The sequence below is a fragment of the Homo sapiens genome, chromosome 2 (genome assembly GCF_000001405.40).
Source record: "Homo sapiens chromosome 2, GRCh38.p14 Primary Assembly".
Taxonomy (NCBI): Eukaryota; Metazoa; Chordata; class Mammalia; order Primates; family Hominidae; genus Homo; species Homo sapiens.
In genome coordinates this window covers 91,539,049-91,673,605 of record NC_000002.12, presented here as the reverse complement: position 1 = coordinate 91,673,605, position 134,557 = coordinate 91,539,049, and the positions used below count along the sequence as shown (strand labels likewise).

The following is a 134,557-nucleotide window of genomic DNA, read 5'->3' as shown; positions in this document are numbered from 1 at the left end:
CAGATGCCACATTAGGATTTGTGCGGAGTGATCTCATTAATTCCTTTTTTTTTTTTTGAGATGGAATTTCACTCTTGTCACCCAGGCTGGAGTGCAGTGGTGCAATCTTGGCTCACTGCAACCTCTCTCTGCCACCCGGTTTTGGTTTCAAGCGATTCTCCTGCCTCAGCCTCCCGAGTAGCTGGGATTACAGGCACCCACCACCATGCCCGGCTAATTTTTTGTATTATTAGTAGAGACGGGGTTTCACCATGTTGGTCAGGCTGGTCTCGAACTCCTGACTTCAGGTGATCCACCCACCTCGGCCTCAAGTGCTAGGATTGCAGGTGGGAGCCACCATGCCCAGCCTCGTTAATTCTTTATAGCAGCCTTGTGAGGAGGTCTGTTCATTCTCACTGTACAGCTAAAGGTGCTGAGGCTCAGAAAACTCAAGCTTGTCGCTCAGGGTCACACAGCTAAGAAGTGACAAGGTGGAGATTTAAACCTATGCTTGTCTGGCTAGGCACTGTCTTATATAGTAAGAGTGTGGGGATGACAGATTGCAAAACAAAGCAAAATAAAACTCACAAGCTCTGAAGATGTAGTGACTGCCTACTCTGCCCCTGTGCTAGCGACCCAGAGTTAAAGATGGGTTCTCATCATGGTCTCTGCTTCTGTGGATCCCTCAGTGGCTTGAGAGGAAAGCAAACCTGGTGGTGGCAACGAGGGCATCTAATATTTTGGATTCCATTTTGGACTCATGTTTAAAGTGCATATGGGCTATACAGGTGGGTGTATGAGCCGAGGACAAGAGCAGAGGTCTGGGTTTGGGACCAACATCACCAAAGATGATAGCCAACACTGAGTGACTGCTGAATTTGTGCTGGGCACTGTGCCAAAGAGTTCTCAGGCATTAACCCATTCTTTTTTTTTTTTTTTTGGCAGAGACAAAGTCTCACTCTGTCACCCAGGCTGGAGTGCAGTGGTGCGATCTTGGCTCACTGCAACCTCCGTCTCCCAGGTTCAAGCAATTCTCCTGCCTCAGCCTCCCAAGTAGCTGGGCCTACAGGCATGCACCACCACACTCAGCTAGTATTTTTGTATTTTAGTATAGACGGGGTTTCACCATGTTGGCCAGGGTGTCTTGATCTCTTGACCTCATGATACGCCTGCTTCGGCCTCCTAAAGTGCTGGGATTACAGGCATGAGCCACTGTGCCTGGCTGCATTAACCCATTCTATCCTCAGACTGATGCTGTGAGGCTGCTGTCCTTACCCTGCTGTACAGAGCAGTGAGAAAACTTGCTTGTAGGTGAAAGTTAAAACTTCAAGGAGGATTCTTCTTGAAAGCCATCCCAAGGTTTTTCTATTTGGTGATTCATGATCAATCTTATGCCCCAAGTCCCCACATTCCCTCTGTTTTGAGTCACTCTGTCTCGTAAGAGCCCCTGGTGCCTTTATTTTGCTTCATTTGAATTCTGGATTCAGCATGCATCAGAAATGTTCTCCCTGAGAGCTGGAAAGCATTTTTGTGATGGCTGGGCTGCAGGGCCATTAAGAAAATACCTTTGCACACCAACAAAAAAGACTAAAGCCTTAATTGCTGATCCAAAAGGTAACAGGAAAGGATGCACCACTGCATATATGGTGAGGGATGCATTGCCTTGGTCAGGGCACAGGTCCTCTGTCCCTGAGTCCTGTTTCCTTGTGTGGGTAGAGGGCATTTTCACACTCTCTGTCCCCAAAAGACCTCAGGGGGAACCAAAGAGCAGCATGAGCAGGGGGCCATGGTCATGGGCATTGACTGGGTGCTTGCTGCATGCAAAGGCTCTGTGTTAAGCACCTTGGGAACACTAACTCATTTACTGTCCCAACAAATCCAGGATGTAGGTACAAGTAATAGTCCCACTTTACAGGTGACAAAAATGAGGAATAGAGAGGTTTGGTGATTTGCTCAAGATCACACAGTATGTGTGGCACAGCTGAGATTCTGACCCACAGGTGAGACTCTTGAGCTTATTCTTCTCACTGAACCCCCTGCCTCTCATGGTTATGTGGCTCATGCTCCCATAGCCTTAAGTCCTGAGGCTAAGGAAGGGTCCTCAGATAAAAGACGTCAATTTCTGTGTCTTTTTTGAGCAGGCTTCATGAACATCAACACTCATTTGAGGTTACTGAGAGCATTTGCCTGGCCTTAACATTGTCATTCCAAAGCTGTTTGCCAATTCATTCCCATCTTCACAGCCCTGTCTTTCTCCAGCAGGCTTGGTCTGTGGTTCTAATGAACACAGGAGGCTTGGTTCATTCGGATGCAGGAAGTGAGGAGGAATAACATGAAGGGGATTGACCAGATGCCTCAATTCTAATCAGCTGAATGGAGATACTTATGATACCTCCTTATGCAGTGCTGTAAGGATTAGATGGGATTCTTTATATAAAGGACTTAGAACAATACCTGGCATGTTGTTAGTACTCAATTAACTTTATACAATATATTAGTCAGGCTTTGTTGTGATGATGTCACATAAAAAGTAATCCCCAAATCTCAATGCTAACAACAACAAACATTTACTTCTCATTTCCATAGGTCAGCTGTGGTTCTACAGGGCTCTTCTGGGCTGGCTAGATTCAGATGGGCCTGGATCTGGGTGGTGAATTGGGTTCCTATTTGCTTCACTTGGCTCTCAGAAGAGGATCCAGGAGAGTAGCAGCAGCTATCTGAAGCATGTTCATCTCATGCTGGAGGACAGGATCACCAGAGGCCATGCAGGAATATTTAACGCCTCTGCTTGGATGTGGCATTCACTGAGTCACTCACATTCCATTAGCTGAAGCAAGTCACATGGCTAAGCCCAATGTCAGTGGGGTGGGGAAGTACACCACTTCCAATGAAAGGAGGGAAAACAGATGTTTGCTGAACAATAATACAATACTATGATCTATCACAATACTATGATCTACCATTATACTATGATCTACCATTAACATTTCTTGAATGCCTAATAGCTCTCAGGAAGTGTTCCAAGAATCATGGATTCTAGAGATGAATCACATAGCAGCTCTGCTGTCTGCTCTCAAGGGTGCCCTCACTACAGAGTGTGGTCACTGCAATGACAAAGGTGGCCCCAGGACAACTTAACCTCTCCTGAACTATTTTAATTCTCACAATTTCCTTGTAACCCCAGTATCACTATCCCTATTTTATAGACAAATAAACTGGGACTCAGAGAGGTTCAGTAATTTTCTTTTGTCCCCATGGCTAGAAAATGGCTAAGCCTAGTACCAAATCCTTGTGTGATTGTTCCAGGGTTCTGTTCTTTGCATGACAACTCTGGACTGAAGTATGTAGGCAGAGACATTAGAATTGAGACAGAGACTGACCAAAACTCTCATATCTTGGCAGGAGCCCAAGTCTGCATATGTATGAACCTCATCCATATATATGCAAGCTGTGGCTGAGACATCTGTAACCTAGACTTTCATAGCTGGGCTACTAACTTCAATCATCTGAAGGAAGATTCAAGTTATAAACTGCCACCAATTCAGTTAATTATCCATAAACTTGTTTCTATATTGCCCTATGATGCTCAGTTCAAGCCCAAGTCAAATGCTCCCTCCTGAAAACTTCTCTGATTCCCTAGCCACCAGTTTCTGCCTGTGTTGCCTGTCCACAGCACCAAACACTTAAGACACTTTCTCCATGATCCTACAATTTTTTTTTAATTTTTTTGAAACAGGGTCTCACTCTGTCACCCCGGCTAGAGTGCAGTGGTGCACATGATCCTACAACCTTGATGTATATATTTTAGGCAATCACTGCTCACAGAAAGCCCATATTCTCCTATTCCACCTCCACAGTCCCCAGAGTTCCAGCCCAGTGCTTGGCATTCAGCAGGGGCTAGATGAAAGTGTGTGGAATGAGTGAATGAACGACGGATGGATAGAGGCTGCTGGGTCCTTAGGAAAGAGAGCAGATGAGATTTATTTTTTATTTTTGTCCATATCTCCTCTTTGGTCCTTTGGAGGGATTTTAGTCAGGATGGGTCTGGTGCAACCAGGTGATCCAAGGGTTATAGGCACAGAGGGAAGTAACTGGAGCTCCCTTTGGGTACCACAGTAAACACTGGTGGTGGAATGCCATTGTCTTATCTTCTGAGAAGTAGCAGGAGGCTTCCATATTCTTGTGTTTCGTCAACTGGCTCTAATCATTAAGCTAAATACTCAGCTTATGCAATGCATTTAGCCCAGCTGATTTAGAAGTGGCACCTTCCCAATCAGTCTAGAGCATTTGGGTGGTCACTGTATTCCAACATTCACTACAATTAGGGACTGCCAGAAAAGCCTGATTGTCTTCACTGGTTATTTATAACCAAATCATAGTAGCAATCATTATGTAAAAAGAGCTGTTTCTCCACGCCCCCAACTTCTCTGCCTCGCCCACTCCCAATGTCAGTCCTTCCATTTTATTTAATGCTTCTGGCTGCAGTGATTAGATGTAATGAGAGTGATAGGGCTTTGAGTTGGAAAGTGCTAGAGGCAAAGGAGTTTTGTTATTCTCATCCTTAGAGACACAGAATTCAAGAGGTAAAGGGGACTTAGAGATTTCTAGTCCAGCAGTCCCATGCTATAGATGGGAAAACTTGAGGATCAAAGTTAGGTAGCTTCATGAAAAGGGTATAAATGTGGAAATCCAAGACTCCAGTTCTAACTGAGGCTTAATCACAGATAACGTGTGTGATCTTGAGCTACTTGCTTAGTGTCTCTGGGTCTGAGTTTTCCTTTCTAGAAGATGGGGAAACTAATACGTATTCTGGAGTGATTAGAGATAAGGTGTAGAAGTAGCCAGGTGTATGGCAGCTGGTACAATGGATGCCATAGTAAAGGAGTTGGTGCCAGCATCACTGCATCACTGCTCTCTTCCCATCACTCCACATTGCCTTCAACTAGCTGAGTGCTCCTGCTGAAGAACCGACTCCTATGTTCCCTGGCTCTCAACATGACTCAGTTTGACTTTTCATAAGTGCAGGTAAGCAAGATAAAATGGGAGTTCTTTTTCCTCTCTACAGACGGCAAATACCAGCAGGAGACCAGCCAAGTAGAGCTGGGGGAAGTCTTGAGACTCACCCTATGGTCTCCATGACCTTTGTCTTAGTTCCTTTGAGCCGCTAAAACAAAATACCTTAGATTGGGTAATTTATAAACAACAGAAGTTTATTTATTTATTTTTTTTTTGCAGTTTCAGAGGCTGGGAAGTCTAAGATCAAGGCATCTGCAGATTCAGTGTCTTGGTGAGGGCTTGCTCTCTGCTTTAAGATGGTACCTTCTTGCTATGTCCTCATGTGGTGGAAGGGGTCATTTGTTCATCTTCATTTCTTTTATAAGGTCATTAATCCCATTCAGAAGGGCTCTGTCCAAATGCCTTAATCAGCTCCTAAATGCCCCACCTCTTAAAACTATCACCTTGATTAAGTTTCCACATATGAAATTTGGAGAGACACAGACATTCAGACCATGGTAGTCCCCATCCTCTGATGTGGACCAGCAGCACACTCACAGTCTTACATAAATGACTCTGCAAGTGCAGCTTTCTGAGCTTCATTCCAATTGTCCCTCTCCCCACCTCCATAGCAGTTTTGGTGAAGCCCTATGTAATTTCATGATCTACAGGTAGATTTGATAGATGGTGTTATGGTACCAGGAGTGGGGAGCAGCCAAAACACAAACCCTAAAATATGTGGCTCTAGGGCCAGATGGCAGTCAGCAAGAGAACCGTTACTGAGGGTTGGAAAGATGGTAATCTATGTTATGCAGTGGTGAAATATTTGGTAAAGCTGTTGTAGGAATAACTTGAAGGGCGGATGATGTGCTGAAGGAACTTGAAGCTTAAGGTGAAAAGATGGGGAAACTGAACGTTAGTAACATCCCTTGGTCACTACTGTAAGAAAGAGATGAGCTCAGAAAAGAATTGGCTAAATTGTAAGCAGGTATAAAAAGAAGTAGAGAGGGTCCAGGACTTCTGGAGTCCCATTTCTCCCAGGAAGGGGCCTGCCTCAGTATCCCTGCCAAGCTCAGTTACTGGCTGGGAGCTGCTTGTGGGAATCACTTCCCTCTGAGTGTGACTCAGTCATACTCTAAAGTATGACATGACTCTTCCTTGCAGAGATCTGGACATATACAGTGTCCAGTCACACGGACAGATGCAGCTTCTGTGGTCACTCTAGATGATGCTAACTTCCTTATGCTGGCATGCTATCCTCATAATGCAGGCTGCAGTTAACTATTTTAAAAGTTAACATGGTAAGCAGAAGTGATTCCTCTTTGGCTTGAACATGGACTGTTTGGAGGGCACTGGAGAGAACCAAAAGAGTGACAAGTTTTGAGTGCTTGTCATGTAAGAAACAGGAAAGAAAATGCGGCATAATTACCTGTCTCTGGGGAGAGGAGCAGGATTGCTTTTGTTCCTCCAAGTAGGCAGAAACAGAAACACTGGGCAGCTGGTACAGAGAGACGGGTTTTGAGAGGCAGTACTCTCCCAGCAGCACTGTCTAGCCAGCTGTCTGCCCGAGTCTGGGGGTGCTAGTGCCTTCTGCAGGATTACCCTATAGGAGGCATTTCCAGGGTGCTGATGTGGACTCATGCCAGAGGTGACAGTGTCAGCCATCCATGGTGGAAACACAAAAATAAGGACACTTAATGAGCTTGGCCCAAGCTATTACATTTTCATCTCTGAGGTTATATTTCCCACACCTTTACCGTTGAATGTCCTTTTATCACAATAGTAGTCATTGTTTAAGTGATATCTCTATGTTAAACCTTACATTTTTTTCTTTTTAATTTTATTGATTTGTGAAATCCTAAAGTCTTGAAACTCCTAAGCTAGCTGACTTTTCAGATCTGGGATCTCTTTTATCTCTAAATGATTATGATTCCTGACTTTTTTTTGATATAAACACTCAACTGCCATTTAGAGTGCTCATGATAGGGAATAGATGCTGCATTTGTTCATGTTGAAATACTGAGGCTCAAGTACCTGTCAGAAGGAGTTTATTATATTTTCTAGGCTCTCTGAAATTACATCAGAAAAATGTGAATTAGAATATAACCCATAAATAATATCTGGCCACATGCAAAGTAATTGAAGATCAATTGAAATAGCTATTGGATTAAGAAATAGAGACTGAGGTAAATTTACAGGGTCAGGGAGGATCTAAGGAGGAAGCATTGACACTGGAGCCCAGGGACCTGGGATTACAGAACAGATTCTACCAGTGCTAACTTACTGCTCCAGAGAAAATATCAATTCTGCTCATCCGCAGGTACTATTCATCAAGAAAGGGATTACAAGTTCACAAATGTGTTCAAAATGTACCCATACTTCGACATATTAATGAAGTAATCACATTCTACACATAACTACTCCATATGGAATACTGGGGTGGGGGTGTTCCAAATAAAGAGACTGAGGATTTCTCATGAGAACTCAGTGTCTGCTAGAAAATATCTAAGTAAAATATTTTACTTATGTGGAAGGTGTGGATGTTTGTGCATCACAAGTTTCAAGAATCCCTAAAATGTACAATGGAGATGAGGAGAAAATATCAGAATTTCCCAGCACCAGAAATGAGGCAAGAAAAAATTCAGAGGAGCTGTAAATGTGAAAAGCCAATGGCTGGTCACGCAGCAACATTGATAACCTTGTGCCAGGACAACTAGAATAAATACATAAACATACAGATTGAAAGTATTTCCAATATTAGATCTCTCTCATGTGAGAACTAAATTATAAAGATTGAAGCATATAAGAAAATAAGCTACCAGAATTTAGGCTACCAGAATAAATTCGATTACACATAAATTTCTGATATTGAAATTCTCACAAATGTTTAAGTTGGTAGTGGAAGACAAAGGACATATAATCTTGGGAGTCCTAGGGCCCTGCCCGCTGCCAGTTCCTCCATGCTACTACAGCTGATGCTTTCTGGAAAGCAACACCTCCTGGCAGGAGGCCAACCAGCACAAATATAGAGCATTAAACCACTAAAGCTAAGGACCCTCACAGAGTCTATTGCACCCTTCACCACCTCCACTGGAACAGGCGCTGGTATCCATGGCTGAGAGACCCATAGATGGTTCACATCACAGGGCTCTATGCAGACAACCCCTAGTACCAGCCCAAAGCCAGGTAGACCTGCTGGGTGGCTAGACCCAGAGGAGAGACAACAATCAATGCACTTTGGCTCACAGGAAGCCATGCCCATAGGAAAAGTGGGAGAGTACTACATCAAGGGAACACTCCGTGCGACAAAAGAGTCTGAACAACAGTCTTCAGCCCTAGAACTTTCCTCTGACAGAGTCTACCTAAATGAGAAGGAACCAGGAGACCAACCCTGGTAATCTGACAAAACAAGACTCTTCAACAACCCCCAAATAATCACACCAGTTCATCACCAATGGATCCAAACAAAGAAGGAATCACTGATTTATCTGAAAAAGAATTCAGGTTAGTTATTAAGCTAATCAGGGAGGGGCCAGAGAAAGGTGAAGCCCAATGCAAGAAAATCCAAAAAATGATACAATAAGCAAAGGGAGAAACAGTCAAGGAAATAGCTTAAATAAATAATAATAATAATAATAAAAAATCAGGAAACTTTGGACGCATTTTTAGAAATGTGAAATTCTCTGGAAAGTCTCAGCAATAGAATTGAACAAGTAGAAGAAAGAAATTCAGAATTCGAAGACAAGGTCTTTGATTTAACCCAATCCAATAAAGACAAAGAAAAAAGAACAAGAAAATATGAGCAAAGCCTCCAAGGAGTCTGGCATTCTGTTAAACAATGAAACCTAAGATTAATTGGTGTACCTGAGGAAGAAGTGAATTCTAAAAGCCAGGAAAATGTATTTGGGGGAATAATCAAGGAAAACTTCCGTGGCCTTGTGAGAGACCTAGACATCCAAATACAAGGAGCACAAATAACACCTGGGAAATTCACCACAAAAAGATCTTAGCCTAGGCACATTGTCATTAGGTTATCCAAAGTTAAGACAAAGGAAATAATCTTAAGGGCTGTGAGACAGAAGCACTAGGTAACCTATAAAGGAAAACCTATCAAACTAACAGCAGATTTTGCAGCAGAAACCTTACAAGCTAAATGGAATTGGGGCACTTTCTTCAGCCTCCTCAAACAAAACAATTATCAGCCAAGAATTTTGTATCCAGCAAAACTAAACATCATATATGAAGGAAAGATACAGTCATATTCAGACAAACAAATGCTGACAGAATTTGCCATTACCAAACCAGCACTGTAAGAACTGCTAAAAGGAGCTCTAAATCATGAAACAAATTCTGGAAACACATCAAAACAGAACTTCACTAAAGCATAAATCACACAAGAGCTATAAAACAAAAATACAAGTTAAAAAGCAAAAACAAAAAAAAAACAAAGTATAGAGGCAACAAAGAGCATGATGAAAGCAATGGTACCTCACTTTTTAATACTAATGTTGGTTGTAAATGGCTTAAATGCTCCACTGACAAGATACAGAACCACAGAATGGATAAGAACTCACCAACTAACTATCTGCTGCCTTCAGGAGACTCACCTAACACATAATGACTTACATAAACTTAAGGAAAGTGGTAGAAACAGGCATTTCATGCAAATGGACACCAAAAGCGAGCAGCAGTAGCTATTCTCATATGAGACAAAACAAACTTTAAAGCAACAGTAGCTAAAAGAGACAAAGACAGACAGTATATAATGGTAAAGGTCTCATCCAACAGAAAAATATGACAATCCTAAACATACATGAACCTAACACTGGAGCTCCCAAATTTATAAAACCATTACTAGTAGACATAAGAAATGAGATAGACAGCAACACAATAATAGTGGGGGACTTCAATACTCCACTGACAGCACTAGACAGGTCATCAAGACAGAAAGTCAACAAAGAAACACTGGATTTAAACTATACTTTGGAACTAATGGACTTAACAGATATACACAGAACATTTCATCAACAATCACAGAATACACATTCTATTCCACAGCACATGGAATTTTCTCCAAGATAGACCATATGATAGGCCATAAAACGAGTCTCAATAAATTTAAGAAAATTGAAATTGTATCATGCACTCTCTCAGATCACAGTGGAATAAAACTGAAAATCAACTCCAAAAGGAATCTTCAAAACCATGCAAATACATGGAAATTAAATAACCTGCTCCTGAATGAGCATTGGGTGAAAAATGAAATCAAGATGGAAATGTAAAAAATTTCTTCGAACTGGATGACACAACCTACCCAGACCTCTGGGAGACAGCAAAGGCAGTGCGAAGAGGAAAGTTTGTAGCCCTAAACACCTATGTCAAAAAGTCTGAAAGAGCACAAACAGACAATCTAAGTTCACATCTCAGGGAACTAGAGAAGCAGGAACAAGCCAAACCCAATCCCAGCAAACAAAGGAAATAACCAAGATCAGAGCAGAACTAAATGAAATTGACACAACAACAACAACAACAAATACAAAACATAAATAAAACAAAAAGTTGGTTATTTGAAAAGATAAATAAAACTGATAGACCATTAGCAAGATTAACCAAGAAAAGAAGAGAGAAAATCCAAATAACCTCACTAAGAAATGAAACAGCGGATATTACAACTGACACTACTGAAATATTAAAGATTATTCAAGGGTACTATGAACACCTTTTGGCACATAAACTAGAAAACCTAGGAGAGTTGGATAAATTCCTGGAAAAATACAACCCTCCTAGCTTAATCAGGAAGAAGTAGATACCTCAAGCAGACCAATAAAGCAAGCAGCAAGATCGAAATTGTAATTTTAAAATTACCAACAAAAAAAACCGAGGACCAGACAGATTCACAGCAGAATTCTACCAGACATTCAAAGAATGTCTTCTTTCATTCAAAGAAGAAATGACACCAATCCTTTCACACTATTCCACAAGACAGAGAAACAAGAAAGCCTCCCTGATTCATTCTATGAAGCCAGCATCACCCTAATACCAAAACCATGAAAGGACATAACCAAAAAAGAAATCTACAGACCAATATCCTTGATGATCACAGATGCCAAAATCCTTAACAAAATACTATCTAACTGAATCCAACAACATATCAAAAAGATAATCCACCATGATCAAGTGGGTTTCATACCAGTGATACAGGAATGGTTTAACATATGCAAGTCAATAAATGTGATATACCAAATAAACAGAATTAAAAAAAACTCAAATGATTATATCAACAGATGCAGAAAAAGCATTCGACAAAATCTAGCATTGCTTTATGATTAAAGCTCTCAGCAAAATAGGCATACAAGGGACATACCTTAATGTAATAAAACCCGTCTATGACAAACCCACAGCCAACATAATACTGAATGGGGAAAAGGTGAAAGCATTCTCTCTGAGAACTAGAACAAGATGAGGAGCCTACTCTCACCAGTCCTCTTCAACATAGTACTGGAAGTGCTTGCCAGAACAATCAGACAAAAGAAGGAAACAGAGGAAATCCAAATCGGTAAAAAGGAAGTCAAACTATCACTGGTTGCCGACGATAAGATCTTTCACCTTGAAAACCCTATGGACTCCTCTAGAAAGCTTCTAGAACTGATAAAAGAATTCAGCCAAGTTTCCAGATACAAGATTAATGTACACAAATCAGTAGCTCTTCTATACATCAGCAGCTACCAAGCAGAGAATCACATCAAGAACTCAACCCCTTTTACAATAGCTGCAAAAAAAAAAAAAAAAAAAAAAAAAAACTTAGGAATATACCTAGCAAAGGAATCAAAAGACCTCTACGATGAAAATTACAAAACACTGCTGAAAGAAATCATAGTTGGAGCCAAGCATGTTGGCACATGCCTATAATCCCAGCTACTCGGGAAGCTGAGGCAGGAGAATCGCTTGAACCTGGGAGGCAGAAGTTGTAGTGAGCCGAGATCACACCATTGCACTCCCACCTCAGCGACAAGAGCGAAACTCCCTCTGAAGAAAAAAAAAAAAGAAAGAAAGAAAAGAAATCATAGATGACACAAACAGATGGAAACGCATCCCCATGCTCGTGGATGGGTAGAACCAATATTGTGAAAATTACCATTCTGTTAAAGGCAATCTACAAATTCAATGCAATCCCCATCTGAATACCACCATCATTCTTCACAGAATTACAAAAACAATTCTAAAATTAATATGGAACCAAAAGAGAGCCATGTAGCCCAACCAAGGCTAAGCAAAAAGAACAAACCTAGAGGCATCACAGTACTTGATTTCAAACTGTACAATAAGGCCATAGTTACCAAAACAGCATGGTACTGGTTTAAAAATACGCACATAGACTAATGTAACAGAAGAGAGAACCCATAAATTAACCCAAATACTTACAGCCAACTGATCTTCGACAAAGTAAGCAAAAAATAAAGTGGGGAAAGGACACCCTTTTCAACACATGATGTTGGGATAATTGGCGAGCCACATGTAGGGGAATAAAACTGGATTCTCATCTCTCACCTTATACAAAAATCTACTCAAGATGGATTAAAAACTTAAACCTAATTCCTGAACTATAAAAATTCTAGAAGATAACACTGGATAAACTCTTCTAGACATTGGCATAGGCAAGGATTTCATGACCAAGAACCCAAATGCAAATGCAATAAAAACAAAGATAAATAGCTGGGACTTAATTAAACTAAAGAGCTTTTGCATGGCAAAGGGAACAGTCAGTAGAGTAAATAGCCAACAGAGTGGGACCCCTGACCCTGACCCCTAACCTTAACCCTAATCCCTAACCCTAACCCCTAACCACAACTCTCACCCTCCCCCTAACCCAACCCTAACCCCTAATCCCTAACCCCCAACCTCTCTTAACCCCTAACTCTAAATGTTGACTCCTAACCCCTAACTCTGACCCCAACCACTATCTCCAACCCCTAACCCTAAACTTAACCCCTAACACCAACCTTAACCCTAGGTTCGTTACTACGTTTGTATTGACTATGTCAATGTTGATTATTATGATCGCTGTCTTAGGACTGCACGGCAGCGAGGGGATTGTGGATCTTATATTAATGTTTTTGTGTCGAGGCAGTGCATTAGCACTACAGGTGCTTGTTACATGAGCAAGGGGGGTGTCATATTTTGAGTGTCATGTCTGCATTAGGAATGCTGCATTTGTCTTCCGAGGCTGCGGTGTGGATCTCGCACTGTGGCCGCCTCACCTTGGCTGGGGAGAACCTCGGTGGGCAGGATTCAGAGGGGCTTTTGGTTTCCTGTTTTCCACACTGAACCCTTCTAACTGGTCTCTGACCCTGATTATTCAGGGCTGCAAACAGGAAGGATTTTATTCACCGTCGATGCGGCCCCGAGTTGTCCCAAAGCGAGGCAGTGCCCCCAAGGTCCGTGCTGAGGAGAACGCTGCTCTGCCTTCACGTTGTCCCCCTGGTCTGTGCTGAGCAGAACGCAGCTCCGCCCTCGCGGTGCCCCTGGCCCGCCCGGGTCTGTGCCAAGGAGAACACTGCTCCGCCCTCGCGATGCTCTCCGAGTCTGTGCTGAGCACAACGCAGCTCCGCCCTCGCAAAGGCACAGCGCGGGCGCAGGCGCGGGGCGGTGCACAGCGCGGGCGCAGGCGCCGAGAGGCGCACGGGAGACCTCAGGCCCAGACTCCACTCCCCAGCTGTGAAAGGGTAAGAATTGAGGGTGGCTGAGGCTCGGGGTTGTTCAGGGCGGGGTGGGCTCTGGACCCAGCAGGCCCGGCACCCAGGTCAGGGATCCAGGGGAGGCCAGGTGGGGCGAAGGCCAAGAAGGGGCCGGGGCTGGTCAGGAAGGGCTCCTGGTGACCAGAGCACTTTGCGTGAGCCAGCGTGGGAGGAAGGTGGGCTGGATGAGCCAGGGAGGCGCCGGGAGGGGCCTTGGCAGAGGCGACCCCCTCTGTCAGCCCCCAGGCCACTGAACCCTGGGTAGCAAGAACCGGCAGGGGAGGCTGCAGACGGAGGAGTGGAGGCTCCTTGGCTTTGGGGGCTCTGAGTAGAAGCATCTAGGGGGTCCCTCAAGAGGCCCCCAAATGCTGCCCCATGGTGAGAAGACAGGGAGAGGCCCTGCAGGGACCCCCCCGGGTTACAAAGGGCTGCCACTGTGAGAAGGCAACGCTGCTGGCAGGGGCTGGGCTTTCTACCTCACCAAGCCTCTTCCCACCCAAAGGGCCCAGAGAGGGGCAGCTGCCCCCCCAGCGGGCACAGCACCTCCTCCCTCTGTGATGGGGTGGGGCCCACAGTCTCCTTTCTCGCGGCCTGCCTGGGCTGACCCTGGGTCCCAGCTCGGCCATGGGGCTTCGGCATGTAAAGCCCTTGGGGGGCAGAGCCTCCCACCCCCGCCAGCTTCTGGCTCTCTGTGTCGCCCCCAGCACTGGACTGGTGCCTTGGAGGGAGGCTCCGCTCTCCTCCACATCAACCCGCTGAGGAGTTCTGTCTTCCCAGGGTTGTGAGAGAAATCAGCTCTGCAGGCCTATGTCCAAGTCTAGGCGCCGCCTCCTCCAGGGAGCCTTCCAGACCTGATCTGTGTGGCAGAGGCCCAGAAGGACCTGGGTGTGGGGATCCTAGAGGGAGGCGGGGGACCCAGCGTGAGGAGAGAGGGTCCCAGTGCTTCCTCCTGAGTGAGGGTCACCCATCTGACTCCGGCTGCACAGAGCCACTCCCTCTAAGCGCTCCTGCTCTCTGCCTTCCTGCATTAGCTTTTGCCTGTACCCGGCCCAGCAAACCCCTGCTCATCTTTCAGACCCAAGTTCAAGGCCTCCTCCCACTCCGGGTGGCTCATCACCTGGCCTCCCCAGGCAGAGAGGCTAGGCTCCTGCTCACTGGGGCGTCTCCCTTGCCCACTGGCGCGGGACTACAAGGAAAGGGGTTGACCCCCACCCTCCCCCGCCACGCCCAGGAGGGTGCAGACACAACTGGGAAGGTGCTAGAGGCCCCGGGGGGAGGCTGGGCCAGCACCAGGCATTGGGGGGCAGGTTCCCGTCTCTATACCCCAGCCCCAGGAGGACAGCACGTGCCCCTCCCGCTGCCCCACCTGTCACCCACCTGCTGGCCCCGGGCTGTCTCTGCTCCTGGCTCCCCTCCCAGCTGCGTCCCCAGCTGCCTCTCCAGGGAGGAGTGACAGCTGGCCTGTGCCACACCCTCGAGCCCCCCCCCACGGACTACCCCCTCCCTGGGGCAGGACCCCTGCCTGTGGCACAACCAAGGGGCCTGCTGATGGGGGCTCATGTGAGCAGTGCCCCAGCTGTGGGTGTGGGTGCTGCCAGCTGCCACCGCCTTTGCCCTGGTTTCCCAGATAGACCCCGACCCACACTCCGAAGCTGTATCATGAATGCTGTGGTGGGCGGCTGGTGGGGAGCGGGGTTGCCGTCCCACTACCCTCTGGAAGCCTCAGCCATGAAGGGCCCCTGTGGGCACCTTTTCCCGGCACACGGTGCTGTGTCTCTCCACTCTTGGGCTCTGCAGTGACTTGAGGGTTCAAGTCTATGATCCCACGGGAGGCTGGGCTAATGAGGGGACCAGAGACCTCAGTGCTGTGCAGGGAGTCCCGAACCACCCTGGTGGAAGGCCCTGCCCAACTCCCCAGTCCTCCCGCCAGCTCCCTGTGGTGTCCAGGAGACCTGTGGTCAGGCCTGGAGGAGAAGCTCCTCCTCCCCTCGACATCCTCCCTGCAGCCCTTGCTCTTCACCAGAGCCTCCTGACTCCCCAGGACCCCAGAGAGGACCGACCCTCTCCAGCCGACCTCTGGGCTCAGGACAGCTGGGTGGGGCAGCCACAGGAGCTGCCTGTAGGGAGCAGAGTCAGGACGGGGACCGAGCCGGACACCCATTCTGGAAGTGTCTGCACTTCCAGGCAGGGGAAGGACGGCAATGGGTAGCTGGGAGTGCTGGGCCGAAGATGGGCATTGTCAGGCCCTCAGTGGGGACTGGGAGGTAGAGGTGGGGAGGTCTGTGGAGGAAGGAGAAGAAGGGCCAGTGTCCCGAGTCGGGGGTGGTTGGCAGTGGACGAGGCCGACAGGAACAGACCTGAGCTTGGGGAGCTCCACTCAGAACGAGGCATCCTTCAGGGTTCTGTGCATACTGGTGTCCCTGGCTGGGGGCCAGGCCCCGAAGTGGAGCCTGGGACTGTGAGGGTGGGGGTGTGTGCTGGGGTGGGAGGTGGATGGAGCCCCCCCGTAACCGCCTGGCTGCTTGGGCTGAACCTTGGACTTCGGAGCCAGAACAGACATAGGAAATGGCCTAATTGCATTTGCGCAGGAACACCAAATCCCTCGCAGCTGCACGGGGCTGAGCCGGGGCCACAGGCAGGGTCGGCCATCCCAGAGTCCTGACAGCTCCGTGGTGCATGCCAAGGGGCCTGGGCCGCTGGCCGGGGGGCGCCTTTCCCAGGCCAGAGGCCCCCACCCCACCCCAGGAGAGCTGCCCCCCTTTCAGTTCCCAGAACGGAGCCCAGCTGTGGAATAGTGATGCGGTGAGGTCATGGGGAGGGGGCCCGCATGACTCATATCCTGGGGGAGGGGAAAGGGAGGAGACGGAGAAGGGGCCCAGAGGCCTCCACGTTCTCAGCTCTGCTGGGTCAGAGGCCAGGGGCTGGCGGGGCTTCTCCCCAGCACTGGGTTTTAGGGGAGACACCAGGAGATGCTTACTCTGCATCCCCACTCTGTCCCCCAGGCCCCTAGCCAGGGAGAGCTCAGTCAGAGTGATCCTCCAGGGGCCCAGCTCTGCATGGATGATGTTCCCAGAGTACACACCTGGGCCTCGTGCCAGGGCCGGCACCGCCGTTGTCGGGGCCATGGCAAGGCAAACAGTCAATGTTTGCCTCACTAAAGTGAGGCTGCAGCACCCTGAAGGGATCCCTGGAGGGGGACGTGGTCCCCTTGTTCCCAAGCCTGTCTGCACATGCACGTGGATGTCAAGGGTTCCCGTGTGTGAGCACGTGCATATTTGTATGAGCATGGGGTGCAGGCATGTGTGCCTGTGTGGCCGGAGCGTGGGCTCGTGGAGAATGTGTGTGAGTTGGGTGTGCACCTGCATGTGCCCCAGGCCTAGGGAGTCCCGCGCCCGGCCACACTCCATGTGTTGGGCATGAGCTGTGAGCAGAGTGAGGGCCTTTATGGGGCTGTTGGGGCCCGGACTCGTTGCCCTTAGGGGTGGACCTAAGGAAACGTGTGCACACGGGCTTCTGGGGTCTCTGTGCCAATGTGTGCTTCCAAGCCACGCCCCCCCATGGCTTGGTGGAGGGGGTCTGTGGAGCTGGAGTGAGGGCCCTGGACCCATTGGAAGCCCAGGTCCAAGGAGGAGCTTGGGCTCCATCTCATGCCCCAGGCCCAAGGACACACACCCCAGCTGAGACCTTGCTCACATGGAGGGGCTGGGACATGGGAACATGGGGAGCAACATGGCCAGGCTTCTCCTCCGTGGAACCCCTCCACCTCCTCAATACTCTGCCCCAGCTCTGCGCCGCCCTCCATTTGGAGGGGCTGGATCGTGAGTGGGAGCGTGAGTGAGCATGAGGGCCCCTGCACCCCAGGCTCTGCCTCCCCATGTGGAACGAGGCCCAGCAGCCCCCAGCCACGCGGCTACTACTGCATTCAATCAGTGCCCCTCCATCTAACAAATACTCCCTCATATAATCAGTACTCCTCCATCCAATCAATATTCCTTCATCAACACCTTTCTATACAACCAATAGTCCTCCATCTAATCAATGCTCCTCCATCCAACCAATACTCTGCAATTTAACCACTGTCCCTCCATCCATTCAATGTCCCTCCATCCATCCCATGGTCCCCCAGCCCTACCCCATGAGCAGCATGGAGGCAGACCCACATCTGTCTTGTGCGCCATCATCTCCCTGATGCTCTTCAGGAAAGGGAGGTGTCTCACAATTGCATTGAATGGAGGAAGGCACATCTTTCCAGTGATCCCCACTCTAGGGCTGCATTGGGAAATCGCTCCCAGGGAAAACACAAACACAAAGCAGAGGGTTGCCCAGTGTGACCCTTTGATGTGACCACGGTGGCTGTCCACTAAGGTAATCCTGATGCTTTTCCTCCTCTGCAGACTGCTGGCCAGACCCCCAAGCTAGCCCGCCAGGCCTCCATAGAGCTGCCCAGCATGGCTGCGTCCAGTACCAAGAGTTGGTGGGAGACGGGTGAAGTACAGGCTCAGTCTGCGGCCAAGACTCCATCCTGCAAGGTAAGGTCCCCTCCAGGGGCAAGGCTGGGCTGCAGAGCCAGCACCGGGGAGTTTAGTAGCAGGCCAGGTTTCCTTGTTAAGACAAGCGTGGGACTGTCCAGGATGAATGTGGGCAGACAGAACCCTGAGGTATTGCAGTAGGGTTGGGTTCACCCTTGCTGGTGTAGAAGGCTGTGTTGTCCGAGTGGAGGTGGATGGCACCTTTATTCCTTTCCCTGCTTCTTCCACTGGGATCGCACAGAAAAAGTTTTGGTAGGCAGATCCCAGGCCCCCTGGCCAGGTAAGGCAAGGCAGGAGAGAAGGGCCCAGGGCTTCTACTCCCCAAGATCCAGGGGTCTGCCCTTGTGACATACCCTTCTGCTGCCCCCAGGATATTGTGGCTGGAGACATGAGCAAGAAAAGCCTCTGGGAGCAGAAGGGAGGCTCCAAGACCTCATCAACAATTAAGGTAGAGCCTAAATGTGGTTGGTGCAGGCAGGAAATATTAACTCATTTCATTGTCACATGAAACCAGAAGACATAAAACAGTTAAAATAGGCCAGGCACAGTGGCTCACACCTGTAATCCCAGCACTTTGGGAGGCCGAGGCGGGTGGATCACGAGGTCAGGAGGAGACCATCCTGGCCAACGTGGTGAAACTCGGTCTATACTAAAAATACAAAAAAAAAAAAAAATTAGCCGAGCGTAGGGGCACATGCCTGTAATTCCAGCTACTTGGGAGGCTGAGGCAGGAGAATCACTTGAACCAGCAAGTTGGAAGTTGCAGTGAGCTGAGCTCACACCCTGCACTCCAGCCTGGCGACAGAGGGAGACTCAGTCTCAAAAAACAAACACACAAGCAAATAAAAAAAACAAAACAACTTGACACACTTAGAAAATGAAGGTTTGTGCTATTAGTTTTCTTTTATTTTAGAAAAACAAAGCATTGTTTAAATATTTCTTACAAGTACAAATATAATTTAAATTTAATAAATGTTCAAAAATATCTGTAATTGAGTTTCATTCAGCAGACATATGTCTAATAGAGAACTTGCTAAGTAAGATATAAAGGATGATTACATGAAAAAATCACAAAATTGTCAGTAAGAGTCTTAAAAGTCAGTGATAGGACAGTAGTTAAAAGATATCAAATAGTTATTTATTCTTAAACATTAAACAGGATATTAATAGTTTTAATAATCTTGAAGTTTGACAACACTGTAAAAACATTACAGACCACTTTTATTTATGAAAATACGTGCAAATAGCAAACACCAGTTGGGCTTAAGGCTGCTACTTACTTACTCAGTAAGTGACAAAGCTGGAATTCAAACCAGGTTTGAGCTATACCACTACTACCCTTGAAAAGGTTTCATTACACTCAGCTTTCCTTAATTTCTTAAACTCTTTTTTTTTTTTTTTTTTTGATTGAGACAGAATCTTGCTCTATTGCCCAGGCGGGAGTGCAGTGACATGATCGTGGCTCACTGCAACCTCTGCCTCCCAGATTCAAGCAATTCTCATGCCTCAGCCTCCCAAGTAGCTGTGATTACCCGTGTGCATCACCACACCTGGCTAATTTTTGTGCTTTTAGCAGAGGTGGTGTTTTGCCATGTCAGCGAGGCTGATCTTGAACTCCTGACCTCAGGTGATCCGATCCACCCGCCTCAGCCTCCCAAAATGCTGATATTACTGGTGTGAGCCACCACGCCTGGCCAATTTCTTAAACTTTTGATTATACTAAATATGGTCCTTCTGCGTGATAACACTGTTTTTCCTTTTATAAAATTAATCTCTTAAAATACTTTAAAATTCAAAGTACACTTTTTAGATTCTTTAAAATACTCTTTGCCATATTCATGGCCTTTAGATGTGTGATCATAGCCTATTTGCTTTTCATTGACTTAGTTTCATATTTCTTTGCCTTTTTCCCCCTACTTTTCCTTATAGAACTATTTACTAGTAATGAAATCATTTTAAAGAATACACTTTTTATTCCACCTGCTAACTGTTAAGAGAATGTTTTATAATCACTCTGTTCATGGTCTGTAAGTTTCTTTTCTAAACTATCTTTTCAGGATACATATTTACTAACTTGCTTTCAAATGAATGTGGTCATGTCTATGCAGCAAGTTTCTTTTCTTTCTTCTTTTCTTCTTCTCTTTTTTCTTTTTCTTTTCTTTCTTTTTTAAGGCAAGATTTCGCTCTGTAGCCCAGGTTGAAGTGCAGTTGTACAAACATGACTCACTGTAGCCTCAACCTCTCTGGCTCAAGTGATCTGCCCACTTCAGCCTCCCAACCAAGTAGCTGGGACTGCAGGTGTGCACCACCCTGCTCTGCTAAGTTATTTAGTTTTTTGTAGACATGGATTCTCAGTGTGTTGCCCAGGCTGGTCTTGAACTCCTGGACTCAAGCCATCTTCCTGCCTTGACCTCCCAAAGTGATAAGATTACAGGCTTGAGACATTATGCCCAACCTCTTTTTCTTTTTCTTTCTTTCTTTTTTTTTTTTTTTTTTTTTTTTGAGACAGTCTTGCTCTTGTTGCCCAGGCTGGAGTGCAGTAGTGGCATGATCTTGGCTCACCGCAACCTCCACTTCCCGGGTTCATGCGATTCTCCTGCCTCAGCCTCCCGAGTAGCTGGGATTACAGGCATGCACCACCACACCCAGCTGATTTTGTATTTTTTAGTAGAGACAGGGTTTCTCCATGTTGGTCAGCCTGGTCTTGAACTCCCGACCTCAGGTGATCTGCCCGCCTTGGCCTCCCAAAGTGCTGGGATTACAGGTGTGAGCCACCATTCCTGGCCCTCTTTTTCTTTTTAACTGAGCTTATTTATCTCTTCCCCAGCTTGAGTCTGGGTCCTACTGTCTTGGTCAGAGTATTTTACTATATTGACCTGGACAATTCTGCCATCATGAACCATATTCCAAACCTAAATATGTAAGAACATAGAAAGATTATTTTAGCAGGAGAATTTTAACACACACACACACACTTTATTCTGAAAATTTAGCAACAAAATGAAAGGTGAGTTGTGGTAGTTGATGTATCAACAAATAGAAAGAAGAAAGCCTGTAATCTGTTTCAGAATGCTATTTCTGGGGCTGGTAACATCAAAAATAATCAAATTAAGTGTTAACTTGCTGACTCGTAAGATTTTCTCTAATTTAGAATTGGAGAACATATATACTCCTATTACCACTTTCCATCTTTCTCAAATATAGTTTTTATAGTTTTCTGTTGGCTTCATCATCGTATTGAAAGATTATTAATCACTTACATATATGTAGTTTTCTGTTAAGTCCTGTTCAGTATATTACAAAATTTTGATCTGTGTATGTAATATCAATTAATAAGATGGTGTTAGTTAAATCAGATTACGTGTTCATTCATTAAGTCATTGTTAACACTTCACAGAATATAAATCGTGTTCCATGAGTATGAATTTCTCTCTGAATTCCACATAATTGTCTTAAAATTATGCACCATTTATCGTTAAGAGTGAAAGATTATGTGTCATTTATTGTAGTGGTAGAAGAAAATAAAACCAAAACAGAATCCAATCCAAAAGCTTAGGTTTTTGTTGCTACTACAGTAATTACATCTTCATATACTAAGGACAGCACATTATTACTGTCCAAGAATGGTGCCTCGGACAACTGGTTGCTTACACTGTTTTCAGAGATGAAATAGGAACATAAGCAGGAAGATTTTTGTCTAAATATGAAGCAAGAAAGGCTTAAATGTCTTTATTCAGGGGATTAGGCATCATAAGTTTTTTTTTTTAGAGAAATTGTTTTCATGATATTTCCTATCTCCTTTTGTCACTTTGCTTTTGTCGGTAAATTTTACAACTAAATGAGGATTACCAGGCATAAAAAGCAGCAGACAATCATGATGCAAACTGAAAATAATCAATCAAAACTGACCCAGAACTTAAATAGATGTTAAAATTAGCAGAGGAGGACATTAAAACTGTTTTTATACATGTATCTCATATAATCAAAACATTAAATAGAGACATGGGAGATAAACAAGAAAAGCCAAAATCAAACTTTCAAAGACAAAAACATTTGAGATGAAAATTACATTGGATGAACTAAAGCAGATTAGAAACTGCAGAAGAAAAGATTAGCAAACTTGAAGATACAAGAACAGACACTAGCTAAAGTACAAAAAGAAAAAAAAATCTTAAAAAGTGATTTTTAAAAAGCATCAGTGAGCAGTCAGGCAACTTCAAATGGCCTAATAATATGCAGGTAACTGGAGTTCCCAAAGGAGAAAAAAAAGAAAGAGAAAAAAATACTTGAAGAAACAACTGCTGAAAATGTTCTAGCCATAAGAAGACCTATTAACTCACGGATCCAAGAAACTCAGCAAACCCCAAGCACAAGAAACATGAAGAAAATTACACTAAGGGATAACATAATCAAATTGTTCAAAATCAAGGAAACATTATTAATAGCAGGTGTATAAAAAGACATGTTACCTATAGAAGAACAAAGATAAGAACAACATCAGATTTCTTTTGAGAAACAATGCAAGTGAGAAGACAGCGGTACATCTCTAAAGTTCTAGAAGAAAAAAGGCCAACTAGAATTCTATGCCTGGCAAAAATATCTTTCAAAAATGAAGGTGAAATAAAGACACACCAGAAACATAAATAATGAAATAATTCATCACCAGGAGACCTTCACTGCAAGAAATGTTAAAGGATATTCTTCAGAAACAAAATGATGTCAGATGAAAATCTGGATCAATACTAAGGAATAAAGAGCACCAAAGTGGTAACTATATGAGCAAACATCTTTTAAATTTTTTATTATTTAAATCTCTAAGAGATACATGTTTAATAAAAAAACAGCAAAATATTACAGAGTTTATGACATATGTAAAAGTCAAATGCATGGCAGCAATAGCACAAAGTGCAGGAGGGAGGAAAAGAAAGTAAATGAAGGAATGCTTTTATTATAGATGAAGTGTACAATATTACTTGAAGGTAGACCTCTCTAAATGTGCACTATAATCTTAAAGGAACCACAAAAATAATTTTTAAAAATAGGTAAAAGTAATAAAAGGAGGCAAACTGGAATCATAATAAATAATATAAGCTGGGCACGGTGGCTCACGCCTGTAATCCCAGCACTTTGGGAGGCCGAGGTAAGCGGATCACAAGGTCAGGAGATCGAGACCATCTTGGCCAACATGGTGAAACCCCGTCTCTACTAAAAATACAAAAATTAGCTGGGTGTGGTGGTGCACACCTGTAATCCCAGCTACTCAGGAGACTGAGGCAGGAGAATCGCTTGAACCCAGGAGGCGGAGACTCTAGTGAGCCGAGATAGCGCCACTGCACTCCAGCCTGGCAACAGAGCGAGACTCTCTCTCAAAAAAAAAAATAAATAAAGTAAAAGAATGCAAGAAGACCAGGTGCAATGGCTCACACCTGTAATCCCAGCACTCTGGGTGGCCAAGGCAGGAGACTCACTTGAGCTCAGGAGTATGAGACCAGCCTGGACAACATAGTGAGACCCCATATATAAAAAAATAAAGTAGCCGGGTATGGTGGTGCACAACTGTGGTCTCCACTATTGGGAGGCTGAGGTACATCACTTGAGCCTAGCAGGTCAAGGCTGCAGTAAGGTATGATCACACCACTGCACTCTAGCTTGGGTGACAGAGCAAGACCCCATCTTGGCAGGTGGGGGATGCAAGAAAAATGCAAGGAACAGATAGAGATAAATAGAAAACATATAAGAAGACAATCATATTAAATGTACATGGTCTAAATACCCCCAATTAAAAAGCAGAGGTTTTAGACCATATACATTTAATGTGATTGTCTTCTTATATGTTTTTATCAGAGAAATAAAACTATCGCCTTCAAGAAACACAAGTTAAATACAAAGATGCAAACAGGTTAAAATAAAAGAATGGAATAATATATACCATGCTTACGCTAGTCAAGAGAAAGCTAGAGTAGAAATACTAATATCAGGCAAAGCATATTTCAGAGTTAAACACAACATTTTTCCACTATTTGCAGTCAAAAGTATCGTTAACACTCTCTTTACTCTGCTCAAAGTTACAGAGTTCTTTTGTATAAACATTAGAACACTTATCACAGCCTGCCTATAATGGAGAATAATTCCATGTTGTATACTATACAACACTCTTACTAAAGTCCATTAGACAGAAATATGTAGCATTTAAGACACCTTCCAATTATAAAACTCTATGCAAACAAAAATTAACAACGCAGATCTGAGACTATTATATTATCCTGTGAAGGAGGGTCTGTCTGTCTGCACAGTTGGTCCTAGGCTGGCTTCTGAGGACTTGAATTTCAAGAGGGTTCCCTAACTGGTAATCATGGTTTACTGTATCTAGACTATGGAAATAATGTGGCTTATCCTGCTATTCTTTTTGTGAGTCTGGAAATTTCACACATGCTAGGCAGAGTACACATATGTGACCAGCCAAGATAAAAACTGTGTTTCTTGGGAAGTCACATAGGTTGTTGTATTTTCATTAAGGGGGAAAGAAGGTAGTCTGTGTGATCCTCATGGAAGGCACAGCACATAAGGAAGCCGGTACATGGATTTTTCCAGACTCTGTCAGTGTCTTTTGCCATTGAGATCTTTCTACTATATATCCATACTATGTTACAGTAATAAATCTTAGCCATTACAACCCTAAGCTGATCCCATGAGTCCTTCTAGCAAATCTCCAAACATGGAGGCAGTCTTGTGGATCCCTGACACAAATATAGTGTTGTGATCTCTTAAGGTTTATCCTTCCTCTTAAACTATAAAGAGCTGGCTGGGCACAGTGGCTCACGCTTGTAATGCCAGCACTTTGGGAGGCCGAGGCGGGTGGATCACGAGGTCAAAAGATTGAGATCATCCTAGCCAACATGGCGAAACCCCGTCTCTACTAAAACTACAAAAATTAGCTGGGCGTGGTGGCACACATCTGTAGTCCCAGCTACTCGGGAGGCTGAGGCAGGAGAGTCGCTTGAACCAGGGAGGCAGAGGTTGCAGTAAGCCGAGATCGCACCACTGCACTCCAGCCTGGTGACAGAGGGAAACTTCATCTCAAAAAAAAGAAAAAAACTATAAAGGGCTGGGTGCAGTGGCTCACGCCTATAATACTAGCACCTTGGCAGGCCCGGGTGGGAGAATTGCTTGGGCCCAGGAATTGAGACCAACCTGGACAACAGAGCAAGACCCTGTCTCTTAAAAAAAAAAAAAAAAAAGAAAAGTTGGCCGGGTGTGATGGATCACGCCTGTAGTCCCAACACTTTGGGAGGCCGAGGTGGGCAAATCACAAGGTCAAGAGTTCGAGACCAGCCAGGCCAACATGGTGAAACCCCATCTCTATCAAAAAAAGTACAAAAAATTCACTGGGCATGGTGGTGGGCACCTGTAATCCCAGCTACTTGGAAGGTTGAGGCAGGAGAATCACTTGAACCCAGGAGGCAGAGGTTGCAGTGAGCTGAGATCACGCCACTGCATTCCAGCCCGGTGACAGTGTGAGACTCCATCTCAAAAAAATAAAAAAGAAAAGAAAAGAAAAGAAAAGTTAGCCAGGTATGGTGGCATGCATTTGTGATCCCAGCTACTCTAGAGGCTGAGACAGGAGGACTGCTTGAGCCTAAGAAGTCAAGGTTGCAGTAAGCCATGATCATGCTACTGCATTCCAGCTTAAACAACTGAGATGCTATCTCTTAAAAACAGAAGTAGAAGCAAACAACTATAGGGGAAAATGAGGGATACATACTTTAAGAATTTTTAAAAATTTACATGGAAAAACACCAGGATTCTATAGAAAATAAAACAGTATTAAATAACATTATTTATAAAATAGATACTAGCAAATTACCTTACGTAAAGATTCAAGTCAGTAACTTAAAGGATCTTACATAAAAGTACTTTCCGTTGGTTGGAGGAGAGATTTTTACTATACACTGTTTTTCAATTTTTTTAGACAAATTACATTTAAAAGTTTAAATTTGCTTATCTACATTCTTAATGTGAATTGCCACCTTACTATAGGAAGGCTATTTTTGTTCCTGCAGTCTACAAAAAGAACAAAAATATTAAAAACGTACAACTCTTCTCACAGAACTAAGTTGGTTTTATACAAAGACATCTGGCACAAAATACAATGATATTTCAATATAGAATCACAGCAGGGGATGAGGGTGGAGAAGGAAGAGATTACCAGTTCTAAGAGGGGAGACAACAGAAGTATTTTTTTAATGTCTTATTTTAAGAGTAAAACACCTGCTTTTTTTTTGAGATGGAGTTTTAGGCGGGAGTGCAGTGGAACGATCTCGGCTCACTGCAATCTCTGCCTCCAGGATTCAAGTGATTCTCCTGCCTCAGCCTCTTGAGTAGCTGGGATTACAGGCACACGTCACCACGCCAAGCTAATTTTTGTATTTTTACTAGAGAGGGGGTTTCACCACATTGGCCAGGCTGGTTTCAAACTCCTGACCTCAGCGTCAGCCTCCCAAAGTGCTAGGATTACAGGCGTGAGCCACCATGCCCAGCCAACACTGAACATTTTGTTCAGAACTAGTTAAGAAAACAGAAATATACGTTGGGGGTTTATGGATTACTTATTTTTGGGGTGCAATACTGGGAATAGAAGAGAAAGGAGCTTCCTTTCCCTCTCCTTCTTTCATTCATTCATTCATTTTGAGAAGAAGTCCTGCTCTGTTGCCCAGGATGGAGTGCAGTGGTGAAAACTCAGCTCACTGCAACCTCCACCTCCTGGGTTCAAGCAATTCTCCTGCCTCAGCCTCCCAAGTAGCTGAGATTACAGGCACGCACCACCACACACGGTTAATTTTTATATTTTTTTAGTAGAGACAGGGTTTTGCCATTTTGGCTAGGCTGGTCTCCAACTCCTGACCTCAGGTGATCCACCCGCCTCAGCCTCCCAAAGTGCTGGGATTACAGGCATGAGCCACCGCACCTGGCCAAGAAAGGAGCTTTAGATAAATAAAATGATTAAACATTTGTAGCATGTAGAATGAAACTATTCCCTTAGTAATACTCAAATTATCCAGATTTCCAAGATGTTGGTAGCACCCCGAGAGCTTCAAAAGGGAAATTAAAAGAAAAACGACGTTACCCTTCCTGAAACACAGATTCACTGTTTGCCATATTCTTTTCTCTAGTAAAAGATGAATAAAGTTTCCTCTGGAAAAACTAAAAACAATCTGAGGTATATTTCAGAGAAAACAAAATTGCTTGATAAAAATGCCATGTTAACAACTGAGGAAATTATTTTACATATATTAATTTTAACACAGGAATAATATGTCAAACCAGGATTTCTCAACCTCAGCACTATCGACATTTTAAGCTGTATAGTTTTTGGTGTGGGAGGCTGTCCTGTATATTGTAGAATGTTTAGTGGCAGCCCTGGCCTCTACCCAAGAGGCCAGTAGGACCCACCTCCTCATTCAAGCTAATGCACTAAATTTTTCCCTTCATTGACAAATCCCATTAATGCATGTATTTATCCCATTAGTGACTCTCTTGTGTTCCAGGTACTTTGTTAGGCACCAGAGAAAATATGATAAAGCAAAACAGCTATTTTCCTCACTCTCATGGTGCTTACAGCCATGGTGGGAAAAATCCATAGGAAAAGACTCACATACACAAATGCAGGCAGAATAAAAAAACTCACACAAACAAACGTTGCAGATGTTGTTAAGTTACATAAAGGAGATATGCATGGCTGTGCATGGTGGCTCGTGCCTGTAATCTTAGCACTTGGGGAGGCCAAGGCAGGTGGATCACTTGAGGCCAGGAGCTCAAGACCAGCCTGGCCAACATGGCGAAACCCTGTCTCTACTAAAAATACAAAAATTAGCCAGGCATGGTGGTCCATGCCTATGATCTCAGCTACTTGGGAGACTGAGGTGGGAGGATCACTTGGGCCCAGGAGGCAGAGGGTACAGTGAACTGAGATTGCGCCACTGCAATCTCAGCCTAGGAGACAGAGAGAGACGTCTCCTGTTCTCCTGGAGAACAACAAGTCATGATGTCAGACAAGAACTTGGATTTTGGAGACACGGGTTTGAATTTCAGTCATTCATTCTTTTATTCAGTAAATATCTAGCAAGTACTGACATGTCCCAGATGTTGTTTTACTCACTGGTTATACAATGGGAGGGAGACAGAGAAAGAGAGAGAGAGAGAGAGAGAGAGAGAGAGAGACACGCTATTCTAAAAGCTTGAAGTCTAGGCTGTGCAGAGTGGCTCATGCCTATAATCGCAGCACTCTGGGAGGCTGAGACGGGTGGATCATGAGGTCAGGAGATTGAGATCATCCCGGCTAACACAGTGAAACTCCCTCTCTACAAAAATACAAAAAATTAGCTGAGCATGGTGGCAGGTGCCTATAGTCCCAGCTACTTGGGAGGCTGAGGCAGGAGAATGGCGTGAACCCAGGAAGCGGAGCTTGCAGTGAGCCAAGATCACACCACCGCACTCCAGGCTGGGCGACAGAGCCAGACTCCGTCTCAAAAAAAAAAAAAAAAATGCATAAAGTCTAGATAGACTTTAACCCAGGAATAATCCAAGGAAATGAACAATTACAAATGTGACAAGGGCTGTGAAGGGAAAGTTCACAGCCTTGTCGAAGTGTACAGTAGTTGGGGAGGTTGGCCAAGGCAAGATGTTTAGGAAAGGCTTTCCTGGGGAAATTTCTCTTTGGGTTGAATCACAGTTAAGTAGGCAAAGGGGAAGACAGAGGTAAGGGAAGTATGGCAGGCAGGAAGAATAGGCACTTAATAGCTTTGGGATATTGGGCAGGTCGCTTGATCTTTCTGAGCTTCAGTTTTCTCATCTGGGAAATGAGTTAATAATAGTCGTTTAGAAAGTGTGATGAGGCCAGCCAGGTGTGATGGCTCAGGCCTGTAATCCCAGCACTTTGGGAGGCCGAGGCAGGTAGATCATGAAGTCAGGAGATTGAGACCATCCTCGCCAACATGGTGAAACTCTGTCTCTACTAAAAATACAAAAATTACCCAGGCATGGTGGCGTGTGGGAGGCAGAGGTTGCAGTGAGCCAAGATGGCACCACTGCACTCCAGCCTGGGTGACAGAGCAAGACTCCACCTCAGAAAAAAAAAACAAAAGGAAGAAACTGTGATGAGATCAAAACAATTAATGCATGAGTGTTCTGAACCTCGTTTCTCCCTCTGCTGTATCTATGCAGTTTCTTGACCTGGGCTGTGCTCCAAAGAGGATTCTAGCTTGGCTTTTGTGATAGAGAATGGATACATTATTAGACCTGAAAAGCCAGAGCAGGGAGGAATGGTCCCAAAAGGAAGAAACTGTGCTTGTCTTCACAATAAAGAGCAGAGAAGTGGGGAGAGGTATTGAAAGCTGTGGGTGGAGTTTTGCAGGTAAGATTGTGTGAAAGAGGTGAGGGAACTACAATCTGGGGGAATGTGGATAGGAGAGTAAAAGGGAATTCTAGAGAACAATCCCTACTGACTTCACACAACTTAAGAAATGCAAGTAAAGGGCCGGGCGCGGTGGCCCACACCTGTAATCCCAGTACTTTGGGAGGCAGAGGCAGGTGGATCACTTGAAGTCAGGAGTTCAAGAAGAGCCTGGCCAACATGGTGAAACCCCATCTGGGTTAGTCAGGCATGGTGGCATGTGTCTGTAATCCCAGCTACAGAAAGATAGAGAGGTGGCTGAGGCAGGAGAATTACTCAAACCCAGGAGTTGGAGGTTGCAGTGAGCCGAGATCACACCACTGCACTCCAGTCTGCTGGACAACAGAGCAAGACTCAGGGGGTGGGGTGGGGGAAGGAAAGAAGGAAGGAAGGAAGGAAGAAAGGAAGGAAGGAAGGAAAATAGAAATAGAAATGCAAGTAAAGAATTTCAGTTTGAAAATTGCCTTTTGTCTACTGAACATGAGACTGCTTGGAAACTGGGCAACGTGGATTTTTATAAGTTGTACAAAGCACTTAGCAATTTTCAAACCTCTCCATCCTGCAGAGCCAGCTCAATCACTTCTCCAGAAAGACTTACTGAGTCCTCTGCACTGAACAGGTGTCCTATGCTCCAGGAGAGCCCTGGGCTGGCTCCTAGTGCAGCCGTTATGACCCTGGAATGCACCATCTTTCACATCACTGCCTGGCCTTCTAGAATCTCAGCTTCTTAAATCAAGAAATTGTGTCTTGTTCATGTCTGAATTCCCCAAGTGAACACAGTGAGTGGGTGCTTGACAAATCTTTGTTGGTAATGAGCAAAAAAGGGGATTCTGTGCCCAATACCATGAAATCAATGCACAGAAGATTCAATCAATCAAGAAAGGTGCACAGACACTGGCCACACACACTGACATTTGTTTGCAGATGTTCCAGTCCCCCTGACTTCCACCAATCCATTCATTCATTCCACAAGCATTTTTGCTGGGGTGGAAGCAGGGCCATACAGGGTGTGTACATCACAGATAGGGTGGGTTTGTATAATGAGTATAAAAAACTTCTAGCAGAAGATGACAAAGTATATCAAGAAAGGGCTCTCTTCGAAATCACACCACTGCACTCCAGCCTGGGTAACAGAGGGAGATTCCATCTAAAAAAAAAAAAAAAAAAAAAAACAGGGATGGGGGCAAGGGAGCTCTTTTCTTCCAGTTAGCACAAGATTGCCATTTCAGCTAGGGATTCTGCTGCAACTATCTCCCAGACCCTATTCTAGGGCCAGGGGATAGAAACAGAATCAAAAACATATTCATTGTCTTTTTTGGGCTTATATTATCGAGGAGAGAGAAATAAACAATTTCAAAATAAACAGTGTCATACAGCGCTAAGTGCTATAAATAAAATCAAACAGAATAACGAAAGAGAAAGTAGCTAGACTGGAGGGAAAAGCTGCTTCAGAATGAGTTGTCAAGGAAGCCTCTTTGCAATCAGAAAGGTGAGAAGGATTTAGTCAGGCAAATATCAGGAGTAAATTATTCTTGGAGGAAAGTAAGCCCATGCAAAGGCCCTGGGGCAGAGTGGGCTTATTTGATAAAGAGGTAAAAGGGTCAGGATATCTGTAGCAATAGTGGCCAAGGGAGGGAGAGGTATGAGACAGAGGAGGTGAGCCCTGTTGCCATGGTGAGGGCATGAGGATTTATTCTAAGTTCCAGATACCTGGAGTTAAAGTCCCCTGAACTGGACAACAACTACAAGCCTTCATATCTCAATGCTACCATCTTTAAGCCCCCGTTATAAGAGCTCAGAGGCTTCAGAGATGACAGGAAACACCAGAACGCTATGGTGGAGCATATCTAGGTGCCTTCTCCCAACTCAGATCCTTTGACTGTAGAAAGACACAGATTTCAAGGCTGAGATCCACAAAACTCTAGCAAATACTGCACAGACACTGACCAATGACAGCAGGTGCTGCCTGTCACCCTGGAGCACCAGGCAGGGTTCCAAAGCACCCTTGCTGTGCCAGCCTCTGATTGCTGGTTATAGGGAGGTCTGGGGTAGTCCCAAAAGCTGGGATGTGCAAGGCAGCTGGGGTCAGTCAGGAGGCTCAGGGCAGTGGCAGGAAAATATTTTCCTCCCTGGTAGAGCCACAGCGGGGTATCCAGGCTGAATATTATTGGCGAGAAGGACCATGGCACAGCACCAAGACCTGCAGGACAAACTTTGTTGGAGCTGAATCCAGAAAAACAATCTTCTTCTAAACCACTCTCCTGCCCCTCATTTAATTATTGTGCTTTTGGGTGCACTTGGACTACTCTGAAACATTCAGAACTCTGTCAAAAAAAAAAAAAAAAGACCTCTCTCCTCAGCACCTCTCCCACTTGGGCATCAGTCTTGGCTTCCTCTCTACTTGCTTTCACTTGCTCCTTGTGGCAGAGATTGTCCTCAGCAGATCCCTTCCCTTAGGTTCCTTGCTGTCAAGTGGAGGCTAGGGAGCGAGATTATGGCCAATAGAATGTGGGTGGAACCACAGATCTGAGCCTGAGGAACATCCCACAGGACCCTGAGCTCTTCCTCCAGCTGCTGCAGTGGCCTTGGAAGCCATGTCTGTTCTAGAAGTGTAGCTACAGATGGAGAAGGCCCATGTGCCAGCTAGTCTCCAAAGATGGCGTATTAGGCCATTCTTGCGTTGCTATAAAGAAATATCTGAGATAAGTTAATTTATAAAGAAAAGATTTGTATTGGCTCATTGTTCTGCGGGCTTCACAAGAAGCATGGTGCTGGCATCTGCTTGGTTTCTAAGGCGGCCTAGGAAGCTTACAATCATGAGCAGGCACATCACGTGGCCAAAGCAGGAACAAGCAAGAGAGAGTCAGTGGGTGTGGGGAGGGACATGCCACACACTTTTAAATAACCAGATCTCACAAGAACTCACTATCTCAAAGACAGCAGCAAGCCATGAGGGATCTACCCCCATGGTCAAAACAACTCCCACCATGCCCCAACTCCAGCACTGGAGACTGCAATTTAACTTGAAATCTGGGTGGAGATAAATATCCAAATTATATCAGAGGGCCTTCCCTCGAACCAAACCTCCTGGTTTCCAGGTCCCCTTTCTTGCTGCTTCTGGGCTGGCCTCCTGGGAAGCCAAGACTGCAGTGGCTCTGATGCTGCATGGGGGCTGAGGCTCAGCCATGAGGAGGCTCGTAGCTGCCACTTTGGTCTTTTGGAATCTTTGCTCATGAGAGTCTCCCCGTTGGGCCGCAGCCACCATGCTGAGAAATGAGGGTCATGTGGAGAGGCCACATGGAGGTTTTCTGGTCTAGAGCACAACTGAGCTCCCAGAAAACAGCCAGCATCAATGGCTGGGCATGTAAGCCAGCTGGCATGGACATTCCAGGCCAGTCTGTCCTTTTGTCACCTTAGCTACAGGGAAGGCCCATGACCCCAGAAGTGCCCATCATTATGCTGAATTCCCGAGCCTCAGTGGTCCACCGAGGTGTGGAAGCATGTCTCACAAGGGTCAGATGGAGTTCTGGCCTGGATTGATGTGTAGATGCTTGAGGGAGAAGCTGGGTTTCTTTCAGCTGGGGTGGCTCTGCTGGGATGTGGTGGGCCTTGGGTTTCCAGGTGGTCATTTTCCTTATTTGCAGTAGAAGGAATGAGGCCCATATAGAGAATAGAGCAAATTAAAGGGAGAGAAAGAGAAAAAAGTAAGGAGAGAGGAAGAAAGATAAAAAGAAGGAAAAGAAGAACGGAGGGAAGGAGGAGAGGAAAGAAAAAGAGAAGGAAAATGAGAAGGAGGAGAGGAAGAGGAGAGAGAGAGAGAGAGAGAAAATAACTTACTTGAACCTCAAAATTCAGGCATACCATGGTCTTTGCAGTTATAAAAATCAATAAGTCACCCTTTAGCTGAAACATGTCTAAGTGGAGTTTCAGTTGTTACAACTGACAAAGCCCTGCCTAGCACAAGGAATAAACAATGTTCAGCAGTGGCATGAGAACAAGGGACAGCCTGTTTGGTGGGCAGCACGGCAAATGGCTGTCTGGAAAATATGATGCTTGGGCTGGAGGGCAAAGTGGAATTCACCAGCATGCAGGGTGGAAGTACAACCCTAGCAGACGGAACAGCACTGGCAAAGGTTCAGAGGCAAGAAGCTTTACATGTGAAAGGATACATTTTTAGAACACTAAACATTCTCCCTGTTATCCAAAACACTGAGTTTCTCTTCATTTTTTGGCCAGGTGTGGTGGCTCACGCCTTTAATCCCAGCACTTTAGGGGCTGAGGTGGGTAGATCACCTGAGGTCAGGAGCTCAAACCAGCCTGACCAACATGGCAAAACCCCATCTCTACTAAAAATACAAAAATTAGCTGGGTGAGGTGGCAGACACCTGTAATCCCAGCTACTCGGGAGGCTGAGGGAGAAGAATAACTTGAACCAGGAGGCAGAGGTTACAGTGAGCTGAGATTGTGCCACTGCACTCCAGCCTGGGAGATGAGACAGAGCAAGACTATCTAAAAAAAAAAAAGACTGAGTTTCTCATCATTTTTTGAAATTGAGAGTTTTCTCTGTATCGATAAGACCTTATAATGCAAAATATAATATAATATGCAGCTAGGTCTCCACAGCCTTCAGTCTTTCCCAGGGAGGGTTCCATGAGCTGCTTGTCTGGTGGGGATGGTGGTTTTGAGCAAGTAGTTGGTGTCCTGTCTTACCCAGGCTCTTTCCCACAAAGAGTTGGGCAGAATTAAAAACTACTGGAAACCAAGATCTCTCTCTGATGTTGACTTGTCAGACCTCAGCCTCATCAGCACAGGCTCTAATCAGCTAAGCAGCTAATAAACTCCTGCCTCATTTCATCCAGCCAGAGCCCTGATCTCAGGGGATGATAGTGAGGAAATGATCCTTTCACATGCCTGGCTCCTGCAAAATTGTGCTAAGAGGATTTTCCTCAAACAGTTTAGCACAGAGCAAGGTTTCCTGATCCAGTTAGCAAATATTCTTCTGTTTGAACTCACTGACCCTCCTTTTTCTGAAGATGTATTTTAAATTGGATTTGCTTCACTGACACAAATGGAAAACTTGATAAGAAAATCGGTGGGATTTTACTGCACCCACTGCTGATATCAAGACTGAACTCTGTATTACAGCAACAAAAGCTCTGTTCTGTGGCTACAGGATACACGCTGAGCTCCCAGCCACCAGCCCTGCCAATGTGCTCAGCTTGGCACAGGGCAGGGAGCAGGGTAGAGGGGAGGGGATGGGGAGGGGCAGGTGGAAAAGCTCAGGTGATGAGCCAGCCACATCACCTCAAGCACAGGACCCCTGATGGTGGCCCTAGATCCTCCTCTTGAAATCCAAAGCTCAGTCCCTCTCCCCAGTTCAGGAGCAAGGAGGTTTCTGGCAGGTTAAAATGGCTAACTCAGGAGCTTGCCACCTTTGAAAGGCAGCACTGTGTAGACAGAGGCAGAAGGATGGGCTTACGAGACAGTCCTGGCTTCAAATCCTTCTCTGACTTACCAGCTCTGGAACCTTAAGCAAGTGACGTAACCTCTCTAAGCCTCAGTTGCCTCATCTTTAAAATGGCATCCCTAATCCTTACTATGAAGAGATATCATGGGTAAATGAGATGCTGTACTTACGAAAGGGCAAGTCCCTGTATTGGTCAAGTGTTTTTACAGCATTGCTGCATAACACACAGCCCCAGGGGCTCAGCAGCTCAAAACAAGTGTTTATTTCTTGCTAATAATTTGCAGTGAGCTGGGAAGCCTTGCCTCGGACTGGGGGCCAGGCTCTGTTTGCTTCTGTGTGTCTCATTCACAGGCCGGTGGTTCCCTGGAGCTTGCTCTTCTCATTGTGCAGGGGTGGGGTCAGTGCTGCCACCCAACACCACATTCAGTTAGAGCCTCCAGTCAGACCAGGCATGCACTAACTCTGCTCATGCATCTCTAGCCAAAGCTGGTCATGTGCACAGCAAGAAATCTGCTCTGTCCTGTCCACAGGGAAGTCGCAGGAATGTGAGAAGGCCAGGAAGGATTGTGAGCCAATAATACATCTTGACAATCCACAATAGATGGAAGCTATTATTGATTCATTATCTCAAAATGGCTCCACCAGCCAACCCCTTCTATCCATCCCCAGTGCCACCTTCTAATTCAGGTCCTCGACGCTTTTTGCTTGCATGGCTGCCAGAGCCTTTGGGCAGGTCTCTCTGTGTTGATGTGTTCACCCCCACTCCTATCTCCTCCATCCAACGCTCTACCACCAAGGCAATCCTCCTAAAACACAACCACAGTGTTCTTCACACTCCCTATGATTCCCTGCAACCCACATTATTAATCATTAATCCAATTAATAAAAATTAATGTACTAATCCCCAGCTCCTCAGTGTGGCCCTTCACAATCTGCTTGTCCAGCCTCGTCTCTTGCCTCCCCAGCTTTCCCCAGCAGACCCCTCTCCCACCCATTCCAATGCCATCCTCTTCTCCCAGCCTAGTTCTTTCAGGCCCTGTGCCTTTGCACTTGCCCCTGCCTGAAATGTCCTTCCCACTTCTTCTTGAAGGGGGTGAGTGCCAACTCACCTTTCCAACCCCACACCAATGCACACCAGGATCTCCCCAAGACTCCAGGGTAGTAGTCACCATCTGTATTTCTGCAGCACACTGCACCTGCCTCTAGCACAGCTCGACAGCCCACTGAAGTGAATGATCTGTTCGATCAGTGCCGACTTGCCTTTCTTTCCCAGCTGCAAACCACCCAAGGTGAAGTCATCTTAGCCTCTTGGAGTCAGCCTGACTGGGGTGAACCCATTGATATGTATTGCATAAATGAACATATGACAGTAGTGATGAAGGGTCTCCAGCTATCCGTGTACTCTCTATGCTTCCCAGACTCTTTGGCAGTTGCACTGGGTACTGGCTGAGTTCTGGAAAACAGGAATGTGAGCAGAGTGCTGCAGATCTCCTTGTCAGGAGCACCTAAGAACTGGCATGACTCTACACCCTCTCTCCTTCTGCAATGACCTCGTGTCAAGATGGCAGACCTGCAGAGATGAATGTGCCTGGATACCTGAGTCACCAGGTGGAGGAAACTCCCATTGACATGCATCACACTCCACATATGAAACCCTTCTTTTTCTGCACTGTCACTGGGGTTAGGGATTATTACTCACTGCAACTTAGCCTAGCATTAAGTTGCTTGACTAATACAAGTTTCAATAAATGTCGCTTCATTTCCCATGGCTTCTGACTGAATGCTGTGCAATATCCACAAACCATCCAGATTGTGGTTTATAAATACCACCCTTCACTAAAAGGACTCAGAGCTCCTTGTAGAAATGGCTGATGCTAAGGCTGGGGTAGGGAAGTACAAGGTGAGCCCAGAGTGCTGTGTGGTGCCAGAAAGCAAGGAAGCATTTAAAAAATGACAGGGACATGTCAAAGGACACATCAATCAACTTCAAGGGGCTTCCAGTGGCCAAATCTGGGATGATGTGAGCATCCAAATTAATAATGATAATGGTAGATTATAGTCTATTGAATAAAATGAGAACCTATAACTATAGAAAGAAAGAAAAGGGAAGGAAGAAAAGAAAGAAGAAGAGAGGGAGGGAGGGACGGAGGGAGGGAAGAAGGAAGAAGACTTTCTTACGGTAGAATGCCAATGAATAAATACAGAGGGAATAATAGAAAACTCCATTTGCAAACATGATCATAATAGTTTATTCAAGGAAGAATCATCACTGAGTGAAAATTTAAGAAGGTAAAGTATGTTTTCATTGTCTCATAGCACTTCCACTCATATGGTTTATTAATTGCAAAGAGAAAAAGTGGTAACTTAACAGTAGAGAAACCCAGCAGGTCCTCCCTTAATGAGCTGAACAAAGTTAACAACACCAGGAATAGGACAAATGGGTGCCAAGTGTCTCTTGATGTGATACACTGAGAACACAGCATTGCTTCTGTAGCATTCCGGTCCCTGGAGGAAACATCAGACAAACACAGATGGAGGGACCTTCAAGGACTGACCTGAACTGTTCTTCGGTGTCAACCCCATGATAGACAAAAAGAGGCAGAGGAACTGTTCCAGATTAAGGGAGACTAAAAAGGTATGACAGCTGGATCAGGGGAAACGTGCCTTAAAGGGCATTATTGGGACTGTTGGCGAAATTTTAAGTGAACTGTATATTAGACAATTATCAAGGACTACACGATTGTATGGCATCAACCTCAAATTCCCCGAACTTGAGCACTAGAGTCTTCTTGTTCTGATGGAATATGTTCTGAAATGTTTAAGGGAGAGGAGAAGGATGCCTGCAACTGAATTTCAAATGGTTCAGGGAAAGATAATAGAGTAGAATAGACTATATAGATGGAGAAAGTAAATGTGGCAAATAACAATTGGTGAAGGTGGGTGAAGGGCATGAAAGTTCTTTGCCTTACAATTAATTCTTCTATAAGTCTGAAATTATTTGAAAATAAGAGAAATGCTTTCAGCTGTGAATAACAGAAAGTCTGACTACTTGTGGCTTTTGCAATAAAGACATTTAGTTATGTAACATAACAGGATTTAAGAGGAAGAAGGCAAGGACTTGAAAAGGCTCAGTGATGTAGCTGAGGCCCCAGATTCCTTTTATCATTTTGTCCAAAGGCTCCACCTTCCTGAATATTACTGCTTTATACCCTTGGAGCTTCATGATCACAGGATGGCTGTTATAGCTCCAGCCATCATGACCAAGTTCAGACTCCAGGAACAAGATGGAGGAAGCTATGTCAAAGGGGGCTTTTCTTGATGTGTCTCTCGCCTTTAACCAGTGAAGAAAATCTTCTTAGAAGGACACAGCAGACTTCTCCTTATGTCTCATTATCCAGAAGTGGACCACAGGACAGTCCCTACTGTAAACTCTTTCAAGTATCAGGCAAAAAGGAACAAAAGGCCCCAGCCTGGCTTAAACCAACCTTGAGTCATCACCTGACACTGGACACTTTGTTTATCCAAGCAAAATCAGGATTTTCTGTTAGCAAGCAAAGGAACTGCTCATGGATAAGAAATTAACAGTGTGTGCCATAATTCATATTTGCCGCCAAGCATCTTCTCAGGCTGACACTGTGCCAAACAAGGGATTATAGAGATGAAGATGCAGCTTCCATCCCTGAAAGCTCACAGTCCATTCTGTCAGGGCAATCCCGGTAACCTCCTCATCACAATCATCCATCCAGATCATGGAAGTCCCTTTACTCCCCAAATAAGAAGGAGTAGCAGGAAAAAGTGACCTCATCAAGCTGACTCGAGTTTTTCCAAAAGCAAATAAATAAATAAATAACTTTTTAACCTGCACAGCCAAATATCAAATAAATACATGTATGTTTTTTGGGGGGGTTGGGGGGTGTTTTTTTTTTCTGAGCTTCCTGTGGTATTGAAACTATCTCCCACTTCCTCCTTTTTGTCTCAAAAGATCTTAAGCATTGGGCCAGATACAGTGGCTCCTGCCTGTAATCCCAGTACTTTGGGAGGCCGAGGTGGGCAGATTGCTTTAGCCCAGGTGTTCGAGACGAGTCTGGGCAACGTAAAAATAGCCCATCTCTAAAAAAATAAAATAAAATAAAATACAAAAATTAGCCAGGCATAGAGGTGGATGCATGTAGTTCCAGCTACCTGGGAGGCTGAGGTGGGAGGATCACTTGAGCCCCAGGGGTTGAGGCTGCAGTGAACCATGATCATCACATCTGGGCAACAGAGCAAGACCCTGTCTCAAAAAAAAAAAATCTAAGCATCCATTCATTTTAGTTCATTTGAGGATAATTATTGACCTCCTCTTCTACCACCACTAGGGATACAGAGGAGGAGCAAACAGACATTATTCCTTCCTCTTGAGGCTCACAGTTAATTGGTAAAGAGGGACCACTATTCAGAAAGTCCCACACATCATTGTATGATCAAAAGCTATGACAGATGCAAGGAAGGAAAGCTGGATGGTGTTGTGAGGCTTCATGGCAGGGACACCAGACCTGGTCTAGAGGTGAGGGAAGACTTCCCTGAGGCACTGGCTTGAATGGAGAGCTGAAGGAGGAATAGGAATTCACTAGAAGAAAGAAGAGGAAGCAGCAAGTGCAAGGCCCTCCTGCAGCAGGAGGGAGCATAGCACATTCAAGGAAAAGAAGCCAGCAGTGTGGATTACAGAGGAAGAGTGCAGCACGAGGGCAGTGGCTTGAGATGAGGCCAGAGAGGAGGGCACGCAGGACCAAGGGGACCAAGGCAAGGATTTTGGTGTCCATCAAATTGGAGAGTGCTGAGCAGGGGAGGGGTAACCGTGTAATTGCCTTTCTCAAATGCCCGTTTTACCATAGCAAGGACAGACTGGTAGAAGCAAGGGATGAACTGGAGAGATGAGTGAGGAAGCTGCTCCAGAAGACCCATCAGGAGATGACGGTGACAGGGAATTGAGTGGTAGCAATGACAATGGGAAGAGATGAGCAGAATCCAGGTATTTGTGGGTAGAAGTGGCAGGTGTGGCTACTTATTGGAGATGGGGCTGTAGGGCTGTGAAGGTGTGAGTCCTTTACTTATCCATCTCAAGGGTCACGGCCAACACTCCTATAACAAAAGACATATTAACAAGAGAAAAACAGAGCAAATTTATTTAATCCAAGTTTTATGTGACATGGGAGGCTTCAGAAATGACAACCCAAAGGCCCAGGGAAAACTGTTAATTTTTATGCTTAGATTAGATGAAGAATGGACAGCTAGATAGAAATGTGATTGGACAAACGGGTATGACCTACTGGGAACAGACTGAAAGGGGACCCAGCAAAACTGTCTGCTCAGATTCTTCTCAGCCTCTCTGTGTAGCCTCCATTCCTCCTGGGTATGGGGCAGGACCCTTTCTGAAATGAGAGTTTTCAAAGGAGAAGGAGAAGATAGAGAGTGACCTTTCTAGGTTTTATGGTTTGCTTTAGCAGGAGGGTTTCTAGGTTCTATGACCCATCTTGAGGAAGATAAATTCTGGTTTCTGTGACTCACTTTGGAGGATGAAGGCAAGCAGAAGAGAGGGTATGAGGAGAAGGTTGGAAAGACCTTGCTTCTGAGTTCCTTCCAATGTCCTTCAGTTCAAAATACTCAGGCTGAGGCACCATGCTTTGGGGTGTCATGTTCTAAGCCCCGACAGCATAAGGGCAGCGTTGAGACAGCCTTTGCAGCCTGGCCTGCATAATGGACAGACGCTAGTGCAATCCATAGGGTTGGAAATGTGGAGGGATAACTGGCGATGCCGGGAGCCTTGAGTTCAGTGTTGGACACATTGAGTGTAAAGTGCCTTTGAGACACCCAAGTAGGCTGTTGGAAATAACCAGCCTGGAGCTGAGAGGTCAGGTTGAAAAGCAGTGTCTGGACGGCAGGTAGGCCCTTGGCCATGAATTAGACCACCAAGGAGAGCAAAGTGAGAAGTCAAGAGGACCTAGTAGGGCCCCTGAAAACTCCAAATGGCCAAGAAGAGGCAAAGAGCTACAAACAATCCTGAGAGGGGGCCGAGGGCAGAGCCACCTGGAGGGAATGTTCATCAAAGTCACACCCTGCCCCTGCATCCGCCCCTCACTCTGCACATGGGAGCTCAAGAAGCCAAGGGGCTTGCTCTGTACCCGGGTCACCCAGCTTCATCCTGGGCAAAATGAGATCACAGTCCCCGACTCTCATTTGCCCTCTTTTCTGCTTTTGTTTTTTGTTTTTTTTTTTTTCTTTTATGCTCTTTTTAATTTTTTTCTGGGTACACATTAGGTGCATATATATGTGAGGTACATGAGATGTTTTGATACAGACATGCACTGTGAAATAAGCACATCATGGAGAATGAGGTGTCCATCCCTGAAGCATTTATCCTTTCTTTCTTTCTTTTTTTTTTTTTTTTGAGATGGAGTCCAGCTCTGTTACCCAGGCTGGAGTGCAATGGCGTGATCTCTGCTCACTGCAAGCTCCGCCCCCCAGGTTCATGCCATTCTCCTGCCTCAGCCTCTTGAGCAGCTGGGACTACAGGTGCCCGCCACCATGCCAGGCTAATTTTTTTTTGTATTTTTAGTAGAGATGGGGTTTCACAGTGTTCACGGGGATGCTCTCGATCTCCTGACCTCATGATCCGCCCACTTCAGCCTCCCAAAGTGCTGGGATTACAGGCCTGAGCCACTGCACCCGGCACATTTATCCTTTCTAATACCAACGATCTAATTACACTCTTTTAGTTATTTGTAAATGTACAATTAAGTTATTAATGACTACAGTCATCCTGCTGTGTGATCAAACAGTACATCTTATTCATTCTTTCTAACATCATCCCCACCTGCCCTCAGCCCCCCACTCCTCTTCCCAGGCTCTGGTAACCACCTTTCTGCTCTCTAGCTCCATGAGTTGAACTGTTTTGATTTTTAGATCCCACAAATCAGTGAGAACACGCAATGTGTGTCTTTCTGTGCCTGGCTTGTTTCACTTAACATAATGACCTCCCATTCCATCCATACCATTTTCTGCTTTTGTACAAGGCATAAAAAGCAGGGCAATGGGACTCAATGGATTTTCCACGCTGCTCTAACACACTACTGCAAACCTTGCAGCTTCAAACAACACAGATGTATTCTCTCATAGTTCTGGAGGTCACAAATCCAAAACGAGTCTTCCTGGACTAAAACTGAGGTGTTGCCAGGACCCTTGGTAGAAGCCCTAGAGGAGAATCCATTCCTTGCCTCTTTGGTGGCTGCTGGCATTGTGAATTGTGGGCACATCACTCCAATCTCTGCCTCCACGGTCACATCACCTTCTCTTCTGTAGTCGAATCTCCTCTGCCTCCCTCTTCATCTATAAGGACACTTTGTGATGACATTGCGTATCCACACAGATAACCCACAATAGTCTCCCCGTCGCAAATCTTTGAAGTAATCTCATCCACAGAGTCTCTTCTGCCAACATCCCATTCACTAGTTCTGGAGGTTAGGACGTGGACATCTTTGGGAGTTATCATTCCCCCTTTCACAGGCTATCTGGGCTGTATACAGAACCAGAGATCTGAGAATCATCTTGGCGGCCTCACTCTGTGAGCAGAGAAACGTGTCTGTGCTCAGCAGCAATCCCTGGAGGCAGAGACTGGAAATTACACCTGCAACCGTAGTAAGAGCTTGCCAGGGGGCCGGAATGGGTGCCATACCTAGAGCTGTACAGGCATCCACCTCAATTCTCTCAGCGGCCCTTTGAGGTCACTCTCTTACTGCCACCAAGGTGCAGGGTGGTGAAGTTAACTCAGAGCAGAGACCTGGCCTTGAAGCCTCGTCTCCCTGGGGAACAACCAATCAGCAGGAATCTGAACACAAGCACGAGGGGCAATCTGAGCCCTTCCCCAAAGCCTCACTCTTCATTCACTCTGGCTGGAATCCTGCCCTCCCTTCAGGGCCAAGCTTAGGGAACAAGGAGCAACCAGATCCTACCTCCAAGGACAGAGCCCTTACGTATTTCTGCAATCTGTCTGCAGCCGGTGGTCTGAATGAGCATCGTGTCATCACAGCACTTGTAAATTTTGGAGGGGCTCCTCCACACTGAGGGAATATGCTTGTTCAGGGGAGGGCACACTCCCCCATTTCTCCCGGAACCACACTTCTGCCGTGGGACCCTGAGAACACAAGGGCCCTCCCCTTGCCCTGTTGCTTCATGTGGCTTAGTCTTGCTTAACAAACATGCTAGGTGTGGAAGCTGAGGCCTACATGTAGTGTTGAGGGCAAGCAGGGACCGCCTGGAAATGCTGAAAGCATTCTCTTAAAGTGGGGCCTTCCCATCATGATTGCTAGGCCCATGATGAGAAGATATTGCAGGAAAGCACGACCTGGACCATAGAAAGGGCAGATCAATGTGTGGGCCTTTATGTGCTTATCCCTCCCACCACCCTGCTGCAGACCCCACCCGCACTCAAGCTTAGCCCCTGTGGCTTGGAACCCAAGGACGCTTCTGAGCTGAGGCAGACTTCAGGGAGTACTAGTTAGGATAGGTCAGCTGCAAGTAACAAACAAACAAACAAAATACACAGCAAACTCTGGCCCTCAGGGCCAAATTCAGCCCACCATCTATTTTTATAAAGTTTTATTGGAACATAGGTGTACCCATTCATTTACACATTGTCTATGGTTGTTTTTAGGGTTGTAGTGCCAACAGAGATCTCATGGCCCACACAGAGCCTAAAATGTTTTCCATGTGGCCCTTTATGGAAAAAGTTCGCCCACCCCTGGCTTGAACAATGACAACATTGAATTATCTGCCATCACAAGAACTCCAGAGGAAGGTGGCTCCAGGGTCACACGAAGGCTCAGCAAAGTCCTCGAGGCCCCAGGCTCCTGTTCCCTCCTTGGCAGGTTGGCCTTTCTTCTTGGGCTGGTTTCTTCATGGTCACAAGCCGGCTGCCACAGTTCCAGGCTTGACTGCCTCTCAGAAGCACATTCAGGCCAGGAGGAAGGGCAGGCTTCCTCCTCACCTCTTCTTATTTAGGGATCAAAAATCCCTCCAGGGCGGTGCAGCAGAGGTCCCTTACCTCTCAGTGTTTAGACCAGAGGTCAGTAAGCATTTCCTATAAAGGACCAGATAGTGAGTATTTTAGGCTTGTCAGGTCACATATGATCTCTGCAGCATATTCTGTGTGTGTGTGTGTGTGTGTGTGTGTGTGTGTGTGTGTGTGTGTGAGAGAGAGAGAGAGAGAGAGATGACCCTTTAAAAATGTACACTCCATTCTTCTCATGAGCCATAGCTTGTCAACGCCTGGTCTGGCACTCTTCACATGCCCTCTCCATGCCCATCTCCAGCAAAGGATAGCGGGCTTACCCTTGCTATCAAAGGTGCTTGGCTTAGACCAATCACCCAAAACTGATGTTTCAGAGATGCCTGCTGGAGGAGTGTAGGCAGATATTACTGATGTCAGAAAAACAGTTTGAGCGCCACTTCCTTCTCTGGCAGGAAGGAGTGATTGGCTGCTGGTCCTGCCCTGTCCGAGGAGGAGGACGGAACCCACCCACCAAGCTGTGGAGAGGTGGACCCCACAAATCCCCTCGCAAGCCACGTCTGAGAGCGAGCAGAGGGAAGAAACTCAAGCGTTTGTAGTCCTCTTTCTTAACAACAAGGCTTAAAGCGCCATCTTGTGTCTTGAAGGCAGAAGGAGGTCAGGATGTGTGTGCTAGAAGCAGGCAGAGGATCTTCACCAATGTCTCAAAAACTAGAGAAGGAAACATGGCGATCCTCAAGGCCTGCGGCGGCCCCAGCCCTTCCCGCACCCTGCGATAGTCTGGTGTTGGGAGGGTGGCCCACGTGTCCAAGCAACCACATCAGGGAGGTTCTGGGAGAGGAGAAGGCAAAGCTCCTGCCCTCATGAGGCAGGCAGTCCCATCCAGGACTGGACTGGATGAGCACCAATAAATAAGAAAACACAGCTGGCAGCTGACTGTGAAGGGTCTGGACAGGGTGCCGAAGTGAAGCGTAATGAGCTGGATAGTGAGGACCTCACTACAGAGGGACATCTATCTACACACAGCCTGAAGGGTGAGAAAGATGGATCCTTGCCCTGAGCCAGAAGTGCACACCCCAGAGAGAGCAGCTCCTGCAGAGGTCCTGTGGGGCAGGCATGGTAGGAATATTAAAGAGAAGAAGCCAGGTGTGGCTGCAGCCATGCAGGAGGAAGGGCGATGGGGTTGGGGAGGCAGAGGATGGGATTGGCATGAGAAGATGGAGATGCAGAGCCCAGATCGTGATAGCCCCAATAGTCCACGGGTAGGAGTTTGTATTTTCTACTAAAAGCAATGGGAGGGCGGGGCGCGGTAGCTCATGCCTATAATTCCAGCACTTTGGGAGGCCGAGGCGGGTGGATCACCTGAGGTCAGGAGTTCGAGAACAGCCTGACCAACATGGTGAAACCCCATCTTTACTAAAAATACAAAAATTAGACAAGTGTTATGGCGCGCGCCTGTAATCCCAGCTACTCAGGAGGCTGAGGCAGGAGAATCGCTTGAACCCAGGAGGCGGAGGTTGCAGTGAGCTGAGATCATGCCATTGCACTCCAGCCTGGGTGACAAGAGCGAAACTCTGCCTCAAAAAAAGGGAGGGGGGGCAATGGGAAACCATTGAATCGTTTTTAGCAGGTGGTCTGATTTGATTTACATTTTTTAGACATGTAGCTTCACTATCATGGTTATGGTGGTCCGTGCATTACTAACATTGCTAAAACCACCATCATGCCAGAATTACCCTTCCATTTGTGGGTTAAAACACTGCACCCATCTGTCCCTCCCCAGAGTCCTCTTAGTGGCTGCTCTTAGGAGGAACTAACATGGACTACATTCCCCCATCACACCCAGCACAAGTGCCCTCCCAGCCTCCCCCACCCAACTCAGTCCCATTCACACGTGGCATGCCAGGGACTCTCCCATCAGGGGAACACCCTGTAACTCCCAAGTTCCTCCAAAGCCTCTTGAGAGGGACCATGGTGCCCTGCAGGGAGTGGGTCCTGGTGGGTCCAGTGGAGGGAACGTCCTTGCTGAAACTGGCTGGGTCTTAGCCGGGAAGTGGTGACAGGTATCTCTCACATACGCTACGGGAACCCAGCGCAGCCAATGGAGTCCAATCAGCACACCTTGCGCCCACCCCTTCGTTTGGTAACTTGAGGCCACTGCCCACCCACCAGGTACCATCTCTCAAGCGTGCCCTGAAGTTCAGGGAAAGACGCCAGCGCCCCCTGCTGGTTGCGCTCTCCCATAGCAGGGCTCACATTTTGGGAGAAAGAAATCAGCTGTTAGCAGCTTTTGTTCTTCACCATGTTAAGCAAAGCACAACATTTTATAACTGGGTGAAAAGCCAGATATTCTGTCAGCTGATTTGATTGTTCTGTACGCATATCCCTAAGCCATTGTTTGACGGATATTTGTACTGAGTTGACTTTCTTCATAAGATGATAGGACTAATGAAGAGAAAAGGCAATGGAGTTTTTAAAACCAGCGTGATGAACCAAATGCTGCCACTGACTAGCTATGTACATGTAATCCAAAGGTTCCCTCCGTTGAAACAAAATAACAGTGCTTACCTAACCAGGTCAGCTGTGAGCTGGGACTTCACAGACAGGCATAGAGAGACATGGATGCAGGAAGGGCTTCCTTAGCTGAGAGGGTCGTGAAACTGGAAGGTAGTAGCAAGCATTTTCCAGTTGGATCTTTTGGCCGACATTTGTAGTGGGGAGACAAACATGTCTAATTTTCCCCCCACCCTGGCACATGGGCAGGTAGGAAGATGCTGGTGGGTTTGGTTCGACAGTTTGGAGAATGTCTTGTGGAAGGGGTGCTTTTTTTAATGCACACTCAGGCACCATGGGAGCCTGTTGTCACCCTGGATATCTAGCTCCATGCCCTTGCCCTTCCACTCTGCCTCGACAAGAATCATGGCACCCAAAATACATGAGTTCAAATCTAAGTTTCACAGGCTCAGGGATGAACCCAAGCTACCAAATGCACAGGCCCCTCCTGTATACGGTTACAGCAGGTAAGGGAGTAACTTACTCAGTGCAAGCTGCTGTAACAAAATAGCACAAGCTGGGTGGCTAATCAACAACAGGCATTTATTTCTCACAGGTCTGGAGGCTGGAAGCCCAAGATCAGGGTGCCAGTGCTGGCATGGTCGGGTTCTGGTGAGGGCCCTCTTCCAGGTCACAGACAGCTGTCTTCTCATTGCATCCTCACATGACAGAAAAGAAGTGCACAAGCTCTCTGGCCCCCTCTTACAGGCGCTAATCCCATTCACAAGGGTCCTACCGTCATGACCTCATTACCTCCCAAAGACCCCACCTCCAAATACCACCACATTGCCATTAAGCTTCAACATATGAATTTAAGGGGGAAACAAACATCCAGTCCATTGCAGATTGTCCTGATAATATGTGTGCCCAGGGCATTGCCCCCACAGCAAAGAGAGACATTGGAAGGCAAACCAATGTCAGGTTTCCTAATGTGCACGGAGTCATCCCTGGAAGAGTGAGTCCGGTGATCTTACCAGCTAATTGCATTGAGCTACCCCACCTTGGGGATCTACCTGCCAAGGAGAACAGAACACCACTGGCTTTGACACCCATCTCTCAACAATGATGGAAGAATGCTGGAAATTTACCTGCTCTGGTAGCTCTGTCTAAGTTCATCTTCCTTGTATGGACTTTCTTTTTTTATTGCTCTCAAATACTTGTATTATTAAATATCTCATTTAAAATTTCTTTAAAATACATTAAAAGTACATTTAAAGAGTACATTTTAAGAGTGCAGATGAAAACATAATGAATACATCTTTGCTTAAGAAAAAATATTTCGGACACAGCATGAACTCAGTTGCTGGTTCCAAGCCCCTCCCCTTCTCACTACACTGAACTTGGCATGCATTCTTTCTTCAGGTGTGTTTGTAATCTTACTACATATGGACATATCCCCCAGCAATATCAGGGATTGTTTTGCTTGTTCCTAGACATCATATAAATGGTATCATACCAATTATACCCCTACACTACTTAATGTTTCATTCAACATTGTTTTGGGGGACTATCCATGTTGATACATGAATTCTGTTGTGTTCATTTTTTCCTCTTGTGAAATAGTCCATCATGGAAATTGTCCCTAGTGTGTCTATCTGCACTCCTAATTGACAGGCATTTAGGCTGTTTTCCATTTTCCTAATTACAAGTTATGCTGAGTGAACATTCCTGAACATAGGTGTGAGGCTGTCTCTGGAGCACATGCCAAGGAACAGAATTCTTAGGTCGTAAGGAATGTGTACCTCCAGCCTTAGTCAATATTGCCAATTGCTGTCCTATCTGATTTTATTCATTTACGCTCCCACTAGCAGTATATATGAGTCTTTCTTTCACTTCTTGCCAACTCTTGCCAATCTAATGAATGGGAAGTGGTAACTCATTATTATTTCAATTTGTATTCCCTGTATTAATCCCTGAGACCTTAACACTTGTGTATTGCACATTCTGGTTCCTCTTTGGCAAATTGCCTTGGCATTAAGATAGTAAATTTTCCTTGCCACCTACGCTGGTTGAGTCAGGATGCTTAATTACTTGGAGGTAAAAAGCACCTAGCTGAAATAGCCATCCCTGAGGCTGCCTGTTGAGGATAGGAGATGCTTCATCCATCTTTAGATCCTTTCTTGGAAACGCTGAGCCTGGCCAGCCATGCAGGCTTTTCCAAGCTCTGATGCTGCCCTGTGTCCACAATAGCATCCCCACAGCCTGGATCCATCATTCCCAGCATTATGATAGCTCCTTTGTCTCCTTGGAAGAGCCCAAAACCCACAGCTGAGGCCTCAGGGCTTTTCTAATGTGCTTAGAACAGGGGTAAAGGTAATGCCAACCAAAATGGGGAAACCTGTATTCTTGCTCAGTCACTGCTTAGTCAGCATAAATCACTCCAGAGGATAGTTTGTTACTGACCTCAAAGACTCAGTTACAAAGATGATCACCATAGCATTGTTTACAGTAGCACCAAAAAAAAGGAACCACCTAAATATCTCTAAATGTCCAACATCACCGTTTGAAAAAATAAGGAATGGTACATCCTTCCATGGAATGTACCTTAAATCCACCCAAAATCATACTGCATATGGATATACAATGTCAAGGAAACTTAGGAGTCCTAGCTTGGGGTCCATGGACGTCCAACGAGATGCTTATCAAAGGGAGTTGGCATCCCCTGAGATGCTCATGAAAGTGCAGACTTCCGGGCCCCCCTCCAGACTGAATCTGCACTTCCAGCTTGGAGGGCAGGAATCCTAACAAGTTCCCCAGATGAGTCTCAGGCACACTAAAGCCAGAGCATCGATGCCTGGGACCCAAAATAGGGAAGAAGCACTCTGGTGTATCAAGAGGAAAAAAGCAAGTTACATACAAACGCAGTATACATAAAAACACCGCCTTCATGTGGGTGTGGGTGTGGGTGTGGGTGTATGCGTACTTTTGAAAAAAAAATTATCGGCTGAGTGCGGTGGCCCACGTCTGTAATCCCAGCACTTTGGGAGGCCAAGGTAGGTGGATCACCTGAGGTCAGGGGTTCAAGGCCAGCCTGGCCAATATGATGAAACCCTGTCTGTACTAAAAATACAAAAATTAGCTGGGCATGGTGGCAGGCATCTGTAATCCTAGTTACTCCAGAGGCTGAGGCAGGAGAATCGCTTGACCCCAGGAGGCGGCAGTTGCAGTGAGCCAAGATCATGCCATTGCACTCCAGCCTGGGTGACAAGAGTGAAAGTCTGTCTCAAAAAAATAAAAATAAATAAATATATATATATATATATAATTTTTTTAATTTTTATTTTTTAGAGACAGGGTCTTACTGTGCCACCCAAGCTAGAATGCAGTGGCACAATCTTGTCTCACTACCCAATCTCAAACTCCTGGGCTCAAGTGATCTTCTCCACTCAGCCTCATGAGTAGCTGGGACTACAGGCATACTCCACCGCACCTGGGTTTTTTGTTTTGTGTTTTGTACAGACAGGGTCTCACTATGTTTGTGTTCCCTGGATGGTCTTAAACTCTTGGCCTCAAGCGATCCTTCTGTGTCAGCCTCCCAAAGTGTTGGGATTACAGGCGTGAGCCACCACGTCCAGCCTGTGTGTGTGTACTAATAGCTACCTAGATAACAATACTTAACAGCAGTTACCTCTAGATTACCTCAGCACCATTGACAATCAGCCCGAAGACTTTGTGGTGGGGCTGTCCTGTGTGTTGTAGGGTGTTAGCAGTATCCCTGGGTGCAGTAGTGTAACAATCAAAAATGTGTTTGGTAGCATAAAAGTACAACTATAGTTAACAACAATTTATTGTATATTTTAGAGTAACTAACATAGTGAAATTAGAATGTTCCTAACACACAAAAAAGATACATACCTGAGGGTATGAATATCTGTCACCCTGATTTGATTATTATTTATTATATGTTTATATCAAAATATCACATGTACCCTGTAAGTATGTATAAATGTTATGTATAATTTAGATTTATTTTAATTTTAATAAAAAATAAATATTTAAAAATGTCTTCAGATATTGCTAAATGTCCCCTCAAGGAACAAGGTCCCCAGTTGGAGAACCGATTCTCTAGATGGGACATGTATAGATGATGCTTTCCTTTGTTTTTTAGTATATATGCCTATTTTTTAGTTTTTTCTAAAATAAGTGTACTTTAGTCATGTTAAAAAAAACTTTGTATTTATTACTGTCCCATTGCCTGCACTGTCTGAAAAAAATACACTCAAATGAAAAGATACATTAATACTTACAGTAAGAAAATTAATTTTATTATTATTTTAAAATAGCTGTGGAAAAACTATACAAAGGCCTCCCAAATGTCAATATTCCTTAGGCACCTTTGAAATATTTATAAACTTAATCTTTGGACTAGGCATCCTAATTGTAATTCCATATCTTAAAGAAGCAATTCTAAATATAGGAAATGCTTCACAAATATGGTTGATTTTTGCAGAGTTACCTATAAAAGCAAAAAGTTATAAACACTGTAAAACCAACCATAGGAAACTGTGTTAATTAAGGTACATTCACTTGATAGACTATCATACAGCATTAAAATGATATTTATAAAGAACTTATAACAATATGGGGGCAAGGTTTATGCCATATTGTTAAGTAGGAAAATAACTGAATACAAAATCAAATATGTTACATCACCATTCAAAGGTATAATAATGACAATAAAAAGAATCTCATCAACATGGTCGGAAGAAATACACCAAGATATTAAAAGTAATTGTTAATTGAACAATGGCATCGTAGGTGACTTTTTCTCTCTACTTTTCTGAAATATCCAAATTTTTTACAATAAACATGTATGTATTTACAGTGAAAGAGAGAACAGTGAAATTTCTTTTTAAAAATACTTGAAAATGATCACAAAAATGTGCCAACATTTCAGGTAAGAAATGTGTTTTTATATTGGTCTGTATACAAATTTCTATCCAGCTGATAAAAATAACTTCAAGAAATTAAACCTATTCAGAAACAATAGTGATTGTGTCTAAATTCATAGGCTTTGAGAAGGATAAATTTTTAAAGTGTAAATTACTATGCAGGTGGTCAGGAAAAGGTTGTATGGAGTCACATGATAAATGACACAAAGAAAATGCTTTTTATGAAAAACAAACTGGATAGATTTTTTCCCAAGCCAGAATCACATTCTTCTAAATCATTTAGAAGGCAATAAAATAATTTGGGCTTGATTAGCATTTAACTAACCAAGGACAGATTCCAGCCACCTTATGGATTTTGATCTAACTTGTTTACATTCATCAGAGGTGATGGGCAGTTCCAGCCCACAGGAAGCACAATCTTTGCAGACAAAAGGTGGCCCTTCTCATGTTTGTCAGGCAATATTTGTCCAACCTGGCCATTCCCAGTTGGCTCCAATGAACTCTTGTTAGCTCACTCCTCGGTCTCTTGTGGAACCAGACTATATCTTACAATAGACCTCAAAGAGGGAGGCAGCTGCGTGCATTCCATAGAAAATAGAAAAAGGCATGGCCAGGTTGACCACAATTATCCAGGGTTCAAAGCCAAAGACAATCTCCTCCAATCCGTTGTCATACTCAGGTCGACAGCCAAAAGCGGGAGGTATCCAAAGCTGCAAGAGAAGAGAAAATGGCCTGTGGTGGGGAGCAGCTTCCAAGCCACCATGGAGGCCCCACTCAAGTCCCAGGCCTCATGGGAGCTGACCCTGATGCACGGGGACTGAGTCACCCCTGACAGAACAATAAGGAGACCTCGTGGCATTTCCCATCTCCACAGAAACCACCAAATCCATGTCTGCCATGATCCTGCTCACTTCCTCACCCACCCTTCCCTGCAATCCATCCCTAATGAGCGCTCTTTGAACCCATCCAACTCTCTCCATCTCTACAGCCCTCGCCCAGCCTCAGTTTCCTCATTTGAAAGATGGGAATTCTAACACGTGTCTGAGAGGGCTTAGATGAGAATTAAGTTTGCAAAACTGAAAGCAGTGACTTTTGTTTGTGTTGCTCACGGAACCTACACACTGTTCCCTGCTTCTCAGGCTCTTCTCTGTCCCAGTTCTCTCCCTTTCTGCCACCCCTTGAGTTGTCAGGCTCCTCACTCCTGCTTCAGGCTGCACCCTTCTTCAGCTTCCTCCACTCCCTGGCTGTGGCAGGCAGCCTCTAGCATGACCCTCAATGATCCCCAGCTCCTGCAGTCACCCTCTTGTGGAGTCCCCACCCCTTTAGTGTGGGATGCACCTAACGACTCACTTCCAACTCACAAAATATGGCAAAAGACACAGGAAGTCACTTCTGAAATTAGGTTGCAAAAGGACCTGTTATCCCTCTTGCTCATCTTCTCCTGAAAGACAGGTGGCAGAGCTGCCATGCTGCGAAGCACCCTACGCGGCAAGGGGCCCAGGGAGTACTCCTGTCAACAGCCAGCAAGGAACTCAGACCCTCAGCCCAACAAGCCACAGCTGAATCCTGCCAACAGTCACATGAGTAGATTTGGAAACAAATCCTCTGCCACCTCTCGGAAAGTCAAGCCTTGAAATGAATGCAGCCCCAGCCAACAGTTTCAGCCTGGGAATGGCCCTGTGCAGAGATACTCAGCTAAAACTGTAGTTGGATTCATAAGTCAGAGAAACTATGAAATCATAAATGTACATTGTTTTAAGTTGCTGAGTATTGGGGTGGTCTCTTCCATAGCAATACGTAACTGAGACACATAGCCTTCATTTGTATCTCCATACAGAACACTCCCTGGTATATACAGCCGACCTCTGTATCCAGGGACCTGTGTCTGTGGATTGAACCAACCACAGATCAAAAATATTCAAAAAGTAGGCTGGGCACAGTGGTTCACACCTATAATCCCAGAACTTTGGGAGGCCGAGGCAGGTGGATCACCTGAGGTCAGGAGTTCAAGGCCAGCCTGGCCAACATGGTGAAACCCCATCTCTACTAAAAATGCAAAAAATTAGCAAGGTGTAGCGGCATGTGCCTGTAATCCCAGCTACTCAGGGGGCTGAGGCAGGAGAATCCCCTGAACCCAGGAGGCGAAGCTTGCAGTAAGCCAAGATCATGCCACTGCACTCCAGCCTGGGCAACAGTGAAGCTCGGTCTCAAAAAATAAAAATAAATTAATTAAAAAAATAAAATGGTTTGTTGTGTCTGTACTGAATAGGTACAAACTTTCTTCTTGTCATTATTCTCTGAACAATACAATGTAACAACTATTTACATAGCATTTAAATTGTATTAGGTATTCTAAGTAATCTAGAGATGTCTTAAAGTGTACGGGAGGATGGGTAGGTTACATGCAAGTATTACCCCATTTTATATATAGGACTTGAGCATCTGTGCATTTGGTATACACCACGGGGGCCCTGGAACCAAGACCCCTCTCTTCTGCTTTGCTTACTGGCTGCTGTGACTCTTAGGAGCTCTCCTACTTGTTCGGCGGGTCCTTCCCAGTCTCCTTTGCTGTTTCATCCTTTGCTCTGCCTCTTAATGTTAGCCAGCATCCAGGGCTCATTCCTGGGTCCCTTTCTATTCTCTCTACACATGAACCCTGGGGCTCTCTCCCAGTCCCTGGTTGTAAATACCAGCTATAGGCCTATGACTTCCCAGTCTCAATCTCCAGCCTGGACCACTTCCAAGAACCCCAGACTCATAGTTTCCGGTGGCAACTTGGGTGTCTAAAACACATCTCAAACTCAACCCACCTTCCCCATTTCTCCATCTGCTCAGCTACATCGTCCTCCCAGGTGGTCCATCGAGGCTCCAGGTGTCAACCTTATCTCCCTCCTACTCTCATAACCATGCCCCCTCCCATCCAGTCCCTCAGCGCATCTCCACTGTGCACCTCCAAAGCAGTATCTTCAGCCCACCTGTGGCTCTCTCTCTCCACCTGTCCAGCCGGCCTCTCTCACCTGGACCATGGCGGTGGCCCCGTGCCTGGTCTCCCAGCTCGAACTAGGGTTCCACTCGGCCACCAGATTTACATTATATGGAAATCAGATCCTGTCCCTACCTTGATTAAACCCCTAAAGTCTTCCCAAAATATTTAAAATAAATTCTACACTCCCGCACTGAGTGATAAAGTGCTCTGTTAGCTGATTTCTAACCACCCACGCTTCTCCCCACTCACCCCACCCACATTGCAGGCAACCCTTCTTCCTGTTTCTCAAACCAGACCCGCTCACTCCCACTGGGGGTTTATACCAGCCATTGTTCCCTCTGCCCTGAACATGCGTGGTCAACCCCTTCCTGTCTCATGTCACCCTTCAGCGAGGCCTTCCCGCTAAGCTGGTCCATCTGATCTACAATGGCAGCCCAAGAGCTATTTCCCACACCCTCCTTTTCCACTTCTCTGCTTAACACGGGTACACTATAAGGTGTCTTTCTTGCTCAGTTGATGGTTTCACCTGCTGTTGCCTGGTTTGTAAGCCCCATAAGAGGAAGACCAGAGATCTTGGTCATTGCTGTACCCTCACCATTCATAGCAGTCCCTGTACCTCTGTAGGTACTTAAGGGACACCTTTTAAAAGAAGGGTGAGAGGAAGGGCAAGGGAGACAGGGAGGAAAAGGGAGAAGAAAGGAAGGCAGGAAAATGGGACCTCTTTTCTGAAATCCACATCTTTATATGTGCTGTTTAGTTGGCTGGAAATTCTTGTTACTTATCCTATTGAGAAGTGGCCTATGACCTCTTTCTTTGAATCTAGATGGACTCTGTGACTACATGACTAATAAAATATGGCAGAAATGACACCATGCAGTTTCCAAGCCCAGGCCTTAGGAGACAGGCAGCTTCCAGTTCAGTCTTTTGGAGGGTCAGCTCTGGGGCCCTCAGCCATCACGCATGGAGTCCAACCACCCTGAGACGTCATGCTGGAGACCCACCTGTGGATGCCCCAGTCAAGAGTCCTGGCTGAGCCCAGCCTCCCAGCCACCCCCACCCAAGGCATCAGACCACGAAGCTTCTGGCCAAGGCTTCACCAACTTCACTTGATGCTGTGAGGAACAGAACTGCCCATCCAAGCCCTGCCAGAATTTCTAACCCACAAAGCCATGAGTCACAATAAATGCCATGGGACAAAAACAGTCATGCATGTTGCTTTTGTCATACATTAGTGGTAGTTCATCGCACGGCAATAGAAAACCAAAATACCTGTCTACTGGGTTCGTCCATTTGGATGCCACAGAGGCACCTGAAACAGAACACGTTCATTACTTAACTCTGGTTCTTCCTTCCACACTGACCTCCACCCACTGCTCCCAAGGTTGCCCCTCCTCCAGAGTCCTCCATCTCCAACATAGTATCACCATCTCCCCAGGAACTCAAGTGTGAAGGCAGGGGTCATGTTTGGCATCTGTCACCCTTTGCGAGTTGCAACCTGGAGACCCTGGAGGGTGTTATGATGAGTGAAATAACCTAATCACAAAAGGACTAATACTCCACAAATTCACTTATATGAGGAGTCTAGGAGTCAAATTCCTAGAGACTGAAAGAACGGTGGTTGTCAGGGGCTGGGGAGAATGGGGAGTTCATATTTAATGGGGGCAGAGTTTCAGTTTTGCCAGATGAGAATAACCTGGAAATGGATGGTGTGATGTTTGCACAATGTGAACGTACTTTACTCCACTATACATTTGAAAGTGGGTGCAATGGAAAAGTTTATGTGATGAGTTTTTTACCACAATTAAAAATATAACAAAATAAGCATGAGTCAGATCCCGTCACTCTCAGTGTAGACCTTTCCATGGTTTTCTGTTGCATTTAAGATTGAGTCTTGGCTCGCAGGCCCTGTGTGGTCTCCCCTCTGCCCTCTGCTCTGTGCTCCCAGGTCATGTCCAGTGAGCCCTGCCTTGCCTTGCATCCGTCCCTTCCCCACACCTGCAGCTCTGCCCTGATAGTCTCTCATCCCAGCCCCATCCACACCCTTCCTTAGAAGAGGCCTTCCCTGACCCATCTCCCACAGCACCCTGCCCTTCCCCGTCACCACAACCACCCTCTGTTGTCTCCAGTGCCACGGCTCCTGGAAATTCAACTAACATTTCCATGTCCGTCTCTGGAGTGGAGCCCACTCCACCTGGACATGCACATCAGCACCTGCAGCTGGGGCCTCTGGACTGGCTCCCGATGCTGGAGAAGACAGCTCTTGCTCTCTGCCAGATGCCTTTGGCACCACCTGGGGTCAACCACAAGGTTTCAAAGTGCCACCCCATGAGCCAGCACGGGTATCCTAAGACTCCACCCTGCGATGATTTCCATCCTCTGGTTCAACCCCCCAGAACCCAACCAGTGCCTGGGGGCATCATGGGCCAAGCACAGGGAGGAAGAGACGGAGCCCACCCTTCTCCTTGGACTGGGCCCTGGGTCTGGCTTTCGGGTCCTGACAGACCATGAATTGCCACTTGATTCTGGTATTTCAGACAGTGCTATCTTTCTTCAAGTGGGTCCAAAAATGCAAGCCAAGTATTTCACCCAGTGGTCAACCAAAAAGGCAACCAGGGAAAGACAACTTTTCAGAACTTAGTTTTAAAAAGAAATATTAGGTCAGAAGCAGTGGCTCGCGCCTGTAATCCCAGCATTTTAGGAGGCCTAGGCAGGCAGATCACCTGAGGTCAGGAGTTCGAGACCACCCTGACCAACCTAGTGAAACCCTGTCTCTACTAAAAGTAGAAAAATTAGCTGGGCATGGTTGTTGCATGCCTGTAGTCCCACCTCCTCGGGAGGCTGAGGCAGGAGAATCACTTAAACCCAGGAGGTGGAGGTTGCAGTGAGCCGAGATCGCACCATTGCACTACAGCCTGGGCAACACAGCAGGACTCCATCTCAAAATATATGTATATTAATATTAATCACAGGATATGTACAAAAAGCATATACTTGAGGAAGATTCTAGAACTAGCTCTGACTTTATAAGAATTTGCATTTTGGAATATGCACCTCAAAAAAATGCAGCTTACAGTATCTATCTCTCTTGTTAACTCTTTCAATTTTTGACTCACTGCTGTGCCCCTGACATAGTCCCTGGCATACAGCAGGTGCCTGGCAAATGTCTGTTAGATGGAGAAGAGGGTCTCCCTGCAGCCAAACTCTTCTGGGCCTTCCACCTTCAGAGCCCCTCCTCACTGCCTAACAAACTGAAGGAACCTGGGTGATCCAAGGCTAGGGTGGATCAGGTTTGCTTGGCAGACACACAGCCATTCTGACTTTAGAAGGGACTTACTTTCCCAACTTTGTGTTCTTAGGGTGATATCAAAAGCTGCAGGCCCCATATGCACCATCTGAAATTCAGGGGAGGAAGCTCAAAAGCCTCTGAGCTGCTGGGGCAACAGGGAGCAGGCTTGATAACAGAGGCTAGTAGCACAGAGCTGACTTCACCCAGAGTGATGGGCAGGCACCTCTGTGGACTGGGGCACTCCCCTCCAGCCACCAGTCACCATCACTGCAGAGACTCATGCGGTGGCAAAGGCTGCTTCCCCCTCCTTCTTACTGACCCCCACCATCCTTCCTTTATGTGTCTTTAAAAAAATCCCAACAGCACACAATGCTTCTTATTCCTTTTTCTTCTCTCCATCCCTCCATCACTGCCCTAGTTCAAGCTCCTCCCCTTCCTGCCTGGGCTGTTGCAGGGCTTTCTCTCCCAGTCTTTCTGCTTCTGGCCCTATCTGTCTCCATCCTTGCTACACACAGCTACTGGGAGGATCATTCCAAAACACAAATCTGAGAGAGTCTTCCCTTGCCCTCAGCATAAAGACTAGACTCCAGCCAGGCCTAGGAAGCCCTGCTCAAGCCAGAGTCCACCTACCTGGGCCCTCTCTCCTATTTCCCATTCTGCTACTCTGCTTAACACACATGGAATTTATGCCAAACTACTTGGTGCTCTCAAAACATGCCATGGTGTCTTTTGCCTCTGTGTCTTCACATATTGTGTGTCTCTGCCTGAAATGCTTTTCCCCGCCTTGATAACCTGGTGAACTTCCAGTCATTCCTTGCTGATGCAGACAGATGGGTGAGTGACTGTACACCTTCCTCTCCCTTGCTACCTTCCATCAGAGAGGCTGGGAAGCAAACCGTCCACTTCCCCAGCCTCCCTTGCAGTGAGGGGTGCCCACATGAGAGACATTGTCTGGCACCAGCCCTTCCCCACTGCTTTCTGTCTTGAACCCAGATGTGATGCCTGGTGCAGCTGCAGCCATCTCATGACCATGTCGCAACAAACACCACACGACCCAAGTGACAAGATGAACAGTGCCTGGATGCCTGATGACACGGTTCAGCTGCCAGGCCAACCCCAAGCAGCCAACCTCTGGAATTCTCAGGAGATAATTAAACATTGTTAAGACTGAAGACACTGTGAATCAAATTGCCTGTCACTTGCAACTAAAAGCACTCCTGATTGACACTGGGCCTCACCTCAAGCACTCACTACTCACTGAAGTCCTTCTGGATCCCTGCTCCTAGTACACCTTGCACAAGCCCATCTCAGCACTTGTCCTGTTCACTATATTAGATTTGCTCATTGTCTCCCTCCCCCATTATACTGAGACCTTTTAGAGGAAAGAGACTGAGTCTTTCCACTTTAATCTTTAGTACCTAGCCCAGCCCCTAGCACACAGCAAGTCTTCAGTAGGTAGATTTGTAGAATATAGGTCTATTTTCCAGCCTTATATTGTAATTTTATACTTACAGTATTTTTATTACAAGCTGCCTCCATTCCTTATTTTAAAAAGGCAAGAGAAACCTAGATGTCCATCAATAATGGACTGGATAAAGAAAATGTATTATGGCCGGGTACAGTGGTTCACATCTGTAATACTAGCACTTTAGGAAGCTGAGGCAGGAGGATTGTTTGAGCGCAGGAGTTCAAGACAAGCCTGGGCAGCACAGTGAGAACCTATCTCTACAAAAAAAAAAAAAAAGTTTTGGCCAGGCATGGTGGCTCACACCTGTAATCCTAGCATTTTGGGAGGTCAAGGTAGGTGGATCACTTGAGGTCAGGAGTCCGAAACCAGCTTGGCCAACATGGTGAAACCCCCATCTCTACTAAAAATATTTTCAAAAATTAGCCAACTGTGGTGGCAGGTGCCTGTAATCCCAGCTATTCTGGAGGCTGAGGCAAGAGAATCACTTCAACTCGGGAGGCAGAGGTTGCAGTGAGCACCATTGCACTGTAGCCTAGGCAACAAGAGTGAAATTCTGTCTCAAAAACAAAAAAAGTTTTTAAAATTAACCAGGTGTAGTGGCACATGCCTGTGGTCCCAGGTACTCAGGAGGCTGAGATGGGAGGATTGCTTGAGCACAGGAGGTCGAAGCTGCAGTGAGCTGTGATCATGCCACTGCACTCCAGCCTGGGCAATGGGGCGTGACCCTCTCTCAAAAAAAAAAAAAATAGAAAATGTGGTAGCTCTACACCATGGAATATTATGCAGCCTTAAAAAAGAATGAAATCACATTATTTGCAGCAACCTGGATAGAAATGGAGTCCTTATCCTAAGTGAATTAACACAGGAACAGAAAACCAAATACCTCATGTCCTCTCTTATAAGTGGGAGCTAATGGTAGTCATGAACACAAATATATGAACAATAGACACTACTAGGGACTACTAGGGGGAGAGGTCAGAAGTGGGGTGCAGGGTGAAAAACTACCTATCGGGTACTATGCTCATTACCTGGGTGGCGGGATCATTTGTGCACCAAACCTCAGCGACACGCAATTTACCCATGTAACAAATCTGCATGCGTACCCCTTGAACCTAAAATGAAAGTTTACAGCAAAATTAAAAGAATAAGAATAACTTGGTGCAGATTACCAAAGTATTGCAGAGGAACAAGAAGGCTGCAATATTCCTCAGGACTTTTCTCTTGGCGTTGCCCTGTAAGAAACGAGGAAGGTGGACTGGGCTTGGGTTCCCTCCCCAGCTGCTCTCCTCCTGCTTCTCCTCCTTGTCACAACTTTCTCTCAGGCACACATTTCCATTGGCTGCTGGTGGCATGTCCCTGCCCCAGGGAGCCACGTCTCCGGCCACAACTCCACTCTTGAGGCAGGAGGAAGCAAGGGGCATGGTGTTGCCATTGCAGACTGTGACCATCCGAAGGGTTTGGATGTCCTCAGAGAGTTTTTTAGGCTCTCGGTGAATGGATTCAAAGATGAAGAGGTTCTGGATGTACTTCTCCATGATCACCACGATGGAGTAGGGCAGGTTGTACCAGGTGTAGTGGGGGTGGTCCTCGGCACAAAGGATGGCCAAGATTGAGCCCCAGGAGATAAGCCAGGAGCCTGAGGCAGTGCCCACCAAGAGGTCCGAGTCCAGTTTGCGGGGCGGATTTTTGGACTCATCCAGTGACTTCTCATCTGTCCTGTAAATCCGGATTCCAGCCAGCCCCGCAGCCCCCATAAGCATCATCAGGGTGATGACATACAGGTAGAACGTGATGAGTGCTGACTCGCTCTTGGTCTTGGAGCACCCAATATGAATCAGGTACACCACCCACCACCACGGCAATGGTGGCAGCCAGCGCGGTCAGGCCCAGGACTGTGCCCACCGTGACCCCATCAGGCTTGAACTGCATCTTCTGGTGCTGATGGCTGTCAACTTTGCGCCCGATGTTCTTCCATAGGACGTAGAGCACTGTGGAGGCCAGGATCTGATACTCTATGTTGAAGGGGTAGAGGTAGTAGTTATAGTAGATCCCGTGGGAGATGGTGGTGCAGAGAGTTGGGGGCGTGCAGTTACACTGCGGTGTGTGGTCATCTAAAACTAGGGGAGACAGGTTGATCACACAGAGGGGCTATTAGCAGGTGCAAGGGGAAGCAGAAAAGCACAGAAAACTGTTTCCACTGTGGATTCAGGCTTGAGTCTTCCCACTGGATTACAAGCTTTTTCATGTCATGGCTTATTATCACGTTTAATATGATGGCTAATTTGATAGCCCTGAGTATCCCCAAAGCATATTCATTACCTAAATCACATTTATTTGGTGAGTTGCCAAAGAGGATAGAGAAGATGACTCTATTGTTGTAAAAAATAGATATGTAGATGATAGATAGATAGATGGATACACACACACACAGACAGACAGAAAAAACCTGGAAGGACACAAACTAAAATGTCAACAATTGTTATCTCTGGGTGGAAAAATGACAGATGATTTTTAACCTCTTCTAGATTTTGCTTCCCTGTATTTTCTAAATTTTTTCTGTGAAGATGATTTACATGTGTGATTTTTTAAGATTATTTTTAAAAAATACTTTCTGGAGAAAATGCCCCTTTTAATTAGCAAAAGATATGCCTCTTAAGACTCCAGTGCTAGCAAGCATGCAGGAGACAGGTGCTCTCTGATATCAGTGCGGGGAAAGTAAACGGGCACCACCTTCTGGAAGAGAAGCTGGCTGTCATATGGAGGGCCCTCTCATCACAGGAGGGCAGATGCTGCAAGTAAATGACGAAACAGGTCACCAAAGCCCTGAAGGCGATGCAGTCTCTGACCCATAATTCCATTCTTTCCATTCTACCCTTCTACTCAAAGGGACAAATAAAAATGTAATCAAAGAGTCAGGTAAGGCCAGGAGTGGTGACTCAGCCCTGTAATCCCAGCACTTTGGGAGGCCAAGGCATGTGGGTCACTTGAGGTCGGGAGTTCGAGACCAGCCTGGCCAACATGGTGAAACCTCATCTCTATTAAAACTACAAAAATTAGCCAGGTGTGGTGGCAAGCCTGTAATACCAGCTACTGGGGAGGCTGAGGCAGAAGAATCGCTTGAGCCTGGGAGGCAGAGGTTGCAGTCAGCTGAGATCGCACCGCTGCACTCCAGCCTAGGTGACAGAGTGAGACTCAGTCTCAAAAAATAATTTAAAAAAAGTCAGGTAAAATTGTGTGTGTTTGTGTGTGTGTGTGTGTGAGAGAGAGAGAGAGAGACAGAGAGAGAGAGAGAGAGAGAGAGAGGAACAGCTCAAAGTCCAACAATTTAGAAATTGTTAAGTAAATTTTAGTATATCCCAACAATGAGATAGTAGACAGCCACTGCACGTTATAATTAAGATGTGCTTTATGGTTTTGGGTATGGGGGGGGGGTTTGTTTTTTGTTTGTTTTGAGACAGAGCCTCCTCTGTTGCCCAGGCTGGAGTGCTGTGGCACAATCTTGGCTCACTGCAACATCAGCCTTCTGTGCTCAAGCATCCTCCTACTTCAGCCTGCTGAGTAGCTGGGACCACAGGCCCATGCCACCACTCCCAGCTAATTTTTATATTTTTTGTAGAGACAACGTTCCGCCATGTTGGCTAGGCTGGTCTTGAACTCCTGAGCTCATGCGATCTGCCCACCTCAGCCTCCCGAAGTTCTGGGATTAAAGGCATGAGCCACTGCACCCAGCCAGGATGTGTTTTAATATTAAGAAAGTAATCTCGTTTCAAGGAAAATGGAAAAAAGTAAGAACAAACTGTATATTTCTTTAATGCAAGTCACAACCCAGTACAAGGCTGCAAAATCAGGTAGCAACCAACTTTTTTGTAGCAGAAATAATTTTCAGTGGACTAGAATGGGATAGAATGGAGTGGAATCAACTCCGATAAAATTTGGAAGCATCTCTGATACAGTAAAATTAAGTATTATTTCATCAAGCATACACACATAAGTATGTGTGTGTTTGGATTACAGTGTAAAATCTGTCTCTTATTGAAGGTTGCAATAAAAAAAGATCAAATATATAGTATAAAATCAACTATAAATAAATGGCACACTACAAAAAAATAACCAAACATTCGCAGCACTTACTGCATTTCTGGGTAAGTGTTGTGGATTTTTTTGCTTCACACTTTGTCATTGTTTTAGTTTATGATATGTATATATTACTTACAAAATCTGAGAAAAGCAGCTGGGTGTGGTGGCTCATGCCTGTAATCCCAGCACTTTGGAAGGCCGAGGCAGGTAGATCACAAGGTCAGGAGATTGAGACCATCCTGGCTAACATGGTGAAACCCTGTCTCTACTAAAAATACAAAAAATTAGCCAGGCGTGATGGTGGGCGCCTGTAGTCCCAGCTACTCAGGAGGCTGAGGCAGGAGAAGAGTGTGACCCCCGGGAGGCAGAGCTTGCAATGATCCGAGACCATGCCACTGCACTCCAGCCTGGGCGACAAGCGAGACTCCGTCTAAAAAAAAAAAAAATCTGAGAAAAACTATATCGTAGCATTAATTTTACTTTCACAGAACACTATGAAATTTTCTTTTTCTTTTTTTATTCTTTTTTATATAGGGTCTCCCTCTGTTGCCCAGGCTGGAGTGCAGTGGCACAAACACAGCTCACTGCAGCCTTGACTTCTTGGGCTCAAGTGATCCTCCTGCATCAGTCTCCCATGTAGCTATAGCTGGGACCACGAGCCCATGCCACCATGCCTGGCTTTTTTTTTTTTTTTTCCAGAGCTGGGGTCTCCCTTTGTTGCCCAGGCTGGTCTCAAATTCCTAGGCTAAAGCAATGCTCCTGCCTTAGGATTACAAAGTGCTCAGATTACAGGTGTGAGTCACTGCCCCAGTAATAATCTTCAATTCACACAGGGCTTCCCTAGCACTTACAATTCAATACGGTGTTATGCAGAAGACAAGGGAAGAAATCAGGAGGAAAAGTTCAGAGTAACAGAATGTTACAGCTGACAGAGTCCTTTTTTAGAAAATTAATCCAACCTCATCTTTCACAGAGGGCCTTGAAGCCAGATTGTTAGGATTCAAATCATGGCTGTATCACATGTTCACTGTGTTACCCTGGGCTAACTTCTCCGTGGCTTGATGCCTTCATCCATATAATGAGGTTAATATTGTCTACCTGAGGCCAGGCGCAGTGGCTCACGCCTGTAATCCCAACAGTTTGGGAGGCCAAGGCTGGCGGATCACAAGGCCAGGAGTTGGAGACCAGCCTGGCCAACATAGTGAAACCCCGTCTCTATTAAAAATACAAAAATTAGCCAGGTATGGTGGCACGCACCTGTAGTCCCAGCTACTCAGGAAGCTGAGGCAGGAGAATCACTTGAACATGGGAGGCAGAGGTTGCAGTGAGCCGAGATCACGCTACTGTACTCCAGCTTAGGCGACAGAGTGAGACTCTGTCTCAAAACAAACAAACAAACAACAATATATATATATATATATATATATATATATATATATATATATATATATATATATACACATACATATACACACATATATAGCCTACCAGAGAGTGTGGGGGTACAAATTAAATGACATGTGTAAATTTCCAACAACAGTGGCAGGCACTCAGCAAATGCTTAATAAAAATTTACTTTTGTTATTGTTGTCATTGCTGCTACTAATATTGATACCAAAGAGGACATGAGGCCCAAACACCGAGTGCCTGCTGGTTGGGGGTGGTGACTTCGTTGTCTCCACCCCACTGATGACAAAACAGGTTCAAAGTGGCTCTCCAGGACAGCCTGGGTTCACACAGCTGTCACAGACTTGCTGCATGTTAAAGCTGGAAGGGATCTTTGCAAGTGCATGATTTGGATACCCTCACTTTACAAATGAGAAAAGGGAGGCTCAGAGAGATTAAAAGTCTTCTAAAGGTCACACAGCTTGTACATGATGGGAACAAACCTGAGACACCCAGTTCCCTGCCCCACATTCCCCTCAGCCTGAATGTTCTCATATAGAAGTGACATATTGTAAATGCTAAAGGATTTTAGATGAAAATATAAAGATTAACCCAACAGGCTCTCAAATAGGAACAAGGTAGAACAGACATGAGCTAGAATTATAAGCCAACTACAGTTAAATTAAAACTTTAAATGAACCACAGCCTATTAACCACAACCTACCATTAGACTTTTATGAATTTTTAAAAGCCATACTTTTACTAGAAAGAACTGGTAATAGAGGTTTAATTAAAAACACAAGCAGAGGCAACCATCAATCTTCTGTAGTTGAAAACAAAGACATTTATTTCTGCGGCAAACTGGACCATGAGAAATGGCCATCAGAATGATCACCGTGGGTCTTACAAGTCCCTGAGTCATGGAAGAAACCTTAATTATGCTCAGTACACATCACTTATGAGAGATTCAGGTTTTGGAAGATTTTCAACAACAGGGGGCTGTCTGGCTGATGCTGACTTTGGTGGGCCTGAAGTTCTTTGGAACCTACACTCCATCTCTGAACACTGTGGACTCTGCAGGTTTCCAAGACATTCCAACATGGCAGAGGGGTCACTCACCTCTCTCAGCACTCACCTGTTGTTATGTTCCCAAAGCCCAGAGTGATGAGCCATTCCTTGTGCTCATTGAGTTGGTGCTTTGACTCATTGAGGACGCCGTTGGCCCACAGAAGCAGGTTGGTGAACACCAAGTGGATCACCCCAAACCTGAAAAACACAAGGACTCAGTTCTCAAGCAGCCCTGGGAGAGCCTCAGGCACCATAGGGTGAGACAGACATGTGCACACAAATACACGGCTCCTTCTCAGCCATGATTCTGGCTACATCATGGATGACCCTTGAGAACTTTATGCTGTGAGAAATAAGCCAGACACAAGAAGACCAATACTGTATGGTTCAATTTATACGAGGCATCTAGAATATTCAAACTCATAAAGACAGAAAGTAGAACAGAGTTTGCCAAAAGCCAGAGGAGGAGGAAATAGAGAGTTGTTTAGTGGGCTCAGAGTTTCAGTTTTGCAAGATGAAAAACGTTTGCAGATTGGTTGTACAACAAGTGAATGTACTTAACATTAATGAACCATATGCTTAAAATGACTAAGATGGTAAATGTTATGTGATTGTCAACCTGAAAAAAAAAGACATTAGAGAAAATTATCGCTAAATATGTTGGATTTACTTGGAAATAGGAATTACAGTCCAGAATGCATGGAATGGCAAGCCACCAGCGCATTCGGTGAGGGAAGGGTAAGGAGGAGCTGTTATTAGCAAAGAGAGATTTACATAATCCACAGAGAAAAAAAGTTCATCGGTTCTAGAGGCTCAAAGCCAGAGTTGTCATCAGTTCATTGGTGGAGATGCCAGTGCTGGACAAGTGTTCTTCCAAGAGCATCTTATCTGCTTTACTGCAGTCCTAATGAATGTCTAGTAATGTCCAACCTCTTCAAAGCAGGAGATGCATGAAGGGTTTTTAGAAAGTCTTTGGAAACACTTTGTATCTCAGACACGTAGACAGAAGTGCCCTCTCCTTAGCGCTTTCCCAGGCCTATTTTGCCTGGGTCTGACAAAAGCGATTTCATCCTGATATCTACGGGTTTTTCAGTATTTGCCACAATTTTAAAATAAATGCTCTGTTTTTTAGAACAGCGCCTAATTGTTATATATACTTTTTTCCATTCGCCAGTCATCTAATGTAGCAAAAGCACATGGTAAGTGTCCAACAGGTATAGAATTATTAATTAATTGACTTGCCTGGCCAATAAAAGGCCTTAAATTAGAAAGCTAGGATCTCCAACCCACCAACTAAGAGGGATATTTTGAAAATTCATATCTGTCCCAGTCATTCTTCTGCCTAAAGCCTTCAGTGGCTCCCCACTGCCCTTGAGGTGAAGCCCAAGCCCCTAGGTGGTGGTCAGCCTTGACCAAGAATTTGCTGCACACCTAGCCCTGTGCCAAGTGCTTTTCATACACATGTGCCTTTAATCTCTACAACGAGCCCATGAAGTAGGTACTGTGATTGTCCTCACCTTGCAAGTAAGACCCATGAGGCCCAGAGAAGTTAAATAATTTTCCTGAAGTCACACAGCTGTGGTCAGAGCCAGAGTCATGCAATCTGACCAGAGTGCAAGCTTACAAGCCCTACACCAAACAGGGATCCAGCCTGTGCCCACACATCCTCCCGCTACCCCACTGTGAGGAAAGACTGCATGTCCCAAAGACACCCTCTTCCAGTGGCCTCTGACCCACTAACCCTGTGCTCCTCCCTCTCTCACAAACGGTTCTGGGACCTTCTCTGGCAGAAATTGACTCTCACCCCAAGCTGCCGAAATGCCCTCCTTTGTGCTCCCTCATTGCTCTGGGACACTCTGGTCAAAGCACTGAGCCCAGCGTTGTCACTGTTTTGGGGACTGCCTCTCACCTAACTGACACCCCCACGGTGTGTGCCACAGACTTTGCAGCCTTGTATTCCCCATGCTGAGAACAATGTTCATCCAGTATTTAAAGATGAACTGCAAGAAAAATAAATGAATGAACGAATGCAGTTCGTTCTGGCCTCACGAAAGCTTTCCACATTGTCACTGTATCACTATAAGGCTCTGTCTTCACGGGATTTGGCTCCCCTGGAATGAGCAGCCAGTTATCTTTGATCAGCTTGGGCTGCCATAACAAAGGACCACAGATCATCAACTTCAATAACAGGAATTTCTCTTCTCAGGGTCCTGGGGCTAGAAATCCAAGATCAAGGTATGGGCAGGGTTGGTTCCTTTTGAGGCCTCTCTCTTTGGCTTGTAGATGGTCAATTTCCTCCAGTGTCTTTACATGGCTGTCTCTCTGTGTGTGTCTGTGTCCTTCTCTCCTCTTGTTATAAAGACACCAGGGCCAGGCGCGGTGCCTCACGCCTGTAATCCCAATACTTTGGGAGGCCGAGGCAGGTGGATTGCCTGAGGTCAGGAGTTCGAGACCAGCCTGGCCAACATGGTGAAACCTCATCTCTACTAAAAATACAAAAATTAGCTGGGCATGGTGGCAGGTGCCTGTAATCCGAGCTACTTGGGAGACTGAGGCAGGAGAATTGCTTGAACCCAGGAGACGGAAGTTGCAGTGAGCCGAGATTATGCCATTGCACTGCAGCCTGGGCAACAAGCAAAATTCCATCTCAAAAACATAAAAAATAAAGACACTAAGCATATTGAATTTGGGCCAGCCTAATGATCTTATTTAACCTCAATCTCCTCTAAACGACCCTATCTCCAAATACAGTCACATGCTCAGGTACTGAGAATGAGGGTTTCAGCATATGAATTTCACAGGGGATATGACTCAGTTCATAAAGCTTTCAAGTGCAAGGCAGCCCCTCCAAATGAGCCCCTCAGCAAGCTCCCCAGTGATCCCACCATGCCACCAGGGAGCTAAACTGTTTCCAGGCTCACTGGGCATGTTCTGTCTGTTAGCTTCACTGTTTGAGAATGTGTTTGATCTAGAGAAACACTCTAAGGTCATCCAGTGCTGTCCGGTAAGTCAGCTGGGGGTACAAGCTGACGGTCACTTTGGATAAAAGATGAAGTTTTAAAAATGTCATCCCTGGTTTTCTAGAGGTAGAAAACTTTCCAAAGAACCTTCTCAAACTGGAAATCCAAAAATATTTCCAGCAATGGCAGTATCACCAGAACAAGTTCATGGTCTTCCAGGGTGACTTGTCAGGAAGAAAATAATCATTGTGTCTCCGCAGTGACTTTGAGCAAGTCACTTGTCTTCTCTGAGCTCCAACTTCTTCGTTAGAAAAAAATGAGGGCAGAGCCTGCCATTTGCAACAACATGGGCAAATCTGGAGGACATTGTGCTCAGTGAAATAAGGCAGACACAGAAAGAAAAATACTGCATAATCTCACTTATATGTGGTATCTAGAAAAATGTTTTTAATCCAATGCATAAAAACAGATGGTAGAAGCTGGGCATGGTGATGTGGGCCTGTAGTCCTAGCTACTAGGGAGACTGAGGCGGGAGGATCACTTGAGCTGAATTCAAGGCTGCAGTGATCCGTGATGGCACCACTGCACTCTACCCTGGGCAACAGAGCAAGACCCTGTCTCTAAAATTGAATTAAATTAATAAATAAAAACAAAATAACATAAAGAGTAGAATGGTAGTTGGAGGGGAAAAATTAGAAGATTTTGGTCAAAGGGTACAAAGTTGCAAATACGTAAGATGAATAATTCTAGAGATGTAATGGACAACGTGAAGACTGTAGTTAATACTATTGTATTGTATACTGGAAATTTGCTAAGAGAATAGATTTTAGGTGCTCTTACCACATCCAAAAAAAGAAAGGCAACTATGTGAGATGACAGACATAAATATGCTTGACTGTAGTAATCACTTCACTATGGATAGGAATATCAAATAATCATGTTGTATACCTTAAACATATACAACAAAAAACAAAAAAAAAATGAGACTGACAATTCAACAATTCAGATCCTGACTCTGATAACATTACCACGGATTTCTGCCAAGGGCGAACACTACCCTGAAAGCCCATCTAACATTCTTTTCAACCATGAGATTTTTCTGACCCTAAGCTATGTATTTAAATTATATTTATCAAATCCTTCCTTCTGAGCCATACCAAGTTTACCAATGCTGTGGGAAAAAATCCTCATACATTTCTAAAAGACTTTAATCCCCAAACAAGAAAACAAAAGCGCTTCCATGACCCAGAGGAGGCATTGTAATGGCACAAGGTTTCTATGTAGGAAGAATATTAAATTTTTTTTAAAAATAAAATTGATTTTGGCAATGGTTGCATAACTCTATGAACAGACTAAACCGTTGAATTCCACATGTTAAATGGCTGAATTATATGCCATGTGAATTCTCTCAATAAACCTGTTACATACCCAGAAAATAAAACTCCCTCAAGCTTTTACTGTAGACCCTGGCTTGGCAGAATTTCCTGACTCTTCATCATTAGAAGTTCTGCCTCATAGGATCCCTGCAAAAATGGCCATGGGGACACAGAGTTTTATTTTGCAATGGAGGCAGCTGAAGAATTAAGCCTCAAAGATAGACTTCAGTTCACCTCAGTTCACTGCAGTTCACAGCTGTGCACACTGTCTCCACTTGCCACATGTCTCGATGTTACAAGTTTCTACACAACCTGGGATACACTCCACAGGAATGAGACAACATGAATAAACATCAGTGGTTTACCTGCAACAAAGTATGCACTGAATGGGTGACAGGGAAAACTCCTTCAGTGGCTGATAAACATTCTGAAAATCCAATGAAGTATCTAATTTTAAGGCATCCCAGGATGATGGTAATGACTGCAAACAATGTGATACTACCTAAATGTGGGATAAAGGGGGAAGTGGAAACACACACATTCCATTAATATACATTGATGTCATTTCAAAATAAATTATATTACATATGAAACCCTTATGTATATGGTCAAATGATTTTTTTCACAAGGGTGCTGAGACCATTCAATGGGAAAAGGGCAGTCTTTTCAACAAATGTGGGAAAACTGGATGTCCACATGCAAACGAATGAATTTGAACCCTCACCTTACAGCATATACAAAAATTAACTCAAAACAGATAAAAGATCTAAACATAAAAGTATAAACCTTGTAAAAGAAGACATGGGAGAAAGCTTCATGACATTGGCTTTGGCAATAATTTCTTGGCTATGACACCAAAAATGCAAGCAACAAAAATTAAAATAAATAAGACGAACTACATGAAAATGAAAAATTTTTGCACATCACAGGATGCTACCAACGAAGTGGAAAGACAGCCCACAGAACTGGAGAAAACATTAGCAAATTATATACCTAATAAGTCATTAATATCCACAATATACAGATTTGTTTACATTAAATACCTCATATAATGAAATCGTACAGTACTGTCCTTTGGTGGTTGAGTTTATTTTACTTAGCATAATGTCCTTATGGCTCATCCATACTGTATCGTGTGTCAGAATTTCCTTCCTTTTTAAGCCGAATAATATTTTGTTGTATGTCTATACCTCACTGTGTTTATCCATCTATCTGTTGATGGATGCTGGGTCGCTTCCACCTTTTGGATACTGAAAATAATGCTGCTATGAGAGAATTTATAGAGAATTCTTATACATTGACAGCAATGGGCTGGGCACAGTGGCTCGCACCTGTAATCCCAGCACTTTGGGAGGCCGAGGAGGGTGAATAACTTGAGGGCAGAAATTGGAGACCAGTCCGGCCAATGTGGTGAAACCTGTCTCTACTAATAATACAAAAATTAGCCTGGTATGGTGGTGCATGCCTATATTCCCAGCTACTTGGGATGCTGAGGCAGGAGAATCCCTTGAACCAGGGAGGCAGAGGTTGCAGTGAGCCGAGATCATGCCATGGCACTCCTGGGCAACAAGAGCGAAACTCTGTCTCCAAAAATCGATCAATCAACAATGACAAAAGCCAATTTAAAAATTGGCAAAGGACTTGAATAAACATATCTCCAAAGAAGACATAAAGATGGCCAGCAAGTACATGAAAAGATGTTCACCATCACTAATTATTAGAGAGATGCAAATCAAAACTACAAAATACTTTCACACTATCAGGATGGCTACTATCAAAAAAAAAAAAAAAGAAAATAATAGAAAATAACCAGCATTGGTGAGGATATAGAGAAATAGTGCTCTGTTGGTAGGAATGTAAATTGGTACAGCTACTACTGAAAACAGTAGGGAGGGCCTTCAAAAAATTGAAAATACTATTATGGCATGATCTGGCATTTTCACTTCTGAGTATATACCCAAAAGAATGGAAAGCAGGGACCTGAGGGGATATCTGTATTCTCCTGTTCATAGCAGCATTATTTTCAGTATCCAAAAGGTGGAAGCAACCCAACATCCATCAACAGATGGATGGATAAACACAATGAGGTATAGACATACAACAGAATATTATTCAGCTTAAAAAGGAAGGAAATTCTGACACACGATACAGTATGGATGAGCCATGAGGACATTATGCTAAGTAAAATAAACTCAACCACCAAAGGACAATACTGTAGGATTTCATTATATGAGGTATCAAACGTAAGCAAATTCATAGACAGAAATAGAATGGTGGTTGCCAGGTGCTAGAGGGAGGGAAGAATGAAGAGTTAGTGTTTAATGAGGACAGAGTTTCAGTTTTGCGAGATGAAAAAGTTCTGGAGGTTGGTTGCACAACAGTGCATATGTGCTTAACACCACTGAGCTGTGCACTTGAAAACTGCTAAGTTGGTAAATTTTATGTATATAAATGCATGTTTTACCATAATTAAAAATATATTAATAAAATAAATTCTAGCCCAGGCATGGTGGCTCATGCCTGTAATTCCAGCACTTTGGGAGGCCAAGGCGGGAGGATCACTTGAGGCCAAGAGCCTAAGCAACCCCATCTCTACCCAAAAATAACATAATAATTATTTCTAAATAAATAAACAAATTCTACTGTTGAGCTGCGAAGGTAAAACTAGAAGGCAGGTGTTGTGTCCTGTTCATCATTGTACCCACCCCATAGCCTAGAGTCTGACAAATGATACACAATCAACGAAGCCTGGTGCAGTCAACAGAATGCTCCCAGAAGCTTTTTCAAAAAGGAGAAATCTAAGAATGTCACTGCTCTACTCAAAAATCTCAATTCTCTAATCCTAAAATCCTGTTCTCTAAAGAATAAGAGTGCAGCTGGCCGGGTGCAGTGGCTCACATATGTAATCCCAGCACTTTGGGAGGCCGAGGTGGGTGGATCACCTGAGGTTGGGAGTTCGAGACCAGCCTGACCAACATGGAGAAACCCCATCTCTACTAAAAAATACAAAAGTAGCGGGTGTGGTGGTGCATGCCTGTAATCCTGCTACACCGGAGGCTGAGGCAGGAGAATCACTTGAACCCGGGAGGTGGAGGTTGCAGTGAGCCGAGATTGCATGATTGCATTCCAGCCAGGGCAACAAGAGTGAAACTCTGTCTCAAAATATATATATATTAATAAGAAATAATAAGAAATAAGAGTGCAGAGTGTGCAGGTCATACAGGTATACAGGAATTCTCTGAACTGTCTTTGCAACTTTTCCATAAATCTAAAGCTTTTCTAAAATGGAAAGTTTATTTATTTATTTATTTGAGACAGGGTCTTGTTCTGTCGCCCAGGCTGGAGTGCAGTGGCACGATCTTGGCTCACTGCAACCTCCACCTCCCAGGTTCAAGTGATTCTTGTGCCTCAACCTCAATCCCAAGTACCTGGGATTACAGGTGTGCTGGTCAGGCTGGTCTTAAACTCCTGGCCTCAAGTGCTCCGCCTGTCTCAGCCTCCCAAAGTGCTGGGATTACAGGCATGAGTCACTGAGCCTGGCTGAAAGTATATTAGAAAAAAAAAAATAGATGGGTAAGGGCTCTATAGTAGTAGCTGAGGAAGGGCCTGTGCTAGGTGTACTGAGGAAAGGAAGCAATCTTTGATATTATAATGAGCATGGCTGCCCAAAATATAAAGACAAACTAATAAAAAATTTGCATATAAAAAAGACTGGAAAGGAATGTACAAAATACATTAAAAAGACACTTGGTGACAAATGAAGAAATTAGTGAGAAAAAGGCAATGATCATGAGTGCTTGATCAAGTCAGAGTTCCTCATCTCCCTCCTGGGCTAGCATTGACTGCCATTTACACATTTGCTCCTACCAACAGGAGGAAACTGGATCATGTATGACATGCATTAAGGCACTGAGCAGAGAGGAGGGCATGAGCCATAACATTGGGCTATAACGTTACAGCCCCAGCCTGAGAAGCCTCCTCTGAAAAGTAATGCAATCGCCTGGCACTTTTCCACCGCTCAAAGCCTTATAGAAACAACTCTAACTCACATTTTTAATCCTGAAAACACCCCAATGAAATCGGAAACTTTGTAAGAGTGGAGATTCAATCCCAGTGCTTTGAAATGTTTTGACAAATACGTGGTTGGTTTTAATTACAAAAAACATAGCAAGATCAGGTGAGGCAGCGTGGCTGAGTGGCAAGAGTACAGGCCTGAAAGTACGGAGACCTGGACACTCACAGAATACATGAGTCACTTCCTGCTCCCAGCCTCAGGATTCCCATACAGAAAATGCAGATGGTCTACAGCAGTGGTTCTCAAACTGGAAACTGCATCAGAATCACCTGCAGGGCTTGTTAAAACACAAATTCCTGGGCTCCACCTCCAGAGTTTCTGATTTAGTAGGTCTGGGTGGTGCCCCAAAATTTTCATCTCTAACAAGTTTTCAAGTGGGGCTGCCACTGTTGATCTAGGCTCCGCTTTGAAAACTACTGGTCTAGACCATCTCTGTGGTTGACATGCCAAGCGTTCAATAATATACTCTTTAAGTCCTCCCTTTCTTCCTGTGTTCATCCATTCATCCATGGATTCATTCAGCCAGTTGTTTATACAACAAACACCTTAGGGACTCCTACGATGCATGAGACATTGTGCCAAGGGCTCAAAGACAGACATAGGAGATTGCTGTAGAAACAAAAATATGCGAGTATAATATTGCATAAATTGGGGTGTGCACAAAATATCAGAGAGATGAGCTGGCAACAGACTTCCTCTGTGCAGCCTGGGAAACCAGAAGACAGTGGAGGAATGTGCCACAAGGAAAGGACTGCACCTCAAAAACCTTATTCTCAGCTAAGATGTCGCCCATGTGTCAGGGCAAAAGGCAGAATGATGTTTGAAGTATACAAAATGTAATTTTTTCAACAGCTATTTATTGAGCAGCAACCATGGGCCAGGCATTGTCCCAGGCACTGAAGATATAAAGGTCAATAAAATAGAGTATCTGCCCTTGAGGAGTTTCACATCTAGTGGGGAAGGCAAAAAATTAACCGGTAAATAGTAAACACATAAAGAATGTCAGGAAGTGCTAAGTGCATGAAGAAAAGTAAAGCAGAAAAGGGGACTGAGGTTGAAGGTACATGGGCAGGAAAGGAGGTGATTGTTGAACAGAGAACAGAGAAAACTGTCATCCACATAACTTGTCTGACAAAGGACTTTAACCAAGGAGCTTGTGAACTGGAAGAGAGTCCCCAAAAGAGGGGAAGATGAGGAGGAGAGCAAATTATAGTGACCAATCAACTCTGTGGAAGGCTAGAGGAGGGTGGAGGTATAATGGATGGAGAGACAGATGGAGATAGATAATTAGATTAATAGGAGAGAAAAGAAGAACTTAAATTCAAATGGATAAACTGCCTGAGATGTGTAACTTACATGCCCTATAAAGACTTGTCATACAGAATAGACATTTTGAGGCTAAATTCTATTAACTATCTCTACAAAACCCATAAGTTCGGCCAAGCACAGTGGCTCACACCTGTAATCCCAGCGCTTTGGGAGGCCGAGGCAGATGGATCACCTTTGGTCAGGAGTTCGAGATGAGCCTGGCCAACATGCTGAAACCCCGTCTTTACTAAAAATACAAAAATTAGTCTGGCGTGGTGGCAAGCATCTGTAGTCCCTGCTACTTGGGAGGCTGGGGCAGGAGAATGGTGTGAACCCAAGAGGCAGAGGTTGCAGTCAACCGAGATTGTGCCATTGCACTCCAGCATGGGTGACAGAGCGAGACTCCATCTGAAACAAAACAAAACAAAACAAAACAAAACAACAACAACAACAACAACAAAAAACCTAAGTTGGAAAAGGACTGGATAGGGAACAAAGAAAAACCTTTGAAAGCCCTCAAGGTAAATAAATGGAAAAGGAGAGGGAAGAAGGGAAAGGAATAGGGAGGCAAACGTATCCTAAAGATCTCATCCCATTAGGTAGAGAGGAAGTGGGAGCAGTGAACATCTTGGAGTGGGACACAGTGTGGCTTGCTGAGGGAAATGTTCAATATTTTGTTTTCAAATAAGAAAGAAGTAATAGGCAGCTGGGCGCGGTGTCTCACACCTGTAATCCCAGCACTTTGGGAGGCCAAGATGGGCGGAACACTTAAGGTCAGGAGTTCAAGACCAGCCAGGCCAAGATGGTGAAACCCTGTCTCTACCACAAACACAAGAAATTAGCCCAGTGTGGTGATGGGCACCTGTAGTCCCAGCTACTTTGGAGGCTGAGGCAGGAGAATCGCTTGAACCTGGGAGGCGGAGGTTGCAGTGAGCCGAGATCATGCCACTGCACTCCAGCCTGGGCAACAAAGTGAGACTCCGGCTCAAAAAAAAAGAATGAAGTAATATGCATCAGATTATGAGAGTGAGGGAAGAAAAAAATGGCCATGAATGGAATAAAAAATCAGAATAAATTTTCAAATGCTCAAAAAAGGCAAATGTGGAAGAGGAAAAGGAAGAAATAGGAATGTAAAATATATCATCATAAACATCGAAAAGAAAAATGGAAACAAAAAAGTCAACCACATAAATTATTTCTATAAATTAGAATGATCTAAATCCTCCCACTAAGGAGTAAGCAAGAATAGGAAAATTGAATTAAAAACAAAACCTAGTTACATGATCTTTACACAAATTGCATCTTTAACAAAGTAATAAAGGTTTAAAATAAAGTAGTGGACAAAGAGGAATCAGGCAATGCAAACAAAAAGAAAGTTGGAATGGCAATATTAATATCAGACCATACGGGATTTAAAGTTAATGTATTAAGTAGGATAAAGAATCCTTCCTCTTTTATCACTACATATAATAAAAGACAGACTGTCCGGTGTGGTGGCTCACGCCTGTAATCCCAGCACTTTGGGAGGCCGAGGTGGGCGAATCACAAGGTCAGGAGATCGAGACCATCCTGGCTAACACGATGAAACCCCGTCTCTACTAAAAATACAAAAAAATAGCCGGGCGTGGTGGGGGGTACCTGTATTCCCAGCTACTTGGTAGGCTGAAGCAGGAGAATGGCATGAATCCAGGAGGCAGAGCTTGCAGTGAGCCAAGATCGCGCCACTGCACTCCAGCCTGGGCAACAGAGCGAGACTCTGTCTCAAAAAAAAAAAAACAAAAAACAAAAAACACAAAGACTGTATGAGGAAGCTATAACAGCCACACATGTGCCCAAATAAAACAGATTTTGATTTATATAAACACATATATATGTATAAATATATATATACAAGTATATATATACACATATACATAGATAAGTATATATACACATATACATATATATTTATGCATGTATAAATATATATACATATATAATTTCGCAATTACTTAACTTACCTTTGCCTCAGTTTCCCCATCTCTAAGATGTAATGACAGTAATAACACCTATCTCATAGGGGTGCTGAGGAGATTAAGTGAGTCATTACATGGAAGTCACCTAGAACAGTGTTCCTTACCTAGAAAGTTCTATAAGCGGGATGTTATTATCATCACTCAATCGCCAAGAAAATGTTGATGCATTAGAACCAATTAGAAAGTTTACCAGCTACAATACTTGAGAATAATCCAAAGACTACATAGGGTACCCATCTAGTGATGGCAGAGGGAACCCCCTCCTCTTTGTTAGGCACCCAAATCCCTCCTAGGAGTCTAGAATCTTGAACCCCCCCTCTTAGAGGCGGAAAGTCCCACAGAGTTAGTCTGCATTCTATCCCATGCAAGAATGCTTTCCAATGCATCATGACCGGCAGCCATCTGATCTCTACTTGGACAAGCCCAGGGCTGGGAGGCTCAACATCTCTCAAAGCGCACCCTTCCATCACCAGCTGGTACTTACTTTATTTGTGTTTTATTTTTATTTTATTTTAATTTATTTTATTTTATTTCATTGAGATGGAGTCTCACTCTGTTGTTCAGGCTGGAGTGCAGTGGCATGATCTTGGCTCACTGCAAACTCTGCCTCCTGGTTTCAAGCAATTCTCCTGCCTCAGCCTCCCGAGTAGCTGGGATTACAGGCACTCCACATAGCGAGACCCCTGTCTCTACAAAAATCAATTTTTAAAAAATGAGCCAGGCGTGGTAGCACACACCTGTAGTCCCAGCTATTTGGGAGGCTGAGGCGGGAGGAGCACTTGAGCCCCAGAGTTCGAGGCTGTAGTGAGCTATTATCACACCACTTCATTCCAGCCTGGGAGACATAGGGAGACCCTGTCCTTATTAAAAGATAAAAATAAAATAAAGAAAGAAAGAAGACTGTGCAGGTGTTGCCCCCTCCCTGAACCTTGCAGCCTTCCTACAGACTTGGGCTCCTCCCAGGCCCCTGGTGGTAGCCCTGCTCAAGGGTGCTGTGCTGCTTACTCTGTCCCCACCCCCAAGCTCCTAGAAGTTGAGGGCTAAGTCTCACAGGTCACGCTCCCCAACTTTCCAGTGAGGGCTCATTAGCTGTTTGTTTATTGCTGTTTCTCTACCTGAACATCAGCTCCACCTGAGCAGAGCCTTTCATAGCTGAAACCCCAGCACCTAGAACAGAGACCAGCAAATGATTCATAATTTGCTGTGTCCCACCATGCCCAGCTTTTTGTATTTTTAGTGGAGACGGGGTTTCACCATGTTGGCCAGGCTGGTCTCAAACTCCTGACCTCAGGTGATCTGCCCACCTCAGCCTCCCAAAGTGCTGGGATTACAGGCGTGAGCCACCACGCATGGCCTGGTGCTTACTTTAGAATGTTTTTCTTTATATTGAAGTGCAGTTGACTTCCCAGAACTATCATCTTCTTCCCTGGAGCTTCTATCATCATTCACTTATTCATCCACCCATCTAGTCATCCATCCATCCACCCAATCATTCAATCATTCAATTATTCAGTAGCTACGAATTGGCATTTACTACATGTTAGGCACTGTGCCAGGAGCTCGGGATACAATGGTAAGCACATTCAGACAGGGTCTCTGCCTTTAGGGGCTCAGTCTGGCTACCCCAACAGTCACTGAATAATACAATATCCTGCTTGATTAGTGCTAGAAAGAAAATGAAGAGTGCTATGAGACCATACAACATGGGGGCTGCCCCTGGTCTGAAACTATCGGGAGAGGCTTCCCAGAGGAAATGACTCTTACTTGCTGAAAGACAGAGGATGGCCTGGAGCTGACAGGTGCAAGGCAGCAGCACTTTCTACCCTGTGACCTCCGCATCCTTCTCTCTTCTGGACTGAACCTCCTTTTGCTCCTCCTGCCGCCACTCTTTCCAAGGGCCTGTGAAATGCTCAAGGAGGATGAGACCCTCCACACACAGTCTGATTTCCTTTCCAATGAAAGCCAAGCCTGCATCTGATTTTTTGGCAGCCACATTCGCTTGTTTGTGTTGAAATCGTGACACTATGTCTATATTTTCCATTGGACCAGAAATATCATCTAAGAAAAGAAATAAGTAAGAAAACGCATGCAGTTAAGCAAGACCCTCATAGTGGCCCCAGAATGGATCTTGAGGATCACTGGTCTTTTTCCTGAGGGACTTGCCCTCTGCCTATTGATCTAAGATTGTCACCAACACCAGGGCAGAGCTGAGTTCCCGGGTCAAACCTGTCTTTCCAGCTAGAATTCCAGAGGAAACCCCAGTCCCTGTTGGGGCTGAAGGTGCTTCCTTTTGGCATCGGGGCCTCTCGACACTAATAATTAGCTTCTTGCTTCTTTGAGGAACCCACAGGAATGGCCAGGGCTTTGCAAACTGCTTCTCTCAACATCCCCCAGCTCCTCCCAGAGAGTCGACTGGGATTCTTATCTTACTGATGAGGAAAGCAGAACTCAGAAAGGTGAAGGTGACAGAGCTGAGACCTCAAGCCAAGCCCTCCAGAGCCAACACCATTTCCATGATACACACACCTCACTTGAATTACATTATTATGGGGCAACTCACTGAATGTCTAAACAGCTACCACCTACTGAACACCTATCACGTGCTCTCTCTACCTTGCCCATTTATTCCCTCTCTACTTAGTGTCCCAAAGACACCTCAAATGTAGCATGTCCATAAGAGAACTGTAACATGTCATTGGTTTTGTGTCCCCACCCTGCTCTTCCCTTTGGCTTCCCAATCTTGGGAAATGGTGCAACCATTCACCCATAGACTCAGGCGCCAATGCTCGGAGTCAACCTGAAAGGAGGCAGAGAGAGAGGAAGAACAAAAAAACACAGATGGATGGATGGACAGATGGATGGATGGATGGATGGATGGATGGATGGATGGATGATGAATAAGTGTGGATGGGTGGATGGATGCATGGTGGATAAATAAGTGAATGATGATAGAAGCTCCAGGGAAGAGGATGATGGTTCTGGGAAGTTAACTGCACTTCAATATAAAGAAGAGCATTCCTTGGATAAGGATAGACTGAGTAGAAAAAAGAAGAAAGAGGAAGAAGAAGAAGAAGAGGGAGGAGGAGGGGGAAGGGGAGGGTAGGAAGGGGGAAGGGAGGGGGAGGGAGAGGGGGAGAAGGAGAGGAGAAGGAGAAGGAGGAACATTCTAAATGCACCAGGCTGGGCGTGGTGTCTCATGCCTGTAATCCCAGCACTTTGGGAGGCAAAGGCAGGCGGATAACCTGAGCTCAGGAGTTTGAGACCAACTGGGCCAACATGGTGAAACACTGTCTCTACTAAAAAATACAAAAATTAGCCGGGTGTGGTGACATGTGCACCTGTAGTCCCAGCTAATCAGGAGGCTGAGGCAGGAGAATCACTTGAACCCAGGAAATGGAGGTTGCAGTGACCCATGATCTAGCCACTGCACTCCAGCCTTGGCAACAGAGTGAGATTCCATCTCAAAAACAAAAACAAAAACAGCAGGGGAGAGAGGAAGAGAGGAAGGAAGAGAAAGAGAGGAGAGAGGGAAGAGGGATAGTGGAGGGAAGGCTAGAGGAAGGAAGAGAGGAAGGAAGGATGAAGGAGGAGAAGAGAGAAAGAAAATGAGGAAAAAATAAGGAAAGGGAGGCTGGGCATGGTGACTCACACTGGTAATCCCATCACTTTGGGAGGCTGAGGCAGGCAGATCACGAGGTCAGGAGTTCGAGACCAGCCTGGCCAACATGATGAAACCCCGTCTCTACTAAAAATACAAAAAATAGCTGGGCATGGTTGCCAGCGCCTATAATCCCAGCTACTTGGGAGGCTGAGTCAGGAGAATCGTTTGAACCCGGGAGGCGGAGGTTGCAGTGAGCCGAGATCGCACCATTGCACTCCAGCCTGGGTGACAGGGCAAGACTCCATCTCAAAAAAAAGAAAAAAAGGAAGAAAAGGGAGAGAAAAGGGAAGGGGAGGGAATAGGGAGGGAGGGAAGAGGAAGAAAGGAAAGGAGAAAGAGGGAAGGAAGAAGGGAGAAAAAAGGATGGAGGAGAAAAAGAAGTGAGGAACAAAAAAGGGGGCTTTGACTGTAGGAAAACACAGGTAAAGGCTCATGTGTATAATACTTTTTAGCCTGTGTAAGTCAATATCCTAAAATAACACTTAGTGCCTTGTTTTAAATAGCACCAGATTCACTGTCATTCACAGAGTCACAAAACCATTAACTTCCCTAAAACAACCAATTTCAGAACAGGAATTTGGGCCACCCTGCAATGGTGTCAAATTTCCCCAAAAGCAAGATGAACTAGATCCAGTCCCTGAGCCTAAGAAGTCTAAAATCTCTTCTGGATGATAAGGCTAATATTCAACAGTCATAATACAAGGCAGAAACAGACAAGGACCAAAAGAGCTTTACAGAAGGAGGGCCATGGTGGCCCATGGAAGTGAGGAGTAATTCCTGCCAGGCATTTGTGAAGAAGGTGGCATCTGGCCAGGACCTTTGAAAGAAGTGCAGAAAGGAGGCCTAGTGTGTGCTGGGCAGCCACCTCATCAATCACTGGATCCTATCCAGTGTGAGATCCCCATTCTACAGATGCCGACACCAGGGTTCAGGGTAAGGAAGGCAATCAAGTAACTTGCCCGAGGTCATGCATGCAAGGAACACGGAAGCCCCACTCTAATGGAGATTTAAATTCAGGTCTAATATGAGAATGCAAGTGGCAATGTGTGATGTGTCTGGACCACGTGGTGTGAAATGCAGTCGGCTTCTCCTGGGAAGGTGACTCAGACAGAAGCTTTCTTCACAAGCATGCTCCCCACGGCCTCCTCCCTTTCACCTGCACCATGTCTGTCTCCCATTCAAGACTGGCAACCCCAGCCAGGCACAGTGGCTCATGCCTGTGATCCTATCATTTTGGGAGGCCAAGGCAGGAGGATCCCTTGAGGCCAGGAGTTTGAGAACAGGAGACAACACAACGAGGCTCTATCTGTACAAAATATAACAAAACTTAGCCAGGCAAGGCCATGTGTACCTATAGTTCCAGCTATTCAGGAGGCTGAAGTGGGAGGATTGCTTGAGCCCAGGAGGAAGAGGCTGTAGTGAGCTGTGACTGTGCCACTGCACTCCAGCCTGGGAGATAGAGCAACATTGTCTCAAAAAAAAAAAAAAAAAAAAAAAAAAAAAAAAAAAAAAAAAAGATGTGGCAGCCCCTTGAGAAAGGAAGAGCTCCTATCTTGACGATTTCAGCCAATGCCCGTGAGTACCAGCAGGAGCCTCTATCCCTCTCTGCCCCACCCTGTATCCACGCATTCATTACATCATTCATCCCCCCTCATTTTCTCAAAACCCACTTGTGCCCAGGCCCTGAGGTGGCTCTAGGACCGAGAGACAGGGATCACAGAGCTCCCCAGTGGAGTGGAGGGTACAGACATGTGGACAAGAACACTGGAACCCAGTGCGGGCTGGGAGCGTGCGGTCAGACCTGCAAAGCGGGGAAGAGAAGGGGGTCGGAGAAGCTTCGCGGGGAGAATGGGGTGAGGCCTGAGGCCTGTCTCGGAAAGCAGAGGGGCAGGTGGGAGAGTGGAAAAGACATTCCTGGAGGAGGGAACCAAAGGTGCTGAATGTGCAGAGGCAGAGATCCTGCGACGGGAGAGAAAGTCCTCGAGAATGACCCCAGCATAGGATGAGAACAAAGGAGGGGATCAAAGGAAACGGGCCCTCGGGGGCCGGGTGCTAGAAGGCTCTGAGTGTCAGGAGAGGGAACGTGACCTCCATCATGGGGTCAGTAGGGCCACTGTATGGCTTTAAGCCAGGGAAGGACAGGAGAGGTTTCTGTAACTGTGGCTGTAATGATGGAAGCGTCTGGAGGCGGAGAGGAGGCTCCCGCGGCGACCCAGGCTTCAGAGAGAGAGAGAGAGAGAGGAAAGAAGGAAGGGCAGATAGGAAAGCTAGGAAAGATGCACAGAGAGACCAAGGCAGAAAAGGCTGAAGGGAAGACGGCAGTGGTAGGAAGGGGGCAGAGCCGTCTCAGGATGCAGCCAGCAGGCAAGGAGGCAGAGACCCGCTTGCCCGGTGCCTGGACTCACCAGCCGGTGCAGCCAGCCGGCGCCGGCGTGCGTGTCCTTGAGGCGGAAGAGGCGGCGGTGCGCGGAGCTGCGGCCCACGTACCACAGCATCTGCAGCAGCATGAGCGCCGTCAGGAAGCACAGCAGGTCGCTCTTGCTCACGCCCGCGGCGTGCACGGCCCAGGCCAGCAGCAGCAGCAGCCCCGCCACGAACACGATCAGCCCATACTGGCTGCTCGGCATCTCGGCCAGCTTCTGTGGGACGCTGGCGCGCACACCGCCCCTCCGGGGGGCCGGGGACTCCGGGGACCTCGGGGCCGACGGCGAGGGAGGCGGGCAGGCCGCGGGCCCCGATGACCCCGCGACTGAGGCGCTCGCAGCTGCCCGGGGCCAGGCGGGCGACCCCAGGCCCTCAAGCATCTTCAAGACACCCGCGCCAAGTCTGGCCCCGGGGGTGGCTGCCGTCGGGCCCCGCCTGCGCTCCTGGCTCCTGTCCTTGCCCCGACGCCTCTGCCAACCAGCACCCCCCTTTTCAACTCCCCTCCGATTCCTACCCCACGCCCCCGACAACCTGCCCCGTCTCCTGTCACTTCCCGACGCCCGCCCTCCCCTCTTCTGCCCCTTCGTCCTCAGTCAAGGTACCACCCTGTCCACTTACCCAGCGCCCCACCCCGCTGACCCGGGATTCTAAGAGCTCCCTTGCCCACTGCCCCTCACTGGGCAACGCCCGGGGCAGCCATCTGTCCCCTCCGGGACCCACGCGGACCGCTCCCCCCTCCTGATCCCTGGGACACTGGCCAGCCCTGCCCCGACACTAGCGCGTCCTCCCGCACCTCCGCCCGCGCGCCCGGCCCCCGCCCACCGTCTGCAGCCCTCACCCCTGCGCCGACGCCCACCCACCCAGCCCCTGTCCGGGCGCCCCAGAAACGCTGGGTGACGAGAGATGCCTCCCAGAGTCCCGGGGTTGCGGGGCTGGGGAGAGGGGGTCTTCCAGAGCCAGCCCGAAGTGGGGTGTGCACGGGGGGCGTGGCTGCTGCCAAGTGGGGCGCACGGGGCTCCACAGGGGCGTGCGATGCTCCGGGCCTTCCCCGAGGGTCTCCGTTGGGGAACCCAGAGGTCCAGGTGATCCTGCCTGGGTCCGTGTCCGAGCGTCCGATGGTCTGTCCTTGTCCCTGCGTATTTCTGTATTGTCTTCTCTGTGCGGGTCACTCTGTGTCTGGCCGTCTGTTTTCGGGTGTGTCTGGTTAGGGGTGGAGGAGTGCCAGTCACTGGCTCTCTGAATTGGGGGAGGGGCCGCCTTCTGTGGGTTTTTCTGTTTGTCCATCTGGTGTGCCTGTGTGTCGGCTGCGAGATGCCCAGGCGCAGAATAAGACCTGAGCCACTTTCTAAGAAAAGAGACCATCCCGCACCCTCCCCCAAAGGAGCGGCAGCCATTCTGGACGCAGAGGAGCTGGAATGAGGGAGGCCCCAGGGTCTGCCCTGGGGCTACCGGCACCCAAGCATCTCCACCAGCCCCTTCCAAAGCCCCGGTGCCTGCCTTGCACCTGCCTGCTCCCGGAAGGAGACTGTGTCTGCCAGGGTGCCCTGCTTGGGTGCCATTAAGTGGAGGTCTGGGAAGTTTCTGCAGAAGAGCGTTCTACCGGTCGGGCGTGGCTGACAGGAGGCGGTGGACCCCAGCCCCCCAGCTGCAGGTTGGAGAGGGGAGTTGGGAGCGAGCCCCCATCCCACCATGCAGCAGCCCGGGGCTGGGCCCCGGAAGACACCCTCTCCCTCTTGGTTTAAGGCTCTTGCAGTCTTGAAATTCTTAATTTTTGAACAAGAAGGCCCAGGTTTTTGTTTTGTGCTAAGCGCAGCAAATTGCAATAGCAGGTCCTGACTAGTAAAGGAGGGGTGGGGAGTCCTGGGCCGGCAAGAAGTCAACCTGAGGGACCTTGCCTTGCCGCCATCATTCTTCCAATTCATGCATTCATTCATTTGATCAACACACATGTATGTGTTGACATGTGAATCATTTGCTGGTCTCTGTTGTAGGCGCTGGGGTTTCAGCTATGAAAGGCTCTGTTCAGGTGGAGCTGATGTTCAGGCAGAGAAACAGCAATAAACAAACAGCTAATGAGCCTTGACTGGGAAGCTGGGGAGCGTGACCTGTGAGACTTAGCCCTCAACTTCTAAGACCTTGGGGGTGGGGACAGAGTAAGCAGCACAGCACACTTGAGCAGGGCTACCACCAGGGGCCTGGGAGGAGCCCAGGTCTGCAGGAAGGCTGCGAGGTTCAGGGAGGAGGCAACACCTGCACAGTCTTCTTTCTTTCTTTATTTTATTTTTATCTTTTAATAAGGACAGGGCCTCCCTATGTCTCCCAGGCTGGAATGAAGTGGTGTGATAATAGCTCACTACAGCCTCGAACTCTGGGGCTCAAGTGCTCCTCCCACCTCAGCCTCCCGAATAGCTGGGACTACAGGTGTGTGCTACCACGCCTGGCTCATTTTTTTAAAATTGTTTTTTGTAGAGACAGGGGTCTCGCTGTGTTGCTCAGGTTGATCTCAAACTCCTGGGCTCAAGCCTTCCTCCTACCTCAGCCTCCCAAAGCACTGGGATTACAGGCTCCAGCTACCACGTCCAGCCTCCTGCACATTCTTTAGGCTTAGGAGTGGATGGCCAGGCGGAAGGGAGCAGGGGTCTGGAAAGGCAGTCCAGAGAGAGGATCCAGCAAACCTACTGGGAATCTTCCACCTTCTCCCCTCCTCTTCCTACCAACAGCCAGAGCAACCTGGGAGGCTGAGCTGAAGATGGAAGAGCCTGTCTGCGTGTCTCCCCAGTGACTAGTGAGGCGGCTTTTCCTCCCGAAGCTGGACCTTACATCAGTGAGAAATAAACTTCCATTGTGCTAAGCCACCAAAGTCTGAAATGTTACAGCAGCTAGCAGTACCTTAACCCATTGAGTACAAAGATAAATAACACTCAGTCACTATCTGAAAATCAAGTGGAATGCCTATCTCTGGGCTACCTGCACTTTTGTTTGTTTGTTTGTTTGTTTGTTTGTTTGTTTTTGAGATGGAGTCTCACTCTGTTACCCAGGCTGGAGTGCAGTGGCACAATCATCTCAGCTCACTGTAACCTCTGCCTCCTGAGTTCAAGCGATTCTCCTGCCTCAGCCTCCCGAGTAGCTGGGATTACAGGCGCCTGCCACCATGCCCGGCTAATTTCTGTATTTTTAGTAGAGATGCGGTTTCACCATGCTGGTTAGGCTGGTCTCAACTCCTGACCTGGTGATCCACCCCTTGGCCTCCCAAAGTGCTGGGATTACAGGCATGAGCCACCACACCTGGCCTGCATTTTTTTAAGAAGCAATGAAATGAAAGTTTCTGGAGGCTAAAGTCAGCCCCCTTTATTGTAATCTCAAGACAATGTTAAAACTCACTGAGAGCCTGTAATCCCAGCACTTTGGGAGGTCGAGGTAGATCACTTGAGGTCAGGAGTTCGAGACTAGCCTGGCCAACATGGTGAAACCCCGTCTCTACTAAAAATACAAAAAATAGCTGGTGTGGTGGTGCACACCTGTAATCCCAGCTACTTGGGAGGCTGAGGCAGGAGAATCTCTTGAACCCAGGAGGCAGAGGTTGCAGTGAGCCAAGATTGTGCCACTGGACTCCAACCTGGATGACAGAGTGAGACTCCATCTCAATAAATACATAAATAAAACTGAGAGATTTACCCACACTGTGTTCTGCCTTCCACAAGTGAGATTTTTTTCAAAAGTCTGAGCCACACGGGGCCCCCAATTTCTTACGACTGACCCCTGCTCCATGATGGGCAGATACAAGGGGTCAGAAATGGTGCTCTGGTGGTGCCCAGGCCTGCTGTTTTCACCACATTTGGTGCATGTTACCCCTGCCCACACTGTGTCCTGAGAACTGTGTGGCATGGCTCAATCAGTGTAAAAGCTGGAAACGTCCTGACCAGGCAGCTGCTTCCCAGTGATGATTCAGTACCACGCAGATGGACAGGGAGGCATGGTGCCCTCGGGCATGGACTCCCTTCTTTTCTTTTTTTTTTTTTAATACTTTAAGTTCTAGGGTACATGTGCACAACATGCAGGTTTGTTACATATGTATATATGTGCCATGGTGGTGTGCTGCACCCATTAATTCGTCATCTACATTAGGTATTTCTTTTAATGCTATCCCTCCCCCTTCCCCCCACCCCATGACAGGCCCCAGTGTGTGATGTTCCCCATCCTGTGTCCAAGTGTTCTCATTGTTCAATTCCCACCTATGAGTGAGAACATGCAGTGTTTGGTTTTGTGTCCTTGCGATAGTTTGCTCAGAATTATGGTTTCCAGTTTCATCCATGTCCCTACAAACGACATGAACTCATCCTTTTTATGGCTGCATAGTATTCCATGGTGTATATGTGCCATATTTTCTTAATCCAGTCTATCATTGATGGACATTTGGGTTGGTTCCAAGTCTTTGCTATTGTGAATAGTGCTGCCATAATCATACATGTGTATGTGTCTTTATAGTAGAATGATTTATAGTCCTTTGGGCATATACCCAGTAATGGGATCGCTGGGTCAAATGGTATTTCTAGTTCTAGATCCTTGAGGAATCACCACATGGTTTTCCACAATGGTTGAACTAGTTTACACTCCCACCAACAGTGTAAAAGCGTTCCTATTTCTCCACATCCTCTCCAGCACCTATTGTTTCCTTTTTAATGATCACATGAGCTCCCTTCTTCCAGTGAAGCTGACAGGATTTCACAAGGCCAGAGGCCCACTGGCACTCTCAACTGCCAGAGATAATAGAAGGTCCCAAGGGGCAATTAGCACATTTTGCCCCCAGTCACCTTTGGTGGTAGCTATGTAATCCCAGTATTTTTAAGAACAAAAGAGTTAGACAGTGTATTCACTTCTTTTTTTTTTTTTTTTTTTTTTTTGAGACAGAATCTTACTCTATCGCCCAGGCTGGAGTGCAGTGGTGTGATCTTGGCTCACTGCAACCTCTGCCTCCTGGGTTCCAGTGATTCTCCTGATTCAGTCTCCCGAGTAGCTGGGATTACAGGCACACACCACCATGCCTGGATAATTTTTTGTATTGTTAGTAGAGATGGGATTTCACCATGTTGGCCAGGTTGGTCTTGAACTCCTGACCTCATGATCCACCCACCTCGGCCTCCCAAAGTGCTGGGATTACAGGCATGAGTCACTGCGCACAGCCAAGTGGGTGGGTCTAACAAAGTGCCACTAACGGGGTGGCTTCAAAACAATGAAAATTTATTCTCTCACAGTTTGGGAGGCCAGCAGTCCAAAATCTAGATGTCAGAAGAGCCAAGTTCCCTCTGAAGGCTCCAATGGGGGGTCATCGCCAGCCTCTTCCAGTTTCTACTGGTTGCTGGCAACCCCTAGCATTCCTTGGCTTGTGGCTGTATCACTCCAATCTTTGCCTCTGTTGTCACTTGACCATCTTTCCTTTGTATCTGTGTCTCTTTTCCTCTTCTTATAAAGACACCAGTCATAATGGGTTAAGGGCCCAACCTACTCCAGTATGACTTCATTGTAATTTACATCTTAATTAAATCTACAAAGACTCCATTTCCAAATAGGGCCACAATCAGAGGTACCAGGGGTTAAGATTTCAACAGATCTTCTGGTGAGAAAAATTAAATCTATAACACACAAATGATAGTCAAGATATGGAATTAACCTGTGCATCCATCAATGGATGAATGAATGGACAAAGAAAATGTGTGTATGTATACACATTGTATACATACACAACAGAATATTATTCAACCTTAAAAAGAAGGAAATGGCCGGGCACAATGGCTCACGCTTGTAAACCCAACACTTTGGGAGGCCATGGTGGGTGGACTGCTTATGCCCAGGAGTTCAAGACCAACTGGGCAACATGGCAAAACCTCAACTCTACAAAAAAAAAAAAAAAAAAGGCTGAGTGTGGTGGCTCATGCCTGTAATCCCAGCACTTTGGGAGACTGAGGCAGGTGGATCACCTGAGGTCAGGAATTTGAGACCAGCCTGACCAACATGGAGAAACCCCTTCTCTACTAAAAATGCCTGTAATCCCAACTACTCAGGAGGCTGAGGCAGGATAATCACTTGAACCCAGGAGGCAGAGGTTGTGGGTGAGACAAGATCACACCATTGCACTCCAGCCTGGGCAACAAGAGTGAAACTCTCTCTCAAAAAAAAAAATTAGCTAAACCCAGTGGTGTGCACCTGTAGTCCCAGCTACTTGGGAGGCTGAGGTAGGAGGATCATTTGAGCCTGGGAGGTCCAGGTTTCAGTGAGCTGAGATTGTGCCACTGCACTCCAGCCTTGGTGACAGAGCCAGACCCTGTCTCAAAAAAGAAAAAAAAAAGGAAATCCTGACATTTGTAACAGTATGGCTATGAACCTGGAAGATACTATGTTAAGTGACATAAGCCAAGCACAGAAAGACAAATGTCACATGATCTCATTTATATGTAGATCTATAAAAGCTGAGGTCATATAGGTAGAGAGTAGAATAGTGGCTACCAGGGGCTGGGCAGCAGGTGGAATTTGGGGGTTGGGAGATGTTGGTCAAAGGGTACAAAATTTCATTTAAGTAAGAAGAGTAAGTTCAAGAGATCTATTGTACAGCTTAGTAATTATAGTTAATAACAATTTATAGCATTTTAAAAATTGTGAAGAGTAGATTTTAAGAAATCTCACCACAAAAAATAAGTATGCAAAGTAATGCATATATTAATGAACTCCATCTAGCCATTCCACATGTACCCTTGGACTTCAAAACTTGGAAAAAATGAATTGAAAATATAAACTTTATGTCTCAACATAAGCTCCATCAAGTTCAAGACACTTCTTCTATAAGTCATGCTACAGCCATTTAGCCCATCCCTAAGGAACTGAAGGTCCTGAGAATTTAACCATATCAATGCAGTCTTTTACACATTAACTGAAAAGAGTATCCTTTACAGATTAAGATTATGAAACAAAAAGAAGTTAGGAGGAGCCAAATCAGGACTGTAATGATTTCCCATCAAAATTCTCCCAAAATTGCCCTTGATGACAGGAATAACCAGAAGCATTGTCATGGTGGAGGAGGACTCTGCTGAAGTTTTCCCAAGAATTTTCTGCTAAAGCTTTGGGTAACTTTCTCAAAACCCTCTCATAATAAGCAGATGTTACCATTCTTTGGTCCTCCTGAAAGTCAACAAGGAAAGTGCCTTGAGCCCCAAAATACTGTTGCTATGAGTTGTGCTCTTGACTGGTCTGCTTTTGCTTTGACTGACCCACTTCCACTTCTTGGTAGCCATTGCTTTGATTGTGCTGTCTTCAGGATAGTACTACAAAATCCATGTTTCATAACTTGTTGCAACTTTTCGAACAAATGCTTCAGGATCTTGATCCCACTGTTTAAATTTCCATTGAAAGCTCTGCTGTTGTTTGCAACTGATCTGGGCACAACAGTTTTGGCACCCATCAAGTGCAAAGTTGGCTTTCAGTCAGAATTGTGTAACCTGAACCAATTTGACGTCTATGACACTGTCTATTGTTTCTGCTATTGTTAACTGCTATTAATCATCAGTCCTCTTTGATTAGGGCAAAAACAAGATGAATTTTTTCCTCAAAGATTCGTGTGTAGGGTCTCTCACTGAGGGCTTCCTCTTCAACATCATCTCATACCTTCTTAAAACAAGTTATTCATTTGTAAGCTGTTGATTTCTTTGGGGCATTGTTCCCATAAACTTTTCATGAAGCATTAGTGATTTTACCATTTTTCACCCAAGCTTCATAATAAATTGATGTTTGTTCTTGCTTCGATTTTAGCAGAATTAATGTTGCACTGATGTGGTCTCTTTTCAAACTGATGTCTTATCCTCCTTAGTGTCTCAAACTAGATCCTGTTCAGACATGTTATGACAAGTTAAAGACTCTGTCTCAAAAAGTCTTTTTTTTAAGTAATAGGACAATCTTCATACCGTCCTAATTGGCCAGTTATTAGCTCTTGGGAAACTGGGTTTTAACTAATTGTTTTAAACACATGCCAGCCTTAGATTTCTATCCAGGTTGTAAACATACTCTTCAAGAAAAAAAAAAGATATAAAATGTGTGAAGGCTGACACTGGGGTACTCTCCACCCAAGCTCCCTCCAGGGAGTGTGATCCAAATGCCCTCCCTTCCCGGGCTGCTGCCTCGGTTGTGCCGGACCCTCACATCACTGCCTGATTCATCACTGCCTGATTCGGCTGCCTGATTGTGGCCTTTGCCTGGCCTTGCTCCCTATTTTAAATGACACTCTCGCCACACCTTCACATACCCATGACAACAAACTGGGTTTACTTCTGTCTACTCATCATGCCTGACTTTCCCCTTTGCAAACATCATGACGGGATGTGATATTCCTGATCCTAGATTCTGCTTTCCCTTTCTTTCCCTCTCCATTACCATTTATTGAGTGGACACCTACTGTGTCAGGCACTGTAATTGGTGTTTTACAAACATTATTACTATTACCCACAACCCTACAAGACAGATATTGTTCCCACTTCACAGCTGAAAAAAGATTACAGGTTGACTACCCCTTCTCTGAAATGCTTGGGACCAGAAGTGTTTTGGATTTTGGAATATTTGCATTGTATTCCAAAACCCGAAATGCTCCAATGAGCATTTCCTTTGAGTGCCATATCAGCAATCAAAAAGTTTCAGATTTTGAAATTAGGGATACTAAACCTGTACTACTGAAGGTCTTGCAGCTAGTAAATGGCAGGGTATGATCTGAACCAGACACAAGTGGTGATTAAGTCAAATCATTACTAGAAGTCACCTTACAGAGAAAACAATCAACATGAGGTACATTCTGTCACAATGCTTATGCTGTTTAGATTTAATGTAGATATATTTGCATTTGAAAGTGCAAATACTGTCTTTATAAAGTCTTTGAAGAACAGAGTTAGCCCTTGTTATTTCTATGGTTAATTCAAAGTGCTAATAGCTAAAAACCAGAAGTCATTCCAAAGTTTGCATGAACAAAACTCACAAGAAAGTTATAAAAATATTTTATTTAAATGGTACAGAAAAAAAATATGTATACTTAAAAATGATTAAAACTTCACATTAGGAAATGCTAAAAACCCAGTAATTTACACAATGATAAAATCTAAAGTGATGGGAAAACATAAAATATTTTCATTTGGTCCTGTCACCTAACAAAACTATCATAAATATGAGATTATAGTAATTACTAAAGCTGGTTAAAGGCACATGACAACATAATTGCTTTATACATATCCAGTCATTTTATACAAGGAACTGATATCCCTTAAATGGAAGAGTGAACTATTTGTTTAAAATATTAAGAGTGCATCATGTACCTACAATGAAACCACTTTCTCCAAAGACTCAAACAGATTAACATTGCAAAATAGTATTTCTGTATCACTGACTTCTGAAAATTTTAATAATTTAAGAATATGCAAGTGAAATATAATTTATTCTGGTTTCAAAAATAGTTATACAAAGTCACAATTTTCCCCAGGAAACCATTCACTTCATAGTTGCAAAAACACACTGTAGCTTTTCTGTTAGGGTCTGCCATGCTTTCAGCTAGCTGGATGTTTAACCATTCAATTCAAATTTACGTGTCCAGCCATGCACGGTGGCGTGGGCCTGTAGTCCCAACTACTTCGAAGGCTGAGGCAGGAGGATCACTTGATCCCAGGAGTTCAAAGCCAGCCTGGACAACATAGAAGACCCTATCTCTTAAAAAAATAAAGTATATGTCCTTAAATCTGAAAGAAAACCAGCATTTATGTAACAAGTAAAACATTCTATCTTAAGCTATTGCATTTAACACTAAAAAGCATAGTTCACTCTGTGATCTACAACGTTGTCTGAGTCTCCATTACAATTATAAATTCATGTCAGAGTAAGAGCTCCCAAACATCTGTAAAAACTCAAAATTCAAGAGTCAAAGAAGGGGCTGAGCACATGAGAAGGGGAGAGATGGGTGACAGGGTCAGGTGAGGAAGTGTTCTGAGATGTGTAGGATTCCTCCGGGCCCAAAGCAGCTTGTGGCACCACATGCATACAGGAACGAAGGGCCTCCTGTGAGGGCTCCCAATGGTTCCAAGACACAGCAAGGTGCTTGAAGGAGGCTGGAGACATTGGCGTGGGCATGGAGGTGCTAGCAACTATTTTCAGACTGCTAACAATGAGACTATGTCCATTTCTTCTTTGTACAGTTACCATTGACCTTCCTTTAAAATCCCACAGGGAGAACATGCTGTTTTTAGCAGAAATGTCAGTTTTCATTAACTCCTTGAAAATTTAGTGTATTAACTTTCATTTCCATGAGCTTCAATTTCCACACCTGTCAACTGCTGTATAAAGCAGGTTTCCTGCAAGTTCTGATGTAAGTGACCTGACAGGAGGCACTATCTTTGTCCTTCTCAACATGCCTCTAAGCATCTGGAGTGAGTATTCTCAATATGCACTTATTTAATAACAGAGTTATCCGACACTCAGAAAACAGCCTCCACTGTGTAAGGCAGCAGATCTCAGGATGGGGTGATCTGTAGGGAGGCAGAAATTCTATAAATAACACCAAACAAAAGCTGATTGTGTCATCCAACACATTTTTATGAGGAAGTCAGAATAATTAGAAGATGGTAGAATTTTTTTTCCCAGTTGGGTAAAATTGTCCATTCTTCCTGTATTCCCATTTCTTAAGAATGATCTAGCCAACAGTCATTGAATATAAGCGGACACAAATTAATATAATTTCAACATAAAATGGTCTAATGTGTGAATTTAACTATATTGGAAGGTACAAATCCTGTCTTTATGAGGTCTTTGAAAGGCAGGGTACCTTCTCTAAAAAGTAGTCACTTAGAACCAACTTTTACAAAAGAAAGAGTCTCAGCCCCCAACCCCTGCCAGCCTGGGCAACATAAGGAGACTCTGTTTCTACAAAAAAATTTTTAAAAATTAGCCAAGCGTGATAGCACATGTTTGTAATACCAGCTCCTTGGGAAGCTAAGGTGGGAGGATCGCTTGAGCCCCCAGGTGGTCAAGGCTGCAGTGAGCTGTGATCATGCCACTGTACTCCAGCCTGGACAACAGAGTGAGACACTGTCTCAAAAAAAAGGAGTCTATCTCAGAGTTCAACGAATGGATAATTCTAGTGTGGACAACTCTGGTGTAAACATGACTGAAAATAATTCACAAATAGTCTGTTACAGCTCCATCCACTGAAAATTGTCATAAAAGACATTTTTTCAATGAGTTCATTTTTAGAAAAACCATTCCAGATATCTTACCTTCGGAAATCATCCAAGGAGTGTGATAAACATTACAACCCCCATAAACTGGGTAAACAACAACAATGGAGTGAAAAACGACCACACATGCCATAAAGCAATGTTGAAGCTGAAAAGAACAAGACATAAACAGTTGACAACTCAAATATGCATCAATATATTTTATTCTAGAATCCAGATTTAAAGTATTCAATGTAGAAAAGTTCATCCAGTCAGCAACCTTCTCCATGTATCATATTTCTCAGCTATGTGACTTAGCCAATGCTGGAAAGAAAACTCTAGATATACTTACACAAGTATCACAATTTCTTCAAGAAGGCCCTGGAACTGGAACCACTAAAGGTCTCCTAATAGGAGTTGACATGGCTTAATAGAAACTGAAGTCTCTTAGTTTCTGCACTTGAACAAGAATTTAAATGGCTACAGCCCATTTTTATGACATCACACACTAAACTATCATGGTAAAAAAGACCAAAGTATTTTCTCTTAAAAACAGAATGAAAACGGTTATCACTTATAAGCTGCTATTATATATTTCATTGAGAAAAACACTATTCCTGTCATCAAAGTAAAATTAAAACACTTTCTAAGTGTAAAGATTGTTAATGACTGAAATTTCTAAGAACAGAATAGGAAAAACTATATTCAAATAAGTTCAGATGGTTATTGGTTTTAACATATAATATTTTGATAAATATGAGTATTAAATAACTATAATCACGCTGTCTAAAAAATTAATATTTCTGGAGATGATCTTAGCCTTATGGGAAAAAGTAAAACAACATATCTGTATGCCCCCACATACAGGTTAACAATAACCACATCACACTGTCAAACACCCTTGAACTTCAACTACAGAAAATAAGTCATAGAAAGAATATGTATAAAGGTATATGGTTCTTCCAAAATAAAAATTCAATTAGGCCGGGGGTGGTGGTGCACGCCTGTAATCCAGCACTTTGGGAGGCCAACACAAGCAGATGGCTTGAGGCCAGGAGTTTGAGACCTGCCTGAGCAGCATGGCGAAACCCCATCTCTACAAAAAATACTAAAAATAGCCAGATGTGGTGGCACATGCCTGTGGTCCCAACTACTCGGGAGGCTGAGTGAGGTAGGAGGATCACTTAAGCCTGGGAAGTCGAGGCTTCAGTGAGCTGTGATCATGCCACTGCACTCCGGCCTGGGTGACACAGTGAGACCCTGTCTCAAAAAAAAAAAAAAAAAAAAAAAAATCCAATTGATATAAAGAAAGAAAAAACTAGAGAGCTACGCACAACATAGGAAAAGTAGTTTTCTTTCTGGTTGGATCATAGGATATATTTCCTTTGTGTTTTTCTGTAATTTACAGATTTTTTTTCCTCAGTGAGCAAGTATTACTTTTATAAACCGAAAAAAACCCTGTATTTTTCATCGAGTATTTAATTAACTTATGAAGAAAGTTATTCATTGTGGCATTGTTTGAGTATAAATATAACGAAGTCCAACAACAGAAGACAGGTTAAATAAATCATGTTATGTCCATGCTGTGAAAACTATGCAACTGTTTGAAAAAATGTGACACATCTATATGTACCATTATGGAAGAATCCCAAACTATAAGGATCCACTGAAAAACAAAAGGAAAAAAAGATGAACAACCACTTTGGAAAGCAGTTTGGCATGATTTACTGAAGTCAAAGGTATGTACATCCAACAATTTTACCCCTTGGGGTGTATATATATATACACACACACACACACACACACACACACACACATATACGTACATCTCTACACCCAACAGAAATGTGTTCACTGTGCTACAAGAGCTATGTACAAGAATGCTCTTTATAGCATCCTTCATAGTAACCCCAAACTGAAAAAAATCTAAACACAATCAACAGTGGAAAAGAAAACTGGGATTCAATTAAACAATGGAATGCTAAAGAGCAATGAAGATGAGTCACTGTTCCCGGCTACAATATGAAACAACTGCACACAATGCTGCACACAGCCAGCTCAATGTGAAGGAATACACCCTGTATGAATCCATTTCTATAAAGTTCAAAAGCACAGCTGAAACAAAAATAGAATATCTAATGGAAGCAAAGCAAGTAGTTACCATGAAGGTCAGGGCAGTATTTACCTGTGGCAGGAGGGATGGTGCAGTAACTGGGAGGGAGAATGAAGGGGGTTCCGAATGTACTGGCTCAGTTTACACCAATGCTCACTTCATGAAAATTCATTCATTTCAGTTTTTTCCACTTTTCTATATGTATCGTACGTCATAATAAAATAGACTTAAAAAGCAAAATGCAGAATATGTACAGAATGTCACCATCTGTGCTTTAAATAACTAGATCCATAAATAGAAGGAGAAAGAGATACGAATGAAAAGGGAACCAGAGAGCATGAATGACCAGGAGACTATTTTTCTGTTTTAACTTTTTTACTTTCGAAGTTTGGACCAAGTATATCACTATCTGATCAGGAGGTGGGGGGCGTTGTCAGCCCAAGCAGCTGCCACCGTGAGCAGTGGACACAGGACCAGCTTCTGGGGATGATCCTGTCCTCTCCTAGCAAAGCCCCGTGCATGGACAGGGCATCCATGCCATCCATGTCACCCAGGGCAGGTCACTGAGCCTCCCGCAGCCCATTTCCCCGAGTCGCCCAGGCGCGGTGGAGCACATGCAGCACAGTTGTTTTAGGAATTGGATGACTCACTGAGCTCCTGACAAGTAGTAGGCTCGGCACGTGGCTGTGGCACTTTTTCTAACTGCCTGGGTTCCATCTCAACTCCCAGAGAGTGAACATCCCGCCTCTCTTCTCAGGACTGGTGCTCTCCGAAGCATTAAGTAGGAAATTGAGAGTAGTAGCAAGTGAGACTTAGGGGGCAGGTAGGCAGAAATCAGTGATGGCATAGCCGCGCCACCATGACCATCCTGGCCATTGTCTCCTGTGTCTCCTGCTCCTCGAGGTCTTCAAAGTCTCATGCTGCCTTCTCCAGCAGCTGCTCTCTGTGATGGGAGGGTGGGCACAGGGTGGGTTTGTGGGTGATTCTGCTGAAGCCAGGGAGATGACGTCTGTCCAAGGACCCTCAGCCTGGAGCCCAGGCTCCAGGAAGCTCTGTGGGGGACAGCTGACATCACTGGGCATCTCCTTTCTGTCTGCTCTGCTCACAGAAACCTGCAGGACACTGCCCATAAGGTGAAGTGAGCAAAGAGGCCAGGCCAGTCCTTCCCAGCCCCATGGAAGCCAGTTCAGCAGGACCCTACATGGATGGGCTTCTGCAACTGTGAGCAAAGGGGGCCCATCAGGCTGTGCCCAGCCCCTAGGACACACAAGGGAAGAGCTTCTTCCCAATACCTGCCACCTGCTGCCTCTGCACAGCCGTGGTGTGCACACTGCTGCAGGGAGCAGGCACCCTCATCCCTGTGGCCCATCTCCCCCTTCTTGTCCTCATTCTGAGGCCATAGAAAACTGGCCTGCAGCATCCTCACCCTCAACCTTGCCCTGCTGGGAAAACTTAGGCCCTCAACTAAACTCGGGCCCCTGGACGCACTCGCTCGGCCGCAGTTCTCAATCTTCCCTCTGCCTGGAAGGCCCTGTCGTGTGTTTCACACTTGCTAAGCAGAGTCCCCTCTGAACTCAGCCCCCTGGATCCAGCCCAGCCCTCCTGGATCCACTTGCCAGAGCAGCCCCGGACCCCGCCAGCCCCTCCCACTGACTCCAGTGCAGGTCAGTGAAGGTGACTATGACAGCTCTGGTAATCCTGGAAGAACCCCCAGGATTGAACACAGCTCTTGGGCTCTGATTACAGCCAATTACCATAATGGAGAGAATATCTGGATTCTCCCCTAATTTCCTCTCCTCTTAAAATTTTCAATTAAGAGCCTAATCTTGATGGAAAATGGCTGCTTTCTGGAGTATTCTCCGCAGTGCTGATTCCTCATTGCTAAGTGCTTTTTCTAGACAGATAGAGGCTCTCGATGATTCCAGATAAAATCAGAGCAAAGGAGCTTACCCAAAGAAAGGAGGAGAGCAGAGCAGCAATAGGCTATACCCCGGAGCCCTCCCCGCTGCTGGAGACACCAGGTGGGTGAGGGGGTCTCTTGGGCCCTTCCAGCCTGCAGAGCTGCTGAGAGTCAGGCCTGGCTGCCAGCAAAGCAGCTGAAGTCTTGAGAAAACTTCCTGATTGCATTAGCGAGGTCGCAACACCAGGACATAATCAAATCTCCCTGGAGGACGTGGCTTCAGGAAGGGCTGCTACAAGCCAGTGGCAGAACAAGGGCAACCAGGGTCAGACACGGTGGAAGGAGGGAAGTCCCAGAGCCGAGCATGGGTGGACATCAGAGGGGTGTGGGCTGCACCATCTGGGTGCAGGGGCCAGCAGGCAGTGCGGGTCCACCCAGCCCAGGGCCAGCCTTTCCCAGCAGTCGCGTGCAGAAACCTGGCACACGTCATGGGGCAGCGGTCCCATATCATAGGCCCTCCTGGTGTTAGCAGTCAGGAGGGTGCCTAGAAAAGCCTCCCACAGCCACAGGGACAGCAGGATCTGAGCCCACCCTCCACACCAGGAGCCTGCCCAGCACCATAGGCAGGGCCCGGGTGCCCTGCTCAGGAATGAGCTCTGCTTCCAGCTTGGCCATCCTAGTTCCACCCTGTCTGTAACTTAGCTGACCAGGAAGATGGCTGTGATGACCACAGAAAATCCCGACACAGAGCTGGCATGAAGGAGCTGTGCCTGTGGAAGCTTCAGAGTCCTCAGGCCAGGCTGGCCCTGGCTCTGCCACCTCTTGGCTGGAATGCCTTCAGGCACCTACTGAGCCTCTCAGGGGCTCAGCATCCTCATCTGTGGTACACGGATAATAATAGGGTTGTTTTGAGAGTAAAAGCACAAAACACAGAGCCTGGCTGGAGAAAGCACAGGTAGCTGAAGTCAGCCAAGGCTGAGTTAAGTGTTCTTCTTAGAAAAACGGACAGGCCATTCCCTGAAGGCATCAGTGCGGGCAGGAGGGAACCTGCACTTTGCAGTTCCAACACCTCAGGACACAATTCCTGCTAACCTGACCCACAAAAGACCAAAGGACACACCCAAGATCCTGGACCAACGTCCCACAACGATGCCTCCTGGTTTCTTCTCTAAGAATATGTCTTAAAATGTTCCCTAGGAAGCTAACTCTATATTCCTAATGTATGGACCATGGAAAGAAAACAAGTGTCTCAGTAGGTTTGTTCAACAAATGTGCAAATGCAGAGATGAACAAAGATGCCCAAAGTCAAGGAGCAGCTCAGTTGCCTCCGACATGCTCGGGGGCCACATCCACCTCCAACCTCTGCCCTGTTCACACTTTCCTCCACCCAGATTCCCCTCTTGCCCTGGCACTCCAGGAATTGTTTGATGTCCTGGAAGCTCCCTTTCTCTGTTCCATAGCCCCTGAGGCTGGTACCTCCCTGCATGCGTGTCCACCTCACCCACTGAGTTCCAGGAGCAGGTGTCTATCCTGCTCGCCCTGACTCAGCAGGGAGGGCTGAGCTCTGGAGCCTGAGTGCACCCAGACCTGCCCCATGGCCTCCTGTGCCTCTGTGTCCTCCTCACCCTCGACTCACCAAGGAGCCCTGAGGACGTGAGAACTGGAACATGCCCAAGACCCACATCGGGGCCTGGCACACACCAAGCGCCTAGTGAACGCTTGATGACTGAGGACAGCATCGCTTCTTCTAAGAGGGGAAAAAAAGGAAAGTCAACCAGAGACAATTTGTAAAAGATGGCTTTTGACTGAGGCCTTGAAGGATGGGCAAGGATGGGCAAGGGGAGGGGGGACTCAAAGTGCAGGATGAGAAGGCTCTAGGTGCCTGAGTGCCTGTGCATGTGAGCATGCATGTGCATGTGTGTGCATGTGTGTGTGTGCATGAGACTTGCAGCCTTGCATGTGTGTGTGCATATGCATATGTGTGTTCATATGCACATGCATGTGTGTGTGCCCTAGTCCAGACAGGGTTCTGAGTGCACTGTGGGGGACAGATGATTTCACACTCCGCCCTGAGTCTGAAATCAGTGGGACAGATGACCTTGAAGAAGGCCTTATGGCTCACTTAGTGTGAGCCAGACTTCATAGAGACAGTGACGGCAGGACACATGCATGGGGGTCCACCTTCCCAGAGCTGGAGCCCACATAGCTCCAGGACCTCAAGGGAAGCCCAGGGTCTGAGGGGCCCAGGAGGCCCATCCATGGGATGGACCCAAGGAGACTTTGGTGGCTTCTCTGTTAAGATTTGAAGGGGGCCAGGTGTGGTGGCTCACGCCTGTAATCCCAGCACTTTGGGAGGCTGCAGCAGGGGGATCACGAGGTCAGGAGTTCAAGACCAGCCTGGCCAACATAGTGAAACCCCATCTCTACTAAAAATACAAAAATAAAAATAAAAAATTAGCCGGGTGTGGTGGTGGGTGCCTGTAGTCCCAGCAGTTTGGGAGGCTGAGGCAGGAGAATCGCTTGAACCCAGGAGGCAGAGATTGCAGTGAGCTGAGATTGTACCACTGCACTGCAGCCTGGGAGACAGAGCAGGACTCTGTCTCAAAAAAAAAAAAAAAAAAAAAGATTTGAAGGGAGCCCAGGGGGCAGGACTGGGTGGGCACAGGATGGAGACAGTGACACCCTTGGTCTTGGGTGGCCCCTGCCAGCCCCAGCATATCCTCAGCAGATAGGGTGACAACAGCGCCTCTACCTCTAGCGGGAGGCGCAAGAGAAATTCACGCGATGCACTTGCCTGGGCTTGGTGAGTGGAAAGCTCCCCACTGACTCGAGGGCTGGTGGTGAGGATGGAGAGGGAGGTGGAGATGGAGGCGACAGCATGGGCAGAGCAAGAGCACAGCTGTGGAAGGGAGGTCCTCCCAGCTAGTCTCAGCCACCCTGGGTTCTTACCCTTTCACAGCTGGGGAGTGGAGCCTGGGCCTGCGCCTCTCCGCGCCAGAGCCGGCGCCAGCGCCTCTCCGCGCCTCGCCGCCGCTGTCTGCCTCTCCGCCACTGTCCGTCTCTCCGCCGCGCCGCCGCTGTCCGCCTCTCCGCCGCTGGCCGCCTCTCCGCTGCGCTGCCGCTGTCTGCCTCTCCGCCGCTGTCCGTCTCTCCGCCGCGCCGCCGCGCCGCCGCTGTCCGTCTCTCCGCCGCGCCGCCGCTGTCCGCCGCGCCGCCGCTGGCCGCCTCTCCGCCGCTGTCCGCCTCTCCGCCGCGCCGCCGCTGGCCGCCTCTCCGCCGCTGTCCGCCTCTCCGCCTCGCCGGCGCCAGCGCTGTGTGCCTTTGCGAGGGCGGAGCTGCGTTCTCCTCAGCACAGACCCGGAGAGCATTGCGAGGGCGGAGCTGAGTTCTCCTCTGCACAGACTTCGGAGATACAGCGAAGGCAGAGCAATGTTCTCCTCAGCAGAGACCCGGGCGGGCGGGCCGGTGGCACCGCGAGGGCGGAGCTGCGTTCTGCTCTGCACAGACCTTGGGGGCACTGCCTCGCTTTGGGACAACTCGGGGCCGCATGGACGGTGAATAAAATCCTTCCTGTTTGCAGCCCTGTTTGTGGTTGGTGGCAGCGATGGACACTGCAGCCAGCCAGAGCGTAGAAAGGCGTCGGGGTAAGTGCGCTATCCAGGCTGCACTGTGGGTGGCCTGGGACGGGTTGGGAGCCCTATCTCAGGCGTCACTGCCCGTCTTGGGTGGCCGGTTGGGTGTGCTATCTGGGGCTGTGCTGCCTGCACCGGGCGGGTGGGGGGGTGGTTTGGGGGCCAAACCGGGGCTGCACTGCCTTTGGTGGGGAGCCGGTTGGGGGCACTATCCCAGACTGTATTGCTGGCAACAGTGAGGTGGGCTAAGTGTGCTATCCGGGGCTGCACTGTGCGGCTGTCGGGGGGGTGGCGGTTTCGGGTTGAGGGCGCTATGGGGTGCTGTAATGCCCATGGTGTGGGGAGGCGGGGCAGTTTGGGTATGTTGGGTGTGCTATTGGGGGGGTGACACTGCTGGTGGTAGGGGGCAGGGTGGGTTGGGGGCCATATCAGGGGCTGCACTGATGGCTTTAGCTAGGATTTCTGGTACTATGTTAAACAACAGTGGTGACAGGGGGCATCCTTATCATGTTCCAGATCTTAGAGGAAAAGCTTTCCATTTTTCCCCATTCCATATGATTCTAGCTGTGGGTGTCTTTCCTGTAGTTTTTATTATGTTGCGGTATGTTTCTTCTGTGCCCGTTTCTTTGAGGATTTATAGCATGAAGGGATGTTGAATTTCATCAAATGCTTTTTCGGTTTCAGTTGACGTGATGATACTGTTTTTGTCGTTTATTTGGTTGATATGATGTATCACATTGTATGTTGAGTGACCCTTGGGTCCCAGGGATACATCCCACTTGATCATGATGAATTATCTTTTTAATGTATTACTGAATTTGATTCACTGGTATTTTGTTGAGGATTTTTGCATCCATATTAGAGATCCTGGCCTGTAGTTTCCTTCTTTGATGCTTTTGTCTGATTTTGGTATCACAGTAATAATGGTCTCATAGAATAAGTTTGGAAGTATTCCCTCCTGTTTTTCAAAATAGTTTGAGCAGGATTCGTACTAGGTCTTTAAATTGTTTGGTGTGAAGCCATCAGCAGTGAAGACATCAGTTCCTGGGCTTTTCTTTACTGGGAGACTTTTTCTGATGGCTTCAATCTCATTACTTGTTACCAATCTGTTCTGGTCTTGGATGTTTTCATTGTTTAACCTAAGTAGGTTGTATGCATCTAGGAATTTGCCAATTTCTACTAGGCTTTCCAATTTATTGGCATATAGTAGCCAGTTATGATCCTTTGAATTTCTGAAGTATTAGTTGTAATGTCTCCTTTTTTAATCTGTTGATTTTATTTATTTGAATCTTGTCTCTTTTCTTAGCCTGGTTAAAAGTTTGTCAATTTTGTTTAGCTTTCCAGAAAACCAACTTTTCATTTAATCTTGTATGTTTTTTATTTCAATTTTGTTTGTGCTATGATCTTATTTATTTTCTTATTTTCGGTTTAGTTTGTTCTTTACTAGTTCTTTAAGATGTATTATTTGAAGGTTTTCTTTTGTTTGGATGGTAGGCACTTATAGCTGTAAATCTCTGCCTTTGTACTGCTTTCTGCATAACAAGTTTTGGTATACTGTGTTTTCATTACCCTTTGTTTCATGAAATTTTTGAATTTCTGTCTTAGTATCTTCATTGACCCGCTAGTCATTTATTCAGGAGGGTAGTGTTTAACTTCCATGTGATTGTATTGTTTCCAAAATTGCTTTTCTTATTGATACCTAGTTTTATTCCTTTGTAGTGAAAGAAGATGGCCACGGAGACAGACAGCAGCGTGGTCAGAGTGGTAGGAGCTGACCATCAGCGAGAGCTGCTCCATGCCTGGCTGCTGGGTCCTAGAGCCTGTGGCCCACTGGCTTGCCTCACTGTGGTTGGTGGTGGTGGTGACAGAGACTGCAGGACGACCAGATGGTAGGACAGGGGCTATCCAGGGCTGCACCTTTTGCAGTGTGGGGTGGGTTGAGGGCGCTATCCAGGGTGTCATTGCCTGCATTAGGGGTACTGGTTGGTAGCACTGTACAGGGCTGCACTGCCCACGGCAGGGAGGGTGGGTTATGGGTGCTTTCTGGGGCTTCAATGCCCATGGAGGAGGACAGGTTAGGGCACTATCGGTTATACGCTACTGGCGGCATTGGGGGATGGAGGTGGGGGGCGCTATTGAGGGCAGGACTAGCAGTGGAGCGGGGGCGAGTTCGGTGCTATCAGGGGCTGCACTGCTGGTGTCGGTCAACAGAGTTGGCATCCCAGGAAGGAGTGGTTCTCCTCTCCCTGACTCCACACTCCAGAGGGCGACCCACTCTTGGTCATACTGGAGTGCAGCAGGGCACGCAGCGTTTGCGTGGGAATCCTGAGCATGGCAGAGCCCCCACACCCACCGTGGTTCCTGGGCCTGTGTACTGTGGGTCTGTGCCTCAGAGGCTTCCAGGCACCCCTGGGGACACCACGGGGGACAGGGCCCTGTGCGTGGAGGCGTCCGGAACAGGAATTGGCACCTGGGTGCGGAGGGCTGGCTGGGTCTGAATTTTTCTGCTTCTCCTGCTCCCCGAGGAGTGCAGCCCCAGTGGGCCCAATGGTTCCTGTGGAGTGGGGAGCTGGGTGCTGTGGTGTCTCCAGCACCCACCCCAGACCCCAGTTCCTGCCCAGCTTGGGCCAAAAGGAGAGGCTGGACTTTGGAGGGTGGGTGTGAGTGCCTTTGCTGAAACTGGCCCCTGCCACCCAGTGGCCGGCATGACAAGTTGAGGCTCTAACCCTTCCACCCCTCACATCTTTCTCTAGGCTTTTCCGGCTTTGCCCGCCCAGCTGCTCTGTGCCAGGAAGAGGAGGAGACACCTAGAGCCTGCGACACCATGGCTCGCCTCGCTGCGGGTGGGCGGCAGTGACGTAGCCTGCAGTGCGCCAGAGTGGTAGGAGAGCGGCTGCACTAGGAGGGCAGGCGGCTGCAGCCAGGGTTGGGGGTCAGGCTTAGAGCGATGGACGGGCTGCAGCAGTGGCCAGGTGGTAGGAGCCTTGTAGGGAGGGCTGGTGCATTGGCAATGGGCCTGGCTTTGCCCTGCGCCTGCCGTGGATCTGGCCCTGTACTGCCCTGCCTTGCCCTGTACCTGCCCTACTGTTACTTGGACTCTCGGCCCTGTCCTGCTCTGGTCCCATCCTGACCCTGTCTTGGCCCTGTGCTACCCTGTCCCTGCCCTGGTCTTGCCCTGGCACTGGCCCTGCCCTGAACCTGCACTGGCCTGACCTTGGCTCTGGCCCTGGCTCTGGCCCTGCCTCTTGTCCTGATCCTGGTCGTGTCATGGCACTGGCCCTGCCAATGGTCATGGTCCTGCTCCTGTTCTGGCCCTGACCTGGCCTTGGACATGTCCTGGCCCTGCTTTGGCCCATCCCTGCCCTGGCCCCACCATGGGCCTGCCTGTTCTGCCCTCTCCTGGCACTGACCTTGCCCTGTCATGGCCCAGTGGTGCCATTGCCCTGCCTTACCCTGCGCTGGTTGTGACTTGGCCCCGCTTGGTGCTGGCCGCTCCCTGGACCTGCCCTGGACCTGCCCTGACCCTGCCCTTGGCTTTTGCCCTGCCCTCACTATGGCCTGGCCCTGGCCCTAGCCCTGGTCCTGCCATATCCCTGGCCCTGCCCTTATCCAGGCCCTGCCCCTGCTGCTGCCCTGGCCCTGGCCTGGAACCTGGTCCTGTCAAGGACCTGCCCTGACTCTGCCATGGCCCTGGCCCTGCTCTGCCTTGTTCCTGGCCCTGACCCAGACCCAGACCCTTTCCTGGCTCTGCACTGGACTTTCCCTGGCCCTGAGCTGGCAATGGTCTGCCCCTGGTCTTGCCATCACCCTGCCCTGCTGCGCTCTGGATGTGTCATCACTCTGCCCTGGCCCTACTCTGCCTTTGACCCTGCCCTGGCCTTACCTTGGCCCTCACCCTAGTCTTCGCTAGACCCTGCTCTGGAGCTGGCCCTAGCACAGACCTGGCCCTGATCCTGGCCGTGGTCTTTGTCCTGCCATAGCCCTGGCCCTGAAGTGGACTTGGAGGTGTCCTGGCCCCGGCATAACATGGCTCTGCATTGGCCTGTCCCTGCCCTGCCGCTACCATCTCCTTGCCCTGCTCTGTCCTGTCCCAGCACTGTCCCGGCCGTGCTATTTCCCTTCCCTACCCTGCCTTGGCTGTGCCCTGGCTCGGTTCTGGCCCTGGCCCCGGCCCTGCCCTGGACATGCTCTGACACTGCCTCAGCCTCGGCACTAGCCTGGCTCTTTCTTGACATCAGCTCTGCTCTCTCTGTGGACCGGCTCTTGTCCTGTCCTACACTGGCCATACCATGCCCTGCCCTGCCCTGCCCTGACTCAGTCCTGGCTCAGCCCTGGCCCAACCTTGGCCTTGGCATTGCCCCTGGTCATGCCATATTTCTTGCCCTGTCCCTACCCTGGCCTTGGCCCTGACCCTTACCTTGCTGTGGCCCTGCCCTTGCCCTAACGCAGCCCCTGGTCCTGTCATGGCCCTGCCCTGGACCTGTCCTGGCCCTGGCCCTTCCCTGCTTGAGAACTTGCCCTGGTTCTCCCCTGGCCCTGACCCTGAAATGCCTGGCCCTACCCTGGCCTTGCACTGCTCTGGCCTTTGCCCTGACTCTGGTCCTGTCACTGGCCTAGCCCCAGCCCTGTTGCTGGTCTTACCATGGCCCAGACCCTGCCTTGGCCCTGCCCTGACACTGTCCTGGACCCTGGCTGTGCCAAGAACCTGCACTGTCCTTGCCATTGTTTTGCTCCTGCCCCGAACCTGGTCTTCCCCAGGCCGTGGCCATGGCCCTGGCCCTGGCCCTGCCCAGGTCTTGGCACTGTCCTGGCCCCGCCCTGCCCTGGCCCTATGCTTTTCTGGCCCTGCCTTGCCGGCCCTGGCCCTGCCTTGGCCCTAGCCTGGCTTTGACCCTGCCCTGGCCCTACCTTGGCCTTCACCCTAGCCTTACCTGGGCACTGTGTTGGACCTGGCCATAGCACAGACCTGGTTGTGGCCCTGGTCCTGCCGTGGCCCTGTCTCAGACCCTAGCCCTGCCAGGTACCTGTCCTGGCCCAGCTCTGGGCCTGGCTTTGTCCCTGGTTCTTAGATGAACCTGGTCCTGCTCCTGCCCTTGCTCTTGCCCTGGCACTGGCCTTGGACATGTCCATGGTCCTAACCCTGGCCCTGCCCAGGAGCTGCCACTGTCTTGGCTGTGCCCTGGCTCTGGCCCTGCCCCGGCCCCAACCATAGACCTGCCCTGGTTGGTCGTGAACTACCTTAACCCTGTGCTACCCTGGGCCTGCTCCACCCTGCCCTGGCCCTGCCCTCCCTTTGGCCCTGCCCTGACCCTGCCTTGGCCCTCACACTGACCCTAGCACAGACCTGGTCCTATGTGTGGCCTTGGCCTGGCATTGACCCCTGCTCCTGACCCCGGTCCTGCCATGGCCCTGGCCCTGCCAATGACCCTGGCAGCCCTGACCCTGGCCCTGTCTTGGCCCTGGCCCTGAACTGGCCCTGCCCTGACCCTGGCCCTGAAGTGGATTTGCAGGTGTCTTGTCCCTGATGTAACCTGGTCTTACCATGGCCCTGTCCCTCCCCTGGCTCTGTCCTGGCCTTCTGCTGACCCTGACCCAGACCTTGGCCCTGCCCCAGCCTTGTCCTAGATCTGGCCATGGCCCTGCGTCTGCCCTGGACCAGCGCTGGCACTGGCATGGACCCTGGCCCTGGCCCTTCGCTACTTAAGGCCATACCCTGGCCCAGCCCTGGTCCTGACCCTGTCCTGGCCCTAATTTGGCCTGGCTCTACCCTGGCATGCTATTCTGGCCCTAGCCCTGACCCTGTCCCTGTCCCTGTCCTGGCCCCAGCCCCATTGCTGGTCCTGCCACGGCCCTTGTCCTGACATTGCCCTTTCCTGGTTCTGGCCCTGGCCCTGTCCCAGCCCTGCTCTGGCCCTGGTCTGAACCCTGGCCCTGCAATAGACCTGCCTTGGTCCTGCCCAGACCCTGGCTCTGGCCCTACCTCTGCCCTGGCCATACCCTGGCCCTGGCCTGGACCCCAGTCCTGGTCCTTGTCCTGCCCCAGCCGTGGCCCTGGCCCTGCCCTGCCTGTGCCCTGTTCTATCCTGGGCTGGCCCTGCCATGGCCGGGTCTTGCCATTGCCCTGCCCTAGCCTGCCCTGCTTGTGCCCTAGATCTGCCCCGGCCTTTGCCCCTGTCTTGGTTCTAGCCTTGACTGAGCCCTGGACCTTCCCTGATCTTGCCTCAGCCCTGGCACTACCCTGGCCTTGCCTTGGCATTTGCCCTACCCTCTCTATGGCCTGGCTCTGGTCCTGCCCTGCTCTGCTCTTGTTCTGTCCTGGCACAGCCCTGGCCCTGGCCCTGGCCCTGCCGTATCACTGGCTCTGGTCCTGCCCTTATGCAGACCTGACCCTGCCACTGCCTTGGCTTTGGCCTGGACCTTGGCCATACAGTGACCCTGCCATGACCCTTTCCTGGCCCTGGCCTGGAACCTGGCCCTGCCAAGGACTCGCCCTGGCTCTGTCATGGCCCTGGCCCTTTCCTGGATTTGGGTGTGTCCTGTCCCTTATTTGCCCTGGCCCTTCCCTGGCTCTGCCATACCCCTTCTCTGGGGTAGGGCCAGGGTCAGGACCAGACCAGGGCAGGGTCAGGACCAGGGTAGGGCCATGGTAAGGCCTGAAGATGGGAAGGGCCAGGGCAGCGGCTGGACCAGGGAAGGGTCAGGGCCAGGGATGTAGTAGGACTAGGGGCAGAGCCGGCACTAGGGCTGAGCCAGGACAGAGCAGGAGAGATTACATTGGGCTATTACGTAAAATTTTTATTTTAGATTTTTAAGATAACTGTAGTAGTAGTAATGTCTATACTATAATGTTTGTAACAGTAATAATATTTGCAGTAATCACTAAATTTTAACTAATACTATCTTTGCTTCCAGTAGTGTTCTATGAGTATAATTTTATCAATATGTTAATATGTGAGGCATTGATTCTCACAATAATTCTATGTGCTAGGTACTTAAAGCATCCCCATTTTCCAAATGTAGGAAACAGGCATAAAGAAGTTAAATACTTGGCCAGATTACTCCTGTAATCCCAGCACTTTGGGAGGCCAAAGCAGGCAGATGGCTTGAGCTCAGGAGTTTGGAACCAGCCTGGGCAACATTGTGAAACCCCATCTCTACTAAAAATGCACAAAAAGAACTAATTTAAGTTTCTTGTAGGATTCTGGTTATAAAACACTGGTCAAACACACAGGGCATGGATAGGGCAGGGCCAGGGACAAGGTCAGGCCAGGAAGGGGCCAGGGCCAAGGCAGGGCCAGAGATGGACTTGGAAGTGTCCTGGTCTGATTTGCCCTGCCCCAACGTTGGTCCAGCCCTGCTCTGGCACTTCCTGTCATGCCCTGTCCCTGGCCTGAGCACTGGCCCTGGCCCTGTCCTGCTTCTGGCCCTGCCCCGGAGTTGACCAGGCACTGCCATGGCCCAGTCCTGCATTGCCCTGCCCTCCTCTGCCCTGGTGCTACCATGGCCCTGCTTGGGCCCTAGCTCTGCCTCTACTCTGGACCTGCCCTGACTCTGCTCAGCCCTGGATCTACCCTGACTCTGCCTTGGTGTTGCCCTCCCATCTCTATGGCCTGGCTCTGGCTGTGCCTTGCATAGATCATGCTCTGCCCTGCGTGTCCCAGCCTGGGCCCAGCCCTTGTCCTACCATATTCCTGACCCCAGCCATACCCTTCTTCTGGCCGTGACCCTGCCGTGGCCCTCTCCTGGCCCTTCCTTGGTCCTGCCCTGCCCTTCCATGCCCTGGCCTTGCCCTCACCCTGCATTGGCCCTGCACTGGTCCTGCCCTGCCCTGGCACTGCCTTGGCCCCGGCCCTGCCTTCTCCCTGGTCTTGCCTTTGCCCTGCCCTGGCCTGACCCCAGGCCTACCGAGTCCATGAAATGGCCCTGGACCTGCCTTGCCATCGTCTGTCCTGGCCCTGTATTGTCCCCACCATGCTCTGGTCCAGCGCTTGCCCTGGCCCTGTTGCTAGTCCTGCCACTGTTATGGCCCTGCCCTGTTTTTGGCCATGCCCTGTGCTACCCTAGCCCTGCCCTGCCTTGGCCTTGGCCCTACCATGGCCTTCTCCTACCCTGACCTGGCCCTACACTGGCCTTTTCTACCCTGGCCTTGCCCTTCCCTGGTCTTGCCTTGCCCTGGCCTTGCCCTGCCCTGGCCTTGGCTTTGCCTTATCCTGGTCCTGGTTCTGCCCTGACCCTGGCCTTGCTCTGGCCCTGTCCCTGGCCCAGCCTTGACCCTGACCCTGGCCCTGACAATCCCCAGGTCTGACACTGGCCATGCTTGGCCCTGGCCCCTCCTTTTGGCCCTGCCCTGGCCCTGCCTTGGCCCTGTGCTATCTTAGTCCTGCCCTGGCCCTGAACTCACCCTGGCCCTACCCTCACCCTACACTGGCCCCGCCCTACCCTGGCCTTGCCCTGCCCTGGCCCTGCCTTTGGCCTGCTCTGGCTCTGGTTCTGCCCTGGCCTTGCCCTTGCCCTGGACCCTCCCTGGCCATGTTTTTTTCCATGGTCCTTCTCTGGCCTTGCCCTTGCCCTGTCCCCTTTCTGGTCCTGCCATATTTCTGGCCCTGTCCTGTCCATGTCCTGGACCTGACTCTGGCCCTGGACCTCCCTGTCCCTGCCCTGCCATACCCTGACCCGTTCCTTGCTCTACACTGACCCTGCCCTGCCTTGGCCCTGTGCTACCCTAGCCTTGCCCTGGCCTTCTGCTGACCCTGATCCTGCCATGGCCCTGGCCCTGCCATGTCCCTGCCCTGGCCCTGGTTCTGCCCTGCTTCTGGCCCTGGCCTTGGTCCTCTCATGTCCCTGGCCGTGACCCTGCCCCTGGTTTTTCTCTGGCCATGACCCTGCCCCTGTTCTGTCCTATCCCTGGCCCTGTCTTAGTTCTGTCCTAGCCCTGGCCTTTCACAGTACTTTATGCTTAGTAAGGGCTCCATGGTGTCTGTGAGTTGAATGTTGTGTTCATAGTATCTGCCAAAACAGAAAGAAAAAAAACAAAATATTTTGATAAGAAGTTAAAGCTTTGTATATAATATGCCTTGAATTGTAAATGCCTGTTATTAGTTGTATTACATATAGGTCATGGTTTTGTACACATAACTCCAAACCATTGATACTGTTAAAAGAATATATGAATATATGAAAGAATGTATAAATGTAAGAATGTATCATTATCTAATTACCTTTCCAAATTAATTTTTATTTTTAGCTCTATTAGATTTTTCTCAGTGTAACAAATGTTTATTCCTATGTAATTAAGGGCGTATTTCCTGTACAGAATATTCATATTACCTAATTGAAAATTATATGATACAAAAATATAATACTATTTTTAGGCCAGGCATGGTGGCTCATACCTGTAATCCCAACATTTTGAGAGGCCAAGTTTGGAGAATCATTTGAGTCCAGGAGTTGATCAGCCTGGGCAACATAGTGAGACCTTGTCCTTATTAAATAAATAAATAAATAGGTTGGGCACTGTGGCTCATATCTGTCATCCCAGCATTTTGGGTTGCCAGTGCAGGAGGATTGCTTGAGCCCAGGAATTTGAGACCAGCCTGGGCAGAATAGCAAGACTTCATCTCTACAAATAATAAAATATTAACCAGGTGTGGTGGTGCGCACCTGGGGTCCCAGCTACCTGGGAGGCTAATGTGGGAGATTTTCTCGAGGCTGCAGTGAACTGTGAATGCACCACTGCATTCCAGCCTAGGCCACAGAACAGGACCTTGTCTATGAATAAAGAAATAAGTAAAAATATAAATAAAAATAAGTAAAAAGAAATATTAGTAAATATAAATATAAATACATATAAATATAAAAATGCATGCATGAAAAGAAACAATTTTTAAATTTAACATCACTGAGGGCATCCTATCCCTTTCATTTCATGATTCCATTATGTCATTTCACTTAGATGAAATGATAAGATGACGAGATGAGATGAAATGATGAGATGAAATGACAAAATGATGAGATGAGATGAGATGATGAGATGAAATGGAGAGTGGAAATGATGAGATGAAATGATGAGATGAAATGACAAAGTTGAAAATAAATTGAAAGGAGATGAGATGAAATGAGATGAAATGATGAGATGATGAAATGATGAGATGAAACGAGATGAAATGATGAGGTGAAATGAAATGAAATAATGAAATGATATGAAATAATGAAATTGAAATGAGATGAGATGAGATGAAATAATGAGATAAAATGAGATGAAATGAGATGAACGATGAGATGACATGATGAGATGAAATGAGATGAAAAATGATGAGATGAAAAATGAGATGAAATGAAATAATGAAATGAGATGAAATGAAATGAAATAATGAAAGGAAATTATGAAATGTAATGAAATTGAAATGAAATTGAAATGAGATGAGTTGAAATGATGAGATGTAATGATGAAATGAAATGATGAAATGAGATGAGATGAAATGAGATGAAATAATGAGATGAAATGAGATGATGAGATGAGATCATGAGATGAAATGATGAAATTAAATGAAATGATGGATGAAATGATGAGATGAAATGAGATGAAATGTAATGAGATGAAATGAAATGACATAATGAAATGAAATAATGAAATGAGATGAAATGAAATAATGAAATGATGAAATAATGAAATGAAAATGAAATGGAAATGATGAGATGAGAAGAAATGATGAGATGAGATGAGATAAAATGAGATGAAATGATGAGATGAAATGATGAGATGAGATGAAATGAGATGAAATATGATGAGGTGAAATGACATAATGAAATGATGAAATGGAATAATGAAATGGAAATGAGATGAGATGCAATGAGTTGAAATGAGATGAAATGATGAAATGATGAGATGAAATGAGATGAGATGTGATGAAATGATGACATGAAATGATGACATAAAATGAGATGAAATGTAATGATGAAATGAGATGAAATGATGAGATGAGATAAAATGATATGAAATGATGAGATGAATGATGAGATGAAATGATGAGATGAGATGATGAGATGAAATGATGAGATGAACTGATGAGATGAAATGAAATGAAATAATGAAATGAAATTGAAATAAATAAATAAAATTGAAATGAGATGAGATGAAATGATGAGATGATGAAATAAAATGATAAAATGATGAGATGTGATGAGATGAAATGATGAGATGAGATGACATGAAATAATGAAATGAAATAATGAAATGAAATTGAAATGAGATGAGAAGATACGAGATGAAATGAAGTGATGAGATGAAATGATGAAATGATAAGATGAAAAGAGTTGATGAGATGATAAGATGAAATGATGAGATGAAAAGATGAGATGAAATGAAATGATGAGATGAAATGAGATGAAATGAAATTAGACGAAATGTAATGAGATGAAATGAAATGACATAATGAAATGAAAAAATGAAATAATGAAATGAGGTGAAATTAAATGAGATGATGAAATTAAATGATGAAATAATGAAATGGAAATGATGAGATGAAATGATGAGATGAATGATGAGATGAAATGAGATGAAATGATGAGATGCAATGATGAGATGAAATGATGAAATGATGAGATGAGATGAGATGTAATGATGAGAGGAAATGATGAGATGTAATGAAATGAGATGAAATGAATGAGATGAAATAATGAAAAATTGAATTGAGATATGAGATGAAATGAGATAAAATGAGATGAAATAAGAAATGATGAGGTGAAATGAAATGCTGAGGTGAGATGAGATGAAATGAGGAGATGAAACGATGAGATGAAATGAAAGGATGAGATGAAATGATGATATGAGGTGAGATGAGATGAAATGAGATGAAACGAGATGAAATGATGAAATGATGAGATGAGACGAGAAGAAATGATGAGATGAAATGAGATGAGATAAAATGAGATGAAATGAAATGAAGTGAAATGAAATGAAATAATGAAATTGAAATGAGATGAGATGAAATGAGATAAAATGATGAGATGAAATGATGAGAAGAAATGAGATGAAATGATGAGATGATGAGATGAAAAATGATGAGATGAAAAATGAGATGAAATGATGAGATGAATTGAAATGAAATGAAATAATGAAATAATGAAATGAGATGAAATGAAAAGAAATGATGAAATGATATTGAAATGAAATTGAAAGATGAGATGATGAGATGAAATGGTGAAATCTTGAAATGAAATGATGAAATGAATAGATGTGACATGAAATGAGCTGAAATGATGAGATCAAATGAAATGAAATGAGATTAAATGATGAGATGAAAACTGATGAGATGAAATGCTGAGATGAAATGAGATCAGATGAACTGAGATGAGATGAGATGAAATAATGAAATTAGGTGAAATAATGAAATGAGATGAAATAATGAAATTGAAATGAGATGAGAAGAAATGAGATGAAATGTTGTAATGAAAGGAGGAAATGATGAGATGAGGAGATGAAATGATGAGATGAATTGAGATGAAATGAGATGAAAAATGATATGAAAAATGATATCAAAAATATGAGATGAGATGAAATGAGATTATATGAAATGACATAATGAAATAAATGAAATTAGATGAAATGAAATGAAATAGTGAAATGAAATGATGAAATGAAATAATGAAAATGAAATGGAAATGAGATGAGATGAGATTTGGTGAAATGATGAGATGAAATGATGAGATGATATGAAATGATGAGATGAGATGGGATGAGATGAAATGAGATAAAATGATGAGATGAAATGATGAGATGAAATGATGGGGTGAAATGATGCACTGTCACGTGTGTGTCTATTCTTTTTCCCAAGCAACAAAAATTATAATTCATTAATTTTAATTTTATTATTTAAGAATATTCTTAAGAGTTGAAGGAAAAATAATATCTGTACATTATGGGTTACAATCTAAGTATAAATAATACATAAATATATTAAAACTTACAAAGAATATGTTTTGGAATCGAATATACCATGCTTCTGTGATGACAGTTATTTCATGCTGGTTGTCACAATTTTACATGAAAAACTAATGAAAAAATGTTTTTAACTGTTTCTAAAAATAACAGTTTCCAAAACAGTTTTACATTCGAAATATGAAAAAGATGTCTTTGTGTTCCTTAATCTGATGAGATTTTCACACTCTGCACATGATAATTGTTAGATTTTTGTTGTGTTGATAAATTGTATATCAAATAAAAAATGTTATTACCTCTTAAATTAGGATTTTTAGGTGATATAGGCAGAAAGGACGGCAAGGTTTTATAACTTTGTCTAAATGAACTTTCTAAATGCCTGAGTATTAAAAGATAGCATGTCTATAAATCACAATGTATATATTACTGTATGACTTAGGACCAATCAAAACCGTTACCTCTGATAACATTATATTGTGCCCAGTATAAAATAGATATAATAATACCTCAAACTTAAATCCGGGCATTGTCATTGAATATCTTAAGAATATGCAACAAAGGTGCTTTTAAAAATACAAGCTAGTGATTGTACCAAATTTGTAAATCACATAGGATAGTGGGTCATTTTAAGAATATTAGTTATTTCAATCTATAAACGTGGATGTCTTTCCTTTTTTGTGTTTTCTTTAATTTCTTTCATTAATATTTGTCATTTTTGTTGTCGAAATCTTTTACTTCCTTGGTTAAATTTATTTCTAAGTACATTTTTGTAGCTATTGTAAAAGGAATTGCTTTCTTAATTTCTTGTTTCAGCTAGTTTACTATCAATATATAGAAATGCTACTGATTTTTGTATGTTGATTTATATCCTGCAACTTTATTAATTTCATGTATCACCCTAAGAAGCTTTTGGTAGAGTCTTATTTTTTTCCGTGTATAAGATCACATTGTCTTTAAACAGGGACAATTTGACTGTCTCCTTTCCAATTCAGATGTCCTTTATTTCTTTCTCTCACCTAATTGTCCTGGCTAAGACTTTCACTATGTGAAATATGATTGGTGAGAATAGGCATCCTTTTCTTGTTCCAGTAAAATCTTTTTCTTGTTCACAGTAAAATCTTTCACCTTTTCCACACTCAGTATGATCTTAGTTGTAGATTTGTCCTTTATGTCCTTCTGTTTTAAGGCATATATTTTCTATACTAAATTGTTGAGAGGTTTTTTGTCATGTAAGAATATTTAATTTTGCCAAACGCTTTTATTGTGTTTATTAATTTAATCATATGGTTTTCAGTATATATCCAAAGGAAAGAAAACCAGTATATCAAAGACTTACCTGCACCCCCATGTTTATTACAGCACTATTCACAATAGCCAAGATATGGAATCAACAAAAGTGTCCATCAACAGATGAATGGATAAAGAAATGTGACATACATATATAATGGAATACTATTTAGTCATAATAAAGAACAAAATCCTGTTATTTGTGGCAACAAGAATGCAAGTGGAGGGCATTATGTTAGGTGAAATAAGCCTGGCATAGAAACATAAACACCACATAACTACGTGTTCTCACTTATGTATGGAAGCTAAAATTTTTAATCTCGTAGAAGTAGATAGTAGAGTTTTGGTTACCATATCCTGGAAAGAGTAGGAGAAAGAAGAGTATAAGAAAAATGTGGTTAATACATACAAAATTACAGCTGGAGAGAAGGAAGAAGTTCTAGTTCTCTACAGCACTGCTGGGTGACTGTAGTTAATGGGAATTTATTGTGTGTTTTCAAATAACTAAAATAAAAGATTTTGAATATTCTCACTGCAAAGAAATAATACATGATTTAGGTAATGGATATGATAATGACTCTGACTTGATCTTTACGCATTGCATAAATATATCAAAATATCACTCTGTACCCCATAACATGTACATTTATTATATGTCAATTAAAGTAAATTTAAAAGAGAAAAAATGAGGTAAAGGTAAATATACATAATTTAATTACTTTTTCTTCTATAAAACCCGAGTCAGTACCAAGAAGAGTCAATTTATTAGTTTTCTAAAATAAAAAAAATCAAAATCACCAAAAAAGAGCAATATCCAAGAAAACATTGAAAATGAAACACAACATTTAGTAAGAATAGAAAACTTGGGCACTGTATCACCCTGTTCCTAGATACCGATTTACTGATGGCCATTTAAATAGAATTTTATTCTATCTAATTCATTTATACTCCCAGAGTTCGAAATTACATTTTACCTACAATAAATGAGATAACACTTGTAAATTATATGGTACTCTGCCTAACACACGTTAATAACTCAATACATGTTAGCAATAAACTTTTAGTATAGTAGTCAAAGTATTAATTTCTCACATTGCAATTTCCTTCAAAGACATGAATACAACCTTTCTAATGACTCCTTGTTCATCAAGATACCTCTTCAAATTATTCTATTTGTTTCATTCAGTATATTATCTGTGTATACCGATATTACACTCTTTTCTTTTTTTGAGATGGAATCTCATTCTGTTACTGATGCTGGAGTGAGGTGGCATGATCTCGGTTCACTGCAACCTCCACCTCCCAGGTTCAAGCGATTCTCCTGTCTCAGCCTCCCAAGTAGCTAGGACTACAGGTGCATACCACGATGCCTGGATAATTTTTGTAATTTTAGTACAGTCAGAGTTTCATCTTGTTGTCCAGGCTGGTCTTGAACTCCTGACCTCAGGTGATCCACCCACCATGGCCTCCCAAAGTGCTGGGATTACAGGCATAAGCCACCGCACCCAGCCTGATATTGCACTCTTGGATTTTGAACACTGAATATCTTTTTGAAAGATTACACCTCTTTACTTCTTTGTGCTTCAGAAATTATTTTCCTTCAAGTGTTCTAAGAGTCTAATGAAGAATGAAGTCATGTTTTATCACTTTTGTCCTTAAAGATTTCAGACATGCTGAAACTGATTGAAGTATCATTTGCTACTAGATAGATTAATTATCTCCAGTTGTAGGAGTGGATACATCTTTAATGGTATATTTTGGGTTATTGTCTTATTTTTGATGCAGTATTCTATAAATAATTTATTAAACCTGGCATCCTTGGGTGAGCATAGATTTTTCAACTTTGGTGTTATATTGTGTTTGCTTTTAAAAACTGCTTCTGAGGCCAGGTATGGTGGCTCTTGCCCATACCCAGCACTTTGGGAGGCCAAGATGGGTGGATTACCTCAGGTCAGGAGTTCAAGACCAGCCTGGTCAACATGGCAAAACCATGTCTCTACTAAAAACACAAAATTAGCCAGGCATGGTGGTGCGTGCTTGTAGTCCTAACCACTCGAGAGGCTGAGGCAAGAGAATCACCTGAACCTGGGAGGCAAAAGTTGCTAGGTTGCTGTGAGCCAAATTCGCACCATTGCCCTCCAGCCTGGGTGAAAAGAGCAAAACTCTGTCTCAAAAAAAAAAAAAAACCCACCAAAAACTGCTTTTGAATGGAGTTGTACATATAATTTTTATGAAAAAAATTAACAAGTGCATAAGTTCATAATAGAAAAACCAATAATACTCCAGGCACAAGTTAGTACTAAAAAAATTATGTTGAATATTCTCTAATACAACATGCTTTTTCCCTTCATGAACAATTTGTGTTTTACTGAGAAGAGTCATTGTTTATGGTAGACATTAGACTACAGATGAATATGTACTTTAAACACTCTTAGTTGCTTTCTTAATTTTATATCTGCTGCTTTATGCTTCTGTTTATTTTCATTCTTTCCAATGTCCACATTCTAGTAAATTTGAATATTTTAATCCAAGTTTATATACTATTTAATATTGCTTGTATAGTTTAGTATTTTTAAGACTCAAAAAGGTTTACAGAAAGAAGAAAAAGATCAACATGTTATTAATCATTTAAAGATCATTTTGAAATCTTTGACCTTTATATTTTAATGAATAAAATATTAGTAGTTATTAGTATAAAATAATTTATGTCTTTTGGACTTAGCATCCAGTATTTCTTTTTTAATAAAGAAAATAATTATTCTCTTGCAATGTACTATGTTTATCTGGGTTTTGAAAAGTGATGTTTCCTAATATGAGAAAGCCATTACAGTTTTAAATCTACAAAGGCAAATGGAATGGTACTAAATTATTTACATAATAATGTTTAGATGGTGGCCCTTATAACATTCTTTCTATACTTCCTACAGAGTTGGGGATATGCAATTCTAGAATATTTCTGGGAGCTAATCCTTTAGCTTGATGAATGAAACAAGACTTTTAAATAAAATTAAACTTTCAAATTATCCAGGTAATGGGCCTGTCTTTTAATTCAATGGATATGGAGCATAATGAATTAACCCCTGTTCATTGGGTAATAAGTTCTCATTCTTTTAATACTCAAAATGTCCTTTAATTTTTAATCTTTGATAGTCATATCATTATCCCTAGGTATTTTAGCTTCTATCTTAAATTCTAAAATAATTTTGAAATAGGAGAAAGTATTCTTTATTACTATATGTATTAAACATCATGGTTTTCAAATTGAACTGCAAATGTATCTTTTCATTGCTTCTTGATGACGCCCTTCACCCTATCCATATTGTCACTACCAAGTGGTGATTACTTTTCAGGTTCACATACTTATTCTTCAGAAAAATCTTCTCTGTGCCTTATAAAGAATATGATTGTTGGCATTCAAAAGCCAGCGAAGTATACATTATTAGCCTGTTGCCTAACTCATTTCTTTAAGAAACTACACTAATTACCCACATACTTATGTTTTTATTTCCTCATTATTTCTGGAGAAAACAAATACTGCTAACGTGATATTTGTAAGAGAGAAAAAAGTCTTTTCTTGAAAAGTGCTGTCATTGTAGTACTAACTTATAGTATCAACTTCTTTATAAACTCCTTAGACACTTTTTATTCTGAGAGAAATAAAAAAGCTAAAAGTCAAATGACTTTTTTTACTCTCCTTATTATAAGCACCCATCTTGGTAATTTAGGGTCTTTATAGTTAGGGTAAGTTGTGTCATACCGAGGTTACAAAATAAAAAGTATTTTGTCTCTTTGGGCCTTTCCTTATTCAGTAATACTGTCAGTTTGGCTTTTTTTGTAGGTCAACTTATTGAACTCAGTATTCTGAAATAATATGTTTACTATCTTTTGAGAAGCACTTAAAATATTAGATTTATTGTTACTCTTCTGCCTTTATTGGGCTGGAAGAATAATTGTTTCACTCCACAAAAGGCAAGTTGCGGAGAAAAACACATAGACATTCAACCGCAAAGCAGAGAAACTTGACTATTTTCTGCAATTTTAAAGTGTATATTGAATAAAACCATCTTTTTATTTTCTTTTTTGCTCACTGGCAAATATTAACAACATCAAGTGTATTATTATAATGTTATCTAGTTAAAAATCTCAAAAAGTTTTCATAATTACCATTTTAAAATATATAAATAGGTGACCTAATGTTAATTTTTATTGTCTGAGACCATGTCTGTTATTTCACTCTTTAAATTCAGTTAGTAGTGCAGAACCTAGCACTTAGTAGATACTCAAAAATTATTTGCTGAATAAAAAAAGGTTAAACATGTAATATATACAAAATGTACTGGAAAAAAATGCACCAAACAATTTTGTTATACCAGTTTAATGTAAATATTGCCTTTAAAAGATAATATAGTTTTCAGGTGTCTACAGTGATTTTGTAATATTTGTGCACATATAAAATAATATTTCCAAAAATGTAATCCAGTGGGGAAATATACTTTCTAAATTCTAGATTTATAATTTAGGGTTTAAATTATAAAATCATTAAATAAGACACAAGTGAAATGTAGTCAAATATCCCCTTGGAAAAAAATTAAGTGGCCTCTAAAGTGAGATATTCATATATGTAAATTTTACAATCCTCTAGTGATAGAATTAATTAAATACACCACCAAATTGATTAATTCCTACTGTGTTAAAAGAGAAGCACTAACAATGCCAGTTACCATGTAACATGGATTTAAGCTACAAGTCATAGAAATGTGATGAGAAGCCTCAGCGCTGTAAAACAGAGGGTGGAGGAAAGCTTTTCCTCTCTCAAATGAGCTTTGCGAGGTATACTTCTTGAAGGATAGGAAGTTGAAGTGTTCAGGACTTTTATGTCTATTCTACTTTGGCTTAGTTTACATGATTCGTAGTTTGTTAGCCTAGAAATGGCCAAGAAAACTTAAGGTTCAATAATTAGTTATAAATATGAAATATCCCCGATTTTTAAGATAAAAACAACTTATAAATGTATTTGTCTGTAAAAATTGTGTATATTTTTACAGAACATCTATTTCTTTTTTTATTTTTTTATATTTATTTATTATGCTTTAAATTCTAGGGTACACATGCACAGTGTGCAGGTTTGTTGCATATGTATCCATGTGCCATGTTGGTGTGCTGCACCCATTTACTCATCATTTATATTAGGCATATCTCCTAATGCTATCCCTCCCCCCTCCCCCCACCCCACAACAGGCCCTGGTGTGTGATGTTCCCCTTCCTGTGTCCAAGTGTTCTCATTGTTCAATTCCCACCTATGAGTGAGAACATGTGGTGTTTGGTTTTTTGTCCTTGCGATAGTTTGCTGAGAATGATGGTTTCCAGCTTCATCCGTGCCCCTACAAAGGACATGAACTCATCATTTTTTATGGATGCCTAGTATTCCATGGTGTATATGTGCCACATGTTCTTCATCCAGTCTATCATTGTTGGACATTTGGGTTGGTTCCAAGTCTTTGCTATTGTGAATAGTGCTGCAATAAACATACGTGTGCATGTGTCTTTATAGCAGCACGATTTATAATCCTTTGGGTATATACTCAGTAGTGGGATGGCTGGGTCAAATGGTATCTCTAGTTCTAGATCCCTGAGGAATGGCCACACTGTCTTCCACAATGGTTGAACTAGTTTACAGTCCCACCAACAGTGTGAAAGTGTTCCTATTTCTCCACATCCTCTCCAGCACCTGTTGTTTCCTGACTTTTTAATGATCGCCATTCTAACTGGTGTGAGATGGTATCTCATTGTGGTTTTGATTTGCATTTCTCTGATGGGTCTATTTCTTTAAAACAAAGGGAGGGGAGTCTCTCATTTGCATTAGTTTTTTTCATAGCCTTTTAAACTTTGCAATTTCTATGTTTCAGAACCTATTTCTTACAGTTTTTCTATGCTAAACTCTGTCCTAGTCAGTTCTAGAGTGTATGAAGAACCAAATGATGTAATTGTATGCCACCTGGCTGTAGTGGAACAAATTTGACTCTTAAGTATGCAGGCTCTAATTTTCCTGTCTGGTTTTGGCAAGTATTCCTTACATAGGTTTTTTCTTTGAAAATCTGGGATTGAGAGGTTGATGAATGAAAATTAATCCTTTCACTTTTTTGTATATAGGTTTGCAATAATTAGGTCAGAGTGGAGTTTTAAGGTCACGGAGGGGTCTGATGACTTACAAATAATGGGCTCTGATTGGGCAACTACTCATCTGAGTTCCTTCCATTTGACCTAATTAAGCTTGTGAAATTTACACTAAGCCATGAGCTCATCTTTAAAAAGTTTTATTAAAAGATTTTCAGCTGTTCCAAATGGGACTTATTAGTGGAATGTGTTTTAAAGGATCATATCAGATGAATGAAAGGTATTTGATCCTTCGTTTCCTTAATAATAAAATGATGGTTTGGAAAAATAGGCTACAGTCTAACCACAGTGCTATTATTAGGCTTTCTTGTTAAACATAGGTCTAAGCCTAAGTATGTCAATACAGCAAATACTTACTGTTTCATTTCTAGTAATGAAAAAAAAAAAACAAGTCTTTCTGGCATAAGGATGATTTTCATCTGGTTATTTTGAAACATTTTTGTAAAATAAATTTACATCTATAAAGAACATTTTTATTTGTAAGGAGGGGTATGTCTCTGTGCACTGGAAGAGAGGGAGGACTAAATCACTGGGAAGTCTTATGATAAAGAAGCCATTGGCTTAAATCAGCAAAGCAAGCTGTCCCTTGGTTTAAGGTGTTTTTCCTGGCCATCCTGTCTTGACTAGAACTTTACCTACACCTTCCTTTTTGGTTTAGGCAAATTATGGTATCTAAAACTAAAGTCTCAGCTCTGTGTCTTTGACATATAAATGTTCTACCATGTCTTCTCTGGAATCTGATAACTATCTATCTCTTTAAAATGCAAGTCTAGGGAGATGACTCATCAGAAAAAGAAGAAAAAAGAGGTATTTGGAAATTGTGCAAATTAAAGCAGCCCCTGATGTCAAAGTCTACACATTCCTGAGTGAGTCAGTTCTGGCCAGTTCTAGCTGGATCAAGAGAGCTCTTCTGGGCAGGCCTGAAGAGCACCTGGATGGCAGACACCTGAGGAGTCAGGTGCCTGAAACTTCCTCCACCTTCTTGAGGAGTGCCAAAGCCCAGGTGCTGGCTGGACAACCCCTTCTGGCTACCTAAGCAGATGGCAGAAGAAGGAAACAAGGTCAGAGGCAGAGTATTGAACCCTGCCTCCCAGGTGGGTGGAAGATGCCTGTCGCCAAACTAGAGCCCAGCTGGCCGGGTGAGATGGGTGAACTGGTGATCCCCCGAGAGAGTGGACATCAGAACTACATGTTCCTGGACTTCACCTCGGCCAGCGAAGGAGAGAGAGGGTTAATGTTAACTGCACGAGGCCCATTCTAGCCTTAAATTCTGTAATTCAAACCCTTCCCTTGGAGACAAAACAAACATGACAAGGAATTCTGAGGTCAGGGGACAAGAATCACAAAGTGGGAGACTGAGGAGGCAGTGTCCTTCCTGCCCTTGGTCTACTGGCTAAGAACCTTCCTCAGCCTGACCTTTGCACATTGCACTTTCAGCTCTGTTTGCAATTTTCCTCCTTTAGTGCTGAGGGAATCCCAGTGTTCCATTCTGAAATCTATAGGTTCCTAATGTGTGGTTAAAAAAAACCTCAGCGAGAGAAGCAGAAAATGTTTCCTCTTCCTGAAAAACTGTAGAAAGGCAGGCACCATTCTGGGTGAGGACATGGTCCTTGCAAATGTCTTTGTGTTTTTTTTTTTTTTTTTTGAGATGAAGTTTTGCTCTTGTTGCCCAGACTGGAGTGCAGTGGTGTGATCTCTGCTCATTGCAACCTCCGCCTCCTGGGTTCAAGCAGTTCTCCTACCTCAGCCTCCTGAGTAGCTGGAATTACAGGCACCTGCCACCACACCTGGCTAATTTTTTGTATTTTTAGTAGAGATGGGGTTTTGCCATGTTGGCCATGTTGGTCTCAAACTCCTGACCTCAAGTGAGCCACCCGCTTCTGCCTCCCAAAGTGCTGGGATTACAGGAGTGAGCCACCGCGTCCAGCCTGCAAACGTCTTTAAAGACAGCGTGTTTCAGAGGCTGTGACAGTGCCCTGTGAACATGCCAATTCTCACAGTCCCGGGAGCTCTGAGGAGCAGGCCCAGCTCCTTGCCAGGCTGATGGTACTGAAACTCTGCTCTCCAAGACATAACCTGATGGCCGTGCAAGATTTCTTAATCGACTGTGGACCGTGAGAGTCTGCATCTCATTTTAATTAAGATGGGAAAAGAAAGAACAAAAGAGCAACTCCCAGGTTATAGAGAAAGTGGATTTTAGTATAATATTCAAGTGTAGCATTGCTAATAATAACAAACCTTTCCCCTCCCAAACGGTAAACACTTGCACTGCCTATTATACAAAAATTCAACCACCCTCTCTGTTACCCCAATATCTCCTCCCCAGTGACCCCCCCCTCATGCGGCCTCCTGAGCCTGACCAGTGGTGAATGGCACTTTCATGGGCATGAGACTCCACGTGAGTGGGACTCAGCTGGGACCCCTCTCCACGTGGGAGCTGGGGAAGCCACCCTAGTAGCAGCTCAAAGTGTCCGTGATGTCCCTGCTGCTGAGGTAGGGGCTGCCTCTGAGCTGGTCTCGGGGTGTGAGCTGCTGCTGGTAGTAGGCTCTGCCCTGAGGGCCTGGTGGCTGGTCAGAAGGGCAGGCACACATGGGTGACTCCCCAGGAACTCAGGCCACCTCCCCACCACAGCCCTGCACTGTGTGCTCCAGGCATGTGCTGAGTGCCTGGTCAATCACCAGTGCCCTGTTGATCCCAGTCTCCAGAGAGAGCATTTAGTGTCACTCCACAGAGGGGGAAACTCGGCCCAGAGAAGTAAGGTGACTCTCTCCAGTCACAGAGCTGGTCAGCAGTAGGATGGGAGGCTAGTCCCTTGCTGTCTGACTCCCTGAGCCCACCCATATCCCAAGGCAGCCAACCTCTGCCCGCCCTGGTTCAGGCCCCGACTGGCCCCTGTGGTGGGTGATGTCTATCTTCCTGGCCTTTGTGCTCCCAGCCAACTGGGATGGAGCCTCCAGCTGGCATGACATGTTGTAGCTACGGACAGAAGAGTGGCTGTGAGGCTGCCAGGAATCTCACCAGGGCCCCCTCCCAGGGCCTGTCCAGAGTGAGGTCTGGGTACCCCAGGCATTGCCAGACCACAGGATCTGATGTTGGCCAAGAGGCCATGGCCACAGGCTTTCTGAGGCTGGCCCCCAGGGAGAGTTCAATCCTACTATCCCAATTCCTGTCCTGGCCTTACCTCTCAGTCTCACCGAGCCGCTTCGTGGTCCCAAACCAGGACCCAAAGTGCTGCTTGGGCTCAAGGTTGTAATTATTTGCAGTCAACTGGAGCAGTGGACCTCCTTGCTTACTTTGAATTCCTGGGTCCAGAGGGAAAAACTGGGTGGTGACAGGGACTGGACAGGGATGCCACAGGGGCCCTGTGGGGGTGTTAGATGGGGTGGTGGCCAGTCTTTGCTCATAGGGGACCCCCTCCTCCTCTCCAGTCCTGTCCCCACCTGTTCTCAGAGCTGGCTCAAACAGCAGCTCCTCCAGGAATGTGTCCTTGGTTTCAACCTGGTACTCCCACCTGCAGGTCTTCCTGGAGTGTCTCCTCTTTCTCTCTGTCTCCCCATAAATCTAAGATGAGGGGGATGGATCTGCCCACTGCTACTCACCGTATGACTCTTGTGAGGTTGATCAGTCTCCCCTGGAAGGCCAACAGCTGAAGTCCATCAGAAAGGGTCCTCTGGCCCAGAGCCAGCCCCTGCCCACCCCTGTCTTGCTGCACCCAGGGTGCAAGACCCAGATCAGGTCTGGGTGACAGGAGGGGTATAGAGGGGCTGAGGCTCAGGGGCCTTCTAGCCTAACTTGTCTGGAGACAGTTGGGGAAACTGAGACCCCAAGCAGGGAGGTATGGCTCCGAGAGATTATTCTCATTAATCTGGAACATTTTTGCAAGCTGTTAGGTATAGGAAGTCTGTCACAGGTAAGAGAAATGCTTTTTAAGAGCATGAGAGACAGCAGGGTTGTCACAATATTGAAACACCACCGTGCAGATTCACCAATTGCCACCACCGGGAGTCCCCTGAGAGTCATTGCAGATGCACAGCCCTCCCCTGCAACCCCTGGACCTCCCCGTGGTCTGGCACCTAAAGGGTTATGCCTCATGGCGGGAATCAGGGCCCTCAGGGTGCCCTGCCCACTCCAAGGTCTGCCTCTGCTCTGATTGGTCACTGACATTCAGATTGTCACCCAAATATAAGGACGTTAGCAGAAAGATTCATTCAATACAAGTGGACTCAGACATAGATAGGAATTGGGTTGCAAAAAGCCCCTTTTGTTTATTTTATTTTGGAAAAAACTTTTATTGTGAAAATTCACATATATATATATATATAAAAACTCAATCAATGCAAAAGGATAGACAATGAACAAATGAATTCCCCTTCCACTCCAGATCCCCAACTCAGATCCAGACCTCCTGAGCCCACTTCCCCCATCTCATCACAGATCCAGACCTCCTGAGCCCACTTTCCCCATCTCATCACAGATCCAGACCTCCCCCACTTTCCCCATCTCATCACAGATCCAGACCTCCTGAGCCCACTTTCCCCATCTCATCACAGATCCAGACCTCCCCCACTTTCCCCATCTCATCACAGATCCAGACCTCCTGAGCCCACTTCCCCATCTCATCACCAGTGATTTCTTGGGCTCTGCATTAGTTTTCTATTGCTGCTGCAACAAACAGCTACAGACTCAGTGGCTTCCATTTCTGTCTTATAGTTCTGGTTGCCAAAAGTCCTAAGAGGATCTCACTGGGCTAAAGTCAAGGTGCTGGTGGGGCTATGTCCCTTCTGGAGGCTCAAGGGATGAATCGGGTCCCTGCCTTTTCTAGCTTCTAGGGGCTCCAGCTTCTAGGTTTGTGGCCTCCTTCCTCCATCCTCAAAGCCAGCAACAGCAGGTGAAGTCCTCGCCCATCATGCATCACTCTCCCTTCTTCCTCCTTCAACTTTTTTTTTTATATTTAGGGGGAACGAGTACCGGATTCTTACATAGTCAAAAAGCTCCTTATAGAGAAGCTTGGAACTTTCAATACAACTTTGCCTTTTTTGCCATTTTAATTTTCCATTTAATTTAAATGTATTCTCTCATTTGACCTTCATACTCTGTGGAGAAATATTCCTATTTCGGCTTGTATTGACAAGCTGTTTTCACACAGCCCCCACATCACCCAACCAACCAGCAAGAAACAGATAAAGAAACTGAGGCCCAGGGAGGCTGAGTCCTGCCAGGATCATTCACCTTTCAAGGTAGGGAGCCAGTTCCAGACCTGGGTTTGTGCAGCTCCAAGCTCCCCCGTCTTTCTACAATGCTAGATTTAGACTATAGCAATCTAGCAAGTGTGGCCACACAATGGTCAAGTTGGATTTAGATGATGTTCCCTATAAATCCATTCTCCTCTCCCGTGTAAGCAAGGCAAAGTACTCCAGGCCATGGGGAGTCCCTGAAGACTCGATGAACTGCAGTGGCCACATCAGGAGGTTGCAGGTTGACCAGAACTCACCGACACAGCAGGAGAGCAGCTTGGAACCTGCAACCTAGCCAAAACCTAGTGCCTTGGACTGGGGGAGAAAACAGGCAGCCATTCCTCTCTCTCTGCTGGCTAGAGGGGATTCTGGCTTTTCCTGCCAGAGCCACCCCTTTCCCTCCTCCTAAAGTTGATGGTGGTTCTTTAAGGAAAGGGAGAAGTGCACGGTGTGATAGGGCAGGAAGAGAAGAAAATGGAGGAGAGGAGGGGACTTTCCCATAAGCAGGCAGAAGAAAAGGCAGCTGTGGTGTGTGATGGACATGGATGCAGTGGTGTCCAATGTGGGGTCAGCCCTAGATGAGAGACAGAGAGAGAGAGACAGAAAAGTGAGAGTCCTGACCCTTACGATTAACATGGGATCTGCCTGCAAATGCTGTTTAGGGCCATCGCCTCTTCCTGTACTGCTATTTTTGAGAGTGATGCTCCTGAGCCCCATGACCCAGTCAAATTTGATGTCCCCTCGAGCCAGATTCAGTGCTGGGAGTCCAGTGTGATCTGCCTGGATCTTGCTGCATTGAGAACAGGCCAGATCTTGACCCCAATACAGGGGCTGGATATGAACAGGCAACAGCTGGGTTTCTGAGTCAGAAAGACTTGGTTAATTGCTAATTGCTTAGGTGAGTAATTTAATTTTGTTGAGTCAGATTCTTCAGCTACAAAATGCAGATGACAGTACTTATTCCTCCAGGTTGTGGGGAAAATGGAGATTCTAAGCACGATGTCCATTTCACAGAAAGGTACCAATTTGGTGGCTTATTTTCCTTTCTACCTTCAGAAGTGGCTATCCCTGCCACCCAAACAGACCCTTGACTCTCAAGTGGACGGGGTCCCATTTGCACAGGGGGAGACCTTACAGCCTACGTTGAGTCTATACTTACCACTTAGTGAGCATTGTGTCCGCTCAGGGGCCTCTGTGGGCATCCGTCTCCTCTGCAGCATCTTTCCTCCCCACTGCTGGGTCTGCACATGACCCCCTCCTTGGGTTAGGCCTCTGATCAGTGATGACCTTGGTATGGTGGTGATGGTCAGTCTTGGCATCAAATGAGCCAGTTTATATCATCAGCTATTCAATAAAATACCAATCTAGGTGTCACCGTGAAAGTATTTTGTGACATTGTTATGTACGTGTTGTTACAAATGTGCATGATGCATTTACTACAGCATAGAATTTTGCCTGGGTGCCAGCCTGAAGTCTGTCCGACAGATCATAGCCATGTTAGTCCCACAGTCACAGGGGCCAATTGATTAAATTATTTTATCTCCCTTGAAAACTAAAAATAAAATCCTAAGCCCCCCACCCGACTTAACAGACCCCCTGTTGGCCAACGGAACCTCAAATAAATCTTAAAATTCAGTTCTTGGCCATGACAGGACAGGAGGTCAGACATACCTCCCTGTACCTCCCTCCCTCTTATGGTTTAGACCCCACAACTGAACAGCATTAATGTTAAAATAGAGATCATGAGACTGACAGAACAGACTCTTTGTGGCAATAAGACCTCAAATTATAAACAGGACCTAGGGCCATGCCAGGCGAGCGTTAAGTCTTGTAGCCTACTCTTAAAGAATTAACTAGATTCTAACTACCACGTGGGTTTTATTTTTCTCTAGCAACCAAGCAAGCACTGGCTGTGAGAGAAGCAAGATTAAAACAATTACAACTCACCCAGTTCACAGACGCTGAGTAACTGATCTCCTGCCCCACTAACCTTAATGACAGCTTTCTCTGGACAAGGGACTGATTTCAGTAACTTTCTCCTGATAAGAGACCATCCTCCATGGACTGGTTCTGGCCAGTTTTGGAGGCTGTGCCTGTACAGAGGCTGAGTACCTTCATGTCCCTGCTTCACTTTTTGATGTGTAGGGCCTAATTATAATACATTTAAATGTCAAGTCTCCACCCCAGAATGAACATGCATGTTTATTGAATATGCATTCATTAGGACCTCTTTTATGAGTATTCTCATAAAATGATATAGCTCCTCTGATATCCTATTGAGTATGTATATGTAGCCAACTCATTTGGCTCAAATTCCTGTCCTCTCCTTCCCTCCCTGGAAATGCCTGCCTCTGGCCTTGGCTGTAGGCCACACTTCCCAGCCTGTCATAATGGCCACCTTGCAGACTGCAAACCTATATAAGAAATAAAGCTCTCTTTTCTAAATTTATAAAATTGTGTGATTTTTTAGTTGATGCTCTCTTTCTACACACACACACACACACACACACACACACACACACGCAATTTATACAGAAGGAAATCTGGAGAATATATGTGGGAATGGATATTAAGTGTGTGGCACCATGGTGGAAGTAACATAAAGTTGGATTAGGCTAAATTTATTAATGTTGGCCCACTAAACAGAGATTCTGGACTCAGGGTTGTAGGTCAAAGCTTTAGAAAGGGCTCCAAGGGTTGGTTTGATCGGTTACTTGGTTGGTTGTTTGCTTGGTTGGTTGGTGCTTGCTTCCTTGCTTGGTTGTTTGGTTGGTTTGTTGCTTGCTTGCTTGTTGGTTGATTGGTTGGCTGTTTGCTTGTTTGGTGACTTGGTTGGTTGGCTGAAACAGAATCAGAGTTTACCTAAGGTACATAAAGTTGAGATGCCACAACTTCCTTGGTTTATGTGTACAGAAAGGTATGCAAAAACTCAGGGAGACTGGATTTATTATGTCAGACCTGCTCACTCACACTGGAGGGTCTACGGAACATACTCCTCACAACGATCATGAGAAAGAATATTGTGAGAGGAGCCCAGTATCCTGGAAGAGCTTTGAGCTTGTGCTCTCAGTAGGCAAAATGTTACAGCAGGAACTGCAGCCACTGGACTGGGATCTTTAAGTAAAATGAGGATAATTGAATCCTGGGGTGGCAGGGAACATGGGCTGTCCTTAATCACCAAAGATGAGGTGGGTGTGGTCACCACAGTGGAAAGCAGTGTCAAAGCAGCAGTCAGAATGGTTTGACTCACAGACACCCACGGCATTGTGTAGTCCATGGTATCCACAGGGAGAGCTAATGGGCTGTACCAAAGTCTTAGTTGTTCTTTAAAAAATGAAGAATTCTAGGTCAACTGAATAAAAGACTAACTCAAATTAATGAAACACAGTTCTAAAACCCTCAATCAATTCCCAGACTTGAGCCAGTTCACAGGCCCACAACCCCTTAAGTGAAGGGGAGGCTGGGTGATCTTGGGGAAGTACGCTGCTACGTTGCCAAAAATTTACATTGTTAATCTTTTTCCCAGTCTTCCCCAAAGGGACTTACAGCCTTCTGCCAGGATGACTGTGACTTAAAGAAAAGAAAATTCTCAGATATTTGGGGAATTACTGGACACTGGCTCTCATTTGACACTATTATCACTATGTTGCCTAGGATGGATTCATGCTCCTGGGTTCAAGCAGTCCTCCTACCTCAGCCTCCCAAAGTGCTGGGATTACAGACATGAGCCACTGTGGCCAGCAGAGCTTTGAAACTAGAACATGGAGGTCCAGTGGTAAAGATCTGACAAGTCTGGGAAGAGATGGGGCCAAGGCAATGTTGATGATTCTTTTTTTTTTTTTTTTTTTTTTTTACAACAGAGTCTTGTTCTGTTGTCTAGGCTGGAGTGCGATGGCGCGATCTCGGCTCACTGCAACCTCTGCCTCCGGGGTCCAAGCAATTCTCCTGCCTCAGCCTCCTGAGTAGCTGGGATTACAGGTGCCCACCACCACACCAGGCTAATTTTTTATTTTTTTGTGTTTTTTGAGACAGAGTCTCACTCTATATCGCCCAGGCTGGAGTGCAGTGGCGCAATCTGGGCTCACTGCAAACCCCGCCTCTCAGGTTCATGCCATTCTTCTGCCTCAGCCTCACGAGTAGCTGGGACTACAGGTGCCTGCCACCGTGCCTGGCTAATTTTTTGTATTTTTAGTAGAGACGGGGTTTCATTTCACCATGTTAGCCAGGATGGTCTTGATCTCCTGACCTCATGATCTGCCCGCCTCGGCCTCCCAAAGTGCTGGGATTACAGGGATGAGCCACCATGCCCAGCCACACCAAGCTAATTTTTGTATTTCTTTTTTTAGTTGAGACAGGGTTTCACCATGTTGGCCAGGCTGGTCCCTGACCTTGTGATCCACCCGCCTCGGCTTCCCAAAGTGCTGAGATGACAGGCATGAGCCACCCCGCCTGGCCAATGTTGATGATTCTAAACAGCAGCCGTTAATGTGAAAACCATCCAACTGGAAGCCCTGGCCTTGCCCAGAGGACACAGTCTGGGTGGTGGGCAGAGACTTCAGCTGCCTTCCAAGGCAAGCAGCTCCTTGCTGCCCGCTTGCTGGGGATTTTACTTACAGGGCCGAAGCTGGCAGGTGATTTGGGGGCAGGAATTGCTTCCTGGATGGTATAGGATGAACCACACTCCCCAGGAAGGCACTCATCCTGGTGGCCTAACAGAAGCAGCCCTCACCCCAAAAGGCAATGCTGCTCCACTAGTTTTATGGGGTGACTCCTTCCTGTAGGTTCCTTCCAGCTTTACCAGAAACACAGAACATCTTTCCTGACAGGGCATTGGTTTTGTTTTTGAACAGAGAGATCCTTCTTTTAAAAAGTTAGTTTTTTGTTTTCTTTTGTTTTGTTTTTTGTAATGGAATCAACCTAGGTCCTAAGCCTAGCAGGTTGTTATTATTATTTTTATGATTATTTTTTGAGATGGAGTCCCACTCTGTGGTCCAGGCTGGAGGGCAGTGGCACGATCTCAGCTCACTGCAATGTCTGCCTCCTGGGTTCAAGAGATTCTCCTGCCTCAACCTACAGAGGAGCCAGGATTACAGGCATGCACCACCATGCCCGGCTAATTTTTGTACTTTTAGTAGAGATAGGGTTTTGCCATGTTGGCCAGGCTGATCTCAAACTCCTGACCTCAGGCGATCCACCCACCTCAGCCTCCCAAACTGCTGAGAATACAGGTGTGAGCTGCCATACCCAGCCACAGGTTATTTTTGCTGATCTTCTCCCTCCTCCCACCCTCAAAGAAAACGCGGTACATCTACACCATGGACTACTACGCAACCCTGAAAAGGAACAAAATCACGGTTGTTGTTTTTTTTTTTTTTCTTTTTCTTTTTTTTTTTTTTTGCAGCAACATGGATGTAGCTGGAGGCCATTATCTTTTTTAATTATTTTTATTATTTTTTTTCTATTCTACTTTAAGTTCTGGGGTATATGTGCAGAATGTGCAGGATTGTTACATAGATATACATGTGCCATAGCGGTTTGCTGCACCCATCAACCCATCATCTACATTAGATATTTCTCATAATGCTGTCCCTTTCCCAGTCCCCCACCCCTGCAGTAGGCCCCAGTGTGTGATGTTCCCCTCTCTGGGTTGATGTGTTCTCATTGTTCACTTCCCACTTATGAGTGAGAACATGCACTGTTTGGTTTTCTGCTCCTGTGTCACTTTGCTGAACATGAGGGTTTCCAGCTTCATCCATGTCCCTGCAAAGGACATGAACTCATCTTTTTCATGGCTGCATAGTATTCCACAGTGTCTATGTGCTACATTTTCTTTATCCAGTCTATCACTGATGAGCATTTGGGTTGGTTCCACATCTTTGCTATTGTGAACAGTGTGGAGGCCATTATCTTAAGTAAATTAATAGAATGCTGCGTGTTCTCACTTATAAGTGGGAGCTAAATGTTGTGTATATGTAGACACAGAGAAGGGAACAGATATTGGGGTCTAGTTAGGGGGAGAGAGGAAGGTAGAAGGACAAGAGTTGAAAAAACCAACTGTGGGGTATTATGCTCACTACCTGGGTGATGGGATCACTCATACCCCAGACCTCAGCATCACACATCGTACCCATGTAAGAAACCTGTACATGTACCTCCTGAATCCAAACTGCTCCACCATTTGCACCAGCAATTCCAAGACTGGGCATCTACCCAAAGGAAAAGAAGTCATTCTACCAAAAAGACACATGCATGGTAAAGTTCCTTTTTTTTGTTTGTTTTTTGAGATGGAGTCTCACTCTATTTCCCATGCTGGAGTGCA

The 134,557-nt window shown here is 45.6% G+C and overlaps 3 pseudogenes across 1 annotated transcript, besides 11 other annotated features; 2 read left to right on the top strand and 1 right to left on the bottom strand.

The window, feature by feature from the left end:
* The first annotated feature begins 13,656 nt into the window (after window positions 1-13,656).
* Window positions 13,657-36,923, top strand: LSP1P4 (LSP1 pseudogene 4; annotated as a pseudogene). The gene is made up of 4 exons (NR_027238.1): window positions 13,657-13,697; window positions 18,104-18,238; window positions 18,609-18,686; window positions 36,573-36,923. The product of NR_027238.1 is annotated as an LSP1 pseudogene 4 (transcript).
* Window positions 14,416-15,247: an enhancer, noted in NCBI's record as "H3K4me1 hESC enhancer chr2:91846385-91847216 (GRCh37/hg19 assembly coordinates)". NCBI's record gives its function as "activates a minimal SCP1, AML or CMV promoter by ChIP-STARR-seq in naive H9 embryonic stem cells {active_cell/tissue: H9 hESC(naive)}" and the evidence as "EXISTENCE:reporter gene assay evidence [ECO:0000049][PMID:30033119]".
* Window positions 40,601-41,101: an enhancer, noted in NCBI's record as "H3K27ac hESC enhancer chr2:91820531-91821031 (GRCh37/hg19 assembly coordinates)". NCBI's record gives its function as "activates a minimal SCP1, AML or CMV promoter by ChIP-STARR-seq in naive H9 embryonic stem cells {active_cell/tissue: H9 hESC(naive)}" and the evidence as "EXISTENCE:reporter gene assay evidence [ECO:0000049][PMID:30033119]".
* Window positions 41,102-41,602: an enhancer, noted in NCBI's record as "H3K27ac hESC enhancer chr2:91820030-91820530 (GRCh37/hg19 assembly coordinates)". NCBI's record gives its function as "activates a minimal SCP1, AML or CMV promoter by ChIP-STARR-seq in primed H9 embryonic stem cells {active_cell/tissue: H9 hESC(primed)}" and the evidence as "EXISTENCE:reporter gene assay evidence [ECO:0000049][PMID:30033119]".
* Window positions 45,075-45,644: an enhancer, noted in NCBI's record as "H3K27ac-H3K4me1 hESC enhancer chr2:91815988-91816557 (GRCh37/hg19 assembly coordinates)". NCBI's record gives its function as "activates a minimal SCP1, AML or CMV promoter by ChIP-STARR-seq in primed H9 embryonic stem cells {active_cell/tissue: H9 hESC(primed)}" and the evidence as "EXISTENCE:reporter gene assay evidence [ECO:0000049][PMID:30033119]".
* Window positions 45,722-46,221: an enhancer, noted in NCBI's record as "H3K4me1 hESC enhancer chr2:91815411-91815910 (GRCh37/hg19 assembly coordinates)". NCBI's record gives its function as "activates a minimal SCP1, AML or CMV promoter by ChIP-STARR-seq in primed H9 embryonic stem cells {active_cell/tissue: H9 hESC(primed)}" and the evidence as "EXISTENCE:reporter gene assay evidence [ECO:0000049][PMID:30033119]".
* Window positions 46,222-46,723: an enhancer, noted in NCBI's record as "H3K4me1 hESC enhancer chr2:91814909-91815410 (GRCh37/hg19 assembly coordinates)". NCBI's record gives its function as "activates a minimal SCP1, AML or CMV promoter by ChIP-STARR-seq in primed H9 embryonic stem cells {active_cell/tissue: H9 hESC(primed)}" and the evidence as "EXISTENCE:reporter gene assay evidence [ECO:0000049][PMID:30033119]".
* Window positions 52,105-84,177, bottom strand: LOC388996 (otopetrin 1 pseudogene; annotated as a pseudogene).
* Window positions 60,724-61,227: an enhancer, noted in NCBI's record as "H3K27ac-H3K4me1 hESC enhancer chr2:91800405-91800908 (GRCh37/hg19 assembly coordinates)". NCBI's record gives its function as "activates a minimal SCP1, AML or CMV promoter by ChIP-STARR-seq in primed H9 embryonic stem cells {active_cell/tissue: H9 hESC(primed)}" and the evidence as "EXISTENCE:reporter gene assay evidence [ECO:0000049][PMID:30033119]".
* Window positions 78,574-78,739: a silencer, noted in NCBI's record as "fragment chr2:91782891-91783056 (GRCh37/hg19 assembly coordinates)". NCBI's record gives its function as "represses an EF-1alpha promoter that drives an FKBP-Casp9 reporter gene in an ReSE screen in HepG2 liver carcinoma cells {active_cell/tissue: HepG2}" and the evidence as "EXISTENCE:reporter gene assay evidence [ECO:0000049][PMID:32094911]".
* Window positions 97,147-98,063: an enhancer, noted in NCBI's record as "H3K4me1 hESC enhancer chr2:91763601-91764518 (GRCh37/hg19 assembly coordinates)". NCBI's record gives its function as "activates a minimal SCP1, AML or CMV promoter by ChIP-STARR-seq in naive H9 embryonic stem cells {active_cell/tissue: H9 hESC(naive)}" and the evidence as "EXISTENCE:reporter gene assay evidence [ECO:0000049][PMID:30033119]".
* Window positions 98,064-98,982: an enhancer, noted in NCBI's record as "H3K4me1 hESC enhancer chr2:91762682-91763600 (GRCh37/hg19 assembly coordinates)". NCBI's record gives its function as "activates a minimal SCP1, AML or CMV promoter by ChIP-STARR-seq in naive H9 embryonic stem cells {active_cell/tissue: H9 hESC(naive)}" and the evidence as "EXISTENCE:reporter gene assay evidence [ECO:0000049][PMID:30033119]".
* Window positions 108,455-108,944: an enhancer, noted in NCBI's record as "OCT4 hESC enhancer chr2:91744009-91744510 (GRCh37/hg19 assembly coordinates)". NCBI's record gives its function as "activates a minimal SCP1, AML or CMV promoter by ChIP-STARR-seq in primed H9 embryonic stem cells {active_cell/tissue: H9 hESC(primed)}" and the evidence as "EXISTENCE:reporter gene assay evidence [ECO:0000049][PMID:30033119]".
* Window positions 110,182-111,037, top strand: LOC107985797 (MAPK-interacting and spindle-stabilizing protein-like; annotated as a pseudogene).
* Window positions 111,038-134,557: the final 23,520 nt, after the last annotated feature.